Raw genomic sequence first — 142,917 nt, 5'->3', positions numbered from 1 at the left:
TTATCTTCTTTTTAGGTAGAACCCCTTTTATAGGTAGTTGGAAAAGCCACATCCGGCGGGCGAATTTTAAAATTTTTCTAAAATTCTTTTTTTTAACACATCATAAAATGTTTTAAATTTATTTTATAAAAACTCATTTTATCCTTTTAAAAATTTGTTATTTCTAGATTTCGAATTTTAACAGAGATTCTATCGGGAAGTTAGAATTTTAACACTATGAAATTTAACCGGGCCTAGAATTTTAACACTATGAAATTTAACCGGGCCTAGAATTTTGACACTCTGAAGTTTAACCGGGCCTCAAATCCTTTTTTGCATTCATAAATGAAGAAAAGGAAAAATATCTACCTTTCGAAATTCTAGCTATGAGAGAATTTGGAATGGATATGATGCGTCACCCCTGTTTAGCTAGAAGAGCCTTGTTGAAAAGTTCCAAATCATGGAAGCCCATTCCTCCTTGCATGTTTTGTATGCAAAATTTTTTCCACACAATCCTATGAATTTTCCTTACCTACTCTTTTTGTCTCCATCAAAAGTTTGCTAGCAAACTGTTAATAATAGATTAGCAAAAGAAGCCGAAAACCTGAAGCAACTCATAGCATTCACTGGAATGGTCGAAGCAATAACTTTGATCAAGACCTCCTTCCCTCCATGAGAAAGAAGCTTTTCTTTCCATCCTGAGATTTTATTTTGAATTTTTGCTTTTATTAAGGTAAAGGTTTCTGATTTAGATCCGGCAACAATGGCAGGAAGGCCTAAAAACTTGGCTTGACCACCCAGATTGTGAATTTGAAGAATGGTTGTAATTTGATTCCTAATGTTTCTTACAGTGCTGGGACTAAAGAAGATCAAAGGCTTACTAAAATTAACTACTTGACCATTTGCCCTTGAATATTACCTACTGCAATACTCTCTTGACATATCCGAAATTTTCAATTTTGATAGTAGTTCCGACACATCCTGCAGTCACTTTAAGAAAAGGGCTCTTGGTCCAAGATTACCCTGATGAGGTATGAGTTTCTTTCCAGGCTTCCTTCCGGCGATTTTTCGTTGGTCGATGAACTCTCAGACTCAAAATGGCTTGGAACGAGCCAAGGAAAATTTGTGGGTGCATGTTATTTGTCTTTCGGAGAAAAAGTATTCATTTGGCTCATAGATGAAAGGTCTCTACGTGTTGCGCTTTGTTGTATTGAAAAATGTATGATCTGGTGAGGAGATTTTGGACGCGGTTGATCTTATATGCCTAAAGGTGGTTGGGCTGGTCGGGTAAGAGCGGTGAAGCTAATTGGGGAAAGGGTTGGTTTGAAAGCTTTGAGGCGGGGGAAGTGTTGAGCTTTTAGTCGAGATCTGAATTTGAGTTTCCCAGAACAGTCTTGGTTTCATCTATGGGGCATTCAAATGAGCAGAAATGACTAAGGTGTCCCAATGCTCCACACTTGTAGCAAATGTCTGCCATTTTTTCATACTTCACAGTAACCCAATTTATGTTGTCATCCATTCTCTTATCGTGAAAACCTGGGCATAGAGGCTTTTCTATGCTAACCATTATCCTAACTCTAGAGATGTAACGGGGTATGCTGTACATAAAAATTAAAATATCTAAATTCGAACAGTTAACAATATCCAAACACATCTCAAATTTAATTAAAAATTAATATAAATTATTTAAATTTTTTAAATTATTATTATCCAAATAAAATTTAAAATCATTTAATATTATATATTTTAATTAATAATTTATATAAAAAATTCTATTAATAATTTTTATTTAAAAATTTAATATTTTTAAAAAATATTTAAATTTAATTTTTAAATAAAAATATATAAAAAATTTTATAAATATTATTATAAAATATATTTTTTATATTAAATTAATTATTTATATAAATAAATTCATTTTTTTAATATGAATTCAGTTAAATTAAATATTTAAAAATATCTTATACATTGTCATTTCAAAAAAATTGGACACCCAATAATTTCATTTTGAGTAGAATCTGTCTCAATAAATTTATCAAATTAGATTCCTAATTGATTTGACATTTTGTTCATTAGTTGCCAAACCATGTGCTTGAATTCAAAAAGAGAGTTGATTTGACATTTTGTTCATTAATCTAATTAGGTGCTAAACCATGTGTTTGAATCCAAAAGGAGAGTGAGAGAAAGATATCTCTTGCAATGTTCCATCTGGAGACCATTCCTAGATGCAGATGCGTTGGTTATGGACTGTCCAAGAACGGATTTGCAGCACAAATCTGATGTCCACCTCATGCTCAAAAGTGAAGGTGAACAAATTGGATCCCTTTGTGGCTAGTTGAAATTCTCTTCAGACTTGCCAAGACTTGCTTAGGAATGCTTTAACTATTTTAGCTATGATCAAAAGTGTTCTTCAATTCAAATTGAATATAAAATTTTAATATTTATAAAAATTAAATTAATTTTAATTAAAAATTAAATTAAATCAAATCAATTTGATATGATTCAATTCAATTCGATCGATTTAAATTTCTAATAAATTTTTTTATTTTTTATACTTTATTTTTAATATTTTAAAATTTAATTAAAATATTTTAAATTTAATATAATTTAATTTCTTTCTATTATTAAAAAGGGTAAACTATAATTTAGTCCCTCTAGTTTAGTGAAATACAACCTTTCGTCCCTCTGTTTTAAAAAACCTTCAATTTAGTCACTGTGATTTTTAAAAACTATGCCATTAGTCCCTCCCGTTAGATTTTCAGTTAAATCACCATTAATTTTAGTTAAAAAGACTAAAATACCCATTCTCTCTCTCTCCTCTTCCTCCTTCTTCTTCTCCTCTTTCCCGATCTCCTTCTTCTGCTCCTCCTTCTTCACAAAGCTAAGCAAACAGCAAGAACAATTAATGGAGCCATCACTTTGGGAGACAGAGATCGCCCTTTTTCATTTGAGTGTGGCACAGTGCAGCCAGGCAACTTCAGTTGGGGAATTCCCCCACAAAGCTTTCTGTTTCCAGTAAGAGAAATGACACTGGCATTTCTGAAAAAGCCAATTTGTGGAACTTCACCATTCAAATCATTGAAGGAGACATTTAAAATCTGCAGAAATGGAAGCCTACCAAGACTCTCTGGTATCACCCCAGACAAGTTATTATGTGAAGATCTAGCTTATTTAATCCCCTCAAATTACTTAAAAGTCTCAGGGATTGTTTCTTCAAAAGAGTTGTCGTTCATGCAGATAGTTTCCAAGCTTAAAGAAGATCCGAGCGTGCTCGGAATGGCACCTGACATTTTGTTCTTAGAGACATCTAAAGTTTCGAGTTGTTTCGAGTTGCCAACATTTGGTGGTAGGGTGCCAGTTATGTAGTTGTGTGATAGATTGATGGACACAATGGAAGAAAGACCAAACACTGTTGCTGGTATAAAGCCATCAATGTCCTTTACAGACAAATCCAACCTCAGTAACTTTTGACAGTATCCGAGATTGGGAGGTATTGCTCCCGATAAATTGCTCCCGATAAGTTGTTTTGACTTAACTAGAGATCATATAAAGCTATAAGATTGCCAAGGCTGGGTGGAATATTTTGACTTAACTGGAGATCATATAAAGCTATAAGATTGCCAAGGCTGGGTGGAATTTGTCCTTCCAGTTGGTTTCCTTGAAGAAGAAGAAGAAAAAGAAGGAGAAGAAGAAGAAGGAGAAGAAGAAGAGGAGGAAGAGGAAGGAGAGAGAATGGGTATTTTAGTCATTTTAACTAAAATTAACGGTGATTTAACTGAAAATCTAACGGGAGGGACTAATGGCATAGTTTTTAAAAATTACAGTGACTAAATTGAAGGTTTTTTAAAACAGAGGGATGAAATGTTACATTTCACTAAACCAGAGGGACTAAATTACAGTTTACCCTATTAAAAATAATATATTATTATCACAATCGATTCGATTTAATTTTTTTAATTTTTTTTATTAAAATTAAATTAAATTAAAATTTTTAAAATTAAAAATCAAATTAAATTAAAATAAATAAATTAAATTAAATTAAATTTTAAATTAATTCAATTCTATCGATTCCCAATAATTTTTCCGGCCAAAAATAAATTTATGTCCCTCCAGATGTGGGTCTTTGTGGTTAAGACGAAAAGAAAATAAAGTAAGTTGGTTAGTGAGAGCAGTAAAGGTGAGGACGGTTTGTTGAAACAGTGAAAGTAATAGACCTTATGAAAGTACTTTTTCTAATTTCTATGGATCCTATTTTTTAAATGCATAAAAATAGTTCGGATTTTACTGTTTATAATTTTTATTTATTTATATATATATATTAAAAATATAATTTTTTTTTTAATTTTTAACTTTATTTATTTTAAATATTTTAAATATTAAAAATATTTTAAATATTAAAAAATATTTTTAAAAAATTATAATAAAATAAAATAAAACAGAATTATAATAATTCATTTATATATTATTATAATTAAATAAAAAAGTAAATAATAATTTTAAAATAAAATAAAAATTATGAAAACGAGTATTAAATTTTAGCTAAATTTTCTGACGCTACTTATTTATTTGTCTGTTGCCTTGGCTGTGTCCGTCGCCGTTTTTAACCAGCAGAATTAGCCAATTTCAGAGCAAGACCAGAGAGGAAGCATAAGAAAAGAAATGTGCACATTAGAGAAGCAGGGCAACCTCTACATCCTCACGCTGACCGGCCCAGACGAGCACAGATTAAACCCCACGCTTATCGACTCTATCCAGTCGGCTCTCCGCCAGCTCCGTCTCCAGCCACTTTCCCCTTCTTCCGCTCTCATCACCACCGCCCATGGCAAATTCTTCTGCAACGGCTACGATCTTGCCCGGGCCCGATCCGCTCCATCGGCGGCCATCACTCAGTCCTACGTCCGGCTTATGTCCTCGAAATTCCGGTCTCTAATCTCCGACCTCATCTCCCTTCCCATGCCCACTATTGCTGCCGTCACGGGACACGCGTCGGCCGCAGGATTTATATTGGCTTTGGCTCACGATTATGTGCTGATGAGAAAAGATAGAGGCTTCCTTTACATGAGTGAGCTGGATATAGGGCTTGCGATTCCTGCTTGGTTCATGGCGATGTTGAAGTGTAAGATCGGGGATGCGAATGTGAGGAGGGAGGTGGTGTTGACGGCGGCGAAATTGACAGCGAAGATGGCGGTGGAGAGGAGGATCGTCCATTCAGCTCACGATAGCGCGGAGGCCACCGTTGAAGCAGCGATTGGGTTGGGGAACGAATTGGTTAGTAAGAAATGGGAGGGACAGGCGTATGCGAGTAATAGGCTGGTTGTTTTGGGTGAGGTATTGGATAAGATTGGGTTTGATGAAACTGTTGAGGGACGAAATGGGGATAGCATTAAATCAAAGCTGTAATCCTATTTGAACGTTGAATCCCTTCCTTTTAAAATCGAATTGAATTAAAGAAATTAAAAAATAAATTTATTTAAATTATAAATTAAATCGAATCAATTAAAAAAAATAATTAAATTAAATTAAATTTAAAAAATAAGTTCAATTTAATTAGATTATCTATTCTTTCGCTACATAATCACCCTGCTTGGATAAAAAATTTTCTTTCTAAATCAAGAATTCTCATTTACATTTCAATATATAGAATTAAAAGATCTAACCTACTACAAGAAATTAGCAAATCTCATTCAGAGCAATTAACAAAAAAATGAAATTATAGAATTATAAAAAAAATAATTACAAGATCTAAACTAATAAAAAACAAGGTTTACAAAGTCTAATATTTTTATTGTAAATTCAACAAAAATTCAATAATTTTATTGCAAATCAAAAATTAGAAAATTAGAAAACGCAATAACTCAAGAACAACTATAAATCCACATATCCATAATCATAGATAAAAAAGAAGAAAGAACTGAAGGGTTGGCTATGAGCCTATGACTAATTTCTGTCTGGCTTAGCAACTCCAGGTGAAGATGATGAGCCAGAAAGCCACAACTGATAATGTAGCAAGGAGAAGGCGAGCTCAAAGGTGATTGGTCTTCTTTTGACTTGACAAATATATTTGAAGACGACGATTAGTGAGAGTAAGGAAAATAGAAGGAGAGAGAGAGCGACGGTGAGAGACAAGAGGAGAGAGTTGGAATATTTTCAATTAAAATGAACGGTTGAGATTTTTTATTATTAAATTAAAAAAAAAAAAAAGAGAGAGTGACTGCGAGAGAGAAGAGGAGACAAGTGAAATGTTTTTCATCAGAAAGAACGGCTGAGATCTTTTATTATTAAACTTTAAAAAATAAAAAATAAAAAGAGAGAGCGACGGCGAGAAAGAAGAGGAGATAATTGAAATGTTTTTCATTAGAACGAGAGATGTTGAATAAAATATCTCCACTAAGCCGCACATGCTAATAATAATAAAGAATTTCATAATATTATATATATTAGTTCAGTTAAATTAAATTTTTATTTTTAAAATCGAACTGATTAAATTAATTTTTTATAAATTTAAGATTAAATTAAACCGATTTTTATAATAAATTAAATTAAAATTTTTAATTTGATTTTAACGATTTTTTTTATTTGAATCCAATTATAGACCTATCTGTATGTGTGGCTCCACTATAATTGGTATGTTTATTAGGAATAAATAATAAGGCAAGTGCTAACACAGTCTAGTTTAATACCAACGAGGCATGGTGCTTGATTTCAAAGGTCTTGGATTTCGAATCACATTCCTCTCTCCTTGTACTCTCCTAACAAGGCATTTAAATGCTATAAAATACATGGTCAAAAGAAAAATAATAATAATAAAGCAAGTTTTTCCAAAAAATAATTCACATTTATTGAATTAATTAATTTTATTTTATTAGTTAAATTTTTATAATAATTTAAATTTAAAATTATCTTGCTGTTTGTTTTTTCATAATTAACATGTGTATGGATTCCCTCGACTCAATTGTCAAACCATAAATAAATAAATAAATTTAATATATTACAAAACCAAAAACATGGTGAATTATATATTTAATATTCATCAATAAAACAAAGAAATTATACTAATTATAAACTAAATAAACAACCAATATGTAGTAAATTACTGTAAATGATGAAGAGTACAATGAATTTTCCTTTTTTTAATAAAAAGCTTGCAAGAAAATTTTCATTATCACTTTATAAATAAGATTTATTTATTAATCCTTTTTAAATTAGTACACCAGGCAAGAATAGGCATTTCTTATTTAATTGCATTCATTTCTTTATCTAGATTAGTCTTGACTCTTGATTGACTATACATTTATACATTATTTTGATTTTTTTTTCTATAATGGATTGTGTTTGAATTTGAGCTTCAACACCTCCAATTAATTTTTTTTTTATCAATTCTCATATTTTTAAAATGCAATAATTAAAATATTTAATCTTTTTAATTTTGAAAAATGTATTTAAAAATAAAAATTAGAAAAACATATAATTGTGTGGCATTTAAATTTATTAATTCTATTGTAAATGATTTTTTTACCAGAAAAAACCTCTAATTTCTCAATCCTACAAAAACAACTTTAGTCTAATTTCTTAATTATACAAAAGCGACTTTGGTACGAAATAGAGAGATATTAAACTAAAGGGTAAACTATAATTTAGTCCCTCTGCTTTAGTGAAATGTAACCTTTCGTCCCTCTGTTTTAAAAAATCGTCAATTTAGTCACTGTGATTTTTAAAAACTATGCCATTGGTCCCTCCCGTTAGATTTTCAGTTAAAGTCGCCGTTAGTCTTAGTTAAAAGACTAAAATACCCATTATTAATATCATTCTCTTCTTCTTCTTTACACCCACATCCCAAACTTAGAAATGAGCACTAGCCTGAATGGCAGCTTTAGGCGGAGGAAACTAATCCCTCGAAATGCCGCCACCTGCACAACCGAGCACTAGCCTGAATGGTGACCACAGACCATTACGCCCACCGCAGAGTTCAAACACCCACCACCACCATCCTTACTACCCAACGTCGTCGTCTTCCAAGTCAGCCTCCTTGAAAGGCTGCTGCTGCTGTTGTCTCTTCCTTCTCTTCTCCTTCCTTGCTCTCCTTGTTCTCACTATCTTTCTTATCATTATTCTCACCGTCAAGCCTAAGAAACCTGAGTTCGATCTCCAACAAGTCGGGGTCCAGTACATGGGCATCCCCGCTTCTAATCTCAATTCACTTGACCCGACCATCGGCACAACCACCATGACCACTGGCGCCACCACCGCTTCACTCTCTTTAACTATCCACATGCTATTCACTGCCGTTAATCCCAACAAGGTAGGGATCAAGTACAGCGAGTCTAAATTCACTGTCATGTATCATGGGATTCCTTTGGGGAAGGCTTCGGTTCCTGGGTTTTATCAGGAGGCTCATAGCGAGCGGCAGGTGGAAGCCACCATCTCCGTTGGTCGCTGTAGCTTGATCCAGGCCAATGCTGTTGATTTAATCAGGGATGCTTCGCTGATTTAATCAGCTTTTCTTTTTTACTTCTAAGATTGGCTTTACCTTGCATTAAATATCCAACATTGCTCATTTCTAATTTTGGCTTATAATTCCTCTTCCCTAAGTTAATTTTGGTTCTAGTTTCTGAAAAATTGGATGTGGGTTCTTTTCTAGGCATGGATTTTTGGTTGCTAACTAAATTTTGGCTTCTGGGTTCTTCTCTACGAATAAGACATTTGACATTGCTGCTCCTTCTTTTACTTCCTCTGCTGATAATCGGTTCACGTTAAATACTCTACCTGATTCAACCCAATTCAAACACCACCGTAAGATTAAAAATAAAAAGTACCTGCAAGTTAATAAGCGGAATATGCAAAACTCAGATCTTCAACACCATAGCAAAAATGTGATGCCTTAAAAATCACAGAATAAAAAGGCAAAAAGAATTTTTTCTTTCTGGGGAGAGAAAGAAAGAAAATGTACAAAGTCGTGGAAAGTATTGAAGAAGAAACTGATATGGGTATTTTAGTCTTTTAACTAAAATTAACGGTGATTTAACTGAAAATCTAACGGGAGGGACTAATGGCATAGTTTTTAAAAATTACAGTGACTAAATTGAAGGTTTTTTAAAACAGAGGGACGAAAGATTACATTTCACTAAACCAGAGGGACTAAATTATAGTTTACCCTAAACTAAAACACCATAATTTGAGGGACAGTGTATGAAATTTAGCTAGAACTTACAACAATTTAAGACAACATTTGCAGTAAGTTCGAATCCACATCATGTTGATAATATTATATTATGATACTATATTGGGCATTTTTCCAAACAAAAACTGGGGTATTAAGTTCATGGAGTAATTACTATCAAAAGGCCAAGCCTGCATGTGTTATCCATCTAAATTCTAAAGTTGACTACCCCAAAGTTACAAGAGCCCACCAAGAAACAGTTTATGCAAGCAAATATCCTTAAGTTCTAAAATCATCTTATCTTATTTGCATGGCTTCAAAATGGTATCTCTCCAAATCAGCATCAAGCTCGTCCGCAGTTAACTCCTCACCATGGCGTCTCTCTTGCCCTTGGTACCTGGTATATCCTCTACCACGAACACTACCAAGTCCCCATCCCCTAACTCTGAAGCTTTCTTGGCCACTGTCGTGTGACGGTCGAACACATGTTAATCGAGGATAATCGTAAGCATGCAGAAAGTCAAGACTGAAAATGAGGAAAGCAAACTATTGTTTACAGTTCAAAGATCGGCACATGCAATTATCAATGAATTGACTATACTTTTACAAGTTTGGATCTTGAATTGACTACACTTTTACTAGTTGTTATTGTTATTGTTCTTGTTCTTCAGGCATAAGCTTAGTGCAATTATCAATGAATTGACTATACTTTTACAAGTTTGGATCTTGAATTGACTACACTTTTACTAGTTGTTATTGTTACTGTTCTTGTTCTTGTTCTTCAGGCATAAGCTTAGTGCAAAACACTAAGCAAATTTTAGCACACCCTTCATAACATGGACGTTGAAAATGACAACAAAATGCACCTGGGTTATTCATTCCCTCCCCCTCTCCCATAAATATAAGACATATTCAGTTGTACTGCCATCCTCATAAGCTGATGTTATTGCGTGTGGCCACTCTTTGGTCCATTAACACATGCATGATTGCTTGAGCACATGTTAATGAACTTGCATCATCTTTTTTCACTTGATCAATTTAAAAAAGGAGTATATTTTGAAATTAAAAATAGAAAGATAATTGAAAATATTTTGAAATTAAAAATAGAAAGATAATTGAAAACAAGGTACCTGCTTATTTCTAATGGATTTTTCGTTATTTCAAAAAAGAAAGATTCATTTGAAAGTCAAATTTGCTAAAAGTCATATCATATGAAACACCTCAAACGAACAATTGTACAGTGCTTCTGACCAAAGAAGTCGATCACTAGTCACTACATGTTATCAGGATAGGATTTCACTAAGAGAAAACCAATGGAATGTAGGAGTTGCAGAAATCAGTTTTAACCAAAAATGAACCGCACCAATCGATTTAATTCAATTTTTCAGTTCGATTTTTTATTTAATCAGTTCAGATTCAGTTAGTAATTTAAATAGATTTTTCAGTTTGGTTTGGTTAATTTAGTAAAAAGAACAGATTAACCAAACCGAAGCAGACTCCCCCCCCCCCCCCCCCCAAACTATAGGGGTTTGGCCCCCACACACACATTCATACCACCCTTACCCTTTATATTTCATTTTTCACTCTCAATAATCTTCTTCAGCCATAAGCCACGACCCAGTACCCATCATCCATCAGTCTTTCCCCTCTTCCTTAGTTTTATTCCTCTTCTTGGACTTCAAGTTCAAGTGTTCAACCCTTTTGAACTCTAGTCGCCACCAACATTGAGATTCAAATGTTTGAAACCCCTGCCTAGGCCTTCTGTTAATTAGTTTCCCTTCTCACCCACAGCAACTACTTGCATTGCCTTCTCCACTTAGCCTACCTGCCTGATTCTCCTCAGAAACCCACATGCGAAATTGAAAATGAAACTTCTCCTGCAACCGATGGAATGTTCAATAATGCAGCATTGTGGACATCCTCTTTTCTCACAGCCCAGAATTGCTGCCATAATCTTAAGAAAATGATGTTACATGTCAGAAAGCCGGTTGACTGGGAATTGCTGCCGAACTTACTCTTGTTCTCTAAAACCAGAAGCTCTTATCTTTCTAAAGGCGAGTTGTGAATTTGGGTTGATTGTTGAATAAATGTATTTTTGTGGGATTTCATGTATTTTCATTGACTGATTGCAACAGATCTGTCACAACACGTGGCATATACTGATTGTTACTCATGTGAATTTTATTGATTGCTTGTGGGTTTTGAGATTTGTATATCACTGCTGTTGAACACTTGATTAAAAATTTTCAATTTGAAATTGTTAGTGACCTGTTTTTGTGAGAATGGAAGTGCTACACAAGGAAGAGTAGGAAGCCAATGAAGTGAACCAAACCAAAATACTTTGATTCGATTTGATTCAGTTTTCCTTATATTTTTGTTTGATTCCCATTATTTCGAAATTTGGTTTTTAATTATTCCAATTCGGCTCAAGACCAAAGGACCAATTGCACAGCCCTAATGGGAGGAAAAATTGAAACCTATGTTTCCAGAATGAGTTCAATATACAAAACAACTTGGAGCATCAAGACCCACAATGTAGATGTAGCCTCAGAAAGAGGCACATGCCACAAAGTGGGAATCATTTCTGTGCATGTATGCTCAACAATTTCACTACTAATTGCTGTGTGTTCAAATGGTAGCCAAATATTAAGATTTAAGAGGTCAATGGTTCAACATGACATGTGGATTGTTAATAATTATGCAAAAACAACATGAATAAAACAAGAATTGCCATACCTTCTAAAGGGACCATGCAAATTTCCCATGTTGCTTGATGCAGCTACAGGTGTAGGAGGAGCAAACAAATTAAGTCCAACAAGTTCAATTTTCATTGGCTTCCCATCAAGATGAACATTGTTGTACCTCTTGATAGCTGCTAGAGCATCTGCCTTTCGTGCAAAGACAACTTCAGCTGTTCCCTAGAAGAAAGAATTTATGTAAGTCATAGGTAGCATGCTAAATTCCTTGAAGGAAAGAGAGAAACTAAAATCTTAGAGGATACCTTTGATCTTCCACTTTTATCATAATGGATTGAGTACCTTTTCAATTCACCGACATCAGAGAAAAGGAACTGTATGGAACCTAATATATGTTAATTACATATATATACCGTTCTTCAATATTGCATCTTTTCTACAATTTAGGAAAATAATAAGACATGAAAAAAAGGCAAGTGCGACAGGACAGTGAATATTTGCCTTTTAATATAATATCATAAAATACTTTCTGATCATTTAAGGCTTACTCCTATGTTACAGAGATTGTCCCTTAGCAGAGTATCACTAGACACGAGACTCGTGAGCTGGCTTCAAGAGTCATATTGCCACCTTATGCTAAAACAGCCTAAATGCATCAACATATTCCAACAACTCGCACAATAATGTCATCACCCACCCACCAAAATAATGGTTAGAATAGACCTGTTACCATTCACATCTCATGGTGAGTACAAGAACAAATGACTTGCTGCTACCTCTTGAAACCAAGATTGAAAATGTGCAATCCACAACAGTGAAGAAATCAACAAATTTAGTTAAAATCAGCAACACCTCAAGGGTAGAACAACGTGAAAACAGAAGGGGATACTCGAAAGCCTGTTAAGAAAGCCTCATAAATTACAAACCAATCTTGACTCATAATAATAATTCACAAGTGTTGTCTAACTTATGAAAATACATTCCCAACTCCACAGTTGTAATACTCAAGTTCTCAAATACCGAAGTATACAATACAGTTTCTAGAAAGAAGGAAATCAAAATGCCCCCAAGTCAGAAATACAAAAAATAGCCAACCATTTTTTAGAAAAAGGTGAGAAGAAAATGCATTCACTAGATTTACCTTAATATCCTCATTAGAGACACCATAATCCAAGTCTGATATGTACAGCTTAGTGCCTGACTCCCCAATAGCCCCTCCACTTGGAAGCATTATCGGCTCCGGAACTACCATTGGCTACATTACGTTCAAGTTTACACATATAAATGCTTCGAAAATACAAGCATACACGAGCATATAGATGAACATATATAAAGAAATCAAACAAGAATGCCCAAATTTGTTATTATTCTTTCTCAAAAGAAAAAAAAAAGATTTTCTAAGCTTCAGAAATGAGCTCACCCGCTGCACTGGGTAGGGCCCGTGCCTGATCGGTTCACCCTGGAAAAAACGGCGATAAGGGCCAGGAGCGGAGACAGAACGGGCGGCTCTGCCTCCATCTCCACCTCCACCTCTAAAATGATTGTTATTACGTACTCTTCCTCCTCCTCCTCCTCCACAGCCTCCATATCCCCTGTTCTTGCAGATTATGTCATCGAGAGACATGTCGAGAGAGCTGGACATTGTTAGGGTTTCTTCGACTATGGTCTGGATGTTAGCGACTGTGATATTGTTGTTCAGAGAGAATGAGAAGGAAGACTGAGCAGCAGCATACAATGAGTGAAAATGACCAGATGTCACACAAGAAACCCGCACTTTGTGTTAGGTGTGCTGCGCCAACTTTTTTGTGTGGGCCACCTGTTGGGTCCCACGATATTTTTCTGGGCCCAACTTGTTTAACCTTTTGAAAATTTTAATAGGCTAATCGCACACTAAAGCCCCAATATTTCTGTGTATATATATGTATACATTCATCTTAGCTATTCAAAATCCACTAATTTACTAATAATCTAAATCAAGGTAAAATAAATTATTTTAAATTCTATTTCGCCGTGTGGATAATATTTTCTGTATTTTTAATATTACATAATAAAGATTAAACCTTTTTATTTTAAATGCAATTTTTTATAAAACCTAAAATTAATGTTATACCGCTGGAATTTACTATTCTAGTAAGAGGTCGAACCTACAATGACAGAATCGGTTCAGAACCCGCGGAGTCTCACGAGTGTGAATGTCTAGTCCATTCATCCTTGAGGTCGGGCTTCGCTCAAAACTCAGTCTTTTCTTTCCGAACTCGGTCCGGAGGCTTAACAAAATAAGGATTGTTGACCCAGCCCCGAACTGCTCGGTTCACACGCGTGCTAAAAGGGATAATTAAATGATCGTTTAGCATGGCGCAGAGGGCTGATTCTTCCATACACACGGATCAGCATAGCAGGGACAGGTGGCCTAATGACGAAAAGGTTGTTATACGTCAGTGACCAAGAAAAAAAATAAAAAGAGAGAGTACCTTCTTCTCAGACCAAACTTATAAATGTAATACCCGGCTCATTCAGGCATCGGAAATCCTACCGTCAGGTGGAATCTCGGATGTCGGATTCGTTTTGCGGGGCATTGCACGGGACACTAAAGGTTTTACAAGGTTTTAGCAAGGGTATGTTTTAAGTGTTTTCCGGTTTTGAAAGGCAAGGGAATGAGTTTTGAAGAGAAAAGACCAAGGAGGCAGAATGCAGGTTCGGCCGCCGAAGGTCATGTTCGGCCGCCGAAAGTGCTATAGGTTTGGCTTCCGAAACTTCACGGTAGGCCGCCGAACGTTGCATGGTTTTGCATGCAGTTTCGGCAGCCGAAGGAAGGGCGGTTGGCCACCTATTTAAGCCCCGTTGACTGGCCATGGAGGGTGCTGGAAGCTCTCTCTTTACCACAAGCTCTTTCCATGCACAACCTGTATACACAGTATGTCCATACATCATGTCCACACCTATACTATACAAACATACATAACATATCATATTATCCTTAATCTTTACATCATCTTGCCTAAACATATACATCAAGCTTCTTTATACATATACATGCCACATACTACTCTATCAAAACCTAGCTATGCTATTACAGCCAAACACGGCAATCCATGCTTAACCTCTGCTCTCCCATAGCTCACTCTGCTGAACTCTGGCCCTGCAAAACTAGGGTTAAGGGAATGGGATGAGCTATAAAGCCCAGTGAGTAGAAACACTGAAAAACAGTTCATTAAATACACTCGGTCATGAAATGCATCACAACACAACTAGTCCATATCTTGGATTAGACATGACCTCAAAACTCCCTCGACGGGCTATTGATGTCGCCTTGGTCCTATCCGCATAAACAATGATAATGCAATGCACCATCTTCGTGATTCTAATGCAATCACCCTAATCCATATCCTGGCATCCATGATGCATGAACTATGCTCAAACATTCTGTTATGTTATTATAAAATATTATGTTTAGTTCTACTCACCTCTGCTCTTCAAGCAGAAACCTGACTGACTCTGCAACTGCTAATCCTGACGACCTCCCTGAACTGTCGGGTCCAATCCTACACAAAGGGACTCGAATGAGGTGTCCAACAATGCTAACAGAACTCTAACACAACTCCCTACACACCTTCCCAAAAACCCCCTAAAAGATCCTAGAACAATCATGCAAAGCATGCAAAAGAAGGCTGGGCAGGACACGTTCGGCGGAAGGTTCGGCGGCCGAATGTCCTCTCCAGAGACGAAACTCGCCTACTTTCGGCGGCCGAATCTCCTCTTTCGGCGGCCGAAGCCTTCGGGGGTAAGGTTCGGGGGCCAAACCATACTCCAGAGACGAAAGTCTCCAACCTTCGGCGGCACTTTCGGCGGCCTAACCTCCCCTCCAGAGACGAAAGTCCAATCCTTCGGGGGCAGGTTGAGGCAGCCGAAACCACCTCCTTACCACGTTCGGCGGCCGAACCCTCTTTCGGCGGCCGAAGCTGGGTTCTCCAGTTAGGCAGAACCTAGCTCACCTCATGTACAACTTCCCCCAAACCTCACTCAACATGCATCTCAACACACATAACAAGCATATACTTAAATATATGCACAAAGGGGTCCAAAACTACCGAAAAACCCCAACAAACAACACCCATAACACAGAAACATACTCATGCATAAAAACCCTCAAAAACCTCCTTGTACACCTCACCATGCAACTCTTCCCTTTCCCTCCATAAAACTTGCTGAAAACACTATAAAACATAAGGATCAACACTTACCTCTTGGCTGGTGTGATCCTAGCTTCAAAACATGGAGAAACCAAGCTCCTCAAGCGTCAAGCTCCACAACTTCCTCTTTTTACTCAAAACCTTCAAAACCAAGTGAAAACTCATAAAAACCTTGAAAGCTTTGAGGCAACATCATAAAAACATCCAAGGAGAACCTAAACCCCACCTTGACCACAAAGAGAGCTTCCAGCACCCTACATGGCCAGTCAACGGGGCTTAAATAGGTGGCCAACCGCCCTTCCTTCGTCTACCGAAACTGCATGCAAAACCATGCAACGTTCGGCGGCCTAACGTGAAGTTTCGGAAGCCAAACCTATAGCACTTTCGGCGGCCGAACATGACCTTCGGTGTAATACCCGGCTAGACTCCGGTATCGGAATTCCTACCGTCCGGTGGAATTTGGGTGTCGGAAACCTCTAGAAGGGTAAAAGCATGTTTTTATAAAATGTTTTCATGAATTTTAATGTTTTAAGTATGATTTTAAACAAGTTTTTGCATGAAAATTCTTTAAGGAAAAACTCAGGTTCGGCCGCCGAAACTCACTTTCGGCCGCCGAACATGCATGGACTTTGGGAGGCACGTTAGGCCCCCGAAAGTCTAAGTGAGGGAAGTGCAGGTTCGGCCGCCGAACCTTATGTTCGGCCGCCGAACATTTGCATGGATGCGGAGGCACATTCGGCCCCCGAACGTGGCCTGGCCAGCCACTATAAAAGGGTCCCCTTGGTCCGCACGGGCGAGCTTTTTCTCTCTCATTGTCGGCCAAGGTGAGTCTCCACCGTTCCTCCCTCGATCTTGAGTGTTTCCTCTAGATCTTTCATGGTTTTAAACAAGTTTATAACTTTGTTTTGAAGATTTGTGAGCTTTGAGCAAGTTTTGAGTTCTTGGAGGTTCAAAGAGCTTAATCTCTCCATCTCCAAGCTAGGATCGCTTTCCTCTCGTTTCTTCAAGAGGTAAGGGTCGATCTTGAACCCTTTTTATGTTTTAAACAAGTTTTAAGTAAGATCTATGGGTAGAATGCATGTTAGGGTATATGTTGAGTTTATGGGTTTTGATGATGTTTGAGCAATGTAGCTTGTTTGTGTGTGAATGAAGTGTTGTAGATGGGGTATATGCATGTTGGAGGCCCCTAGGAGCTTGTATGTGTGTGTTTTGGTTGAGAAATATGCATGATCTATGGTTTTGGGAGGCAGGAGGTTCATTTGAACCAAGTTTCTGCCGTTTGGCAGAAACCAGGTTCGGCAGCCGAAGGGAGTTTCGGCCGCCGAACCCCTCTTGTGAAGGCAGCTTTCGGCTGCCGAAGGTGCCCCCGAAAAGAGACTTTCGTCTCTGTCTGGCACTTTCGGCCGCCGAAGGTGCCGCCGAACCTAGCTGAGTTTCGTCTCTGTCCAGGACTTTCGGCCGCCGAAGGTGCCGCCGAAGGTGTCCTGTTCAGCCATTTCATGCATATTTTCTGTGATGTTTTCATGATGTTTTAGGGGGTTTTTGGGGGATATATTAGAGATATGTTTATATGTGTTTGGTCCCTCATTGGAGTCTACCTGTGTAGGTTCGGACCCGAGGAACCAAGGACCCCAGCAGTGAGCCAGCTGCTGAGAGTTTGACAGAGTCAGCCAGATGTGAGTGGAACTAAACTTAATCTTTTAAATTAAATGTTTTATCATGTTTCATGCATCATGACTATAATATAGGATGTTTGCATTAGAATCACGAATATGTTACATTGCATTACTATATTGTGGTTGATGAGGAGGGACATTGCACGACTCACTAGTCCTGTGTACGAAGTCCTGTGGTGCCCATAATAGGGCCGGGCAATAGCTCCGACATACGAAGTCCTGTGGTGCCCATAATAGGGCCGGGCAATACGAAGTCCTGTGGTGCCCATAATAGGGCCGGGCATGGAGCTGAGGGATTTTTGGGTCGGTCCTTCCATGATGTGAAATGTTTGTGCAATGATGCATTCCATTATAGCATGTTTTAAATATTCTTTTTATAGTTCTACTCACTGGGCATCTAGCTCACCCCTCTCCCCTAACCCCCAGGTTTGCAGGTACGGGATTGTTAGAGAAGAAAAGAAGAGAAAAGTCATATGTATGTAATAGCTAGAGTATGTGGACATGACAAATGATAAGAATGTAATGTAAAGTTTTGAACAGTTATGTTTATGTAATTATGTTATTGAGGATAGAGTTGTGCTTGACCATAGTATATGTTAATCCCTTGGTATGTACATGATCTTAATTTATGATGTATATGTGAACCAACTCAACACAGAATGTATATTGCCATAGAGGCTTTGATGAAATCCCACAGAGGGATTAATGTTTATGTATATGATGAATACAGTGCATGCACAGGTTGAGTTTGGTATATGAAGAAAAAGAAAAGTTTTAATTCTTATGTATGTTTGTTGATCATGTATGGGATTAAACAGGTAAACAGGATGTATGTAGGCTTGCTACGGGTTCCGGCGGCCTTAAGCCGACCTGAATCCTAGCGCCGGTAGCGGTCCGGATTTCCGGGGCGTTACAGAGTGGTATCAGAGCCCTAGGTTCATATGGTCGGACCTAGAGTGTCGGGCTCATAGATGTTCTAGAAGGTCAAGCACAGTAGGAAAGGTCATGTCCACTAGGATAGGATGTAGAGTCCTGTCTTGCTATGATGATGTGGTATGCCATGACTATATGCATGCGCATAAATAATATGCTATGTTTGCCATGTACGTGATGTAGGTTCATGTGACTCCACATGAACCATATGATGCTAATGCTTGTGAGTTATGTGCTGTTTTTCAGAAACAGAATGAGAGGAACTCGTCGATCTGCACGATTGACAGGAGTCCCACCAGAGGATGAGGGCACAAGCGCCCGTCCTCCCACATTGCCTAGGGCAATGTCATGCAGAACAAACAGAGAAAGAGTATCAAGGGACCCTAGAAGGTCTTTTGATACTAGCAGAAGGGGGACAGAAAGAGGAGGAAGTTCTTCAGATGTGAGGGAGGTTATGGAAGAAGATCAGAGAAGGGATGGAAATCTGGATGTTGGCATGACAGAAGAAGGGACAGGGGAGTCACAAGGAGGCACTCAGGCCTCGGGGTATGGTTTTCCACCCTATTACCCACCCTATGCACAGAGTCCCGGGTATCCGATGGGAAGTACGTCGGATTACTCCAGCTTTAATCCCTACCCTACTCACATGCCTTATCCACCTTTCTATCCACCGTACCCACAGTACCCAGCCTATCCACCCTCATCCTTCCATCCTCACCCAGCAAACCCCACCTCGGGGAATGCTGCATCCCCACCTCCACCTCCTACAGAACCAGTAGCCCCAGATACTCAACCTCCTAGACCTAGCTCAGCCAGTGGGAGTAAGGTGAAAATGACAGCTTACCTTAAGCTGGATGCTCCTAAATATAAGTCAGGGGATGATCCCTTTGAATACCTGAGAGCAGTGAAGACGATCACTGATGAGCTAGGGGCAGATGATAGAAGAGCCATTGAGATGGCAGGGTTCACCCTGAAGTGCAAAAAGGCAAAGGAATGGTTCAAGTGCTATGTGGACCCGAGACTAGACAGTATGACATGGGAGGATTTTGCTAATGAGTTTGCTGGATGGGCATTTCCAGATAGCTCTAGAGAGCTAAAGATGATTGAGTTTGAGCAACTGAGACAGACAGAAGACATGAGCATAGAGGAGTACACAGATAAATTTCTGGAGCTATTACCCTTCTCGGGGCAAGCTCTAGATACAGATGTGAAGAAGGCCAGGAGATATGTCATGAAATTACAGTCCAGGTACTCCTCATTGATTCAATCAGCTGAGAGGGAGAGTTTTCACACGGTGGTAGATATGGCTCGAAGAATGGAGGCCAGTGCCATAGTTGAGGGGTCAGTGAAGCAATCAGTGACCCAGTCTTCAGGGGTTAAGACCCCAGGCAGAGGAGGGCCAGGACCCTCTACTCAGAGTTCAGGTAGTAAGAGATGGAGTAGCACTAAGAAGCCCAAGAAGAATAAGTTCTGGAATAAGCTGAAATCCGGTTTGGGTTTTGGCGGTGGCTCGAGTTCAGGCTCAGATGGTGCAGAATGCCAAAGGTGTGGGAGGCCACACAAGGGAGCGTGTCGATGGGGGACCAATGCATGTTTCAGATGTGGCCAGGAGGGACACATAGCTCGGGATTGTCCTAGAGCACCTTTCATGGGCCAGCCCCAACAGACAGCTTCGGGTAGTGTGGCACAACCAGCAGCTCCAGCCACAACACAGGGCAGTGGCAGAGGTAGAGGGAGAGGGGCAGCCTCTTCTTCTGGTTCCCGAGGTGAAGGTCCATCAGCTCCAGCCAGGATCTTCACAATGACTCAGCAGGAGGCGAACACATCCAACACCGTGGTGTCAGGTAATCTCATCATTAGGTGTTTTGATGTGTATGCATTAATGGATCCGGGTGCATCCCATTCTTTCATCGCTCCGAGGGCAGTTGAGAGGTTAGGGTTGATGGTCTCTGGATTAGAGTGTCCCCTATGGGTCAGTGGACCCAAGTGTGACCCGACAGTGGCAGAGTCAGTCTGCCGGTATTGTCCAGTGTTTGTTGAGGGAAGATGCCTTTCCGCCGACCTTGTGGTTCTAGACTTGACAGATTTTGACGTCATTCTAGGGATGGATTGGCTATCTACCCATGGTGCTACCTTGGACTGCAGGGACAAGGTAGTCAGGTTCAGAGATCAGAACGGGTCAGAGGTTGTCTTCAGAGGAGACAAGAGGGGTACGCCTAGAGGTCTGCTATCGGCCCTACAGGCTCGTAGACTGCTTAGGAAAGGATGTCAGGGGTATGTAGCTCACGTGAGAGAGCTAGATAGTCAGGTCAGGGAGCCAGCCTCAGTGCCAGTTGTCAGAGAATTTCTGGATGTCTTTCCAGAAGAGCTTCCAGGACTACCACCTGCTAGGGAGATAGAGTTCGAGATTGAACTGATGCCTGGAACTAGACCGATCTCTATCCCTCCCTACAGGATGGCACCAGCAGAATTGAAGGAACTGAAAGAACAGTTGCAAGATCTGGTAGATAAGGGCTTCATCCGACCGAGTACCTCACCTTGGGGTGCTCCAGTGCTTTTTGTGAGAAAGAAGGATGGATCCCTCAGACTTTGTATCGACTACAGGCAGTTGAACAAGGTCACTACCAAGAACAAGTACCCATTGCCAAGGATCGATGATCTATTCGACCAGCTAGCAGGAGCGGGTTGTTTCTCCAAGATAGATCTGAGATCAGGGTACCATCAGCTGAGGATAAGGGAAGAGGACATACCGAAGACAGCTTTCAGGACCAGATATGGGCACTATGAGTTCCTTGTAATGCCGTTCGGGTTGACTAACGCCCCTGCAGCATTCATGGACCTCATGAACAGAGTATTCAGACCATACCTGGATCACTTCGTTATTGTCTTTATAGATGATATCCTAGTGTATTCCAGGAATGCAGAGGAGCATGCCCAGCATCTGAGGATTGTATTACAGACCTTGAGGGAACATGGCTTGTATGCCAAGTTCTCCAAGTGTGAGTTCTGGTTAAGGAGCATATCATTCTTGGGGCATATAGTGTCAGAGAATGGGATAGAAGTGGACCCCAAGAAGGTTGAAGCTGTGACTAACTGGCCAAGACCCACCTCAGTGACAGAGATCAGAAGCTTCTTGGGTTTGGCTGGCTACTACAGGAGGTTCGTTCAGGACTTCTCTAAGATTGCAGCTCCTTTAACCAGATTAATCAGAAAGAATCAGAGATTCGAGTGGACCAATCAGTGTGAAGAAAGCTTTGAGGAGCTCAAGAAGAGGTTGACTTCAGCACCAGTGTTAGCTCTGCCAAACAGCAATGAGGATTTCACAGTGTTCTGTGATGCATCCAGAGTAGGCCTGGGTTGTGTGTTGATGCAGAATGGTAGGGTGATCGCTTATGCCTCTAGACAGCTGAAGAGGCATGAGTTGAATTACCCCACACATGACCTGGAAATGGCAGCAGTTATCTTTGCCCTCAAGATGTGGAGGCATTACCTCTATGGGGTAAAATGTGAGATCTTCACAGATCATAAGAGCCTGCAGCACATCTTGAACCAAAGAGAGCTGAACTTGAGGCAGAGGAGATGGGTAGAACTGTTGAGTGACTATGATTGCAAGATCCAGTACCATCCGGGTAAGGCTAATGTAGTAGCTGATGCCTTAAGCCGGAAATCACTTGGCAGTCTATCCCACATCACGGCAGAGAGGAGACCGGTGGTGAAGGAATTTTATAAACTCATCAATGAGGGTCTACTGATGGAGTTGTCTGGTACAGGTGCTTTGATTGCACAAATGAAAGTAACCCCCGTGTTTCTGGAGCAGGTGGCTCAGAAACAGCACGAGGACCCAGAGTTAGTGAAGATTGCCAGGACTGTTCAGTCAGGCAAAGATAGTGAGTTCAGATTCGATGATAAGGGGATCCTCCGCTATGGGAACAGACTATGTGTACCAGATGACATCGGGCTTAAAGGAGACATTATGAGAGAGGCTCATAATGCAAGGTACAGTGTTCACCCTGGAGCCACCAAGATGTACCAGGATCTGAAGAGAGTGTATTGGTGGCCAGCTATGAAGAGGGAAGTGGCACAATTCGTGTCAGCCTGCGAAATATGTCAGAGGGTGAAGCTGGAACATCAGAAGCCGGCTGGAATGCTTAACCCACTGCCGATTCCAGAGTGGAAATGGGAGAACATAGCTATGGATTTTGTAGTGGGGTTACCGGCAACATCCAACAGACTAGACTCCATATGGGTGACTGTGGACAGACTCACCAAATCTGCTCACTTCATCCCTGTTAGGAGCAACTACTCAGTGGATAAGTTAGCGCAGGTTTATGTGGATGAAGTTGTCAGGCTGCATGGGGTCCCAGTTTCTATAGTGTCAGATAGAGGACCCCAGTTCACCTCCAGGTTTTGGCGGAGTCTGCAGAATGCTATGGGTACCAGGTTGGATTTCAGTACTGCCTTCCATCCCCAGACTGATGGACAATCAGAGAGGACCATCCAGACAATAGAGGATATGCTCAGGATGTGTGTGCTAGATTTTGGCGGTTCTTGGAGGCAACATCTACCCTTGGTAGAGTTCGCCTACAATAACAGCTATCATGCTAGCATTGGGATGGCTCCATATGAAGCTTTGTATGGGAGGAAGTGCAGGTCACCTGTTTGCTGGGAAGAGGTTGGAGAGAGGTCCTTAGCAGGGCCTGAGCTTGTAGAGATCACCAGCAGAGTGGTACCCATGATCAGAGAAAGAATCAAGACTGCTACAAGCAGGCAGAAGAGTTATGCAGACACCCGCAGGAAACAGGTAGAGTTTCAGGAGGGGGATCTAGTATTGCTCAAGGTGTCCCCAATGAAAGGGGTGGTTCGGTTCGGAAAGAAGGGTAAGCTAGCTCCGCGGTACATCGGACCCTTTGAGGTCTTGCAAAAAGTTGGGAACGTATCGTACAAGCTGGACTTGCCTGCTTCTATGGAGAGAATCCATCCGGTTTTCCATGTTTCCATGTTGAGGAAGTTCGTGTCAGATCCGGGCAAGGTTCTTAGTGAGCCTGATGTGGAGATCCAAGAGGATCTCACTTATGTTGAACAACCAGTGCGGATTCTAGACACTCAGATCAAAAAGCTAAGGAACAAGGAAATCCCGATGGTGAAAGTCCTTTGGAACCACCACAATATGGAAGAATGTACCTGGGAGACACGGGAGTCCATGCTCCAGCAATATCCCCATCTCTTTTAAGGTTAGTCCCTATGTGTTTTATATGTATGTTATGTTGTTTTGCTATGCATGTGCTAGTTGAGGAACATTCGGGGACGAATGTTCTTAAGGGGGGGAGAATGTAATACCCGGCTAGACTCCGGTATCGGAATTCCTACCGTCCGGTGGAATTTGGGTGTCGGAAACCTCTAGAAGGGTAAAAGCATGTTTTTATAAAATGTTTTCATGAATTTTAATGTTTTAAGTATGATTTTAAACAAGTTTTTGCATGAAAATTCTTTAAGGAAAAACTCAGGTTCGGCCGCCGAAACTCACTTTCGGCCGCCGAACATGCATGGACTTTGGGAGGCACGTTAGGCCCCCGAAAGTCTAAGTGAGGGAAGTGCAGGTTCGGCCGCCGAACCTTATGTTCGGCCGCCGAACATTTGCATGGATGCGGAGGCACATTCGGCCCCCGAACGTGGCCTGGCCAGCCACTATAAAAGGGTCCCCTTGGTCCGCACGGGCGAGCTTTTTCTCTCTCATTGTCGGCCAAGGTGAGTCTCCACCGTTCCTCCCTCGATCTTGAGTGTTTCCTCTAGATCTTTCATGGTTTTAAACAAGTTTATAACTTTGTTTTGAAGATTTGTGAGCTTTGAGCAAGTTTTGAGTTCTTGGAGGTTCAAAGAGCTTAATCTCTCCATCTCCAAGCTAGGATCGCTTTCCTCTCGTTTCTTCAAGAGGTAAGGGTCGATCTTGAACCCTTTTTATGTTTTAAACAAGTTTTAAGTAAGATCTATGGGTAGAATGCATGTTAGGGTATATGTTGAGTTTATGGGTTTTGATGATGTTTGAGCAATGTAGCTTGTTTGTGTGTGAATGAAGTGTTGTAGATGGGGTATATGCATGTTGGAGGCCCCTAGGAGCTTGTATGTGTGTGTTTTGGTTGAGAAATATGCATGATCTATGGTTTTGGGAGGCAGGAGGTTCATTTGAACCAAGTTTCTGCCGTTTGGCAGAAACCAGGTTCGGCAGCCGAAGGGAGTTTCGGCCGCCGAACCCCTCTTGTGAAGGCAGCTTTCGGCTGCCGAAGGTGCCCCCGAAAAGAGACTTTCGTCTCTGTCTGGCACTTTCGGCCGCCGAAGGTGCCGCCGAACCTAGCTGAGTTTCGTCTCTGTCCAGGACTTTCGGCCGCCGAAGGTGCCGCCGAAGGTGTCCTGTTCAGCCATTTCATGCATATTTTCTGTGATGTTTTCATGATGTTTTAGGGGGTTTTTGGGGGATATATTAGAGATATGTTTATATGTGTTTGGTCCCTCATTGGAGTCTACCTGTGTAGGTTCGGACCCGAGGAACCAAGGACCCCAGCAGTGAGCCAGCTGCTGAGAGTTTGACAGAGTCAGCCAGATGTGAGTGGAACTAAACTTAATCTTTTAAATTAAATGTTTTATCATGTTTCATGCATCATGACTATAATATAGGATGTTTGCATTAGAATCACGAATATGTTACATTGCATTACTATATTGTGGTTGATGAGGAGGGACATTGCACGACTCACTAGTCCTGTGTACGAAGTCCTGTGGTGCCCATAATAGGGCCGGGCAATAGCTCCGACATACGAAGTCCTGTGGTGCCCATAATAGGGCCGGGCAATACGAAGTCCTGTGGTGCCCATAATAGGGCCGGGCATGGAGCTGAGGGATTTTTGGGTCGGTCCTTCCATGATGTGAAATGTTTGTGCAATGATGCATTCCATTATAGCATGTTTTAAATATTCTTTTTATAGTTCTACTCACTGGGCATCTAGCTCACCCCTCTCCCCTAACCCCCAGGTTTGCAGGTACGGGATTGTTAGAGAAGAAAAGAAGAGAAAAGTCATATGTATGTAATAGCTAGAGTATGTGGACATGACAAATGATAAGAATGTAATGTAAAGTTTTGAACAGTTATGTTTATGTAATTATGTTATTGAGGATAGAGTTGTGCTTGACCATAGTATATGTTAATCCCTTGGTATGTACATGATCTTAATTTATGATGTATATGTGAACCAACTCAACACAGAATGTATATTGCCATAGAGGCTTTGATGAAATCCCACAGAGGGATTAATGTTTATGTATATGATGAATACAGTGCATGCACAGGTTGAGTTTGGTATATGAAGAAAAAGAAAAGTTTTAATTCTTATGTATGTTTGTTGATCATGTATGGGATTAAACAGGTAAACAGGATGTATGTAGGCTTGCTACGGGTTCCGGCGGCCTTAAGCCGACCTGAATCCTAGCGCCGGTAGCGGTCCGGATTTCCGGGGCGTTACATTCGGCGGCCGAACCTGCATTCTGCCTCCTTGGTCTTTTCTCTTCAAAACTCATTCCCTTGCCTTTCAAAACCGGAAAACACTTAAAACATACCCTTGCTAAAACCTTGTAAAACCTTTAGTGTCCCGTGCAATGCCCCGCAAAACGAATCCGACATCCGAGATTCCACCTGACGGTAGGATTTCCGATGCCTGAATGAGCCGGGTATTACAATCTACCCCCCTTATAACAACATTCGTCCCCGAATGTTCAAAACAAAACAAACCAATAACAGGCAAGTAAAGCCTAACACTTCGCTTCAAAAAGAGAATTTCTGAAACTCTACTTTCCTGATCTGAGTCCATAATCCAGACTTAGTATCCTGTACTCCTAATCCTTACCCTCCTTTCTTCTTCTTTCTTAAACTAACTTACTCTTTAACTCTCAACAGGCTACTGCTACTGACTCTCAACGGATACTACCTGAATCTCTGATCATACGAATATGTAAATCCAATCAACTTGATTAGAACAGCTAGTAGATCATCAACCTTAACTAGGAATACCAATCTGTACTACTAATCTGTAACAATCAAATCTTAAGGAATCATCCTTCGTTTCCCACAACAACACTGGAAACATTCCAGGGTGAAGTACTAAGTCAGATAAAACCTTATCTACCCCAAAGGTGGGGTTTAGGTTCTCCTTGGATGTTTTTATGATGTTGCCTCAAAGCTTTCAAGGTTTTTATGAGTTTTCACTTGGTTTTGAAGGTTTTGAGTAAAAAGAGGAAGTTGTGGAGCTTGACGCTTGAGGAGCTTGGTTTCTCCATGTTTTGAAGCTAGGATCACACCAGCCAAGAGGTAAGTGTTGATCCTTATGTTTTATAGTGTTTTCAGCAAGTTTTATGGAGGGAAAGGGAAGAGTTGCATGGTGAGGTGTACAAGGAGGTTTTTGAGGGTTTTTATGCATGAGTATGTTTCTGTGTTATGGGTGTTGTTTGTTGGGGTTTTTCGGTAGTTTTGGACCCCTTTGTGCATATATTTAAGTATATGCTTGTTATGTGTGTTGAGATGCATGTTGAGTGAGGTTTGGGGGAAGTTGTACATGAGGTGAGCTAGGTTCTGCCTAACTGGAGAACCCAGCTTCGGCCGCCGAAAGAGGGTTCGGCCGCCGAACGTGGTAAGGAGGTGGTTTCGGCTGCCTCAACCTGCCCCCGAAGGATTGGACTTTCGTCTCTGGAGGGGAGGTTAGGCCGCCGAAAGTGCCGCCGAAGGTTGGAGACTTTCGTCTCTGGAGTATGGTTTGGCCCCCGAACCTTACCCCCGAAGGCTTCGGCCGCCGAAAGAGGAGATTCGGCCGCCGAAAGTAGGCGAGTTTCGTCTCTGGAGAGGACATTCGGCCGCCGAACCTTCCGCCGAACGTGTCCTGCCCAGCCTTCTTTTGCATGCTTTGCATGATTGTTCTAGGATCTTTTAGGGGGTTTTTGGGAAGGTGTGTAGGGAGTTGTGTTAGAGTTCTGTTAGCATTGTTGGACACCTCATTCGAGTCCCTTTGTGTAGGATTGGACCCGACAGTTCAGGGAGGTCGTCAGGATTAGCAGTTGCAGAGTCAGTCAGGTTTCTGCTTGAAGAGCAGAGGTGAGTAGAACTAAACATAATATTTTATAATAACATAACAGAATGTTTGAGCATAGTTCATGCATCATGGATGCCAGGATATGGATTAGGGTGATTGCATTAGAATCACGAAGATGGTGCATTGCATTATCATTGTTTATGCGGATTGGACCAAGGCGACATCAATAGCCCGTCGAGGGAGTTTTGAGGTCATGTCTAATCCAAGATATGGACTAGTTGTGTTGTGATGCATTTCATGACCGAGTGTATTTAATGAACTGTTTTTCAGTGTTTCTACTCACTGGGCTTTATAGCTCATCCCATTCCCTTAACCCTAGTTTTGCAGGGCCAGAGTTCAGCAGAGTGAGCTATGGGAGAGCAGAGGTTAAGCATGGATTGCCGTGTTTGGCTGTAATAGCATAGCTAGGTTTTGATAGAGTAGTATGTGGCATGTATATGTATAAAGAAGCTTGATGTATATGTTTAGGCAAGATGATGTAAAGATTAAGGATAATATGATATGTTATGTATGTTTGTATAGTATAGGTGTGGACATGATGTATGGACATACTGTGTATACAGGTTGTGCATGGAAAGAGCTTGTGGTAAAGAGATAGAATATAATGAGATAATGTCTAGAGTTGTGCTTTGCCTATAGTATGTTTTATCCCTTGTATATGCATGTATCCTGTTTTTAGGTTCTTGATGAGAAATGAGTCAAACCAGGCTTACTAAATGTCGTGTTTCGAAAACCAAGTGAATTATAACTGTGAGGGAAGACAGGGATTACTTCGTTTGACCCAAGACCAGTGCGGAGGAAAGACCAGGTTTGATTCCTGTGATCCATAGAGAGGCCAATAGAGAAGACCAGGTTTGATTCCTGTGACTCTATGGTAGCCAAGGTAACTTATGATATGCTGACCTTTACAGAGTGGGTTCTATGACACAGCGCATAGTGCATGGAGGTTACTTGGTAACGTGTCACTGGTGTATTACAGATAGCCCTAAGGGCTATTTCAGATTAGTATATCTGAGTGGTTTTTAAGTTAAGTCTGGTAGTCTTTCAGAAAAGTTTTCCAGTTGTTGGATCATGTATGGGATTGAGCAGGTACCCTGAGTTCAGTAACAGGCTTGCTACGGGTCTAGGCGGCCTTAAGCCGATCTGGATCCTAGCGCCGAGCAGTTTGGAGCCGTTACAGAGGGGTATCGGTGTCCGGGCTGTTACAATAAACCTCTTGTAAAACTCTATTTTCTGGATCTCGGATCATCATAACGTGTAAAATTTAATATTTAAAATTTGTTTTTTTATATATAATATTTTCATTTAGAATTTCTAATTATTATTACGTGACATGTTCGATGTAGAAAAAAATTTCACATATTGATTTTAAAGTTTAGCTACAAATTGCACTTTAAAAATATTAATCCTTTATTTTTTACTATTAAACTATTTGAATTAAAATGTAAAAACATATAAGCTTTTAGCCTTTATTGTTAGATTAACCTTTTTAATATTGAAGATTGTTTTAAGTTGGCCTACCTCAATTGTTAAAACATAATATTCTGCATTATCTAAATTTTAATTAAAATTATTGGATAATGGTTTTACTTTTTCAATGATTAGTTTTCTTAACATGTCTAACAAGGGTATAAACAAATTGAATTGAATTCAACGTTTATGTTTAATTTGTTAAAAAATTTTAAATTTGAATTTTACTTTTTAAAGTTAAATGTTAATAAGTTGAAGTTTAATTCGATTGGCAAATGAGTTAATATGAAATGAGTTTTTATTGAGTATAATTTTAAATAATTTATGAGTAATTTATCTATAATTATAATAAAATTTAGTTTAAAATTAATAAATTTTAAATTAAATAATTTTATTTAAACAGGAATATAAACTAGTTAGCTTACCAACTTATAGAAAATAAATTCTTAAATTTTAATGATCAAAATATTTATAAGTTTTAAAAGTACAATTAAATTATATATAATTAAATTTTAAAAAACTCATATTTAATTGATGAAAATTCATTCAGACTTTAGGAGATAGTTCGCTTATTAACAAAGCTATCAGTTTTAACAAAGCAAACTCACGTCATTTACTAAATAAATTTAAAAATTTAGTTTGAATTTCATTTATTTAGAAGTCGAGTTCAGTCGATTATCGTAGCGAATCTTAAATAATTTATAAATATATTGAATCATTTATACTCACATTATTTATATTTGCTATATATATCATATATAGGGTAAATTAAAACGAAAATTATCAAAAGTTTTTTCTTAAACTCACGTCCGCTCAACAAGAAGGGAGAAAAACCCTCTCACAATTGAATTGAAGGTCTTTTATAATTGGGTCTACTAACTTGTGTTCGACAATCAAACCTTGATATTTTGAGAAATAATTTTTTTAAATATATTTTAAAATACTTAAAATTTATTTTTATGAAAAAAATTTATTTTACTCTTTTAAAGTGTCTAGTTTAAAAATTCCGAATTCCGAATTTGAAAACAAACAGAACTCAGGAGTTTTAACAAAGTGAATAATATAGAGTTCAAACTCACGTCATTTACTAAATGATTAAATTTTAATTTGAACTTTATTTGTTTAGAAGTTAGTTCAGTTCAGTCGAGATTATTCTGGCGAATTTTAAATAGTTCATAAATAGATTGAATTATACATTCACATTATTTATATTTGCTATATATATTATATATAGGGTAAATTAAATGAAAATCATCAAGAGTTTTTTCTTAAATTCATCTATGCTTGAAAAGAAAAGTGAAAAACTCATCTCACAATCCGATTGAAAATACATTACAAAAAATTGATATAACACTTTTGATACTACTATTTTATACTAATTTCTATTCATCTTATTTTTGAAAAATCTCATGTTAAAAAAATTATATTTTAATCCCTCTAAAATTTTAGAACCCTAACACAAGTACAGGAGTTTGTACGGATTATATTCAAGGAAGAATACATAATTTTAAAGGAAACATTTGTTAAGGGTATAAATAGCTGAATTTATAAAATATAATAACTAAAATATTATTAACGATAAACTTAAGGGACCAAAGAATAATTTTTTGTCACTTCGATTTAAAAAAACAATTAGGAAAAAATTAAAACAAATAGATTTAAAACATAGCTTTTAAAGGAGTGTTAAACCCGCTCCAGACTAAAAATTATTATATACCACTTGAATATTTACCAAATCCAATTATCATTTTCCATAAAATACATGAAGCCAGTTAAATTTATATTTTAATTAATAATATATGTAAAAATATTTTATTGATAATTTTATTTAAAAATTTTAGTACTTATATATAATACTAAATTTTCTACTTTCCAAATGAGAATATGTAAACGAGTTTTATAAATATTATTATAAAATATATATCTCATATTTAATTAATTATTGGTATAAATAATTTCATAAAATAAATATTTAGTATATAAAATATGAACCTATTTGGATAGGAAAAAAAGTTAAAAGAAAAGAAAAATTGAGAGAAAAATAATTCTATTTTTCATTTTGAATGAAAGGAAAGTAAGAAGAAATAAAATATTAGAAGAAAAATAAATTTTATAATTGACTCTTATTTTTCTCTTTAAATTGGAGGGAAAATGAGAAGAAAAGTTTTTAAATTATAAATATATCTTTGTTTTTTAAGATCTTAGATTAAATTGTAATTTTAATATTTAAAAGGGATATTGGCATTAAAAATCAAAATCTTTTAATGTTTTGTGTTTTAATACAATTTTTTTTTTACATAATAATTCAAATTTTAAAAACGTTTTGCAATTTTATCTAAATTTAAATTCGAGATAAGTGAATATGTGTCCTTAGATAACATGATATATTTTATACTTTTTAAAATAATTTCTAGTGGGATCCATAAGACATGTAAGATTAACCTTCATCTCTTCCTTTTTTTTTAACTCCTGCAAACAAGCTCATCAACAAACTCTTGTTTTTAGTTTTAAATCTAACCTCTTTGTTTCATCTGCTTTAGTTGATATATACTTAAAATATTATTGATTAAGTGATGTTAGAGTTCTGTTCGATAAAATTTCTCAAAGAAGTACTGTTATATGAATATCGATGATTACAGGGTATGTTCAAAATGACAATATCCACAAAGCGTTATTGCTTTAGGATATGTCTAAAATGATAATATTCACGAAGCGTGCTATGTTATTATGAATTCAGTTGCTATGGCTTATGTTTTATTTACTTTTTCTCATTTCTGGGAAATGAGTCATTGAGGGAGTTCATGGATATGCGGTAAAGAGGGGATTAGATAAAGATTTGAGAGTTGAAAATACTTTATTGGATGCATATGCGAAATGTGATGAAGTGGGTATGTCTAGGAATGTGTCTGAGGAGATAGGTGAGAGGGATTCAGTTTCTTGGAATTCTATGATTGCTGTGTATGCTCAGAATGGGTTATCCAGCGAGGTTTCATGTCTTTCACTTGATGATAAAGGATGGCGAAGTCAAATACAATGCAGTGACATTGTCCACTTTGTTGTTACCTTATGCACATTCAACAGCCTAAGTCCTTTGTAAATCTCATAAAAAAGTATTAAAAAAATATAAAGTATGTCACGTTATCCAACAAAATACGTTCACCCATCCTAAATTTAAATTTGAATAAAATTATAAAATAATTTTAAAATTTAAATTATTATGCTAAAGAAAAAAAAATTAAAATACAAAATACAAAAATATTTAAAATTTTAATGTCAATACCCAATTTGAAAAATAACTAATTTCTTATATTATATTCCACATATCCAAACACACTAATAAAAAGTTTATTTTCCATTTTAATCGCTGCCTTCTTTTATTTTTCTTTTATTATTTTCATTTTTCTATCCAAACATTATTATTAGAGGCAAGTAAAAATTTTTCCACACCCACTCGGTTTATAATTATAAAGAAATAATTAATAATTTTATTTGCTATAATAGGAAGGCAATACAAAAAATATTATGTGAGATTATCGATTTTTTATTTTAAAATATATAATTTAATTTTATTAAAATAATATTTTATAATATTATATTATAAATAAATAAAGAGAATTTATAAATTTTATATTTATATAAAAAATAATACTTTAATATAAAATTAAATTATAAATTTTAAAATAAACCATTAATATTAGGATGAATCACAGATTTTGAGTGAAAAATGGTTAAATGGCTTTTTTTGTATTTTTCAAAAAAATAATTATAATTTTGTGGAGTTCACATACACTGTAAAGGGAAGACTTGCCCTGCAACTGACGCTAAAGACAAGTCGTTGACGAAGGAAAGAATTGAAGATAGGACAGAGCGGGTAATAGAAATACGATGACATAATAAGGATATTTAAGTAATTTTATGCAACGGCGGCTGAGGTTGATCTCTCACGATTCCTTTTGATTCTTTGCTTTGATTTGCTCAGCGTTTCTTCTCTTCCTTTCGAAATCTCACGGGCTACTACTGACCGTCGATTTCTCTTAGAGAGAGAAACGGAAAGCAAACAAGGAACGAACGCTTCGTCTTCTATTTTTAGAGAGAGAGAGAGAGAGAGAGAGCGAATGAAAAATGGAGAAACCCACCGATGAGGTCAAGAGTACCAAATCTATGTCCTCTAATCCTGAAAACCCTAATCCACCTGAGCGACACACCAAAACCAGAGAAGAAGACGAGCTCTCTTCCTCCACAGACAGCGACGTATTCCTTCTTTAAACCCTATCTTAAGTTCTCACACTCTTTTAGCTTCTGTATCAGTGTTCTGTTTCATTTTTTTTATTTGATTTTTTTTTCTGTAGAATTTGATGTTCATTTTTTTTATAAATGTTTAATTTGGTCTGGTGTCTGTTTGGTTCCTGAGTAAAAAGTGGAAAGAAGGGAGAAAGGAAAAGGAGTTGAGGCTAATTGCCATACTCTGCTCTGTTTCCAGAAAGTGAATTTGACCTCTAGTTAGCCATGGGCCCTCAGTTTTCAGTTTATTATGCAAATTTTAGTTTCACTTTTTCTTATGAATTTAACGTATTAATGCTGAGAAATAAAGTAGAAGTGAGAGAGACAAATTTAGATTGCATTTGTTTTTGAGAATGGGAATTTCCTTCGTTGACCCATCTCCTTGTTTTAGTTTTTTAGTTGAGTTTTATTCTTAAATATAAAAAAGATATATATATTTTTTGTTTTCTCCAGTTTATATTTTAGATTTGTCAATTCGTATCTGCATTTTGATTGGTGTCGCACTCTATGTTTACTATCCAACATTAGCTGCAGAGATGTTATTTCTTTCTTATTGGATTTGATATTCACTTTCTACTGCTCTTATGTGAGTGCATGGTTACTGCATTGTGTGGATGCATCAATATGCTACCTAATTGTATGTTTTACTATGGTTATTGAGTTGCATGTATTCTCTAATTTGGCGCATTTGTGTTTCACTGTCAAGCTATTACTGTAGGTTCAGTAATTGTAATGTGCAGTTATTCACTAATTGTTTTAGTTTGTTTATAAAATAAAATTTTGTGGGTCTGTATTTACTTTGCCCCTCTTAATCATATAAAAAACAACAAAAAAGCATCGGTTATGAATTTAAATTGCTTTTGCGTTCACGGTAATGGTAACAGGTCTATAACGGCTGTGATATATTGGTTTTGCAAAACTCATGAATGAAAAGATGGTTAAAATTATGAGTTTAACTAAGATACCCAATCAAATAATAAGCATTAATACATCAAATAAAGCGTTCAATCCATCATCGTTAGACATTTTTAGTAATAATTAATTTATAACTAAAATAACAATGTCGGTAGCATAGATAGTAAAGAATAATTCTTCATACCCTAAATTTGACAAAAAGAACTTGGCATCCAACATTATTTTCTTTAACTAATAAGTGAAAAAATGACAAAAAGAAAGATAAACAACTCAAATTTTATAAGACAAATGTATAGAATTATAAAGATAGTTGATGATCTTAACTTAAGAGAAAAGAGGTGAGACATTTGTAAATACATAGTTAGCTTTTGATGAGAAAAGTGAGATACAACTGTATAAAACCTCCCAATCTAAGCAAGCAAAAACAAGTTGTTGCCCCCATATGGCTTAAAGAAAAAGGTAATGGACCATTGACGTTACCTAGCGGTAAACAACGGTCGTTATAGGAACAAAATTTTCTTGTCCTTTACATAATGGGCGTAATGGTAACTAGAGTGTCAAACACCTTTACATAATGGCTGTTACACCTTATTTAAAACCATAACTGCAGACTAGTTAGGATCGGGTTTATGAATTCATTTGCCATTTAGCTCTATTAAGTACCAAATCTGCTTTTCTATACAAAGCTTGTAAATCCTTTTAATACCACCTCCTCCACTTTATTTTAGCTTGTCCTACTAATTTAATACGCTTCTATACCAGGGCATATAATTTTCTACGTTGGATATGACTAAACAATCTTAATTAAAACATGCTAAAAAAGTGTTTGTCTCTCAGGAAAATCCTGTTTGCTTGGCTACACAGTCTGCTGGATCAGTTAACCCACTTGCACCTGCAGGGTCTGCTCCTGTTCCTACATTGAGCAAATTCACTGAAGGCATTCAGGCTAGTAAGTTTATCTTGCCTTCTGATGAGAATTTCAGATTCCTCATTCTTCATACTGAGTGTAAAAGAATTCTTGATTCTTTCTGTCTGGATTATATATTTTTAACATCATAGCTTGTGATATTTCATAATGTATTCTGCTTTTACAACTCCTGCTTTGAGCTCTGAGCTGAAGTGATGCCACTGGGCACTGTAAAACCTTGCTTTGTCTTGTTTGAGATTGTAGCCTTGTTGTATATCGAGCAAGTTGCATGGTCAATTGAGCTGGCAAGGGTAAACATAAATTCATATCTGTTTGCTCAGTTATGTGCAAGTTTAGTCCCGCAGCTCTCTCTAACTCTCGCATTCACACACACAGAGATAATTTGGGGAGGGGGATTTGAAGTTTTACCTGTCTCCTTAGAAGAGGGATGATTACCAATTATACAGTTGTGCAGATACATTTTTAGATGTTAATGTCCCAGCAATTAGTTACTTCAGATTGTGAACTTCAAGTGAAATAAGAAAGATATACGCGGTGGAAAAATAATATTATAGATGTAATATATAGAAGGGTATTATTGCTTTAGTTATTTTTGAATTATTCTATTTGCGAATGTCTAATTAATCCAGCTCATTCCTTGGATGCATGTGATAATCTATTTTTGTCAAGTACAAACTCCATTGTGAGTCTTCCAATTTTAAATTTTACTTCCCAGTTTTCATTTCTTGGCTATGTGCTTAGTTTTTACCTCATAATGATTTGATGCATTTCGGACCACCCTATATCCTTATCTTTTCTGTTTTTTTCCCTCACAAATGGAGTTGTTTATGACTTCATTTTGCAGACTTGTAGTGCTAATCAAAATCCATATTTATGTATTTGAATAAAGAGCTGTGATGTATTGCTAATTGGATATATATATTTGGTGGGTTTTACCTGCTGTATAGGGAAGGCTAGTTCTGGCGCAAATCCTGCCAATTCTGTTGATGTTCAGTCTCATACATCCGTACAACCAAATAATGACAAGGGCTTCGAGAAGAATCGGGTGCCATTTAAATTGGCTAATCCTGGATGGCGTGGGCCTCAGGGTGCCAATACTAACCTTGTGATAAGTTTCTCAGATGATGACACAGGAAGTGAATCAGAAGATCACACAGCAGAAAAGGCTTTAGAAATTAAACGGAACACGGCTGGGGTGGATGGGAATCGAAGGCTCCCTTCTCTCGCATCTGAACAATCAAGTAAATTACAACAGATTGCCAGAAATGTAAACAAAGTAATGCCCAAAAAATTCTCTCTTAGTCGCACATTTATCTCACCAACAACAAATATTAATGGTGGAGCACATTCCAGAAGTTCTGCACCCTCATCAATTGATCAGGGATCTCGAGTTAAAAATTTTACTATGCAGAAAAAATTTACAAGCCCAGAACATAGTTTTGATCAAGGCGTGGGTTTGAACAACACCAAACTTCAGGACTTGAGGCAGCAGATTGCACTTCGAGAAAGAGAACTGAAGCTTAAAGCTGCTCATCAGAATAAAGAATCTGCTTCAGTTTCAGGCAGGGACTACACTATTGTGAACCTAGTTGCTGACTCAGTCAGGAAATCTGATGCAATCTCTGCTGATGTTAGACAAGTGGATTCAGATAGGAAGCGCTTGAAAGTCAGTGGGTCTTATTCTACCCAATTAGCGTCAGACAAGAGACAAGAAATAATTGCGGTGAAATCTGTTATGCCATTGAAAGAGCAGGCATTAGAGAACAGTGCTTTGCAGGACAAGAATATGGTTGATCATGGCCAAAAAGGAAGTCCCTCAATAAGGGCAGAGTCAAGTGTTGTTAAATGGCAAAAACAAGATGATAAGCAGGCGGATATTTCATCAGGGAATCTACCTGGTGGGTTGAAAGATGGTGAATCCTTTGTTTGTCATGCCTAAATCCATTCCTGTACCTTAATCTCAAGTTTGTAACAAATATCTTTATGCTTTGCAGGGGCTAACATCAATCATAATTGTCCTCAGACTGACAGGAGCACTGTGCAGGTTGATCCCTGTGTCTTGTTGAACCAAACAGCAACTATGACAAACATGAAGTCAAGTGTGTTGCAAAAGAATATAGTAAGTTAGATAGTTAAAATAAATCGTGTATATGATGCTTTGATTAAAACTCATTGCTTTGTATGTTATCCTATTTGTTACTGTCTAAATTTCACATATTACATTGTTCTTCCTTTGATATCTACATGTTCGGTATCCTTTGGGGACACATCCGATTATAATTACACATTCTTTTGTATATCACACCCTATCCATACGGTCTCTATTTTTTTCTCGATTAATATTTATTGCAACTTTTGTAGAACAGTATTGAGTTGAATCGTCATGTTAATATTGGTGTACATCAGCCACCTTGTTCTGTCTTAAAGACATCAAGTAATGAGCAGCATTTAATGAATGGTTGTGAGTATCGTGGAGGTGTATCCAATGACAGGACAGTGGAATCATCACTGAACAATATTTCTCAGGTGTGTTCCTGTCCCTAGATATCACATTTGAGGCTTCTGGTGTACACTTAAGTTTAGGTCTTCTTATTTCTTCTTCACTCTCTCTGCCTCTTTTTACATTCTAATTTTCTTCCTTGTTGTACATGTTGTGTAGGCATCTTTGAACGATATAGGTCTTTGGAATTATTTAGGTGCTCCTAATGGCTCAGAAAACAACAACGTAGATATGCATTCGTTGGTTGAAATGGAGGAATCATTGGACAAGGAGCTGGAAGAAGCACAAGAGCATAGGCGCATGTGTGAAATTGAAGAAAGAAATGCTCTTAAAGTGTATCGAAAAGCCCAGAGGGCTTTGGTTGAGGCTAATGCTAGATGTACTGAACTTTATCATAAAAGGGAACTATACTCAGCTCAATTTCGATCTTTTGTTTTGAATGATTCCAGTTTGTTATGGTCAACAAGGAAGCATGAACATGTTGGAATTGGTTTGAACCATATGGACAACATGTCTAGAAATCTAGAACTAATTCCACCATCAAGCCATTTTCGGAGGCCCCAATATGATGGGCTTAACCAACCAGGGTATGATTCAGACATCCAATGCGCTAATGGTGCCCCCTTGAAGATGTCATATAGGCATGTCAATGGACAGAATTTGGGTTCTGAACCATGCAGTGAACCAGATGGAAGTACATCAGAGCCTCTGCATCTTAACAGGGAAAATGCTGCAAATGTAGTAAGCTCTCCATCAAATGATCCTAATATTTCAGCAGATGAAGATGAGGAGACATCTCCATTAGATCATGTAACTGCACAGCCCACTTCCAATGAGCAAAGAGAACAAAATTCCTTAGGAAGGCAAAAAAACACTAGTAATCATTCAAACAAAAATTTCTCTGCTGATGGCTCTCAGGATTCTCTAACTCTTGAGGCAACTTTAAGGTCTGAATTATTTGCGCGGCTAGGAAGGAGAGTGTTCCCAAAGAATAATGGTTTATCCAACCTTGGGTCTGCAGAAGAGCTGGGGACTGAAAATGATAATGGAAGTGAAAGAACCCAGACAAGCAATGGCAGCATTCCCTTGTCGGAAGCAGAAAGAAATCAAGAATTTAATCTTGGAGGTAATTTTCTAAGGATAACTCTTATAAATTGTTTCAGTGAATGAAATTGATATTTGTCGTGATCCTGTGTCATTCTAGGTTTAGTCACTGTTATCATCCTGTTACGTTGCAACATCTTTTTGGCACATGTTCATGCTTGTATGCTGCAGAGTCAAACCAACAATAATGTTATGTGTTGGTCCTGCAACTTGTGTTATATGTTGAGGGTAAAGATTATGTTTATTTCTGTTCTTATTATTTAGTTGGTGAATCTTAATGACGAGTGTGTCAAATTAAGTGCTTTCTATGCAGTTGAATCTTGTTTGTCTGTCATTTTAATGTAAGTCACTGGATTAAAAGGTTATGCATGATTCACGCTCACTGTTGGAATCTGAAGATTCATTTATGACAAACTTCATTTCTATGTGCTTGGTCGTTTGGTGCATAGGATGGTGGTGACTTGATTGTGCTATTTCATATGTAGTCCTTTATTCTTAACATATTGCACTAAGATTCATATACATTTGTATGCAACTGGACATTTTTGGTCAATCGCGTAGTTAATAGTTACGGATCATTTATTTAGTTCTTTGAATCCTTTGAATATAGTGCAGTGTCTCATGATGTGTGGTTTGGTCCTTGGTTTGTTATATACTATAAGTTATTGTATTATATATTCTTTTATTCCTTTTTTTTGAAACTTCTAGTGCTTTCGTTCATTAATTTAGGTAATGATCTGCCTGAGAGAGAGGTTTTTGGGGCTACTGTTCAAATCCAGGGTCACAAAAAGAAAGAGAATGAATATTCTGTCAGAGGTCATAAGTCAGCAGCTGTCTTATTTTCACCTACTTCGATTTTAAGGAGTGCACTTGGTCATATGAAAGTTGAGTCTCAATTCAATTCATTGGTTTTACAAAGTAGGAAAAATCAACAAGGTGACACCTGTGATGTTTACAATGTTGCTGGTGGTTGCATCAATTCTGGGGAGTTGAAGCAAAGCCTTCTTTTAGCAAAACCACTGAAGCAGAGTTTTGGGAATACATTTGAAAATGGAGTTGGCTCTTTTACTTGTGATCTTGCAGTTGATCCATTTTGGCCACTATGCATGTACGAGCTCCGTGGGAAATGCAATAACGATCAATGTCCTTGGCAGCACGTGAGGGACTTCTCCAATGAGAATGTGGGCCAGCATGAGCATGATGATTCTGATATTGCTGGTATGAAATATTAATTTTTGGTTAATTTTTTTAACTTTGTTAAAATACTTGGTTGCTGTCCTTGTACTCAATACTATTGCTTGTGCAGGATGTCTGGTTGGATTGGCATTACAGAAAAGGAAATGTAATCGTGCAACAGAACTTCCCAAGTGTCACAGTGCTTTGACTCCCCCAACTTATCTGGTTGGCTTAGATGTTTTGAAAGCTGATCCACATTCATACGAGTCTGTTGTTGCACGGAGATATGGACAATGCTGGCAAAAATCCTTCAGTATCTGCTTAGCTTTATCAAATTTAATTCAAAAAGATTTGCTGGCTGATGAGACGTTTTTGCACGGCAGTGATGGTCGTATTGAGGTTAATGGCAGTTGGGACAAGCAATCATCATTCTTTCAGAGTAGAAACAGCATAGTGGTTTGTTTATTGCTATTTGCTTAACATTATTGGCCTATTATTTGCTGTTTGATTTTCATCTCTTGTTCCATTCGTAGAAGATATTTTATCATATGTTTAGTTTTTAGCAGCCAACCCCTAGTGTCAACCTTCAACTTACTTACATTCCTTGGATGAGAATTTTTTTCCCTTGCTTTTCTGTTGCTAAAGAAACTTATGTCATTAATTTCTAGCTTGTCTAGTATTTGCTTTTCTATGTTGTTTGGGATGGAGTTATTAAAATTCTTGATCAACTATGTGAACCTTCTTGTATCTTATTTATTTCTCCCTCTTTTTTTTAAAGTAGTACTTTTTACCACCACCTTCTTTACATATTAGTCTAATATGCTTAAGTTTACTTGGTCTTTTTTTAAAAAAAGACAATTTCTGGTGTGAAATTAGAGATCGTTGCTACATCCAAGGAATGTAGATCTTAACTCATGTACTTCATTGCATGTAGATCTTAACTCATGCTCCTAATGACAATCTTTCTGATGTGACAACGAGAAAGTTCAGAGATTCAGTGAAGTTAAATCTATTGCTTTGACACATTTACACTTTACCTCAAGATAGATTTTGCTCGCTCTGTTGTGTCCCTTAAAGAGCTCCTCCTGGATAAATGATTTTTTCACTTCATGTTTCCAATGCGTAATTGACTTACATTGTCTAATTCACCATCTCATTTACATTTCCTTTTTGCTAAATGTACATTTAGAATCATCTGAACCAAATGCTACCTGGTGACATGCTATCCCTTGAGAAGGCCCTCCTTATTCTTAGTCAGGAGGTTAATAAACTAGAGGGTATGAAAAAGGTAAGCTTTTTTTTTTTGGCTCGCATTTTAGTTTAATCTCCTACATCATGTTTGGTCTGCTATGGTTGTCCCAATTTTCTTCACTTTTGCAGGCTCTTTCTATACTTTCACGAGCTATTGAGGCTGATCCAAAATCAGAAATTCTGTGGATAACTTACTTGCTTATTTACTATGGCAACTACAAATCCATTGAGGAGGACATGCTCTCCTATGCGGTATGTAAAGGATAAGGGATTAACTTCATGATTTTACATAGTAGTCTATGTTCAGAGATGGTTGGAGCTCTCTTTTGAATTTTTATTATCAATAAGCTACAAAAGAGTAATATGTCTGTGTTTTCCTACAGAAATAATTTAAGCAGAAATGATGAATTGTCCAGGTAGATTTTTAGGGCTTGTTCTATGCCAGTCCAATAGTCGTGTAGTTGTAGCCTTCCAAGTTTTGATGCACAAGCAACTTCGTGATTGGAAAATCTAGGTGGATGATGATTTGTTTTTTTGGGAAATGGCAGCAATATTCCCGGTTTCATTATATAGATTATATGTAGGTTTGCATACCCTTCAGTTTTCATTAAAAAGGTAGATAAGATGTAGGTGCTGGAGGAGGGCGTTTGTTGTTTGTGTGTGGTTTGCTTCAACTTTGCATGCCTGTGTTCATTATTGTTTTAGCAATACAATGCTCTATGCAGTTATCTTGCCCATTTCTAAATATATTCTTTTTCCTTTCTTAATGCAATTGAAATGCAAATTTTTGTATGGAAACCCTTTCCCTCTTGTTCTTCAGGTCAAACACAATGACAGGTCCTATGGACTTTGGCTCATGTATATCAACAGTCGTATGCATCTTGATGACCGTTTAGCTGCATATAATGCTGCCCTCACAGCACTCTGCCGCCACATATCTGCTTGTGAAAGGGATGAAATGTATGCCAGCGCATGCATCTTAGATGTGTTTTTGCAGATGATGAATTGCTTATGTATGTCTGGAAATGTTGAGAAGGCAATTCAGAAGATCTGTGAACTCTTTCCTGTGGCTTCTAATTCGGATCAGCAATCTCATTCTCTGTTACTATCTGATATCCTTGCATGCTTAACAATATCTGACAAGTATATGTTCTGGGTTTGTTGTGTGTACTTGGTTATTTACAGGAAGTTGCCAGAGGCTGTTGTACAAAAATTTGAGTGTGACAAAGGACTCCTTGCAATTGAGTGGCCTCATGCTCACTTGCTGGATGAGGAGAAGATGAGGGCCATTAAACTGGTAGAAATGGCAGTGGATTCTGTTAAATTGTCCGGTGATGCTGAATCACTTGCAAGTGAGGCTGATATTAGATCGGCACGACATTTTGGTCTCTGCCATATTAGATGTGTGGCGGCACTTGATGGCTTAGAATCCTGTGGTAATTTGTTGGAAGAATATCTGAAATTGTACCCGTACAGCTTAGAATTTCTTCTTATATCAGCAAGGATTTGGATGAATGAATTTGATAGTTTTAAGGGGTTTGAGGAAGCCCTTGGGAAGTGGCCTAAGGAAACGCCTGGAATTCATTGCATTTGGAATCAATATATTGAATGTGCCCTCCAAAAGGGAGATGTTGGATTTGTAAAAGAACTTCTTGGCCGTTGGTTCAACTCCTTTTCAGTTCAGTATCATCAACCAGAAAAGCTGGATAATCTATGTACAAATAGCTCAGATGGGTTAATAAGATTGGCTTCAGCATCCAATCCAGATTTTTTGACATCCAATGCTAACCAGATGGATGTGACATTTGGATATCTTAATTTCTCTCTTGCTAAATTGTTGCTTAATGATCATAGTGGGGCCCGCGACGCCATTGATAAAGCATTTAAGGCTGCAGCTCCACCAATTTTCAACCATTGCTTGAGAGAACATGCCACTTTTTTGCTTAACTATGAATTACAGGCGAAGGAGGATGCTTTTGTTAGTGAGCAACTGAATGTATTGAAGGGTTATGCAGACGATGCTCGGGCTCTTGTTTCTGAGCCTTTATCCAGACGATTCATGAATGAAATTGAAAAGCCAAGAGTTCGGCAGCTAATTAGTAACATATTGAGTCCAGTTTCGTCTGATTTCTCTCTAGTTAACATAGTTCTTGAAGTTTGGTATGGGCCATCTCTTTTGCCCCTAACATTTACCCAGCCAAAGGAACTGGTTGATTTCATAGAAGCCATATTGGAGATTGTGCCGTCTAACTATCAATTAGCATTTTCTGCTTGTAAGTTGTTGAGCAGAGGTGAGCATTTTAGTAAACTCGCATCTGGCAGTATGTTATATTGGGCAAGCTCAACCTTGGTCAATGCAATCTTTCGTGCTATCCCAATAGCACCAGAGTATGCTTGGGTTGATGCTGCTGGTGTTTTGGATGGAATTGAGGGTGTCGAGTCGATTACTGAGAGATTTTACAAGAAAACTTTATCCGTTTATCCATTATCCATTAAGCTGTGGAATTGCTATTATAACTTATACAAGAACAGAGGAGATGCTATATCCATAGTAGAAGCTGCAAGAGAAAAAGGTATTGAACTTGAATTTTCTGAAAGATAAAGAGTGAGGTCGGTAGAACGCTCTTCTGCCCGAATTATGTCCGAGGCTTGTTGATAGCAGGGAAGGCCTCAGTCTAAAATAGATGATGCATTGGATTTGCTAAATTCTTGGCTGAGTTGGATATTAAGAGAGCAATTAAACATTAAGATGTTTTTGAGATTGAAACTAGGTACTACAGAAATTCACAGTATAGGAACAATGACAGAGCAGGTTTCAGCTTTTCTTAGGTGAAGTGGGTTGCTTAAGGTGAGATTTTGCCCCTTTGTTGCAGCCGCATCATTTGGTGACTATATTTGTTACAGTACTTCTCATTTTATTATTATTTTTTAAACAAATTGTAATTACAGAAATTTTGTAGCATAAAACTAATTGTTATAGTTGAAATGAATACAAGTTGCGTCAAGTTTCTGCTCGCTTCCTCACACTTGGTTCTCAAGAATGTGTGTTAATGATTCATGCAGTAGAATTGCCAGAATTTATGATTTGATTGGAAACCTGGAGATTTCCGATGAAATAGCCAGTATCATGCTATTTCTTGTCCGTCTGCGAAAGAAACTTTAGGAGTTGCGCTTCTACAGAATCATGGGAGTACTAACGGCTAAGCATGAAATTGAAATTTGAAAGGTAGTCAACTGATTGGAATTTGGCAAAAAAAAGAAAAAAAGAAAAAAACTGATTCGAAATTATTACTTAAATTTGTAAAAGATTAATTTAATTGATTTTTTTTATTTTTTATTTATAAATATAGTAGGAAAAAAATTTAGTTTAACTTAAAAAATAATATTTTATTTTTAATATTATATATATATATATATATATATATATATTGATTATCGTTAATATATAGATATATAAATTGATTATTATAAATTTATTTAATTTTATTTTTATTATCAAAATAAAATTTTGTTAAATATTAAAATTTAATGTTTTTAAAATATATATAATTATAAAATTAATAAAAAATATATTTTTAATATATATAATAATAAAGTAAATAAAAATTATAGGAGTAACTTGGATTTTCATTTTGGATATCGGTTCACATTAATGTGGACAGAAGATTTCACTTGTTGAAATAATAATTTTAATGTTAATAATTATTATTACGATTGTTATTAGCACATATTTAAATGATAAAAACTATTATAATATTTAATAACAATATCAAATATATTAATAAATTATATTTATAATTTCTTTTTAATATTTCAAATGCTTAATGCAATAAATTATAATTGTCTATATAACTTAATTAAAATGAAATTTAATTCTTTTATTTTTGAAAATTACTTATTTAGTACTTGATATTTAAATACACTTATAAATTAGACCCTACTACTAAAATCAGAGTTAAGTTTCTTTAATTGAAAATAAATGTTCCAAATGGGATTAGTAAAATTTATAAATTAACTCATGAAATACATATTTTAAATTTTATCATTTTTAATGTATATTTTATTTTCTAAACTATTTTTAAATAAATTGATAATTATTTAACAAATTATAATTATTTAACATGAAAAATTAGTAACTAAAAATAAATAATTAAAACTAGCTTTTTAGAAATTCTCAACAACTAATGAAAATATGTATGAATAAAGTCCAACTAACGGACCTTTTCATTACATCCAAATAAATTCAATTTAATTTCTTTTTTAAAGTTAAATTTTAAAATTTACATTTAAGTTCAAATAAATCCTAAATAATAAAATAATATTTATTATTAAAATATTAATTATATTAAAATTTTTATTTAATAAAATTTAATATTTTATTTAAAAAAAATAAATTAAGTTTATTTAGATTTTGATAAAGAGTTCAGGGGTTTATTTGAATATTTACCAAATATTTATGGGGCAATGTGGTCAATTGAAAATTAGAATTTAATTAAAAAATTACTATTTAATTTTTTATTATAAAAAAATTTATTAATTGATTTTAAGTTTTAAAAATATATTAAAATATTTTAAATATTTAAAAATATTCATTAATTAATTTTTTATTAATTTTAACTGTTAAATAATTTATTATTTAATTTTATTAATTTTAAAAATATTTATTAATTAATTTAAATTATTAAAAATATTTTAATTTTTTTAATATTTAAAAATTAAATTAATAAAATAATTAATTAATAAATATTTTAAAAATATCATAAATATTTTAATTTATTTTTCAAAACAGTTAAATCCTATGTTCCTCATTTGATTAATACCTGTTCTAACGTGCGCTAATCGTCATGTACTAGGTTAACGACCTCTACTCCTTTAGGGCTTTACGCCTTTACCAGCTTCAAGCCTTCGACACTCTGCTCAGAAAGAATCCTCTTCAGCGGCTTAAACCTCCCAAAACTCTAACAAGCTTTTGAGAGTTCAAAAATGAAAAACCTCAAGCTCTACTCTGAAAAAACTCTGAATCTGGACTTACAATCAAAACAAGAAGTTCTGCTTTTCTCTGCTCTCGATATCGACCGTAACCGCTTGTTTTTTGCTTCTTCGGCTAATTTCATCTACTCTACTCAGCTTTCTTCTTTCCATGTATGCCCTGTTCTTCCTTTATCTCTCGCTTTCTTTGTGTGTGTGTGTGTGTGTTTTTTTTTTTAAATGTTAAGTGTTAATGAAATTTGGAGTCTTTCGAGAAACATATTCTTTTCTTGTCAGAATCTTATGTGGGTTTATGTTTTTTCATGCTATGGGGATTTTCCAGAATGGAAACGCGTGGATAAAAACTTCACTGCCGGCAGAAATTCATCCTATTGATTTGGAGGATGGAGACTTCATTACTTCATTTGATTATCTCATGGAGAAGGAGGCACTGATATTGGGGACTTATAATGGTGTTCTGTTGCTGTATAATGTGGATGATAATGCTATGGAAGTTGTTGGTAAAGTGGAGGGTGGTGTCCAATGTATTGCGCCTAGTCCGGATGGTGACCTGCTAGGAATTGTTACTGGGTTGGGGCAGGTACTTGTGATGACTCATGATTGGGATCTGTTGTATGAAAATGCGTTGGAGGAGGATCAGCCTGATGGTGGTGTTGACGTACGTAAGGACCTTCTCCACTATTCCTTCTTGTAGCGTTTGAACAGGGTGATTTTTATTTGGTTTTAATTTGTATTACTTAAATGAAGTATAAAGGCATAGTTTTTCTTATTGGCATGAAAATTGTCTGAGGACGAGAGCTCAAATTCAAATCTTAAGTAAAAATTCCCTGTGGAAACAGCCTTGAAGTTTTTTGAACGAGACAATGAAAATTCTCTTTTCATTTCTATTTTCTAGTGCTTTGTGTGCATTTTCTTCATATATTTATGGCCTTAAGTCTTAGTCTTGGGAATGTATATCCTTACTTATTATTAGCATGATATGTTAGTTATTGTAGACATTGCTTGTCTTGCACTTTACTGTCCATTATACTTGTGTTTCTCCGTATAAGGAGGACTATCTTTTGTATGATGTAGACTTTAAAACAGTTACAAAGATACTGACTATAATAGGGGTTTCAGGTGAACCAACTTTTTCTTCTACAAATAAGTCAAAGTGTTCTTTATCCTGGCGTGGTGATGGGAAATATTTTGCGACATTGAGTCAGCTGAGCAATTCTTCGTCCTTGCATAAGAGGCTCAGGGTTTGGGAGCGAGAGTCAGGTGCTTTGCATGCCACATCAGATTCAAAGGCATTCATGGGAGCTGTTTTGGAATGGATGCCTAGTGGAGCTAAAATAGCTGCTGTATATGACAGAAGAGCTAAGAATGAGAGTCTAGAAATAGTTTTTTATGAGAGAAATGGATTATTTAGAAGCTCTTTTAGCATCAATGCATCAGTGGATGCAACAATAGAATTGCTTAAGTGGAATTGTAGTTCAGATCTTCTTGCATCTGTTGTCAGATGTGATAGATATGACTCTGTTAAGGTATGGTTTTTCAGCAACAACCATTGGTATTTAAAACAGGAAATTCGATACCCAAAGCAGGATGGAGTAAGGTTCATGTGGGATCCAATAAAGCCATTGGAGTTGATTTGTTGGACTCTTGAGGGACAGATTACAGTCTACACCTTCAGTTGGATTACTGCTGTCACAGATAACTCAATTGCATTGGTTGTTGATGAGTCCAAGATACTTGTAACTCCACTTTCTTTGTCCCTAATGCCACCCCCTCTGCATCTATTCAGCTTGAAATTCTCAAGTGTTGTACGGGACATGGCTTTATATTTCAAGAATTCTAAGAATATTGTGGCTGCATTTTTATCAGATGGTAGTTTCTGTGTTGTAGAACTTCCTGAATCTGATGCATGGGAGGAACTTGAAGGCAAAGAATTTCATGTTGAAGCTTGCATTTTTGAGACGGTTTTTGGAACCCTTGCACATCTTACATGGTTGGATTCACATGTACTTCTTGCTGTTTCTCACTATGGTTTCACTCATAGTAATTGCATCTCCCAGGGATCATTGGCTGAGGATGGGCGTCAGGGATTCTATTTGCAGGAGATTGAAATTGCCTGTTCGGAGGATCATGTTCCAGGATTAGTAACGAGCTCAGGTTGGCAGGCAAAGGTTTCCCATATTAAATTTTTGGAACAACAAATAATTGGCACTGCTCCTAATCCTGCTAAAAAGTGCTCAGCTTTTGTTCAGTTTGATGGTGGAAAAATTGGTGAGTATACATCAGCATTAGGCTTAGCCACTATTGGAGGAACTACTGAACGTGAAATTATGAGTTTTTCTTCATCTTGCCCTTGGATGAGTGTGGTCCTGCTTGGTAACAGTGGGCCATTAAAGCATTTGCTTTTTGGACTTGATGACATTGGTAGGCTCCATTTTGGTGGGAAAATACTATGTAATAACTGTAGTAGTTTTTCATTTTACTCTAACCTGGCTGACCAGGTAATCACACATTTGATTCTTGCAACCAAACAGGATTTCCTCATGATTGTTAATATTGATGATATACTGCATGGAGAAGTAGAGTCAAAATATGAGAATTTTGTTCACACTGGTGACAGAAGAAAAGAAGAAAATATGAACTTCATACATATATGGGAAAGAGGTGCCAAAATTGTTGGTGTCCTGCATGGTGATGATGCTGCAGTCATAATTCAAACAACTCGAGGAAATCTAGAATGCATATATCCCAGAAAATTGGTCTTGGCTTCAATTGTCAATGCTTTGATCCAAGTGCGCTTTAGAGATGCACTACTCATGGTTAGGCGGCATAGAATAGATTTCAATATCATTGTTGACTATTGTGGTTGGCAAGCATTTCTTCAGTTAGCCACAGAATTTGTCAGACAGGTTAACAATTTGAGCTACATAACTGAGTTTGTCTGTTCCATAAAAAATGAAAATGTCATGGAGAAACTGTACAAAATTTACATCAATTTACCTAGTCAGAAACAGGCTGAAGTTGTTCAAGCCCAAGATTTCAGAGGTTTTGATGCTAATAACAAGGTTTCTTCTGTCCTGCTGGCCATAAGGAAGGCTATTGAGGAACAGGTGCCTGAAACTCCTGCAAGGGAGCTTTGTATTTTGACCACTTTAGCCCGTAGTGATCCACCTGCTCTTGAAGAAGCTTTAGAGAGAATAAAGGGGATACGTGAATTGGAATTATTAGGTTCTAATGACCCTAGGACGATGTCCTACCCTTCTGCTGAAGAAGCTTTGAAGCATCTGTTGTGGTTATCTGACTCTGAGGCTGTATTTGAAGCTGCCTTGGGCCTTTATGATTTGCACCTTGCAGCTATTGTTGCTCTAAACTCTCAACGAGACCCAAAGGAATTTCTTCCTTATCTACAAGATCTAGAAAGCATGCCAAGTCTCATAATGCACTATAATATTGATCTTAAGTTGCACAGGTTTGAGAAGGCACTCAAGCACATCATTTCAGCTGGTGATGCTTACTTTTCAGATTGTATGAATCTCTTACAGAAAAATCCTCAGCTCTTTCCATTGGGACTCCAACTGATCACTGATCATGCCAAGAGAATGCAGGTCCTTGAGGCTTGGGGTGATCATTTTAGTGATAAAAAATGCTTTGAGGATGCTGCTGCAACTTATCTTTGTTGTTCAAGTTTGGATAAGGCCTTGAAGGCGTACCGTGCTTGTGGTCATTGGAGTGGGGTCCTTACTGTTGCTGGGCTTCTTAAACTGGAAAATGATGATGTAATGCAACTTGCTCATGAACTCCGCGAAGAACTTCAAGCACTAGGTAAACCAGGGGAAGCTGCCAAAATTGCTCTCGAGTATTGTGGAGATGTAAATGGTGGGATAAGTTTGTTAATTAGTGCAAGGGACTGGGAGGAGGCTTTGAGAGTTGCTTTTAAGTATATGCAAGAAGATCTAATCTCAGATGTGAAGAATGCATCCTTAGAAGGGGCAAACACTTTAATTGGTGAATATGAGGAAGGCTTGGAGAAAGTAGGGAAGTACTTGACTCGCTACTTAGCTGTCCGACAGAGAAGGTTACTGCTTGCAGCAAAGCTTCAGTTGGAGGATCGTACAGCTAATGATCTGGAGGATGACACTGCTTCAGAAGCGAGCAGTAATTTTAGTGGAATGAGTGCCTACACTACAGGGTATTTCTCTCTGTTCTGTGAGCCTTTATTATTGGTCATGTATAACATACACAAAAAGTTACTATACTTTTCATGCTGACAGATACTCTGAGATCATTATTCCTACATTTTTTTCGTGAATAATTAAACATGTAATTTGTAGTATTTGCGGGAGAATATTATCCTCGTTATGACTTTGTTACTTAGTAATTTGAGCAACTTCGGAGTTCTGCCTAGTTTTTTTTTGTGGCCTTTTTTCTCCTTAGTTCTTTCTTATCTTATTTTGCTTGTCTTTCTGTTTAGTACTAAGCTCATTTTTTTATAATTCGTTTTTCAAGTCGCATTTTTTTGCCTCCAAACACCAAAAATAGAATTATTAGAATACCAAAATGAAATAACTAGTACAAAAATGGTTTCACAATCCAATAAGTGATTGGATGTTTGATGAACAGGACAAGGAAGGGGTCTTCTGCTTCAGTAAGCTCAAGTGTTACTAGTAAGGCCAGAGACTCAAGGCGTCAAAGGAATAGAGGAAAAATTCGCCCTGGGAGGTATTTTCCTTGTTCACATTTCAAGACCCCTTTCTTTTTTCCCCCCTACGGTTCTTGTTGGTCCAGATCTCATAATTTCTGGATGTTGCAGTCCTGGAGAGGAGATGGCCCTGGTGGAGCATTTGAAAGGCATGTGTCTAACAGATGGAGCAAAACGGGAGCTTAGATCTTTATTGATTTGCCTTTTGATGCTCGGTGAAGAGGACATTGCAAGAAAGCTACAACGTGTTGCGGAGAGTTTTCAACTGTCTCAAATTGCAGCAGTCAAACTGGCTGAAGATACAATATCTACTGATGTCATAAATGACCAGGCACATACTCTAGAGCACTACATACAGAAATCAAGAGCTGATCCACAAAATTCAGAGGCTTTTTCTTGGCGGCCTAAAGTTTTCCTTTCTGCTTAGAAGGTTAGTTTAATTAAAGGTCACCTAATAACATCTCTCTGTTTAGATTAGGAATGCCTTAGTACACTTCACTAGATGAGGCTGAGGCGTTCATCTGTGCTGTAGCTGTTGATTTCTACCAAAGTAGGTGCTTTATACCTGCAGGCATCTTCTTTGTGCTTTAGATATTTGTTAGAATTGCAAATGCATAAATTATTTCATACCCATATTTCATGACAAATTACGTGTATCATGCCTTTGCCTCCTTGTTAGGTCTGTATTATAATTTATGTTGCATCATAATCTGCCACACATTTGTGACTTGCTTACAAATGCTGTCGTTTATTTGCAAGTTGCAGATGCTGTTGCTATATTCCTGCTGATGAAGCGTTGGTTACCATCAAGAAGAACAAGGATACTATTTTGCACGATGTGGAGTCATAGCAACAAGCAGGATTCTTCTAAGCTCTCTCTCTCTCTCTCTCTCTTTTTTGGGCTTTTGTATCAGTTGCTCCTCATTTTTATTTATGTAGCATTAATATTTAAGCCTCTTTTATCGTCTCCGAGCTCAGCTTTTTGTTTTCGAGCCCCCATCTTCTGCCTTTATAACTACTGCTTAGTGGTTGAGATGGAGACAGTTTCATTGTTAATCTGTTACAGACAAAAGTCAGTTTCATTTCCCGTTGCAAATGATTTGATCATGGTTTCAACTTTGCAGGATCTGTTTTGAAAGAGCACATTCATCTGACTAGTTCATTTGAAAATTAATACTTTCAACACATGGCTCTTGGTGAGTTCAGACACCCACTTCTTCAACCTCCACAGAATTTTCCCTTGCAATGAGTAGAAACCACTGCATAGACTGCAATATTAACTAAAAATCACCCTTCAAACATAGCAAATGCTATATCCATTATTGGATACCATAAGCTAACCCTATGAAAACAGGGATGATAATACTTGATGGCCGTAGTGCCTTGCCACACTGCTATCCTTCCTATAGAACTTTTGATCAGGCTGCCCTGTAAACTTCTCCGAGAACCCCTTCCTTTAATGATGGAAAAATTACTAGTTGGTCCTTGTAGTATGTAAAATTTTATTAATTAATTCATTAATTTTGAAAAATATAATAATTAATTAAGAAAAATAAATAAATATAATAATTACTCATTATATTAGACAATTACTCGAGAAGTAACCATCGCTACCATTTCATCAGCTCAGAGAGAGATGCGTTGCGTTCGAAATGAACCAATAAAGCCACCCGACGATGAATTCCTCCTTTGTTAAGTTCCCAGTTGAAAGGGATGGCAGGAGCCACCGGCTGGTATGAACTTTAGAAACTCAAGATGATCGCCGGCCAAGAATGCATACAACTGAATTAAGTTTATCTGATAGCTTGAGAAATTATCTCTAATTTACTGCACAAGGTACAAAGAAAGACGACAAAAAGAACACAGTATTATTTCAATGTCTGACCGTTGCAAAATACTTCAAAAAGGAAAGAATGACAGATTGTGAAGTTGTCAATCAACACATCTGAAAATTGTTACATTCAACACATTCCTCTTAATCAGCTCAAACACACAAGCATCTCCAACTTCTATAGCATTTTCCCTTGAGAATACACGCCAACCAGCAGAAAAAGAAGCTCGAGTACTATCTGAAGAGCTGATCAACTTCACAGGCCAAAATCTATCTGCATTTTGAAGCATTATGCTCTGTGTTTTACATTCAAAATGCCTTACAAAAAAGCTTGACGGCAAGACCTGCACCAAGTAGTGTTTTTTACAACGCTATTAACCACTAAACATATCTAACTATCTACTGTGACATGCATGATCCTGGGTGGTTTCTAATTTATGCATACATACTACATATTTATTAACTACTCAATGTTCAAAACTAAGAAACCTTTTAATCCATTCAATGTATTTGTCAAGGTATAGATTGATGATCCTACCACAATGCCATTTTCCCAATGATATCGCTTCATCAAAACCGTGAAAGATGGATATTTTGCTACATAATTGTTGGCAGCTTCAAGAGCTTGAGAAGTAATTGGAAATGAAGGTGGCCTTCCCACCTTCCTTCGATCATTCTTTTTGCACCTTGATTGCATGACCTTCCCTACAATAAATCAATCAATAGATGGATAAACACTGTTTTTCTGAACTAATTTCGTGAAGAGAGGTTCTCGGAAACTGATTAGGAGCAATTAAATATTTCCTTGGGGGTGAATGTAGAGATTCTTGGGCTGGAATAAGTTAGATGCTCAGGCTAATTTAGACACTAACCTGCTCTTGAATCTATGCTGTCAGTTAAGAATTAGCATAAAAGTCAGAACATCGTCAAAGACTATAAAAATGAAAAAAAAAAAAAAAGCCTTCTTTCAGCCATGAAAATAGATGTCCAAACATTATCTCCAAATTCTTCTATAGGACTATGTGAATTCTCAAGACTATAAGCTAGAATGAGCACTATGATAGTATGATTGCTAACATATGCAGGCCAGTGAAATAATTAAATGCTCAGCTTTTACTCAATATTCAACATTCAATCAGTTTTCATGTACTTACGAGACTGAGGATGTAGGAATGTTGATTTCTCCTCTACTTTCTTGCATTGTGACAGAACATCTAATGCTTTGACAGAGATGTCATCTTCGTTTTCTTCAATCTTAATATCTTGAAGTTCATCATGATTAGGATTTGCATTGTGGCTGTTACTATATGGGTACTCAATCTCTGAAGCACTCTTATCGAATATGACTACGTGAAATCGGCACTCTCCCTCATATTTAAAAACAAGAAAGCTTCCACGTTCCAAAGAGTAGTAATTTGAGAAATCTTGCCAACCTTGTCCCAACCATACATCATCATTGCACTTCAACAACTCCACTCGCCAGATAGTACCACTAGGAACACTAAGGATTACAGGACTTGACAAACAATTTCCATATTTCTTCACAAACTTTCTTGGAATAGCCTGATAAAAACGACAATCAAATTAATAAGCATATATAAACTTAATGAGCATAGATGAAATCACACACATTCTACTCCTACATGCAACAGAATGCAAAAACTATTTGCTTTGAAACCCATTAGGCTACTACAAGTTGACAAATTGGGGAACTTTGTGAGGGAAAACATGACAAGCATGATACATTTAATTATAAAATTTATAATAGGAATTGATCCAAACAGGCAAGAGTTGGTAGCTTGTAAGCACAAGCTATAATGAGTCTAATTGAATCATGTGCATCAATAGCTTATGCTGCCAATTTTGAACTCAATCCTAAACATGAAAGCAGCATTAAACAAGAAATCTAGGCCCAAATTCATACATATAACAATTCTAGCAGTATGTCCTCATCAGAAATCACCAGAAAATTGAGTGCCCTACACGTTCTCATTATGCAATGAACAGAACTTGGCTTAATTTTATCACTAGCTATGAACCCAGATAGGGTTACAGAAGAAACTGAATCATATACCACATTCCATACTCATTAATGAGAAAGAAAGCAAAAAATCAGTAATATTGTAAAGATTACATGTAAGAAAAACCCAAAAGAGAAAATGGGCAGACAAAACATGAAAGAACAGAAAGAGAGAGAGGAGACGCTTACAAGTTTCCTCTGGCGGATGGTACTGTCAAGAATTATCTTAAAAAAATGGGGTGCATTTTCCATAATCGTTAAGTTAAGCTCAGGGCTTGTAAAAATCGAGACTTTTAACAGCTTTCTATGAGATTCTGTAACAGTTGGAGTGCAACCCACAAAAAGACGCCAGTTAAACGGCAACTGGAACTGTGAATGGTGGCCAGACCCATACGACGATAAAGCAGGGTAGAGAAATACTGTGGCTCACGATTCCGTGTCACCCAGTTCTTTCCCTATTGAAACAGTGCTATTCATTAAACGTAGGCTGAGTCGTGCAAACGTTACCTAGTATTCCAATTATTAATAAACCAGTTGTTTTGTCTGGTATTTACAATATTCATAATTTAAAATTTTGATTCAATTTTATATTTTATTAATTTAATTTATTTTAAATTTTAAAAATATTTTAAGATATTTTTTATATATAAAATAAAATTATAATAATCTATTTATATGTTATTAGAGTTTTAAAAATAAGGATAATAATTTTGATATAATAAAAAAATAAATAAAAATTATAAAATAAAGAAAGTAAAAAATAAATAAAAAATAAATACAAATTGATGATATGATATTCAGAAAAAATAAGATTTTATAAGGGTTTTGTGAATTTAGAAAAATTTGGCCTTAATTGGAGAGTGTTTTCTATCTTTTATCCACTTTCTTCTCCCTCAGGCTAGATGATCTTTCCGCTATAAAATCATCTACCCCGTCCGTATACGGATAACCCCCGGACCCTCCTCCCTGTGTCAGGCAAACATTTAATTCTTTTCGACGTGCGAGTGGACAGAGCTGCGAAATGATTGGACCTACAGTTGTTTCTCCTTGTGATCGGATTTGAGGGAAAAGAATCGGAACCTAGGAAAGGGACTGGCTTTAAGGCTGAAATGGACTGGACCGGTATGATTGAATGACTTAAATAGGAGTCCGATTAGGGAATGAACGGGTTGGGTCTGACTTATTCGGGGTTTAGGAGCCTCCTGATTGTGGGCTGCTACTATCAGCTCAGCCTCAGAATGAGATGAAAAATTCCAGCGGTCATAACAAATTATAAAAATTATAAGATAAAAATTATAAGTAAGGACAATAATTTTGATAGAATCAAAATCATGACTAATTCAATTTCACCCTTATACAAAAATTATTTTCAATAACTACTACTAATTATCGGTTAATTTTTTTTTCTTAAATTAACGGTTAGGATTTTTCAAAGATATCATTAATTGATATATTTTACATATATTCTTATTAATTTTTAAATAATTTTATATTAATATATAGAAAAAAATATCATTAAAAATATATGTTAAATAAATTATTATAATTTTATTTAAAATTAGAATTATTAATTAATTTAATTGATTCTCATATATAAATATTACATAATAACATATACTGTGAGACGAAGATAACTGGCCAAATGGACAATATGCAACTATTAGAATCATAATATTATTTAAAAAGTGAATGAAATTAAAATATAAAAAAGTAATTATAATTAAAAAGTTTATATTATAAATGTACATACGAGTATTTCTTTAATAATCCTTGTATTTAGATCAGCTTAGAAACAGAGAGCTTTCGTAGCTCAGTTGGTTAGAGCACCCGTTTAGTAAGCGGGAGGTCTTGAGTTCGACTCTCAACGAAAGCATTTTTTTTATTGTTGTTCTGGCTTTTCCAGTTTCATGTTCGCTCGCGCACGTAGTTTCCGCTCTTGGAACGACAAGTCGTTTTTATAAGAACAAGTGTCCGCTGCATTGTAAAAACAGTGAGCTTTCGTAGCTCAGTTGGTTAGAGCACCCGTTTAGTAAGCGGGAGGTCTTGAGTTCGACTCTCAACGAAAGCATTATTTTCTTTTTTATTGTTGTTCTGGCTCGCGCACGTAGTTTCCGCTCTTGGAACGACAAATCGTTTGATAAGAGTGACAAAAGTGTCCAGTGTCTGCTGCTGTTAAGTGCTTGTTTGGCTATTGAGAAATTGCAGAAAACAAGAAACATAGCAATTGAATAAATGGCGATTAAAAGATGATATTATTTTGAAAGAACAAAAGTGCTTGATAGCTCAAATTGGCCCTTTCAAATATTATTCTTTTCGTTTCATCTATTTTACTTTTTTATACATACTAAAAAATATAATTTTTTTATTATATTCATCTTAAATATATTAAATTTTATTAAATATTAAAAATTATTTAAAATAAATTTTTAAAAATTAAATTAAATTAAATTAAATAATTTTGAAAAAAAAAATTATTGGAGAGAGAGAGAGTACTAATCTTTCAAGAATTTATCTTGGAAAAGAGCTTCTACTTTTAGCTTCTTTAATGGTGTTGCAGGCGAATCCTAAATCCTAGATAATGAGAATCCTACGGAACTAAGACCACGCACAGAGTTAGTGCACGCGTTGAATAATTCCAGCGAGAGAAATCATATGAAGACTACATTCACCATTTTATCATTGAAAAATTATAATAATTAATTAAAGATAAAAAATATAATAAATATTTTTTTCACTAATAGAGTGAAATGTGTTGGACAATTTATTGAAAAAGTGACTCTTCTCATAATTTCTCACCCTATTGAAAGCCAACAGAGCATTTCAAGGGCTAAACATCCCTTTCTTTTTCTTTCATTGCGATTTGCACATGGATATAAAACTCAGTCAACTATAAGATTGGAAATGTTAATTTTTTACCAAATAATAAATGGGGAAAGTTAAAATTCTTCCACATTTTTTAATTCCAAAAGAGGGTTTTGAGTTACATGAAGACAAAAAGAGACTCTTTACTACAGTAACTAGTCTGAATGCATTCACATTGAGTATCAAAATAATTTCTTCAGCCTATCACCCATGAGAGTTGACAATGCACATATAAGAATCTCTTGGTGATTAGAGTTCGATTCCCTTTCCCTCCATGGAATACCAATCGACAAAAAAACTTCTCCCAAAAATACAAAAGGGTAATAGCAGCAAGGGGTCAAGCATCAGAAGCACGCTTGATGATATGCACATTCATCATTCTCCTTCCAATAAGCTCAAAGATGCAAACATCTCCTTTCTTCAGACCATTTTCCCTCAGAAATAAAGTAAAACCTCCACAAAGTTTACTTGCGCTGTTTTGTAAATTAATATACAAATTCACACGCCATGTTTTTTCTGCAACCTTAAGCTTCACAGCATGAGTTTCGCATTTCATATGCGCCCGGATAAAGCTAGTCGGTACTCTCTGCCATTGCAAAAGTATCACCAACAAATTAAACAGTAATGGAATGTGGTAGTAATAGAATAGCTATTCATTCGCTACCATTTTAATTTTTCTTTTTAGCCAAATCTAGGAAGAGCTATTCAAGATGGGTAGCTAATCTATTACCAAACAAAGCCTATTTCATACCCACAACATAGTTACCTAAGGTTCCAATGTATTAAAACTCATTATACTGTAAATATATGATTGTTATCTATCTAGTTCATGTTGGAAGTAAAGCTGATGCATATTCATCACTATTGAAATGAAATCAAACAATCTTTATACAGTAAACTTCTTTGGGAGTACTAAGATGGATCCATAAGATGAACTATCTTTAATCCAAATGGCTTACCACGTAGATTTGCCCCGTACCATTTGCGCCCAAAATGGCCTCGAAATATGGATAGCTTGAGGTAAATTTATTGGCAGATTCATGATCTGTAGAAATATTTGAATTTGGAGGCCTTCCAGGTTTCTTACCAACACCCCTTTTCCTCCTCAATTTGCTGGACTTTCCTATATTAGATCAATTTAAAGGCCAAAAAAAATCTCATATTTATGAACTAATCATATAGGGAAACAAAGTTCTCAAGCATCAAATATATTCTAGAGCAGCACAAGAGCATCCTGTTGCTTGCATTTATTTTTACCAGTTCATTAAGAATCAGCACATGCAAACAAAGAACAAAAAGGTTTCCTTTGATCCATAAGCTAAATAAAGGAAAAAAGAAATACCTCTAGATTCTTGAATGAAGCAATCTGAATCATCAATATCTATAACTGGGGATTGGTTGCCTTTAGACCTCTTGTTTTGTACTTTTCCCTTGAAATCCTCTTCATTTTCATGCTTTTCTGTCTCTTTCCCTGAATGAATATCCCTATCTGGATACTCAATCTCTACAGCACTCATATCAAATATAAGCACACTGAATTGGCAATCTCCTTCATATTTAAACACTAACATGTTGCCATGTTTCAGTGAGTGATACTCTGTGAATTCCTGCCAACCCTTGGCTAGCCAAACATCATCCCCACTCCTTAACAATTCTACTTTCCATGTATTTCCAGTGGGAACCTTAAGGATCATTGGACTTGATAAACACTTCCCATGATTCTTCACAAATTTTTTCGGAATCCGCTAATAAAACATAAATCAAATTTTAATTCGCAGCCATTAAAAGAGTTACTAGGACCAAAATAAAAAGCATTATTCAAATCCTCCCATCCCTTTTCATTTCCCTTACGAAATTTACAATTTGCAAAGGGGAAAACAAGTAATAACTACGAAGAGTTGCAAATCCACAAAAAATTTCTAACAAAGCAATATAATCCCTAAATGGGTTTCTTTTCCCTACAGTTTTTCCGTGAAATGCAAAGAAGAAATTATAATCAAACAGCAACCTTCCTTTTTTTTTTTTTTTCCTTTTTCTCCAAGCTACATTTAAAACCTACAAAAAAAAATGTGAAAATAAGATTAAAGATACTTACGAGTCTTCCCTCAAGGACAGTACTTTGAAGAATTATCTTGAAAAACTGGGGTATTTTTGCTGTGATATTAAAAGTATCATCATTTTCTTTCGGTTGGAATCCCTGAGAACTCATTGTTGAGTAGATTCAATACAGCTACTAGAATAAACCAGCATGTAAGAGAACAAAAAAAATTAAACTTTGCCGTCGGCAGTGGTTTTGCTAGTCTTAGTAACAAAGACAATCCGAAGAAATTTCGAAGAGTTGAGGAACACCACACTCCTCCAGTCCTTTTGCAGAGCACAGAGGACATAACAATGGAACACTGTTAACTATTTATAACGATGAGTCGATCTCATAGAGAAATGGGCTAAAATGGTAAATTACATAAATGATACACCAATTTAATGGTATATAACATAAAGGTGCTCCAATTTTATTTTTAGTAGAAATATAAATGGATAGAGTACTTACGAAAATTAAATCATTTAAATCTTAACTCATTATTTAATATTAATAATATTCAATTCATTTTGATATTAATTAAAAATTAATCTAAACTATCAGAACCCATTATAATATTTTTTATATTATCCAAACTTGAATTAATATTTCTTATTTAGTAATATTCAAATTCAAACTCAATTATTATCCGAATAAAATCGAACCTATTTAGTTTTATATATTTAAATTAATAATTTATGTAACAAATATTTTTCATTAATAATTTTCATTCAAAAAATTTAATATTTTTAAAAAATATTTAAATTTAAATTTTTAAATAAAAAAATTATAAATATTATTATAAAATATATTTTTTATATTAAATTAATTATTTATATAAACGAGTTCGGATCATGGATATCTTATATATAAAACTCGACCTCACGATGTATATTATTCTTTAAATCTAAATCCGTTTAAAATCCGATTATAACTGTTAAAAACCATTCCATTAAGTTAGAATCGGATGAAATACTCAAAAATATCTAATCTGTTTTATCTTTAATTTTTACTATTTAAAATTAGGTATAAATTTTTAAAAAATTATTATTTAATTTTTATAATAAACACATTTATTGATTTTATTGATCCTTTTATTTTAGAAAATATGTACAATTTAAAAATTTATAAATTAATCATTTCTTAATTCATTTATTGATTTTATTGGTCCTTTATTTTAAAAATATATGCATTTTAAAAATTTATAAATTCTATCATTTCTTTAATTTTATTTGTTAAATATTTTAATATTTAATTTTTATAATTTTAAAAAATTTATTAATTAATTTTTTAAATTTTTAAAAAATCTATTAATTAATTTTTTTATATTATAAATATTTTAAACTTTTTTAATATTTAATGGTTAAATTAATAAAGAGATTAATTAAAAAAAATTTAAGCATTAAATTTTTTTTATATTAAATATATAATTTTTTTAAATTTTTATTCTAATTCGAGTTATAATTAAAAATAGTAACTGAACTGAAATTTCATATGATTTTATTTTTTGTAGTTTCATTTTTGCCATTTTGGTTATCAGTTCTTCAGTGTTGGTTGGATTTGATAGGATTTCAGTTTATTTCTTAATTTTTAAAATAAATTTATGTAATTTTTTTTAATAAAAATCATTTCATTCTTAGTTAACATTTAAATTTTAAAATTAATTATTAATATAAATTATATTATAACATTCTATATATATATATATAATTAAGATATAAGTATTTAATTATAGCCTTTAATTAAAAATATAAATAATTTAACATTTTTATAACTAAAGTTATTAGAAATATAGATAAGTAAAAAAATAATAGTATTATCTTTTTTTTATTTCATAATTTTTATTTATTTTATTTTTAAAAAAATAATTTTTTATTCACTTTTCATTATATCTAGATATTTTTATTAAACATTATGAAATATTTTAAATAATTATTTTAAAAAATAATAATTAATGAAAAGTCGTATTCACTTTTCACTTTTCATTATAACCATACGTTTTGTTTTAAAAAAAAAGCATTATGTTTATACACGTGGTAATTTCTTATTGTCTTATCATATATAATTACTCCAATTGATGGGATTGTCCTCTTGATGTCTTTGTGTTGATTAGATGATATTCTGATCAATTTTTAGGAGTGGAATTGTTACTGATTAATGTTTCTTATAAACTTGTTTTCAGGGAAAAATCAGATATGATAAGCTTGTTAACTAAACTAGCTTGGAATGCGTTCATCAACAATGCACAACTCATATAAATAATTAGGGGAGAGCATTTTTCGGTTTAAACCGAAAAACCGAACCGAACCGATTAATTTCGGTTTTTCGGTTCGGTTAATCGGATTGATCGGTTTGGTTCGGTTAGTATATTTAAAATTATTCGGTTTTCGGTTCGGTTCGGTTTAAACGTGTTAAATAACCGATCAAACCGAAAAACCGATTTAGTTGATGCCCGAGCCGTCCCCTGAGCCTGGCTTATCGTACCCAACCCAACCCAGCACCCCAACCCAGAATGTAATAAAGTCCATCCCTTTCGCAGAAACCCTCATTCTCCTCCAAGAAACCCTCCATCCCGTTCTGGCGTTCTCCAACATTCTCCTCCAAGAAACCCTCCATCCGTTCTGGCGTTCTCCAACATTCTCCTCCAAGAAACCCTCCATCCATTCTGGCGTTCTCCAACATTCTCCTCCAATCTCCCGATTCCCCCCCCCGAACCCCTATTCTCCCAAATCTCGATTCGTCCCCCTGGCCTCTCCACACTCTCATAGTCGAATCCGAATCCCTAACAAATCAATCATCAAATCCCATTAATCTCTCTCTCTTTCACGTCGATCGTCAATCTTTTTCTCGTCGACCGCCGACCGTCGACCATCAACCTCTTTCCCGTCGATTTGCTGAGTTTCGCCGCCGACCATGGACTGATCTCTTGAGAGCAGAGGTACTACCGCTTTTGGCAATTTGTGTTACTTTTAATATTTGTTTGTCTTGGGTTGGGTATGGGTTTCTGGTATGGGTTCATGTATATTTGGGAAGGAAATTAATTCCAGGCATTTGCCTCAACCAATTATGCAGCATGTTTACTGTTGATATTCGTCCAGAGGTGAATAGTTGATCTTTTGAAATTATAGTTTTTGTTTCTTGAATTATGTTTAATTTATATCATCAGTTAAGCCACAAGATTATGAGGAACGAAGGTGTTTGGGAAGCTAGAAATAGAGGGAAAGTGAGGAACGAAAGAGGAAAAAAAAAAAAAAAAGCAAAGTGAGGAACGAAAGGGGCAGCTGCAACTCCGCCATATCGACAGATTTCGGTTTATTAAATTATTTTGTTGAAATTAGAAATAAAAAATTAAAAAAAAAATACAGATTTCGGTTTAAACCGAACCGAACCGAACCGAACCGATTTTTATCGGTTCGATTCGGTTCGGTTATACCTTCATAATCGGTTTATTCGGTTTTATAAATTTTAACAAATCGATTTTCGGTTTTATCGGTTCGGTTCGGTTCGGAACCGAACCGACCGATTGCACAGCCCTATAAATAATGCTTATAAAGAATATCATATGATACTGTTTTAATAAGAATTCCCAGATTTTTACATCCATTAAATTTGGAAACAATATTAAAAAAAATTGAAAATAACATGAAAAAAACTTAATAGCATTCAAATCTGAGAGATTCCGAATTCTACTCCCAAAGAGAAGCCCAATTTCAAAAAAAAAAAAAATTAGAAACATTGAAAGCTTGTTTAGCATTGACAGAGTTGCTGTCGGAAAAAACACTTTCTTAAAATATTGTTTAAAAAAATATTAAAATTATTTAAAATTATTTTTGATATAACTTAATTACAAAGAATACCCATATAGCAAAACAATTTTTTCCGAAGACATCTAAAGTAGTCTTTTTCTTAGAAAGCACTTCTCTAGCATCCAAACAGAAGCCCGATTATCCCTGTTCTAATTGGTTACTGGATTGTGCTGCAACTATCCAGAGAAACCCAATGTAGTCTTTTGCAGAACCCATGACAGTTGATGGTTTTTAATAACTGCCCTCTACCTTTTTTCTACAACAAAGGATACCCACCTCCCAGTTCTTTCTTTGGGAAATCTTCACTAGACTAGACATTAATTTAGTAATTAACCCATTAATCCCACTAAACTAGACAGCATACTTAAACATGTATATATAAATTTGGGTCATCCATGTATGCAAGCGGGCATGTCTTGGCGATGCATGTTTATAAAATAAGCCATAAATTGCAAAGTAGAGATTCAGGGGAAACCCAGCAAATTATCTGGAAACAGAAGACAGGTAGGTGAGTAAAACTCCTGTTCTTCTTTGTTATGCGTCATCATTGTCAGTTTAATGGCAAAGAATTTGCAATGCAAATAAATAACTAGCACTGTTAAGATTTAAAGAGCTGCAAGGCGACCGAGTCATCCAGACCGATAACTTCCCGATATCAATGTGTCAAATATCTCTAATCAAAATGAAGGTATGCAGTAAAATCACTTACAAGAGCACCATATTGGAGGCAGTCATATAGTCAGAGGTAAAAGTCCAAAAAGGCTAAGCTATGATCACGCAGCATCAAGTAATGGAGGATACTTTGGATTTTTCCTCAAATCCAAATCCCAATCTAAAATGTTTTATTTCTCCTCTGAAGATGCTCAACAGTTGAGGTACCTCTTCCTGATACCTGATCATAAACAAATCCAGGAAGTACTTCTCATTGTTTGTCAATAAGGCTAAAATATGATCACGCAGCATCAAGTAAAGGACGATGCTGAGGGTTTTTCCTCAAATCCAAATCAAAATCTAAAATATTTGTTTCTCCTCTGAAGATGCTCAGCAGTTGAGGTACCTCTTCTTGATACCTGATCACAAACAAATCCAGGAAGTAATTCTCGTTGGTTGTCAATACAAAAGCTAAACTATACTCTCTCTTGACCAAACCCTTCAACATCAAAACTTTTACAACTGAACACCTGGGGATAATCCTCTTATCCAAACTATAACATAAAACAGATGGAACTCTGGCAACATCTGCAGGCAGCCAACCCATCTTGTTCACAAGAAAATCCATGGTGTTGGTAATTTTCTCTCTTGAGAAACTCATCAACATGGGAAACTTTCTTACAGCCAACCAGATTTCATCTCCTGATAAGCCAAAACTCCTGTAAACCTCTATTTTCTGCTCCCAGGTATTGGGACAAGACAAACTTCCCAGTGCATGTACAAATGTAACTTTCTGGGGGTCAAATCCAAGTTCAATAGCCTTGTGAACAAGTTGCCTAAATTTTGCAGTTTTCAAGCACGTTAAGCATGGCTTTGAAAGCAACAAATAAGAGATGATAGATTGACAAATTCCAACCTCTCTTAAGGTTGACAAATGAACAGATAAATTTTTGGGCGAAGGGAACCACACCCCATAAGTTTTCTTCAAACACCTGATCACTTTCAAATCAGAAACGACTACACTTTTGAGGATATTATAGCAAGGAATGATATGCTCTTTTAAGCTCCGAGACAATAGGAGACAAATCCAAGACACCTTCTTACCAAGTTCTGCGCCTGAAAACCCAATAGAACGTAGAAACTCGAGTTTGGGCGAAAGGGTCTTAGTAGGATTAGCCAAAAGCAGCTTGGGATTTTGCCTAATAAGGCTGGAGATGTGGTCTTTCGTGAATCCGTGCTCTGTGAGAAGGCTAACCACTGCATCCGGATTCTTAGAGGATTCAAAATTTACCTTCCTAGATATAGATTCAGCAGATTCCACAGAAAACCCAAATGAGTTTACTAGATAAAACACTGTATAAGGATATTTCCTCTGTTCATGACCCACACGTTTCAACGACGTTGAAAGAGATCTAACACTGGACAATAAGCCATTTTGAATAAAACCCAGTTGGATTGTGGAACTTGTCAGTGAAAAACTACAAGCAGAAATTGGTATCTGTAGTGTTCCTCTAAACAGAAACGCAACCATAATTGATTATGTTAGAACTTACAAGTGAGCCTAAACCTCTTTATCGCTGGGCTTTACTGATTGCTAGATTTTTCACATGCTCTGAGGGTTTTGGAATCCCATTTTGCCTCTTCGAAGAGAATGCGTATCGCAAAATTCGGCAACTTGCCAGGATTGATTGGAGAGAGGCCGATAATATAGAAAGGCATCGCAAGCCCAGGGTCGGTGGGGAGGGTTCAATTTTAGGGTTTATCGATAAGCCGTACAGGGATGAAAGTTGGGAAATTTTGAAAGATAAAAAACCGCACAGCCTTCTTTGTTTTTGAGAAAAACGCAGTCTTTGATTGTGAACAAGAGGGCGTTTGACTTGAAAAAATATATTATGAACAAACTTTTGTAAATTAATTATCATAAATTATTTGAAATTTATAAATATTTAAAATTTCAAATAATTTATTTTTAAAATTTTCACTCAATTAATTAATTTATAAGTTAAAATAAACATCTCTAGAGTTGAGAGTCTTGTGTTTTTAAAGAGAGAGCAAAAAATGTTAAATAATTTTTTAAATTTTAAATAGGACAAATATATATTTAAAATTTTCTATTATTTTCTATTAATTTATTAAATATTTAAATTAAAATTATAACTTATTAAACACTTAAAATTTTGAAAATTATAATAATTAAAAGTAAATTAATCATATCATTAATATTTATAAAAAAAAAGCTAGAAATAATTCAAACTTAACTAACTATATTTAAAATTTTACTAATTGAATTTTAAATTATATAAATTTATAAAAAACTATAGCATCTTGGGATAATCCTCTTCTGCGAACTATAGCATAAAACAAATGGAACTCTGGCAAAATCAGCAGGCAGCCAGCCCACCTTGTTCACAAGAAAATCCATGGTATTGGTAATTTTCTTCCTTGAGAAACTCATACACAAGGGAAACTTTCTGATGGCCGACCAAATTTCATCTTCTGATAAGCCATAATTCCTGTAGACCTCTATTTTCTTCTCCCAGATATTAGGACAACTCAGAACATATAGTGCATGTGCAAATGTAGACTTTAGAGGATCAAATCCCATTTCAATAGCCTTGTTAACGATTTGCCTAAATTTGGCAGACTTGAGGCATGCCAAGGAAGGTTGTTTCATCAATAAATGAGAGATGGTTGACAAATTAACTGGCAAATTCTCAGGCAAGAAGGAACAGGCAGTATCAGATAAGAGCCTCAAAGCCTTGACTGCTTTCACATCAGAGATCACTACACTTTTGAGGATGTTATAGCAAGGAATGATATGCTTTTTTAAGCTCTGGCGCAAGAAGCTAGTGTTCCGGGACGCTATCTTACCAATTTCTGAGCCTGAAACTCCAATAGAACGTTGAAACTCCAGTTTGGGCAAAAGGGTCCCAGCAGGATTAGACAAAAGCAGCAGAGGCGCTTTCCTAATCAGCCTGGAGATGTGGACATTCGTGAATCCATAGTCCCTGAGAAGGCTAACCACTGCATCTGGTTTATCCGCGGATTCAAAATTCACCTTCTCAGATATACATTTAGCAGATTCCAAGGAAAACCCACATGAGTTTACAAGATAAGGCACTGTATAAGGGTACTGCTCCTGTTCATGGTCCACATATTTCAGTAGATCTAACACTGAATAGTAAGCCATTTTGAATAAAACCCAGTTGAATCGTCGAGCTTATCAGTGAAAAACTACAAGCAGGAACTGGTATCTGAAGTGTTCTTCTAAAGAGAAAACCAATCATAATTGATTATGTTAGAACTTACAAGTTACAAGTAGGTTGTACAATTTATTAAATTTTATTATTTAATTTGTCTAATAATAAATAATTTTTAATATTAAAATTATAAAATTAATGTTTAATAGTTAAAAGTTAGGAAATTATTATTGTAATTTTTTTTTTCAAAAATTGAGTTATTTAAATTTAATTGAAAATATGAGGGCCAATTTGAACATAAGTTTGAGATGTGAACCACGTCTGTCATGTTATCAACTTCAATAATATTATTTATTTTATCTTTTATCATTTAAGTGTAAGATGTTGAATGTATATCACTTAATTTTTTTAAAAAAAAAATCAAGCTTTTAATTAAAAAATATTATTTATTTTTTATGATATAAAAAAATTTAATGTTTGATTTTTTATTTTAAAAAATATATTAAAATATTTTTAATATTTTAAAAAATTTATTAATTAATTTTTTTTGTTAATTTTAATATTAAATATTATAAAAAAAATTTAAAATATTTTTAATATGAAAAGACTAATTAATAAATTTATTAAAAATTTAAGGAATTAATTAATAAATTTTTTAAAATTATAAAAATTAAGTAATGAAATACTTAACTGTAAAGTTAATAAAATGATTAAATAATAGATTTTTTAAAATGTTAGAAATATTTTAATATGTTTTTTAAAATTAAAAAATGAATTAATAAATTTTTTTATTATAAAAATTAAATAGTAATTTTTTTTAAAAAAAATTCTTATTTCCGTTTAAAAAAAATACAAAATGTAAGTACGAAAGAATATAGCAAGAAGGTTAAAAATAATTATGATACATTTAAGGGTTTATTTATCAAAATCTAATTGTTTATTTATAAATTAAATGAAATGTATAATGAAGCATCATGTACTTTCCTTTTTACATTTTTGCATAATTTAGGGTTTGAGTTTTTTTTTTTTAATTTAGCTTTTTATTAATTTAAGGTATATACTCTAAATTTTTGTATATTTAGATGATAAATTAATAATAAAGTTATTTTTGCTGACATGCTCCAACATATTATGTAGACACATCATCCATAGGTTATCACGTGTTTAATATTTTAGTATTATATCAGCGCCACGTCAACCATCATAGACAATTTTGATCGCATATATTAACGGAGAAACATACGAAGTATTAGTTTTAATAAAAAATAATCTTTTTTTTATTATTTATGTGTTAAAAATTAATGTGACTATGTACAAAAGATATTGTTATGTTACATCTAGTCTGAAATAGAAGGATTATTTTTATACTTTGCCCCAATTATTATTATATTTAAGGGCGGAGATCAAGTTTGTGAAATTGCTAAATCTAACATGGCAGGTCTACTCAGCACCATCCTGACACTGAAATTTTAGATTCATTTACCTTATTTTCTTAGCTAAATTTAGTAACGCTAATTAAAGAAAGCACAATACTAAACACCTTAGGTTTTATTTGGAAAACACTAATAAAAAAATAACAAAAAATCAGGATTACAAAGCCTTCTGTCAGGAGTGAGCACACACTAGCAAGCATATCTAAAACTAAATCTGTCTATTCACACTACCGCATTTATATGTGTTGTGTTGTGTTGTGTCTCTCTCACAAAGTAGAGGAACTTCTGGAGCTATGCATCTTCTGATCTTGTGGAGGAGGTCGTGAAGGAGACGACACCGACGCATGGTAAGAAGATGAAGCAAGCTGGGCTAGTGCTGGAACGGCACCACCTGTAGATTTTCAAGAGATGCTACTGTTAGTAGTTTCAACATGGGCCATATGGAAAAACCACATAGGTCTTTATGTGTGTTATATTCAATCGAAGCAGGTTGATAAAAGGCACACAATCATATCCTTACTTTGTAATGAAGACAACAGCTCTAAAGACCGCCTACACAAGAAAATGGATCCTAGGGCCTTCATCACCCCACCACACCCTTTCTTCTATACAATATTTTAGCCACTTGTATCACTTTATCAAAATATATGACAAAAAAAAAAAAGCAAAGAATTTTTTTATGTAGCACAAGATAATTAGAAAGAGAGGTTCTTTTCTCCTTTTTATTATTATTTTTTTGGTTGGGTTTGGAGTGGGCAGGTCTTTCTATAATATGATTGAAGAAATTGCACGGATGGTTCAGCATGCAACTAAAATGCAATGTTCTAGACAAGTAGGTTCTACTCAGGCTGAACATTCAAGCCAAAAGTTTATCACCCTAAATCAAATCTTAGCAAATGGGGCACCCGAATAGGAAGTAGCACATATTGCAATAGCTCTCTAGTGACTTGGTAGCTAACTAGTTACTAGGAAATTGTGAGGCAAAGAGATCATCGCTTCCCCCATTATCGTCCACAGTCCATACTCAGCATGATCATTTGCTTCCGAACTCACCTCACTTACCTATCTATTGAGCAATACAAAATTTTATAGACAATATTAAGAAGTACAGACCTATTAAACCAGCACAGGCTGAAGAGAATACTATTACAGGTGGTGCCTGCACATGCACAAAAAACTTCAGTTAAAAAAGACTCCCAACAAAAATAAAGATGCAGGACAAAGTATTATTACCAATGCATGGTCAATTAACATATGAAGCCCCATAAAAGCTAGAATGAATGGATAAAGGATAAATAAGTAAATATGGTTACAATTCGTAAGAGATTTAAAGTTCAAACCACTATGGAGAAGAATAGTTTATTTATGCAACAGGACAAGGCTACCTCCAAATTGTGCAGCCAAATATTTGACCTCCAAAATGAAAAAAAAAAGAAAAAAAAGAAAAAAAAGGGAACACTAATATAATCTATTTCAGGTATAGGGTGATGCATAATCAGATTGCTTCAGAGCATTATCTATTGGGGCACCTAATAAATGCATGCATCCATGACTTTGAGACAAAGTATGTGCTTTGTCACAAAGTATTCACTTTTCATATCCTTGATCAGGAGGTTAAATTGAAATGCCCATGGCCTCTCTTATACTAATGGACAGAGAGCTTATCTTCTAGGATGATTGGATGAGGCCCCCACTTCACCAGAGAGCTTCCCTTCTCAGGTGGTTGGATGAGGCCCCCTGTTCACCAATTCACAATTGACAGAATGTTCTTTATTTCTCTCCTCATTTTCTCTTTTAAATGGTGGAAAAAAGAGGGAAAACCAAAACTTTGTTCACATAATTAACTTCATATTTTCTAGACCAACCATTTTAATTAATTAAGTACGTCTATAGATTCTTGAAAACGCAATTGAAAAAAGAAATCTCTAATACCTTCATAGATGTGCTATACGACATATGTCTCATAATTTTAACATTTCCGATTGTTTAGTTAAAATTGCTGCACATCCCAGGCAAGCTTACAGTATTTATTGTTCATGATGCCTAACTACCAGCACTAAGTTCAAAGCTTAGCCTATAGACGAAAGGGGTCTACACAATGGAGGTAATACCATGGCTGCAGTAACTCAGCACAGTTGCAAGAAAAACATGAGAATCATCAAGGTTTGCAAATAATATGAGATTCAACGAAAACAAGTATTCATCCCAATTTGCAGCCAAAACTATATACCTAGCTTTTAGAATATGTAAAGCCGCTAATGAATGGAACATATGTATAAACTGTAAGACAATTACTACAACTTCTTAGCTGCAAGGTTCCATGCCTATTTACCATTAGGTGAAAAGAATGCTCGTGCATGTGTATATATATATATATATGTGTATATTCAACTCGATAGCATGGAGCAACAAACCATCATCACTAGGAGCACAAGATGGATGAGGAGAAGAAGTTGAAATCATATAAATCCATTTGGAAACTTACACCAATAAGAAAATGCAGCCACATTGGTCCTTTTACCCACTTTCGAACAACCGGAATCACTGTGCATAAGCAAACATACACGTCAGCAAAAAGGGGGGAAAAAAGCTCCCATGACCATCAACTTAATAAATCAGCAAAAACGCAAGAAAAAATAAAAGAAAAGAATACCATGGTTGAATCCATAGAATGCGCTTGCCGTACCACCAACAGCAGAACCAATCTGTACCATGATAGAAAATGGAGAAAATAAGCCCAAATGCCAAATTGTTAAAAAAGAACCGCAAATACCTCTATAAAAGCTCAAAAATCAAAATTTCACAAATATTCACAGTTCAAATAAGACATAAAATAAAATTTAGAATATTTGCTGAAACAAGCAGTATGTTAATATGAGCAACCCTATCAACATAAGTTAGCCCTATCTCCAAAATCCACTGGCATAAAACCTAGTGGATTTTGAATTCAAAGTACCCTAGTGGCTTTCATTGTTTACAATAGATAATTTGAATTTACAAAACTAGCCAAACAAGAATTCAAAGTACAACAATTTACAATAGAGAATTCACCAACTACTTCCCAACTCTCAACACACACGCACAAAGCCCATGACTTGCTCAACATTGAAAATATAATTCACAATCGAGATTTAACACGACCAAAATAATGCATAAATACTAAAGAGTAATACCATGGAAAAGCTATCTCTGATTAGAGGTGGAACAGTCCAATCGCTAGTTTCCTGCAAGCAAAATCATAAAAATCTCAAATTTCATAGCACGGATGAGTTGATTGAGTGATCAATAGAAGAATTAACAAACAAAGGAGAGGATAGGTGGTGGATTGAAGAAGTACCATCTCCTTAGAAAGAGGACCTGCACAGTGATGGCATCGCAATCTGTTGGGAAGGTTCGATTTCGAATTCGCCATGCCCGAGCACCTTCCCAAAACAATCCTCCTCTATAAAACCTAGTGGCTTTCATTGTTTAGGATAGCAGTTTAACTGTAGGCTGAACATATACACACTAGTACTAGTAGATTAACCTATTGAACATAATAATCATACTATTAAGGCTTATTAGACTTAAAAAGTTAACGCTTTACGTTCAAATATGATAATTTACATAATTTTAAATTATAATACCTTAACATTTAAATTTTTTAAATTTATTACCATTGTAGTAAATTATAAAAAATTAATATTTATATTTAATTATGATTATAATTAAATTTATTATAATTATAATTAATTTTAAAATAAATTTGATCAATTTAAAATTAGTGTATATGAAATGTTTTTATTATTTATTTACTTCTTTTAAATATTAATTAAATTTATTAAAGCATCTTATTTTTATTATTTCATAAGCTAAAATATAAACTCTATTTTGAATAAACCCCTGAATTTAACTTCATTTAAGAAGTTAAGAAGTTTTCAATTAGTAAATTTAGATTTTAAATTAGGGATTAAGATATTAAGAGTGAGATATTTTAGATTACACTTAATTATTCAAGATCAAATAATGTGATATTTAAGATTCAAAATATGGGTGTAAACTCAAGGGTATATTTTAATAATTTTGATTTCTATTTTTTTTCTTTTATATATATATATATATATTTTTACGTATAATCATGCCATAGTTTTGTACCTATATCGTTATGCTATATTTACACTGATAATATTTTTTTTCTCTCGTCAGACAGTCATTTAATTGCATCCGACACCATTTAGAACACAATACCGAACATTATGGGATTTGCTTTTCCGTTAAGGCTAATAGATACGTGAAACTAAGAACGTGAGACTAGGATCCCTTGAACAAGCTCGCGCCCAACTCAATCTGTCTGGACAGGCCCTGAACTAATACGGAGCTTGGAGCTACATATTGAGTCCTTATTGGACTCAAATTTGACTCTTGTTGTTTAAGCTTTCTCAAGCTCAGGCGGTAATCGTCAAGTACCCATTTACCCGCTCATTAATTATTCTATGATTTATGAAGAATTAAATTTTAAAATTCTAATTATTACCACGCGGTTCTAAGATTATATCCAAAATGCAATTTCTTTGCCTTTTCTAATTTCAAATTTTTGCTTCTACTTGTTGCTTTGTCTTTTGTGCTATTTCTACTATCTTATCCTTTCTCTTCCCTGTAATTTCAATTTTCCATCTCATGACTTCTACTAGAATTCTCGAGATAGTCGATCTGATCTCTTCTATCATCCCTTCTTTCTTTTTCTCACTTATTGTAAGAGGGTTGATACAATCTAATCTAAAAATTATAAAGATTAATAGATTTAAAAAAAAATCAACTAAATTAAAATGTTTAAATAAACAAGTCTGTTGCATAATGTTAACAATGCAATGTGATGTTCTATTTTCCTGGAATGGTGTTCTTATCTAGAGAATGAGTGTTGTGTTTTGTGTATTTGCCTGAACTACTTCTCCTCATATGCTGGAAGTGTTAGAAAATATAACCAATAAAAACAGACTTGGCTTTGCACGTGATAGCAGATTCCTGTTAGGATTAATGTAAAGTCTCTATACAACAATTATAGAATTCTCCCAAAAACACAGTGGAAAAATGTGGTAGATGTCTGCAAGAAATTGTAAGAAGTTGATAGCAAGCAGTTTGTTTGCAAAGTATTTATAGTCTCTTCTTTAAGACATGGTTATTACAAAACAACTACTAGATAGTAGTTGCCACTTTTGGTCTTTGAACATTTGTATCTGTACAATTCAACTATAAATTTAAGAACTTAAAAATTTTATTTTTAATTCTTAGAACGGCTCATCTTTGGCCAAAAATTTTTCATCGACCAAATTTAATTGATTTGGTCATTTAAGGCTTAAACACATTGTTTCTTATAAATTTTAGATATGGGATTTGATGACTTTTTACTAACTACTATCATCTAACAGGAAGAAGAACATCCTTTGAAACTCCATTCCCTTTCGAACCGACAACCACGTCTCCAACCTTAAGCATGTCCTGAAGCAGTACATAGAGACAAATATGGGAGTCATCTTCTGAAACCACCTCTGTGACCATGGTGGTTCCATCGCTCATTATCATTTGAGGTCCACGCAGAGTGTCAATTTCTGAAAGGTATCTGCAAGTATTGAACAGAGAACTTTTTGAATTTGCAAAGAAAAATGGGAGCTCACAGGGGAGTTGATGAACCTTGAACGAAAAAGTTGAATTTATGCTCATGAACTAACAAAGAAAAAAGAACAAAAACAAAAACTTCTAAATTTAGATAGTGCAGTAATTAATAATTATAAACTATATAACAGCCATTGTGCCTTTATAAAGATTTTGGACAATTCTTCCATTCTCTTTAGCTAATTTTCAAAGTGAGTTAAGTTTACTCAAATTTAATATAATATTAAAGTTTTTTCATCCAGTTGAGTCTTTCAGTACGTATCTTATATATAATAAAAAAAATAATTAAAATATATATTAAATAATATATTTATATTATTATTTTATTATTAATTTTATATAAAGATAATCACAAAAATACAATCCTTTTCAAATTTTATCAATTGCACCATGTTATTTTTTATTTTATCAATTAAATCCTATATTTTTATAGGTGTTCCAATAGTATCTCCACGTAAGATGTCTTTGTTAAAGATTAACGAAATTGTCACATAATCTGATACATTATCGCCATGTTATTCTATCATACCAGCAAAATTTAAAGTATAATTAATTAAAACTTAAAAATTCATGATCTAATTGGTAAATTTTTAAAATTAAAGGGTAATTGTAAATTCTTTAAAGGTCAGTTTTTTTGCCATTTCATTTTAAATTAAATTTTATAATATTAAAAAATAATTTATATTATTATTATTATTTTAATTTTATCAATGATTTAGTATACTAATTTATTTGAATTTAATCTCAAATTAACCCACTTTCTAAATGATTTTTTATGAAATCCACACCCATTATTATTGTAATTTAAAAATATATATATATAATTAACAATATGATTGAATTTTTTTTAAAAAAAATGCTATTTAAAAAAAGCACGTTAAGAGAAAATAGTAATACTAGTTTAATGTTTTATATTCTCAGAAATAAATTATGTGAAATTCTTGGAAATACAAAATAATTTGGGAAATTCTTATGCACACCTAAGTGTAAAAGTCAATTTGCATATCCAAACAATTAAAAATTAGAATATTCTATTAATATGTGGTTAGTACCGTGTTTTAAATAATATTTTCTTTAACTTTAAATAATGTGTCAACTTTAGATTAGACAGGTGTGCGCACCTGGATGCATACAAGAATTTTCCAATGCTATAACTTGTAGGCTGGCTTTTAATCTTTCATCTTTCCAGAAAAATCATTCCAACCTGCAAATGAGTGCAAAAACACTGAACACAATTTAACAAAAGGTTGAAAACATAAACAGCAAGAACATGGATATAATTGAGTTGATTACCTTCTCAAAAGAATAACATATAAGATATCTTCCAATATAATGCAATGATAATTAGTCCAAGCAATGTAATGATCATTGATAGGCCTCGATCAATATGTTCTTGCCACTGTAGGACGTTTTATTGCAAGTTTATATTCTTTTCCTGGCTCACGGTCCATCCATTGTGGATCTCAGGCTAATATATCATGTAACTATAACAGTCAAATCTTCATCGAGGGAGCTTCTTGTGTGCTAAAGATGAATACTCCACACAGCAGCTAGCTTATTTTGTCCACTGCTTTCAAATTTACAAGGAAAGGAATGCTTGTTCTTCTTCATATTGCCACCAACAATAACTGCACAAGCAAAGGTATGACAGAATGAAGGAATGAGTAAATAGCAGTTCCTCAAACAACGAGTTTTCATCATGCAGCTTTGGTATTTCCGTAAGGATATGTCTGGCAGCACAGCGATCTGTGAAAATTTAGAATTTCTTATGCTTCTAGACAATCATCTGGGCTTCAGAAGAGCAAAAACTATTGCTAATATCAGCCATGCTTTAAAAGCAACAGTTCTCTCCTCCACATCCTGTAGCAAACCAGTCCTGTCAGGAAACATATATTCTTTTCCAGTCCACTTAAAATAAATGTTTCAGAATAAAGCCATATTCTTTACTTGTCAGTAGCCGCTGTCTCCCCAATCCAAATGCAAGTACACCTTATACCTGCGCACTTTCTCACACCCAACTCCATCCTGGGCTTTTCCTTAACCCTGACTTGATCATCTTTGATCTCGTCTCACCTGCATCACCCCACCTTGCAGATTTAGCATAGATATTTGATAAAACCACATGATGGATTGGATTCTTGGGCTCAAGCTTAACAAGATGATCTAGTGCATATTCCGCTAACAGGACATTGGAATGCATTTTACAAGCACCCAGTAGGGAACCCCACACTCTGGCATCAGGTTCCAATGGCATGGCCTCGATTAAATGCAAAATTTCATCAAATAATCCAGCCCGACCTAACAGATCCACCATACAAGTATAATGTTCCAAACCTGGTTCAAGATGGTGCTTTTTGTGCATGGAATCAAATATGGTCCTACCTTCATCTATTAAACCTGCATGTCTACAAGCAGACAACACACTGAGGAAGGATAAAGAATCAACACTGACATGAATCTTTTGCATAAGCGAGAAAAGTTGAATAGCACGGCGCCCTTGCCCATGAACTGCATACCCTGTGAGCATCACATTCCATGACCCCAAAAATACCCTCTGTCAACACTGACCTGACACAATGACAGGAGCCGAAGCTTAGGCTATTGGAGTCGCCTGGGTCCACCTAATCTCTGATCACATAATATGCAATGCAACAACTTCGTGATTCTAATGCAAATCACCCTACTATAAATCATAGCATCCATGATGCATGAACTATGCTCATACAGTCTGTGTCTGTAGTTAAAAAAACAAGATTAAGTTTCGTTCTACTCACCTCTGCTCTTCTAGCAGAAACTGAACTGACTCTGAACTCTCTAACTCTGATGACCTCCTCGCTCTCTCGGGTCCAATCCTGAAGCAAATGGACTCGAATGAGGTGTCAAACATACTCAGAATCACTCTTAAACAATCCCCTATAAACCCCTCTGAACCTCTGAAAACCATCACATAAAGCATGCAAAAGAAGGCTGGACAGGACACTTTCGGCGGCAGGTTCGGCGGCCGAATGTCCTGAACAGAGCCGAAACTCACATACTTTCGGCGGCCGAATCTCCTCTTTCGGCGGCCGAACCCTTTCGGGGGCATGGTTCGGGGGCCAAACCACACTCCAGAGACGAAAGTCTCCTTCCTTCGGCGGCACCTTCGGCGGCCGAACCTTCCCTCCAGAGACGAAAGTCCAATCCTTCGGGGGCAGGTTTAGGCAGCCGAAACCACCTCCTCAACACGTTCGGCGGCCGAACCCTCTTTCGGCGGCCGAAGCTGGGTTCTCCAGTTAGGCAGAACCTTGCTCACCTCATACTCAACTTCCCCCAAACCTTACTCAACATGCAATAAACACTTCTACTAACACATAGGGGCTTAGAACAAGCCCAAAACCCCAAAAACAACTCAAACAACAAACAAAGGCACAAAGGGTCCCTAAACCCTCACATGCACAACTCATGCAAAAACTCATGCATAACTCCCTTCTCCCTCCATAAAACTTGTTTAACACATCAGAAAACATAAGGATCAACACATACCTCTTGAAGAACAAAGGCTGGTGTGATCCCAAACTTGAAGATATGGAGATCCAAGCTCCAAAAGTCTCCAAGCTCCACCTCCTTGCTCCAAGCTCACAACTCTTGAATTCAAGGAGAAAACTCATGAAAACCTTGAAAGATTTGAAGAGAAACCATGAAATCAACCCAAGGAAAGCATGAACTCACCTTAGCCCAAAAAGAGAGAGAAACCTCCTCTTTTTCCAGAGCAAGGAGCCCTTTATAGGTGGTCAACCGCCCCTCCTTCGGCAGCCTAACCTGCATGCGAAACCATGCAACGTTCGGCGGCCTAACTTGGAGTTCGGAAGCCAAACCTAAGGCACTTTCGGCGGCCGAACATTACCTTCGGCGGCCGAACCTGCATTTTGCCTCCTTAGTCTTTTCTCTTCAAAACTCATATTCCTTTCTAACATAAAACCTTTAAACCACTTAAAACCATCTTAAAACCTTTGTTTTACCCTTAGGGAAGGCTCCGACAACCTCGAATTCCTCCGGACGGTAAGAATTCCGATGTCTGAACGAGCCGGGTATTACAATCTACCCCCCTTACAAAAACATTCGTCCCCGAATGTTCTTGCTCTAAAACATGCATACAGAAAAGAGACTCGGTATTACTGGAGTGAAAACTCTCGGTCTTCCTAGCACAGTAAACACAACTGAGCTAAGCAGGTGAGATCTCCGGAGATCTCCCCCTCTCTAGGAGACACCTCCAGTACTACCACAACGTCTCTTACACAGCAACAGCTTTCGCTGCACACTCTGAGCCTTGCCCTTCTCTCTTCGTCTGTACTAAACTAGCTGCTCCTCTACTGACTTCTCACGACTAACTCATACTAACTTGAACTCACTACAGGTAGTACCCGGATCTCAGATCTATCTAGGAAACACGACCAGCTCCTGCTAGCTGATCCAATAGATCATCAATCCTGAATGGGAATACCTGTCCCTGGTAGTGACCTTGTCCAACTGCTTACAGTCGCTACAAGCCTCAAGGATTCATCCTTCGTTTCCCGCAACTATTCTGGATCATTCCAGAGTGAGGTACTAGGTCGGATAAAACCCTTATCTACCAAGTCTCACAACGGCTCTCTACTACGCTCTCAACTCTGCAGGTGCCATCCTGTAGGGAAGGAAAGAAATGGGTCTGAATCCAAACACCATTCCTACTCCGTACTCTATCTCCCTGACAGATGATAAACCTGACAGCTCGTCTGGGCAATCGTCGAAGAACTCTCTCCAACAGACACAGAGGCTGGTTCCCTAACCCAACGACTAAACTCTCTCACAGGAGCTAGAACCCTCTCACGACCTCTCCTGAGCAAACTCTGAGCCTGTAGGGCTGACATCAAACCTCTAGGCAATCTACTCTGTCCCTCCCAGGGACTACCTCTAATCCATCCTAAACTGGGAGCCTAACTACCTTGGCTCTACTGACTCGGTAGCACTACGAGTAGCTAGCCACTCCATCACTAGAATGACATCTAACAGTCCAATCTAGAACCAAAAGGTCAGCTGGAAGGCATCCACTCGCTACATGCCCCGCCTCTGATGGATCATACTCGGGTCGGCTAACCCAAAGAGGTAACTCTCACTCTACGCCTAGAAGTCATCAAACCCATCCTATCTGGCTCTCACAGCAACAGGAGTAGAAAAACAATAGGGTTCACAAAAACATGCCCATCAAAACACTCTAAAGTGAGCATACCTGGCACCACTGTGTTTGATGCGACTGCCTCCTGTTGAGCCTGGGTGAAGATCCTAGCCGAAGCTGACGGACCTTCTCTATGGAAACCCCTGAGGGATAAGAGGCTGACCCTCTTCCTCTGCCTCGACTACTGGTCTAATCCCAGATCGGACTCTAACCTCTCCTGAACTCACTCTTCTTTTTCTTCTCTTCCTTTCCTGCTATTACTTTTCTTACTCTTCTTGCTCTTCTCTTACTCTTCCTTTACTCTTTCTCTTACTCTTCTCTTCTCTTAGGGGTTGCACTTAGAGATGAGAGATCACTCTCACTATACCTGGGGTTATAAAACCCGAGACCATAGCATCTCCTAGCAACTCTCTCAGTACCCTCTCTGGCACACTAACCTCTAGCTACTATCTCTTCTCTGAACATCTCTCTCTGCTAACCTCGCTCATCAACTGACATCCTCTAGGGTCCAGTCCTCCTCTGACTGCATCAAAGACCTCCTAGGTCCTTTGATGTACCCTCTCGGCTGATGCTACACTATTGCACTCTTGACAGAACAAGGGGAAAGTATCTATACCTTTCCTCTCAAGAGAAACTCCTGTCAATCTCATGGATCAACGAGTACCTCTCATTCTGCCTGCGGAAAAAGAGCACACACACAGAAACCATAGCAGCACCTGGCCCATGTAGTTACACACGAGTCCACCTCAACCATGGCACCACATAAACATAACATCATATGGGCATATCATCATGATATGATCCATGTGATAACACATGAACCCCATACACATGCAAAGCATCTCATCTCATGGATGAACTGGTCACCAATAGCCCTCTACATATCCATATCATCGTTATGGCTCACTATGCCAGGGGCACTACAGTCTCGCCTGAACTGCTCTTACTCTGTGCCAGTGGCGACTAAGCCACACCTGGTCTGTTCTATCATACATCTCATCTCATGCATACTGAGGGCTAGAGGATCTTCCCAACAGGCATCCATAACATATCATAAAATGCACATGCCTATAAACATGGCATACACATCATCAAGACAGGACGCAACATCCTATCCTAGTGGACATGATCTTATCTTATTGTGCTTGCCCTCTACGACAACCTCGTTCCGATGTGAGATCTCTCTAATCCCTGAGCATCTTAGCTCAGCACACCGTACTCTAGAGGCCCTATGCTCTGATACCATCTGTAACAGCCCGGAAACCGGTACCCTCTTTGTAACGGCCCAAACTGCTCGGCACTAGGATCCAGATCGACTTAAGGCCGCCTAGACCCGTAGTAAGCCTATCTAGAACTCTGTGTATCTGTTCAAATCCCATACATGATCCGACTGGACTACTAACTGTTACAACTTGTCTGTAACACAACCAGACTTAACCTGTAAAACACTCTCTGGAGGTCCAATCATATGAACCAAAAGCTCAGACATACTAATCTGAACTAGCCCTCAGGGCTATCTGTAATAAACCAGTGATACTCTACCAAGTAACCTCCATGCACTATGCGCTGAAACATAGAACCCACTCTGTAAGGGTCAGCATATCATAAGTTAACTTGGTTACCATAGAGTCACAGGAATCAAACCTGGTCTTCTCTATTGGCCTTTCTATGGATCACAGGAATCAAACCTGGTCTTTCCTCTGCACTGGTCTTTGGGTCAAGGGAATTAAACCCTATCTTCCCTCACAGTTATACTTCACTGGGGTTATCATCCCACAACATCTATGCAGTCTGGTTTGATTAAACGTGAAAAACAGGATACATGCATATACTCAAGGGATCAACATACACTACTATAGGCAAAAGCACATTCTATCTCATATACAACTCAACTGACTATCTAGTACATCTTTTACAAATATCTCTTTACTATACATCATGTCCACTATTCTATTACACACTCAATACTGCAATCGACACGCTGCTGCTTCTCACTTCCCAGCTACTCTGTACCTGCAACACTGGGGTTAGGGGAAAGGGATGAGCTACTAAAGCCCAGTGAGTAGAAACACTGAAAACAGTTCATTCATACGTTATGAAAATGCATCACAACACAAACATCTCAATATATCTTGGATTAGACATGACCCCAAAACTCCCTCGACGGGCTATTGAAGTCGCCTTGGTCCAATCCTCACTAAGGTAGACATGACCCCAAAAATACCCTCTGTCAACACTGACCTGACACAATGACAGGAGCCGAAGCTTAGGCTATTGGAGTCGCCTGGGTCCACCTAATCTCTGATCACATAATATGCAATGCAACAACTTCGTGATTCTAATGCAAATCACCCTACTATAAATCATAGCATCCATGATGCATGAACTATGCTCATACAGTCTGTGTCTGTAGTTAAAAAAACAAGATTAAGTTTCGTTCTACTCACCTCTGCTCTTCTAGCAGAAACTGAACTGACTCTGAACTCTCTAACTCTGATGACCTCCTCGCTCTCTCGGGTCCAATCCTGAAGCAAATGGACTCGAATGAGGTGTCAAACATACTCAGAATCACTCTTAAACAATCCCCTATAAACCCCTCTGAACCTCTGAAAACCATCACATAAAGCATGCAAAAGAAGGCTGGACAGGACACTTTCGGCGGCAGGTTCGGCGGCCGAATGTCCTGAACAGAGCCGAAACTCACATACTTTCGGCGGCCGAATCTCCTCTTTCGGCGGCCGAACCCTTTCGGGGGCATGGTTCGGGGGCCAAACCACACTCCAGAGACGAAAGTCTCCTTCCTTCGGCGGCACCTTCGGCGGCCGAACCTTCCCTCCAGAGACGAAAGTCCAATCCTTCGGGGGCAGGTTTAGGCAGCCGAAACCACCTCCTCAACACGTTCGGCGGCCGAACCCTCTTTCGGCGGCCGAAGCTGGGTTCTCCAGTTAGGCAGAACCTTGCTCACCTCATACTCAACTTCCCCCAAACCTTACTCAACATGCAATAAACACTTCTACTAACACATAGGGGCTTAGAACAAGCCCAAAACCCCAAAAACAACTCAAACAACAAACAAAGGCACAAAGGGTCCCTAAACCCTCACATGCACAACTCATGCAAAAACTCATGCATAACTCCCTTCTCCCTCCATAAAACTTGTTTAACACATCAGAAAACATAAGGATCAACACATACCTCTTGAAGAACAAAGGCTGGTGTGATCCCAAACTTGAAGATATGGAGATCCAAGCTCCAAAAGTCTCCAAGCTCCACCTCCTTGCTCCAAGCTCACAACTCTTGAATTCAAGGAGAAAACTCATGAAAACCTTGAAAGATTTGAAGAGAAACCATGAAATCAACCCAAGGAAAGCATGAACTCACCTTAGCCCAAAAAGAGAGAGAAACCTCCTCTTTTTCCAGAGCAAGGAGCCCTTTATAGGTGGTCAACCGCCCCTCCTTCGGCAGCCTAACCTGCATGCGAAACCATGCAACGTTCGGCGGCCTAACTTGGAGTTCGGAAGCCAAACCTAAGGCACTTTCGGCGGCCGAACATTACCTTCGGCGGCCGAACCTGCATTTTGCCTCCTTAGTCTTTTCTCTTCAAAACTCATATTCCTTTCTAACATAAAACCTTTAAACCACTTAAAACCATCTTAAAACCTTTGTTTTACCCTTAGGGAAGGCTCCGACAACCTCGAATTCCTCCGGACGGTAAGAATTCCGATGTCTGAACGAGCCGGGTATTACAGCTTCTTTTGCTTGTCCATTGTGCACATATCCTGCAATCAGTACATTCCAAGATACCTCATCCTTTTTAAAGTCAGTTCCATTGAACAATAATTTGGCAGTTGAAAGGCTTCCACATTTGGCATACATGTCAATGAGCGCATTTTTTACATGGCATTCAGATTCAAACCCATACTTAATAATTTTTCCGTGGATGCAGGATCCCTGGTTTTGGTCATCTAAAAGGACACATGCTGAAAGCAAAGCAACCATCGTTCCTGAGTCTGGGCATATTTCGGATGACTGCACTTTCTGGAAAATCTCCATTGCATGATAAGGGTCACCATTCTGGGTGTACCCATTTATCAAAGCATTCCACAGCACAATATCTTTACATGGCATTCTATTGAATATAGTCAATGCACAAGCAAAGAATCCACATTTAGCATACATGGAAACTAAGGCTGTTGCAAGTGAGATATCTGAGTCAATATGGGTTTTAACAGCATAACAATGCAAGCTTTTACCTAATCTTGGGGACTGTGCTTCTGCACAAGCTGAAAGTGAGCTCATGACGGTAACATTGTTTGCTTTCAAACAATCATTCTGCATATCCCGAAATAATGACAGTGCATCTTCAGGATGCCCTGATTGAACAAGAGCAGCTATGATTGCTGACCAAGCAACCAAATCCCTTACCTTAAGCTCTCGAAGCAGAGATTTAGCCGCCTCTGGTTCTCCACATTTTGCATACATAGTCATCATAGCAGTAGCAACAAAGACATCTGAGTCAATTCGTTGTTGTCTAGCATAATCTTGAATTTCTTGCCCTCTCCTTAAATCTCTCATCTCTGCAGCAGCCGAAAGAGCATTTACAACTGATATGTAATTCAACCTAACATTCTCTCTCTTCATGGAATCAAATAAATCCAAAACCTCAAAGAAGCACTCGTTATGTGCATAACCTGCCATCATTGTTCTCCATGAAATATCATCTCTGTCTTGCATTTGTTTGAAGACATGACTAGCCATATCAATGTCCCCACACTTAGAGTACATATCAATTAACCCATTCGAAACAACTGCATCAAAACCCCTCCTAATCACATAACCATGTATGGACCTACAAGCATCGATATCACCCAAACTCGAAACAGCTGGGACCAAATTCACAATGCTTATTAGATCAGGCTCCATACCACACAACTGCATATTCCAAAAAAAACCCAGTGCTTCTTTAGGATTTACACTCTGCGACAAGCCCAAAATCATTGCATTCCACGTTATAACATCTTTCTTGGGCATTTTATCGAATACTTCTCTTGCCAATTGTAAATCACCCATTTTACAGTACATGTCAACAAGAGCAGTCCCAATAAAAACATCACACTCTAGCCCTCTAAGTACTATATCCCGATGAACCAAAACGCCCTCTTTAAACTCTAATGCACCAGTGCAAGCTTTCAGAACAAACGTAAACGTATACTTATCTGGCTCCAAGTGTTTGCCTAACATGCAATGATACAATTGAATAGCTCCTTGGTGATTTTTCACACTTGCATGAGCTCGTATCATAGAGTTGTATAACCTAACACTTGGGTTTGGCAAAGAATCAAACAAGAAACGAGCAGAGTCGCATTTTTTAAACGAAAGGTAAGACTTGACAAGATGGGTATTCGTAGAATGGTCTTCTTGACGACCTGAGACTATCAAGCGGGCATGAACTTGAAGGAGAGAGTATAGGTCTTTGCATGAGGAGAGGTTGGGATAATTTTCTATAGCATCTGAAGGTAAAAATGAAAATTTATGGTTTGCTGTCAGTGCATGGAATAATCTACGCAATGGCAGTGCATGTTTACCCATTAAAGTTTGAAGATGGTTTATGGGAAGAAGGATAGTACTTTTGCATTGGATATTGACATGTAAATAACCTCCGCAATGCAGTAGCAGGGGGTTCCTTTTCCTTCTCATGCTCGTTTTGCTTGGAGGGAAGCCCCAAAACTACAGAAAATTGTCCCAACACCGTAAAAATTGAAATTAATATTTATTAATAAAAAATAAAATATTATACTTATAATTTTGGATGCAACAGTAAACACTCCGACAAAGATAACCATTTTAGTCTATAAATTTCAATTTAATTAATAAATTAATTTTTATATTTTTAAAATTAAATATTTAAATTTCTATATAATAATACCTTTAAATTCGAGATTCTGTCGTTTATATAAGTTCGTTAGTAACTGATTAAAAAAAAAATTAAATATCTAAAATATTTTTATAAATATTTAAATTTTTTTTAAAATTAATAAAAAATTTTAATTGTATACATTATATTTTAGTCGTAAATTCTATTTTAATTAATAAATTAGTCTTTATATTTTTAAAATTAAATTTTTAAATTTTTTATATTTAATTCGTTTAAAATTATAATTTTTTTATTTATTATAATATTAATTCAAAAGGTTAAATCTATTTTGAAAATACTCTTAAATTTATATCATATTTAAAAATAATTGAAATTATAAATATTTTTTTTAGGTTTTAAAATTATAAATATTGAAGTATTTTAATAATAAAAATTAAACAACCGTTAAAAATTAATTAAATTAAATAATATAGAAAAAATTAATGAAAATTTAATTATTTTTTTAAATAAAAAATAAATAATTTAATAAATGAGAATAAATTTATTATAAAAAAATTTAAATATATGATTTTAAAAGTATACGATGGATTTATTGACTATATTAAAACTAAATACTGTTTATTCATTTAAGAAAATTAAGAGATTTTTAATTTAAACAGATTAATTATAAAGAGATTTAAATATTAAATTAAAAAAATTAATTTATTAATTATTTAAAATTTAAAAATTAAAAGGTAATTTATTATTTTTTTAAAAAATACAAATAATATAATAACAACAATAAACTTTATATTTTTTTAATAGTATCCTTTGTTCATATTATTTTATCATTACATTATGAAAAATATATTTTTTAAATATATGTTAAATAAAAATATATTAAAAAATACTAAAGACATTACTATTTAAAAAAGAAAAATTACTATTTAATCCTTTAAATTTAGTAAAACTCACTAATAAGTTTTTTAATTTTTAAAAATATATTAAAACTATAAAGTAGTAAAAAATTTATTAATTAGTCATTTTATTAATTTTAACTATTAAATGATGAGAAAAATCTAAAATAAAATATTAATTAATTTAATTTTTATAATAAATTTTATTTATACCATCAAAACTAAATAATAAAATATTTAATATTTAAAATTAATAAATAGCACTCACAAATTTAATCTGCTGGTAAGTGCATCTAAGTAAATTTAAGAGTTCTCAATTCTACTCTCCCAATTTTAAATTTCCATTTAAAAAAAAACTAACAAATAATTAATTAATAGATTTTATAATACTTTAAAAACATTGTAATGAATTTATTAAACCTGAAAAATTAAATATTTTTTTTTTTAAATATCATTAAGGAAAAAAAAACAAGTTTGATACTATCATAACAATCTCTCATCCTCTAATTTTTTGTTATTTTTTTTTATTGTTATAAAATTATTGTTTATTTTTTTATTATAATTTATATATTTTTATATTATAATTAATATATAAATTGTGATTATAATTCTATTTAATTTTATTTTTTTATAATTTAATGTTCCATTAATTATTCTTTTTTAATAAATATCAAAATATTTTTAAAATAAATTTAAAATATTTAAAATGAGTTTAATTAAAAAAATTAATAAAAAATTATTAAATAAAAAAATTTAAATATTTATGATAATTTATATTTATATCCGACAATTTAAATTTTATATGGTGAACTTAAATTTTTTTAATTACTATAATTATAACTAAAAAAATTAAATTAAATTGATATAATATAATTATAGTCAAAAGAATTAAATTGAATTGATATAAGTTAACAATAAATTACAGTATAACCCCTTAAATTCTATTGAAATAATAAAATAATTTATAAATTACAGTATAATCCCTTAAATTCTATTGAAATAATAAAATAATTTTTAAAATACATATTTTTATTACAACAATATTATATTATATTTATTTTATTTTTTATTTTTTATTTTCACTTTTATATAATATAATAAATATTAATAAAAATTTAAAATATAATAAAAAATTTCAGAATTTAAAATATATAATATTTTATTTTATTTAAAATATTATTAATAAAAAATAAAATTTATCAAACATAAAAAATATATACATAATCAATAATATTATATAGAAATTAAAATTTATCAAATATAAAAAATATATATATAATTTATAATATTAAATATAAACATCTAGTAAAATACTTTAATATATTTTTATATATTTTTTATATAATAAAATTTTTATATAATAAATATTTTATTTAATATAATATATTTAATATTATATAAATATAAATATAAAATATATTTAATTTTAATATAGAATTTAAATTAAAAAATTATATATTTTATTAATAATCAAAAACTTTAAAATCTATATTGTAATTATCATCAACTCATAGTCAATTTAATTCTTTTATCATAGTAGTAAATTAAAAAATTTTAACTTTATCATTTAAAATTATTCAATTTAATTCTTTAACTATAGTGATAAATTTTAAAAAAAAAAGTTAATTTTACCATCCATTTAAAGTATTAAATATATCCCTCGAAAAAATTACCTTTAAGTTCAAGAGATAAAGTCAAGCTTCCTTCCATTGGAATCCACTCATGCCTTTCTACTGCCATTAGTTTGCATCCAACCACGGTTCTAGTAACGCATCATGGACAAGCACAAGACAACTGTAATAGTCCAGATGGATTTCTCATTCTTCTCAGAGAGAAACCATCTGGCATCCGACGAAGGAAGAGAGATACATAGGATAGAAAATGATCAAATAAGAGATTCACAAGCAACCAAGGTGAGAACTATACCCCCCACAAAACGTCATATAAATGATGTTCGTAAATATCACATTGAAAGGGGATACCCTCCCCATAAATCCAAAAATACTATAGAGACACGATGAAGAAGCAAATTATAGGTTCAAATTATATAAACGTTACACTTAGTGACCCCAATAATATGGGCTTCTCCATCACATTGTAGGTATCCTACATTCAATTTGATCGGCTTCTAATAACGTCAAGACCCATTTCTGTAGGATCTGTAGCTTGCAACTCTACCTGAATACCGTCCAATTCTCTTTTGAACCTGTCCTTGGAGCTAGCATAAATCATCTTGCTTCTCACTTTGGATGTATCAGGAGACCTTCACACGTATTTCAACAGTAAATAAATATATATATAGATAGATAAAACAGAAAAAAAAGTATAAAAGCAGAATTGACTAATAATAATTTGGAATGAATAAAATTAACTATTTACCATGCAATAAAAACAATCCTACTCTTCTGGCAGTTCTCATCAGTTACATAATCGAAATCATAGACAGCATAGCGGCACTCATTAGCAGGAAGGCTTGCAGCGAAGTCCTCATAACTATCAGTTGGCTCACCGAGTTTCTCCACAATTACCTGCTTCTGCTTCTCCTCAATCTTAAAGACAATGAAGCGATGGGTCCTTTTTGCCTTCAATTCTAAAAACTTCAGCTTGCAGTCATCATGCACAGCCATTCCAGACGCTGCATTTGCCTGAAAATGGAAAGAAATACCAGTCAGTATTGAAGATCAACTAGGAGACATAATATGGCTGGAAATCCACAATATTCTTAGATTTGATGAAAACATCTAATTAGTCAATATTCAAGAACTAATCAAAGAACTGAACAATGACAAAATTAAAACTCTCTTTTTAAGCCCCATGATTGCCTAGTTTTGCTTTCAAGGGTAGACACTTGATTTTTACCATCTTTGTGATCCTACTTAGCACCGTCCATATAATCCCTTGACCAGTTTGCTTTTTTGTACTGATATAAGCTTTAAAAATGAAAATATTCCGCTTAATTTACATGATTCATCTTGTAAAATTGATCAACTACAGGAGTCATTTTTCCCTCCACAAAATACTCACATTAGTCTGTTCTCTTCGAGGACAAACTTATGGGTGCCACCCCAGTCCCCAGCAGTATATAATTGTAAAATCAATCTCCAATATATAGTCTTCACTGTCCATAAATATTTCAAAAAGAATCGTACTTTTAACACACTTCTTTTTTTTCCCCCCTTTTTTTCATTTTCAGGTTATTCTTCAAATATCTAGCATATAATTTACAGTTCTGAGTTCACAATTTCTAAGATTCTTCATTAGAGAAGAATCATTTTCCAATTACCATGAATTTTCTTTTTTTTTTCCGCCATAATACCTAATGTAAAGGAAAGGAAGACAGAAAGAAAATTCCAAATTCGTAGCCTATATAAATCTAGTAAAAAAGAAAAAATTAAGAAAATAAGATTTTTACCTTCTCAGGAATTGCCACTACCTCCTAGCATCTAAGAGCCATATCATTCATCACTATCATTCACTTAGCCATCAAAAATTAAATTAAAAGAATAAACAAATAAATAAATAAAGCAATCAAACCAAGTGGCAGAAGCAGATAACACGCCACACCACAAAATTTCCTTATAGTTGAGGAAATAAATATATAATATAAACCAAAAATTAGAAATTAGAAACTCTGGTTAAAAGGCACATAACAACACCTAAAATTAGTCATTGCCTGAAGAGCCACAAACGCAAAAGCCAAATACTAACGCAAGTGCCAATTTCAAAGAAAATAGCAAAATGCAAGGTGACTCACACTAAAGTAATCAGAGAATGAGGCACTGTTATCATCAAAGCAAAAGCACAAGCAACAATCGACCCAAATACCAAAAGAGATCATCAAAATAACCAAGCCGATTCCAGTCCAACATACTTATTCCCCCAAAATAAAAGGTACAATTCAGATCATTAAACCGCAAAAACACCTGATCAAAACTTGTAATCTGGCGAAAATTTTCACATATTCACCTAAAAGTTCTCTATCAAACTTCATGATTCCACACACCATTATCATCATCATCATCAAAAACCGTTGAAACAAAGAAAGCGAAGAGGTTAGAATTGAAGTTAAATCACAGTCTTATACCATAGGGAGTTATAGAAGTCGCATACCATTTTCTCGAGAAAATTACAACGGACGAAAACGAGAGAGAAAATCTAGGGCCAGGAGGAGAGAGAGAGAGAGAGAGAGAGAGAGAGAGAGGTGGTGGTGATGATAAAGATAGACTTTCTTTTATTCGAAAATGCGAAGCCCTTTACTTTCTTTCGCGTTTGGTGTGTGTGGTGGCTGCCCATCTAGTACCACGGTCACGGTCAATTATAGATGGCGTCTAATCCACTAACATGTCGACACGTGTTGCTTCTGGTGGAAAGTATGCCACATGTTGGGCGGTGCGATTGGCATGTTTGTCACGTAATGAGGCTGCTTCGTGGCGTGGCTAATTGCGCTCGTCCGACGTCGTTTATTAGCAACAGCTGTATTCATTGTAGTCATTTTTCCTTTTGGTCCTATCCAGCATGATAATTTTTGAAGTGAAATCTCCTTTATTTATTTTTTCTTTGCTTGTGGTAAAAAGGTACATGTGTTTTTTTACTCAGATAATAAAATGAAGGAAAAATTATTTTTAATTTTTAAAATTTAATAATTTAGTTTTTATATTTTGAATCTATTAGAATTGAGGTTTTTCGTGCATTAATTATTTTTAAAATTATTAAAATAGCTTTAAATATATAATATTCTTAAAATTTTAAATTACATCCAAATTTTTTTTGTCAATATTCATTTATTGTGAAAAGAGTCAAACCGTACAAAACAACTGAGAAAACGGTTATTTACACTTCCTAGAAATCTCACTCCTTCCAAATCTATCAGTATCGAAGCAAAATAAACAAACAAAGAATCAGCAAATCACACACAGACAGCAATTATTAATTCAACTCAGTAATTATGTCCGTTGATCCTTGCCTTCAACAACCCCTTTTGCTGCAACTCAAATCCACTACAGCACCCATCCAACATTTCTATATATACCACCTCAAATTTCAAGCCCATTTCATAGCAGTCAAACAAATTTACTCAAACAGAATGAATTACCCGATACAACAGCAGTCGTCAGTAATCTTTCAGTCTATACTCGCAAACACATTCCTTCACCTAATAAATATAATTCGAGGATTCCACCACCCATCTGCAACACAAAGACCACAAAACAGCCCTCAACCAAGCATACCACGTGCATGAGAGACCAGTATACCCATATGCCTTCTGCCCATCCTTATGTCCACCAATCAATTCTATTACTCCATGTCCCATTCTCTGCCATTAATTTCAATTTTACTGTACTTGCTACTGTCTTCACAATTAGTCCTGCATCACCACCGGATTGATTAAACACCGCCTGGTTTCTCTCCTACCATACATAATACATAGTAACAGTAAACGCAATTCTTCTTACAACTGCTAGCATAAATTTTCCAGTAGTCTTTCAAGTGAACCAACTAACTTACCTTCTCCACCTAAGATGGCTTCTCTTAATCTCACATCTATGGAGCACCTCCCTCCACACCAGAGAAGTCACAATCAAAGAATAAATGTTCCACCATCTCCTTCTGATCATAGCAGAAGCTACATTTAGCACCATTCACCATCACAGAAAATAGGGCTGTTAGACACTGCATAACCCATCTCACAAACTTATTTGAAAAGCATAAGCCTATCAACATTTACTCTATAAAGTCCCATTGAACTGAGGCTTTTTCTCAAATTTACCTTTATGGCACAAGAAGCAGCTCCATCGCGATATTATTATTTACTAAAAAATTTTTATTAAAATAGAAAATATAGATAGAGAATTTCTTGAATGTATAGAAAAAAGAAATATGTATATATATAAAAAATATGTATATATAAAAATAAAGAAAGTGCTAAATATTTCTCACAACATGAAACGTGAATCAAACTCATGTTTAAATTGAAATTGAAATACTGAGTTGAACATAGTAAAATAAAAAATTGAAAGATTTCGTTGAAATTATACGTTTCAAAATTTTTTTAAAAAAATCTTTTCTAATATTTTTTGATTTAAAAAAATATTATCAATCATTTACGCGCACAAGAAGCGGCTCCATTTCATCTATGGTAATTTCTAACTAGCTCATAAGCGCCAAATTGATTACTCTATCAAGGATTTTGCGCAACTTGTTTGCAATTGTCTCTGTAATAACTTTGTAAATAACTGTTCAACATGCTGTAGATCTAAAGCCCATCAATGAATATTTATGTTCATCGATTTATTAAAAATAAATAGTTTAGTTTTTATATTTTTATTTTGTTATTAAAAAATTATCTTCACAGAAAAACTTTAGTTTGATGAATCAAGATCTATAAATTAAAATATTGAGTTTTGAAAATAAATTAATATTGTATTATATTTGACATAAAAAATAAAAAAATAATTTCCCCTAAAATCAAACCTACAATTATAAATAAATTTTAATTAAAATAAATTGCATAACAAAAAGACATGGGCTTTATACGCGCTAAAGATAAGGATTCATCCTGCAAAAGAGGTGGCTTTAAGGGTGCTATGTGTTTAGTTAAATATATTATGTAAATTAATTTTAAAATTTTAAAGAAGTTAAAAAATTTTGCGCTACTATTTAATATAGAAAGAAAAAAAAAAGCTTGCACTCTTATTCACGATAAAAATAAAAATAAAAATAATTTATCATTATTTAAAATAAATTAAAAATAAAAATATTGTTTAAAATAAATTTGATCGTTTATTTAAATTTAAAAAAATTAATTCTAATTCAAATACATGATGAAGTTGTAATTTTATTTCAAATAAAATTCTATTTAAATTAATTATTACTTAAAATAAAATTTAAAGTTTATTTAAGTTTGTTTACATCTCTGAGTATATTATTTTATATTTTAATATTAATTAATACTCATTAAATTAAAATGTATTTCAGTTATCATTATATATATATATATTACTGATAATTGTAGCTGGAATAAGAGCGGAAGGCTTAGATTTTGAGTAAAGTTTGTGTTTAGATATAAATGAGTTGAACTAAAAGAAAGAGTGAGGAAGTTAATGCCTATCAACGGCCACTCCAATGTCAAATCAGTAAACTGCTAAAAAGACTGAGTGTAATAGATATTTTAAATTTAGAATGATTGTGTAAAAATACGTACCTTAAACTTGTATTTAGGTTGCTTTTATACTGTAAGAAAAGAAGGTCAATTAGTAGTATCCCTAAAAATTCGACTGGTACTAACTAGTGAATAAGAGATTCTGTGATAGTAGGTACTTTATGGATTTGTCTTATTGTAACATCCTCAAACCCATAGCTAGAGTAGTGCCATCACTAGGTAGGGCTAGGCTATTTCACTACTAGAGTAAGTGGCCTTAGGGAATGTGCTAGCATAACTCTAAACTGCTAATAACTGAATCATAGAAAACTCAAATAAATAAACAGACGTATTCAGAATTAAAGTAGACAGTGTGATTAGCGAGTCGGGAACGAGACACTTTCGGGAGGTGCTTGTTTAAATCCGTTATGCTAGCTTAAGTGAAAAGGACTTCTAAAGGCTAAAAGCATATTTTGGTAGGTCAATCTATGATTGTTGAAAGTTTGAAAACTAAATTGAAACATGGTAAAGAGTTTAGTGGGTTAAAGTATAAATATGGAAAGTTAAAAAGATAGAATTTAATGTACCCAACATGTGTCACCTAACTAAGGAAAGAAGAATTGACCAAGCAAATAAAAAAAAAAAGGGATTGTCTTCTCCACCATTTCATTGCCGTAGCTCACATCCATTGAAAACCAAAGCTTGGTTTTGTCTTCCTTCCACCAAAGCCAAGCCAAATCTCACTCAATCAACTTCTTCCTTTAACCAAAATTTACCCTAAGACCAAGAGCTAAAGGAACAGCCATATATTGAAGGAATTGAAGAAGGAAAGTTTAGGGTTCCATATACATCAACCTTGAAAATCAAAGGTGAGCTTAGAAGTGTGTAGGAAATGACATCTTTTCATTTATTCATGCATGAATTTGAATTATAAAGCTTTAATTTATAGTTTATTCAATCCTTCTCTAAGATATAAATTGACCTAGGTGAAGGAACATCAAAGGGAAAGAAGATAGCTAGAGAGTAGAAGTGGAAAAAAGAAAGAGGAATTAAAGAAAGGTTTGGTGTTTCTTTGATTTTCTGTTTTCCTTGAATTTTCACATGGACATATGAAGTTGGAGATTGATTTTACTTGCTGGAAATATTGCTTTGATTGTATAAATATGTTATATGTATGTTAAAATGGTGTTTGAAAGGCTTAGAGTAAAGAAACTTAATATGAGAGCTTAAAGTGCAAATCTGGCAGAATAGGTTTTAACAGGGCAGCTTGTGTTAATAAGTTCATAACTTATTATGTTTTTATTAAAATTAGTCCTAAGATATACCAAATGAAAGCTAAGACAAAGAGCTAAAACTTTCATGAATTGACCAAATTTGAAATCTGTATGTAAGATGATGAAAATTGCAAGTGAACCTAAACTGGACACAGTGGTAGTGCATCCGGAACAGAGTCTATTGATGACACCATAACTAATTTTGTACTCAGTGAAATTTGTTAAGACCAGTGCCAATTGAATCTTAAGAAGTATACCTAAAAATTTGTAGAAGACACTTAAGCTTAAATTTGTATGAAAATGCATGAATATTATATGTTTTGTGATACTATAAACAGGTACCAATACTGGACTGATTAAGACCTGATTGAGCAGCTTGTAAAGAAAAATTCATAACTTAAGCTAGGATGATCAGAATTGCATGAACCATACCTTGTTGGAAAGATAAGACATAAATGTACATTTCTTATGAGAAACTGAAGTTAAATTGTAACTCTAAACTACTTGAAAAGTTGATGCAATATATGGCAGAATGTAGTTTTCTACATTAAAATGCTAAGTCAATAAAGTTTTGCACTATTTGCCATGAGTTTTCCATATTGTAAATCTTGGCATATGATATATGTAACTTGGAAAATGAATTCAAATAGCTTCAAATAGCATGCATTTTACATTGATACATTGAATTAATAGTACTTGGCCCTGGTAAACGTAATAGGAGTCGAGGTTAGTATAAGGGTATGGCATGCCATATAAACATACAGAGTTCGCAGTACTGCTACAGATACATGAGCTATATTTGAGGTTCCATAACTGGTACCTCATAAGCATGGTCACAGAGCCCTGCTATCACAGTTTTGGCCTCTGAGCCAACCGTTCGGCACCCTATGCCTACCCTTATAACTCCTTATCTACCTAGTCGATCCTACTATGTGTTTATAAAGGCTAAGATCTTAATTAAGATTGATACTTAATTTTGTGAACTTATTGGTGAATGTTAACATGTTTGCATCTATGAGTTTGTAATTGTTTACTTGATTATCTATTTATGCGAGCTTGTTTGTTTTATTATGTTATTTGTTGTTATCACCCACTGAGCATTAGCTCAGCGTGTTGGTTCTTACCTCACGCAGGTTGTAGATAAAGTAGATACGCGGAGTTCATCAGAGGTCTACATCAGATATTAAGGCCATTATCATAGCTGGTAGTTTTGAGTCTCTGAGTCATAGTACAGTTATATTTTGGCAAGTACATATTTAATAGAGTGAGTTGTAAAGATTATGTAAATCAAGGACTAGTAAGATATCAAATGACAGTTGTTAGTGTAATTATAAGTGTGATTTTCATATGTATTACAGGTTAAAGTGCTAATGAAACAGAGAAAACTCTGCCGAAAATTTTGGTTTAAAAATCTCACATTTATGTTAATCACTTGATGAAATTTACATACAGTACCTAAGAACTTGGTATTTACAGATAAAAGAAATTGTTTTAGTCTGGATATATCAAAAGTGGCATAGTTTGTGACATTCCTTACTCTGTCTACTCTTTGATAGGGTAAGGGGTGTTACAATTAGTGGTATCAGAGCAAAGGTTTAGGCGATTCTAGGTCATAGTATGTATGTGTATATGTGTCATATATGTACATGCCAAAATGAGTTACAGCTATGATATGGTTCTGATGTAAAACTCTTCTTTGTGTCTTTAGGTCATCTAAAAGATGTCATCTGAGTCACAGAGAGCAGCAGATGAAGAGGTAGAGAGTCATGCTCCCTCTGAGGCAGCTGCAGCTCCTGCTGCTCTTGCACCTGCTGCTGCTCCTCCACCTGCTGCTGCTGGCGGACCAGGGCAGGATGCATTGTTTCAGCAAATAGCTGAGTTGCTTAGGAGGGTTATACAAAATGTACCAGAGGTACCACCACCACCTGTAGCAGTCCAGGGTCCCCCACCTGTTGTAGCCCAAGCACAATCTAGGCCTCCAATAGAAAAACTCAGGAAGTATGGTGCTACGGATTTTAGAGGTAAAAAAGAAGATGATCCTTCAGCTGTAGAATTTTGGTTAGAAAGTATAGAAAGGGTTCTACAGCAGCTACAGTGTTCACCAGCAGAGAGCTTGATGTGTTCAGTATCATTGCTAAAAGATGAAGCCTATAGATGGTGGACAACATTAATACAGATGATTCGACCAGAGCGGCAGACTTGGGAATTCTTTTTGGCAGAGTTTAAGAAGAAATATGTTGGAGCCTTATACACAGAGGAAAGAAGGAGGGAGTTCTTATACCTCAGACAGGGCAGGCTTACAGTAACTGAGTATGAGCGAGAATTTGTTAGACTTAGTAAATATGCCACAGAGATAGTTCCTACAGAGGAAGAAAGATGTAAACGCTTTGAGCAAGGATTGCATGCTGATATGAGGATGTACCTCACAGCTATGCATATCCGGGAACTCTCAGTTTTAGTAGAGACGGCCCACAGCCTAGAGCGAATTAAAGAAGAAGAGCAAAGTAGAAAGCAGAAAGGGCAGCAGAAGAGGAGCCAGAGCCAGTATCAGGGACAATCCTCTGCATCTCAGACAAGTAGTAAGAGACAGAGGGAATTTCAGCAGACAGGGCAGAGAGGACCACCTAGGCAGAGTCAGAGACCTAGGCAGAGTTCAGTAGTGAGGTCTGGACAGCAGACTACCTCAGTATCCAGTACAGGAGGACCAGGCAGAGGGTTGCCACCAGTATGTGAGCATTGTGGCAGGAGACACGGTGGAGTATGTAGGAGATTGACTGGGGCTTGCTACTTATGTGGAAGCTCAGACCACTTTATGAGGGATTGTCCTAGAGGCCAGTCAGTGCAGCCTATACAGACAGAGAGATCTTTGCCAACAGGGTCTAGAGGCAGAGGTAGAGGTAGAGGTGAATCTAGCAGTGCTCAGAGTCACAGAGTATCAGAGACAGTAGATAGGCCAGACACTAGAGCACCTGCCAGGGCATATGCTATTCGTGCAAGGGAAGACCAGGACAAACCAGATGTTATAGCTGGTAAATTTTCTATCTTTCGCAAATATGTTTATGCATTAATTGATCCTGGTTCCACACATTCATACATCAGCATACCCATCAATAATGAGAAGGGAATTGAAGTAGAACCTTTAGAGCATGACATAGCAGTGACCAATCCCTTAGGACATCTTGTGATTGTGAATAGAGTTTACAGAGATTGTCCTATATGTGTGCAAGGTCATACCTTTTTAGGTGACCTGATAGAGTTACCTTTTAGAGAGTTTGATGTGATTTTGGGCATGGATTGGTTGTCTAGACATCATGTCATAGTTGATTGTAAGTTAAAGCGAGTCACACTCAAAACATTAGAGGGTTCTGAGGTTATAGTTGTGGGTGAGAGGTCAGATTACCTCTCTAATGTCATATCTGCCACTACAGCTAGGAGGTTGATTAGAAAAGGCAGTACAACCTATCTGGCTAGTGTGATTGAAACTCAGAAGGAAGGTCCTAGTGTGTCAAACCTATCCACAGTATGTCATTTTCCAGATGTATTTCCTGAAGAGTTGCCAGGGTTACCTCCAGAAAGGGAAGTGGATTTTGCTATAGAAGTTGTGCCAGGTACTGCACCTATTTCAATTGCTCCTTACAGAATGGCTCCTACAGAATTGAAAGAGTTGAAAATACAGTTACAAGAATTACTTGATAAGGGCTTTATTCGACCTAGTGTTTCACCATGGGGTGCACCAGTGTTGTTTGTGAAAAAGAAAGATGGATCTCTTCGATTGTGCATTGATTACAGACAATTGAATAAGGTAACTATAAAGAATAAATATCCACTGCCCAGAATAGATGATTTGTTTGATCAGTTGAAAGGGGCCAGCATTTCCTCTAAGATAGATTTGAGATCGGGTTACCATCAGTTGAGAGTTAAAGGGGCAGATGTGCCTAAGACTGCATTCAGGACACGATATGGACATTATGAGTTTCTGGTTATGCCATTCGGGCTAACAAATGCACCTGCATCATTCATGGATCTGATGAACCGTATCTTCTATCCATATTTAGACCAGTTTGTTGTAGTATTCATTGATGATATTCTGGTATACTCTAAAACTAGGGAAGACCATGACAGACATTTGAGGATAGTATTACAGACTCTAAGGGAAAAGCAACTTTATGCTAAGTTCAGTAAATGTGATTTTTGGCTCAATGAAATAACATTTTTGGGACATGTTGTATCAGCAGAGGGAATCAGGGTAGATCCACAGAAGATTAAAGCTGTACTGGAATGGAAGCCACCAAAGAATGTTGCAGAGATCAGGAGTTTCTTGAGTTTAGCTGGGTACTACAGACGGTTTGTGAAAGGGTTTTCACTTATAGCAGCTCCATTGACTAAATTACTACATAAGAATGTTAAGTATGTTTGGAATGATAGATGTCAGGCAAGCTTTGACAAATTGAAGACTATGCTTACCGAAGCACCAATACTTACACAACCTATTTCTGGCAAGGAATTTGTGATATACAGTGATGCTTCTCACAATGGACTTGGATGTGTTTTGATGCAAGAAGGTAAAGTGATTGCCTATGCTTCCAGACAATTGAAGCCACATGAGAAGAACTATCTTACCCATGATCTAGAGTTGGCGGCCATAGTTTTTGCACTAAAGATATGGAGACATTACTTATATGGTGAGAAATGTTACATCTATACAGATCATAAAAGTCTGAAATACTTACCCACGCAGAAGGAGCTAAACTTGAGACAGAGAAGATGGCTGGAGTTACTGAAGGATTATGATTGCATTATAGATTATCACCCAGGCAAAGCTAATCTGGTAGCAGATGCACTTAGCAGGAAATCCTTATTTGCATTAAGAGCGATGAATGCGCGGTTGACTATAGCGGATGATGGAGCTATCATAGCAGAATTGAAAGTTAGACCCAGCCTGCTACAACAAATTAAAGAAGCACAAAAAGAAGATACAAAGATAGCTTCATGGACTAGACAAGTACAAGAGGGAAAGAAGCAGAAGCATGTGATAAGTGATGATGGCTACTTGTACTATGGTGACAGAATATGTGTACCTAACATTGGAGAGTTGAAACAGAGTATTCTTACAGAGGCACACAACAGTCCATATGTTATGCATCCAGGTAGCACTAAGATGTATCAAGATCTGAAGGCGCATTATTGGTGGCCGGGTATGAAAAGAAATATAGTTGAATTTGTAACAAAATGTTTGACATGTCAACGGGTAAAAGCAGAGCATCAGGTTCCATCACGGTTATTGCAGCCTATCGCTATACCAGAATGGAAATGGGATAGAATTACCATGGATTTTGTAACAGGATTGCCACTCACACCAAGGAAGAAAGATGCCATCTGGGTAATAGTTGACAAGTTAACTAAATCAGCGCATTTCTTGCCAATCAGAATGGATTATACATTAGAAAAGTATGCAGAATTGTACATTAATGAAATTGTGAGACTGCATGGTGTTCCTATCTCTATCATATCAGACAGAGATCCAAGATTCACATCCAGATTCTGGAAAAAACTACATGAAGCTCTAGGGACAAGATTGAATTTTAGTACAGCTTTTCATCCTCAGACAGATGGCCAGTCAGAAAGAGTAATTCAAGTTTTGGAAGATATCCTAAGAAGTTGTGTAATTGAATTGGAAGAATTAAGATCTTAGCCTTTATAAACACATAGTAGGATCGACTAGGTAGATAAGGAGTTATAACGGTAGGCACAGGGTGCTGAACGGTAGGCTCAGAGGCCAAAACTGTGATAGCAGGGCTCTGTGACCATGCTTATGAGGTACCCGTTATGGAACCTCAAATATAGCTCATGTATCTGTAGCAGTACTGCGAACTCTGTATGTTTATATGGCATGCCATACCCTTATACTAACCTCGACTCCTATTACGTTTACCAGGACCAAGTACTATTAATTCAATGTATCAATGTAAAATGCATGCCATTTGAAGCTATTTGAATTCATTTTCCAAGTTACATATATCATATGCCAAGATTTACAATATGGAAAACTCATGGCAAATAGTGCAAAACTTTATTGACTTAGCATTTTAATGTAGAAAACTACATTCTGCCATATATTGCATCAACTTTTCAAGCAGTTTAGAGTTACAATTTAACTTCAGTTTCTTCATAAGAAATGTACATTTATGTCTTATCTTTCCAACAAGGTATGGTTCATGCAATTCTGATCATCCTAGCTTAAGTTATGAATTTTTCTTTACAAGCTGCTCAATCAGGTCTTAATCAGTCCAATATTGGTACCTGTTTATAGTATCACAAAACATATAATATTCATGCATTTTCATGCAAATTTAATCTTAAGTGTCTTCTACAAAGTTTTAGGTATACTTCTTAAGATTCAATTGGCACTGGTCTTAACAAATTTCACTGAGTACAAAAGTAGAGGTAGAGGTGAATCTAGCAGTGCTCAGAGTCACAGAGTATCAGAGACAGTAGATAGACCAGACACTAGAGCACCTGCCAGGGCATATGCTATTCGTGCAAGGGAAGACCAGGACAAACCAGATGTTATAGCTGGTAAATTTTCTATCTGTGGCAAATATGTTTATGCAATAATTGATCCTGGTTCCACACATTCATACATCAGCATACCCATCAATAATGAGAAGGGAATTGAAGTAGAACCTTTAGAGCATGACATAGCAGTGACCAATCCCTTAGGACATCTTGTGATTGTGAATAGAGTTTACAGAGATTGTCCTATATGTGTGCAAGGTCATACCTTTTTAGGTGACCTGATAGAGTTACCTTTTAGAGAGTTTGATGTGATTTTGGGCATGGATTGGTTGTCTAGACATCATGTCATAGTTGATTGTAAGTTAAAGCGAGTCACACTCAAAACATTAGAGGGTTCTGAGGTTATAATTGTGGGTGAGAGGTCAGATTACCTCTCTAATGTCATATCTGCCACTACAGCTAGGAGGTTGATTAGAAAAGGCAGTACAACCTATCTGGCTAGTGTGATTGAAACTCAGAAGGAAGGTCCTAGTGTGTCAAACCTATCCACAGTATGTCATTTTCCAGATGTATTTCCTGAAGAGTTGCCAGGGTTACCTCCAGAAAGGGAAGTGGATTTTGCTATAGAAGTTGTGCCAGGTACTGCACCTATTTCAATTGCTCCTTACAGAATGGCTCCTATAGAATTGAAAGAGTTAAAAATACAGTTACAAGAATTACTTGATAAGGGCTTTATTCGACCTAGTGTTTCACCATGGGGTGCACCAGTGTTGTTTGTGAAAAAGAAAGATGGATCTCTTCGATTGTGCATTGATTACAGACAATTGAATAAGGTAACTATAAAGAATAAATATCCACTGCCCAGAATAGATGATTTGTTTGATCAGTTGAAAGGGGCCAGCATTTTCCCTAAGATAGATTTGAGATCGGGTTACCATCAGTTGAGAGTTAAAGGGGCAGATGTGTCTGAGACTGCATTCAGGACATGATATGGACATTATGAGTTTCTGGTTATGCCATTCGGGCTAATAAATGTACCTGCATCATTCATGGATCTGATGAACCGTATCTTCTATCCATATTTAGATCAGTTTGTTGTAGTATTCATTGATGATATTCTGGTATACTCTAAAACTAGGAAAGACCATGACAGACATTTGAGGATAGTATTACAGACTCTGAGGGAAAAGCACCTTTATGCTAAGTTCAGTAAATGTGATTTTTGGCTCAATGAAATAATATTTTTGGGACATGTTGTATCAGCAGAGGGAATCAGGGTAGATCCACAGAAGATTAAAGCTGTACTGGAATGAAAGCCACCAAAGAATGTTGCAGAGATCAGGAGTTTCTTGGGTCTAGCTGGGTACTACAGACGGTTTGTGAAAGGGTTTTCACTTATAGCAGCTCCATTGACTAAATTACTACATAAGAATGTTAAGTATGTTTGGGATGATAGATGTCAGGAAAGCTTTGACAAATTGAAGACTATGCTCACCGAAGCACCAATACTTACACAACCTATTTCTGGCAAGGAATTTGTGATATACAGTGATGCTTCTCACAATGGACTTGGATATGTTTTGATGCAAGAAGGTAAAGTGATTGCCTATGCTTCCAGACAATTGAAGCCACATGAGAAGAACTATCCTACCCATGATCTAGAGTTGGCGGCCATAGTTTTTGTGAACTTATTAGTGAATGTTAACATGTTTGCATCTATGAGTTTGTAATTGTTTACTTGATTATCTATTTATGCGAGCTTGTTTGTTTTATTATGTTATTTGTTGTTATCACCCACTGAGCATTAGCTCAGCGTGTTGGTTCTTACCTCACGCAGGTTGTAGATAAAGTAGATACGCGTAGTTCATCAGAGGTCTACATCAGATATTAAGGCCATTATCATAGCTGGTAGTTTTGAGTCTCTGAGTCATAGTACAGTTATATTTTGGCATGTACATATTTAATAGAGTGAGTTGTAAAGATTATGTAAATCAAGGACTAGTAAGATATCAAATGACAGTTGTTAGTGTAATTATAAGTGTGATTTTCATATGTATTACAGGTTAAAGTGCTAATGAAACAGAGGAAACTCTGCCGAAAATTTTGGTTTAAAAATCTCACATTTATGTTAATCACTTGATGAAATTTACATACAGTACCTAAGAACTTGGTATTTACAGATAAAAGAAATTATTTTAGTCTGGATATATCAAAAGTGGCATAGTTTGTGACATTCCTTGCTCTGTCTACTCTTTGATAGGGTAAGGGGTGTTACAATTAGTGGTATCAGAGCAAAGGTTTAGGCGATTCTAGGTTATAGTATGTATGTGTATATGTGTCATATATGTACATGCCAAAAGGAGTTACAGCTATGATATGGTTCTGATGTAAATCTCTTCTTTGTGTCTTTAGGTCATCTAAAAGATGTCATCTGAGTCACAGAGAGCAGCAGATGAAGAGGTAGAGAATCATGCTCCCTATGAGGCAGCTGCAGCTCCTGCTGCTCTTACACCTGCTGCTGCTCCTCCACCTGCTGCTGCTGGCAGACCAGGGCAGGATGCATTGTTTCAGCAAATAGCTGAGTTGCTTAGGAGGGTTACACAAAATGTACCAGAGGTACCACCACCACCTGTAGCAGTCCATGTTCCCCCACCTGTTGTAGCCCAAGCACAATCTAGGCCTCCAATAGAAAAACTCAGGAAGTATGGTGCTACGGATTTTAGAGGTAAAAAAGAAGATGATCCTTCAGCTGCAGAATTCTGGTTAGAAAGTACAGAAAGGGTTCTACAGCAGCTACAGTGTTCACCAGTAGAGAGCTTGATGTGTTCAGTATCATTGCTAAAAGATGAAGCCTATAGATGGTGGACAACATTAATACAGATGATTCGACAAGAGCGGCAGACTTGGGAATTCTTTTTGGCAGAGTTTAAGAAGAAATATGTTGGGGCCTTATACACAGAGGAAAGAAGGAGGGAGTTCTTATACCTCAGACAGGGCAGGCTTACAGTAACTGAGTATGAGCGAGAATTTGTTAGACTTAGTAAATATGCCACAGAGATAGTTCCTACAGAGGAAGAAAGATGTAAACGCTTTGAGCAAGGATTGCATGCTGATATGAGGATGTACCTCACAGCTATGCATATCAGGGAACTCTCAGTTTTAGTAGAGACGGCCCACAGCCTAGAGCGAATTAAAGAAGAAGAGCAAAGTAGAAAGCAGAAAGGGCAGCAGAAGAGGAGCCATAGCCAGTATCAGGGACAATCCTCTGCATCTCAGACAAGTAGTAAGAGACAGAGGGAATTTCAGCAGACAGGGCAGAGAGGACCACCTAGGCAGAGTCAGAGACCTGGGCAGAGTTCAGTAGTGAGGTCTGGACAGCAGACTACCTCAGTATCCAGTACAGGAGGACCAGGCAGAGGGTTGCCACCATTAATTCCTCTTTCCTTTTTCCACTTCTACTCTCTAGCTATCTCCTTTCCCTTTGATGTTCCTTCACCTAGGTCAATTTATATCTTAGGGAAGGATTGAATAAACTATAAATTAAAGCTTTATAATTCAAATTCATGCATGAATAAATGAAAAGATCTCATTTCCTACACACTTCTAAGCTCACCTTTGATTTTCAAGGTTGATGTATATGGAACCCTAAACTTTTCTTCTTCAATTCGTTCAATATATGGCTGTTCCTTTAGCTCTTGGTCTTAGGGTAAATTTTGGTTAAAGGAAGAAGTTGATTGAGTGAGGTTTGGCTTGGCTTTGGTGGAAGGAAGACAAAACCAAGCTTTGGTTTTCAATGGATGTGAGCTACGACAATGAAATGGTGGAGAAGACAATCCCTTTTTTTTTTTATTTGCTTGGTCAATTCTTCTTTCCTTAGCTAGGTGACACATGTTGGGTACATTAAATTCTATCTTTTTAACTTTTCATATTTATACTTTAACCCACTAAACTCTTTACCATGTTTCAATTTAGTTTTCAAACTTTCAATAATCATAGATTGACCTACCAAAATATGCTTTTAGCCTTTAGAAGTCCTTTTCACTTAAGCTAGCATAACGGATTTAAACAAGCACCTCCCGAAAGTGTCTCATTCCCGACTCGCTAATCACACTGTCTACTTTAATTCTGAATACGTCCGTTTATTTATTTGAGTTTTCTATGATTCAGTTATTAGCAGTTTAGAGTTATGCTAGCACATTCCCTAAGGCCACTTACTCTAGTAGTGAAATAGCCTAGCCCTACCTAGTGATGGCACTACTCTAGCTATGGGTTTGAGGATGTTACAACTCTTCCCCTCTTAAGAAATTTCGACCTCGAAATTTTACCTGCTTTGAATAGCTGTGGATATTGTTGCCTCATCACTTCTTCACTCTCCCATGTAGCTTCCTCTGCCTTGTGATTTCTCCACAACACTTTAACTAAGGGAATCTTCTTGTTTCGTAATTCTTTTATTTCTCTTGCTAAAATTTGCACTGGTTCTTCTTCATAAGTTAGGTCAGGTTGTACATCAATGTTCTCAGCTGGAATGACATGTGAAGGATCAGATCTGTATCTTCTTAACATGGATACATGAAAGACATTGTGTATTTTATCTAACTCTGGAGGTAAAGCTAGCCTGTAGGCTACTGGACCCACACGCTCAATTACTTCATATGGACCAATAAACCGAGGGCTTAGCTTACCTTTCTTGCCAAATCTTAGCACTTTCTTCCACGGAGAAACTTTTAAAAACACTTTGTCTCCAACAGCAAATTCTATATCTTTTCTTCTCAAATCTGCATAGGATTTTTGCCTATCTATTGCAGCTTTCAATCTTTCTTTGATAATCTTCACCTTTTCCTCAGTCTATCTTACCAACTCTGGACCTACAAGTTTAGCTTCACTAAGTTCTGTCCAGCATAATGGGGTTCTACATTTTCTACCATACAATGCTTCATAAGGAGCCATTTTAATACTAGCCTGATAACTATTGTTGTAAGCAAATTCCACTAGTGGGAGATATCTTTCCCAGCTTCCTTCAAATTCAATTACACAACTTCTGAGCATATCTTCCAAAACTTGAATTACTCTTTCTGACTGGCCATCTGTCTGAGGATGAAAAGCTGTACTAAAATTCAATCTTGTCCCTAGAGCTTCATGTAGTTTTTCCCAGAATCTGGATGTGAATCTTGGATCTCTGTCTGATATGATAGAGATAGGAACACCATGCAGTCTCACAATTTCATTAATGTACAATTCTGCATACTTTTCTAATGTATAATCCATTCTGATTGGCAAGAAATGCGCTGATTTAGTTAACTTGTCAACTATTACCCAGATGGCATCTTTCTTCCTTGGTGTGAGTGGCAATCCTGTTACAAAATCCATGGTAATTCTATCCCATTTCCATTCTGGTATAGCGATAGGCTGCAATAACCGTGATGGAACCTGATGCTCTGCTTTTACCCGTTGACATGTCAAACATTTTGTTACAAATTCAACTATATTTCTTTTCATACCCGGCCACCAATAATGCGCCTTCAGATCTTGATACATCTTAGTGCTACCTGGATGCATAACATATGGACTGTTGTGTGCCTCTGTAAGAATACTCTATTTCAACTCTCCAATGTTAGGTACACATATTCTGTCACCATAGTACAAGTAGCCATCATCACTTATCACATGCTTCTGCTTCTTTCCCTCTTGTACTTGTCTAGTCCATGAAGCTATCTCTGTATCTTCTTTCTGTGCTTCTTTAATTTGTTGTAGCAGGCTGGGTCTAACTTCCAATTCTGCTATGATAGCTCCATCATCCGCTATAGTCAACCACGCATTCATCGCTCTTAATGCAAATAAGGATTTCCTGCTAAGTGCATCTGCTACCAGATTAGCTTTGCCTGGGTGATAATCTATAATGCAATCATAGTCCTTCAGTAACTCCAGCCATCTTCTCTGTCTCAAGTTTAGCTCCTTCTGTGTGGGTAAGTATTTCAGACTTTTATGATCTGTATAGATGTAACATTTCTCACCATATAAGTAATGTCTCCATATCTTTAGTGCAAAAACTATGGCCGCCAACTCTAGATCATGGGTAGGATAGTTCTTCTCATGTGGCTTCAATTGTCTGGAAGCATAGGCAATCACTTTACCTTCTTGCATCAAAACACATCCAAGTCCATTGTGATAAGCATCACTGTATATCACAAATTCCTTGCCAGAAATAGGTTTTGTAAGTATTGGTGCTTCGGTGAGCATAGTCTTCAATTTGTCAAAGCTTGCCTGACATCTATCATCCCAAACATACTTAACATTCTTATGTAGTAATTTAGTCAATGGAGCTGCTATAAGTGAAAACTCTTTCACAAACCGTCTGTAGTACCCAATTAGACCCAAGAAACTCCTGATCTCTGCAACATTCTTTGGTGGCTTCCATTCCAGTACAACTTTAATCTTCTGTGGATCTACCCTGATTCCCTCTGCTGATACAACATGTCCCAAAAATGTTATTTCATTGAGCCAAAAATCACATTTACTGAACTTAGCATAAAGTTGCTTTTCCCTCAGAGTCTGTAATACTATCCTCAAATGTCTGTCATGGTCTTCCCTAGTTTTAGAGTATACCAGAATATCATCAATGAATACTACAACAAACTGGTCTAAATATGGATAGAAGATACGATTCATCAAATCCATGAATGATGCAGGTGCATTTGTTAGCCCGAATGGCATAACCAGAAACTCTTAATGTCCATATCGTGTCCTGAATGCAGTCTTAGGCACATCTGCCCCTTTAACTCTCAACTGATGGTAACCCGATCTCAAATCTATCTTAGAGAAAATGCTGGCCCCTTTCAACTGATCAAACAAATCATCTATTCTGGGCAGTGGATATTTATTCTTTATAGTTACCTTATTCAATTGTCTGTAATCAATGCACAATCGAAGAGATCCATCTTTCTTTTTCACAAACAACACTGGTGCACCCCATGGTGAAACACTAGGTCGAATAAAGCCCTTATCAAGTAATTCTTGTAACTGTATTTTCAACTCTTTCAATTCTGTAGGAGCCATTCTGTAAGGAGCAATTGAAATAGGTGCAGTACCTGGCACAACTTCTATAGCAAAATCCACTTCCCTTTCTGGAGGTAACCCTGGCAACTCTTCAGGAAATACATCTGGAAAATGACATACTGTGGATAGGTTTGACACACTAGGACCTTCCTTCTGAGTTTCAATCACACTAGCCAGATAGGTTGTACTGCCTTTTCTAATCAACCTCCTAGCTGTAGTGGCAGATATGACATTAGAGAGGTAATCTGACCTCTCACCCACAACTATAACCTCAGAACCCTCTAATGTTTTGAGTGTGACTCGCTTTAACTTACAATCAACTATGACATGATGTCTAGACAACCAATCCATGCCCAAAATCACATCAAACTCTCTAAAAGGTAACTCTATCAGGTCACCTAAAAAGGTATGACCTTGCACACATATAGGACAATCTCTGTAAACTCTATTCACAATCACAAGATGTCCTAAGGGATTGGTCACTGCTATGTCATGCTCTAAAGGTTCTACTTCAATTCCCTTCTCATTATTGATGGGTATGCTGATGTATGAATGTGTGGAACCAGGATCAATTAATGCATAAACATATTTGCCAAAGATAGAAAATTTACCAGCTATAACATCTGGTTTGTCCTGGTCTTCCCTTGCACGAATAGCATATGCCCTAGCAGGTGCTCTAGTGTCTGGTCTATCTACTGTCTCTGATACTCTGTGACTCTGAGCACTGCTAGATTCACCTCTACCTCTACCTCTACCTCTGCCTCTAGACCCTGTTGGCAAAGATCTCTCTGTCTGTATAGGCTGCACTGACTGGCCTCTAGGACAATCCCTCATAAAGTGGTCTGAGCTTCCACATAAGTAGCAAGCCCCAGTCAATCTCCTACATACTCCACCGTGTCTCCTGCCACAATGCTCACATACTGATGGCAACCCTCTGCCTGGTCCTCCTGTACTGGATACTGAGGTAGTCTGCTGTCCAGACCTCACTACTGAACTCTGCCCAGGTCTCTGACTCTGCCTAGGTGGTCCTCTCTGCCCTGTCTGCTGAAATTCCCTCTGTCTCTTACTACTTGTCTGAGATGCAGAGGATTGTCCCTGATACTGGCTCTGGCTCCTCTTCTGCTGCCCTTTCTGCTTTCTACTTTGCTCTTCTTCTTTAATTCGCTCTAGGCTGTGGGCCGTCTCTACTAAAACTGAGAGTTCCCTGATATACATAGCTGTGAGGTACATCCTCATATCAGCATGCAATCCTTGCTCAAAGCATTTACATCTTTCTTCCTCTGTAGGAACTATCTCTGTGGCATATTTACTAAGTCTAACAAATTCTCGCTCATACTCAGTTACTGTAAGCCTGCCCTGTCTGAGGTATAAGAACTCCCTCCTTCTTTCCTCTGTGTATAAGGCCCCAACATATTTCTTCTTAAACTCTGCCAAAAAGAATTCCCAAGTCTGCCGCTCTGGTCGAATCATCTGTGTTAATGTTGTCCACCATCTATAGGCTTCATCTTTTAGCAATGATACTGAACACATCAAGCTCTCTACTGGTGAACACTGTAGCTGCTGTAGAACCCTTTCTGTACGTTCTAACCAGCATTCTGCAGCTGAAGGATCATCTTCTTTTTTACCTCTAAAATCCGTAGCACCATACTTCCTGAGTTTTTCTATTGGAGGCCAAGATTGTGCTTGGGCTACAACAGGTGGGGGAACCTGGACTGCTACAGGTGGTGGTGGTACCTCTGGTACATTTTGTGTAACCCTCCTAAGCAACTCAGCTATTTGCTGAAACAATGCATCCTGCCCTGGTCCGCCAGCAGCAGCAGGTGGAGGAGCAGCAGCAGGTGCAAGAGCAGCAGGAGCTGCAGCTGCCTCAGAGGGAGCATGACTCTCTACCTCTTCATCTGCTGCTCTCTGTGACTCAGATGACATCTTTTAGATGACCTAAAGACACAAAGAAGAGATTTACATCAGAACCATATCATAGCTGTAACTCATTTTGGCATGTACATATATGACACATATACACATACATACTATGACCTAGAATCGCCTAAACCTTTGCTCTGACACCACTAATTGTAACACCCCTTACCCTATCAAAGAGTAGACAGAGCAAGGAATGTCACAAACTATGCCACTTTTGATATATCCAGACTAAAACAATTTCTTTTATCTGTAAATACCAAGTTCTTAGGTACTGTATGTAAATTTCATCAAGTGATTAACATAAATGTGAGATTTTTAAACCAAAATTTTCGGCAGAGTTTCCTCTGTTTCATTAGCACTTTAACCTGTAATACATATGAAAATCACACTTATAATTACACTAACAACTGTCATTTGATATCTTACTAGTCCTTGATTTACATAATCTTTACAACTCACTCTATTAAATATGTACATGCCAAAATATAACTGTACTATGACTCAGAGACTCAAAACTACCAGCTATGATAATGGCCTTAATATCTGATGTAGACCTCTGATGAACTCCGCGTATCTACTTTATCTACAACCTGCGTGAGGTAAGAACCAACACGTTGAGCTAATGCTCAGTGGGTGATAACAACAAATAACATAATAAAACAAACAAGCTCGCATAAATAGATAATCAAGTAAACAATTACAAACTCATAGATGCAAACATGTTAACATTCACCAATAAGTTCACAAAAACTATGGCCGCCAACTCTAGATCATGGGTAGGATAGTTCTTCTCATGTGTCTTCAATTGTCTGGAAGCATAGGCAATCACTTTACCTTCTTGCATCAAAACACATCCAAGTCCATTGTGAGAAGCATCACTGTATATCACAAATTCCTTGCCAGAAATAGGTTGTGTAAGTATTGGTGCTTCGGTGAGCATAGTCTTCAATTTGTCAAAGCTTGCCTGACATCTATCATCCCAAACATATTTAACATTCTTATGTAGTAATTTAGTCAATGGAGCTGCTATAAGTGAAAACCCTTTCACAAACCGTCTGTAGTACCCAGCTAGACCCAAGAAACTCCTGACCTCTGCAACATTCTTTGGTGGCTTCCATTCCAGTACAGCTTTAATCTTCTGTGGATCTACCCTGATTCCCTCTGCTGATACAACATGTCCCAAAAATGTTATTTCATTGAGCCAAAAATCACATTTACTGAACTTAGCATAAAGGTGCTTTTCCCTCAGAGTCTGTAATACTATCCTCAAATGTCTGTCATGGTCTTCCCTAGTTTTAGAGTATACCAGAATATCATCAATGAATACTACAACAAATTGGTCTAAATATGGATAGAAGATACGGTTTATCAGATCCATGAATGATGCAGGTGCATTTATTAGCCCGAATGGCATAACCAGAAACTCATAATGTTCATATCGTGTCCTGAATGCAGTCTTAGGCACATCTGCCCCTTTAACTCTCAACTGATGGTAACCCGATCTCAAATCTATCTTAGAGAAAATGCTGGCCCCTTTCAACTGATCAAACAAATCATCTATTCTGGGCAGTGGATATTTATTCTTTATAGTTACCTTATTCAATTGTCTGTAATCAATGCACAATCGAAGAGATCCATCTTTCTTTTTCACAAACAACACTGGTGCACCCCATGGTGAAACACTAGGTCGAATAAAGCCCTTATCAAGTAATTCTTGTAACTGTATTTTTAACTCTTTCAATTCTATAGGAGCCATTCTGTAAGGAGCAATTGAAATAGGTGCAGTACCTGGCACAACTTCTATAGCAAAATCCACTTCCCTTTCTGGAGGTAACCCTGGCAACTCTTCAGGAAATACATCTGGAAAATGACATACTGTGGATAGGTTTGACACACTAGGACCTTCCTTCTGAGTTTCAATCACACTAGCCAGATAGGTTGTACTGCCTTTTCTAATCAACCTCCTAGCTGTAGTGGCAGATATGACATTAGAGAGGTAATCTGACCTCTCACCCACAATTATAACCTCAGAACTCTCTAATGTTTTGAGTGTGACTCGCTTTAACTTACAATCAACTATGACATGATGTCTAGACAACCAATCCATGCCCAGAATCACATCAAACTCTCTAAAAGGTAACTCTATCAGGTCACCTAAAAAGGTATGACCTTGCACACATATAGGACAATCTCTGTAAACTCTATTCACAATCACAAGATGTCCTAAGGGATTGGTCACTGCTATGTCATGCTCTAAAGGTTCTACTTCAATTCCCTTCTCATTATTGATGGGTATGCTGATGTATGAATGTGTGGAACCAGGATCAATTAATGCATAAACATATTTGCCAAAGATAGAAAATTTACCAGCTATAACATCTGGTTTGTCCTGGTCTTCCCTTGCACGAATAGCATATGCCCTGGCAGGTGCTCTAGTGTCTGGTCTATCTACTGTCTCTGATACTCTGTGACTCTGAGCACTGCTAGATTCACCTCTACCTCTACTTTTGTACTCAGTGAAATTTGTTAAGACCAGTGCCAATTGAATCTTAAGAAGTATACCTAAAACTTTGTAGAAGACACTTAAGCTTAAGTTTGTATGAAAATGCATGAATATTATATGTTTTGTGATACTATAAACAGGTGCCAATACTGGACTGATTAAGACCTGATTGAGCAGCTTGTAAAGAAAAATTCATAACTTAAGCTAGCATGATCAGAATTGCATGAACCATACCTTGTTGGAAAGATAAGACATAAATGTACATTTCTTATGTAGAAACTGAAGTTAAATTGTAACTCTAAACTACTTGAAAAGTTGATGCAATATATGGCAGAATGTAGTTTTCTACATTAAAATGCTAAGTCAATAAAGTTTTGCACTATTTGCCATGAGTTTTCCATATTGTAAATCTTGGCATATGATATATGTAACTTGGAAAATGAATTCAAATAGCTTCAAATGGCATGCATTTTACATTGATACATTGAATTAATAGTACTTGGCCCTGGTAAACGTAATAGGAGTCGAGGTTAGTATAAGGGTATGGCATGCCATATAAACATACAGAGTTCGCAGTACTGCTACAGATACATGAGCTATATTTGAGGTTCCATAACTGGTACCTCATAAGCATGGTCACAGAGCCCTGCTATCACAGTTTTGGCCTCTGAGCCTACCGTTCGGCACCCTATGCCTACCCTTATAACTCCTTATCTACCTAGTCGATCCTACTATGTGTTTATAAAGGCTAAGATCTTAATTAAGATTGATACTTAATTTTGTGAACTTATTGGTGAATGTTAACATGTTTGCATCTATGAGTTTGTAATTGTTTACTTGATTATCTATTTATGCGAGCTTGTTTGTTTTATTATGTTATTTGTTGTTATCACCCACTGAGCATTAGCTCAGCGTGTTGGTTCTTACCTCACGCAGGTTGTAGATAAAGTAGATACGCGGAGTTCATCAGAGGTCTACATCAGATATTAAGGCCATTATCATAGCTGGTAGTTTTGAGTCTCTGAGTCATAGTACAGTTATATTTTGGCATGTACATATTTAATAGAGTGAGTTGTAAAGATTATGTAAATCAAGGACTAGTAAGATATCAAATGACAGTTGTTAGTGTAATTATAAGTGTGATTTTCATATGTATTACAGGTTAAAGTGCTAATGAAACAGAGGAAACTCTGCCGAAAATTTTGGTTTAAAAATCTCACATTTATGTTAATCACTTGATGAAATTTACATACAGTACCTAAGAACTTGGTATTTACAGATAAAAGAAATTGTTTTAGTCTGAATATATCAAAAGTGGCATAGTTTGTGACATTCCTTGCTCTGTCTACTCTTTGATAGGGTAAGGGGTGTTACACTTATAACGTCCTTCAATGGTAACAAAATATTCTAAGAGACTTGGTTAGCTCTATAGAGTGAGCCTTTACTGAACTAGATATCTTTCTTATGGTCAACCTTGTCTCCACATCATAAGTGATTAAGCCATAACGTCCGTGTACCTTTGTTGTAAGGGTGTTGCTACGTGGACCAACAGTAGGTCGCCAACATGTAATATATTTTTTGCGGTACTCCCCCTACAAGTCTTCAATTCTTTCAGATTCAAAAGTCTATAGCTAGTTACCTAGATACATGGTGTAACAGCCCGGGCTGTTACACATGGCTCTATCAAATTAGCTTTCTATTCCACGTCGCATTCCATGCTTGGAATGCTTTGCTTCTCGAGGCTCATTAAAACCAGCCATCATATTAGTAATATAATCCTTCCTTTGGGGAGGATGTATTGTTCTCATCTCTTTGCCTTTTCTCTTTTTATAGAAATTGTAACAGCCCGGAATCCGATACCCCTCTGTAACGGCCCGAACCGCTACCGGCGCTAGGATCCAGATCGACTTAAGGCCGCCGGGACCCGTAGCAAGCCTATCCTGAACTCTGTGTACCTGATAAATCCCATACATGATCAAACATAAACATAAAAACTAAAAACTTTCCTTTCACTTACTAAACTTGACCTGCATGCACTATGTCTGAAAACATAGAACCCACTCTCCTAGGGTCAGCATATCACAAGTCAGCCTTGGTTCCACACATTTCTCATCAAAAAACGTAAAACAGGATCATGCATAACAAGGGATAAATCATACACTAGGGCCAATCACAATACTCTATCTATTACATGACATTATATCTCTATACATTACATTACATACTAATCCTTTAATTTACATCATGTCCACTACTCTATTATATAACTAAAACCATAGCTAACTCAAACTCTGCTGACTGTGACTCCCCATAGCTAACTCTGGCCCTGCAAAACTAGGGTTAAGGGAGAGGGATGAGCTAAAAAGCCCAATGAGTAGAAACAATGAAAACAGTTCATTAATTACATGCTTTCATGAAATGCGTCACAGTACAAACATTTCACATCACGGATTGGACATGACCCCAAAACTCCCTCTGTCGGTGTCCCAGCCCCTAAAGGAGCTCACACAAGACTAGTCCCGATCCACAGAGAGCTCACACAGGCTATACTACATAACACGGTGTCCGACCCTAAAAGGGCTCACATAGGACTTACCCCACAAAATTGCCCGGCTCTCAAAGGACTCACACAAGACTATCAAACAAGACAGATCTATGGGCTATTGAAGTCGCCTTGGTCTAATCCCCACCAACAGTAAATAATGCAATGCATCATATTCGTGATTCTAATGCAATCACCCTAGTACATCTCATGATATCCATGATGCATGAAATATGCTAAAAGCATTTGATTTCTCAATTAAAAAGATTAAGTTTAGTTCCACTCACCTCTGGCAGATGCTGGACTGACTCTGCAACAGCTAACACTGATGGCCTCCTCGGTCCCTCGGGTCCGATCCTACATAGGTGGACTCGAATGAGGTGCCAAACACACTCTAAACAACTCATAACCAACTCATAAACAACTCCCCAAAAACCCCCTAAAACATCCTCAAACATGCATGGAAAACAAGCAAAGAAAAACTGGACAGGGCATCTTCGGCGGCCGAATCCCCTCTCCAAAGATGAAACTCGGGTACTTTCGGCGGCACTTTCGGCAGCCGAAAGTCCCTCTCCAGAGACGAAAGTCAGGTACTTTCGGCAGCCGAACCTTCCTTCGGCGGCTGAAAGTCAGGTACTTTTGGCAGTCGAACCTTCCTTCGGCGGCCGAAAGTCTGCTTTCAAGCCAAAACTCAACTTTCGGGGGCAAGGTTAGGCGGCTATCACAGCCTTCCTAAGGGGTTCGGCGGCCGAATCCTTGCTTCGGCGCCCGAACCTGAGTTCATCCAGAACTCAGCTTCATGCACCAACAAGCCACCCAAACCTTCCAACACCCAAAACATGCAAACCACAAAACCACAACCTGCATATACTCAAGTATAGGCACAAAGGGGTCCAAAACTAACTTACAACCCCAACAAACAACACATCTAAACACATAAGCATGCTTTGACCACAAATTAGCCAAAAACCCACTTTACCCTAAACATGCATCTCTACCCATAAACCTCCATAAAACTCACTTAAAACTTCATAAAAACGAAGGATCTACACTTACCTCTTGAAGAACAAGAGTTGGTGTGACCCCAAACGTGAAGATATGGAGATCCAAGCTCCACAAGTCTCCAAACTTTAAAATCGTGCTCAAAGCTCACAACTCTTCAAAACAAGGAGAAAACTCATGAAAACCTTAAAAGATTTGAAGAGAAACCATGAAAACACCCCAAGGAGAGCATGAACCTACCCTTGCACAAAAAGAGAGTGAAATACACTCCATTTCCGGTCAACGGGGCTTTTATAGGTGGCCAACCGCCTTTCCTTCGGCGGCCTAAGCTGCATGCAAACTCATGCAACGTTCGGCTGCCAAACTTCACCTTCGCGGGGCTAAACCCTGCAATGTTCGGCGGCCGAACTTATCCTTCGGCGGCCAAACCTGCAATTTCTCCCCTTGGTCTTTTCCCTTTCAAAACCCAATTCCTTTGCATTCAAAACCATAAAACACTTAAAAATATTTTGAAAACCTCTTTTTAAACCCTTCTAGAAGGCTCCGACATCCTCAAATCCAGATTCTAACGGAACTTCCGCCGGAAAGTCAGAATTTTGATGCCGGCGTCTCGCCGGGTATTACAGAAATATATTTATATTTGTTCATTTTTTCGAGCTTTTGGATTTTTGCTAATTGGCGGTTCCCCATTTTATGGTATTTACTTGGCAAAAAATAAAGTTTAATAATAGTGTGGTAATAGCACTCGAATACTCGCCTAACGGTGCTGCTCGTAAGGGAAGAACCATCCAGGCACATCAGCACCACCTCCAAAGCAGGCACGACGTGTGAAAGAGATCATTGTGTTGCCTCCTCCTCCATCTACAGCTGTCACTCTTGCAGTTTCTGCTGGACTATTGAACTCCTAACTGCTAACAAGAGTTGATACTCGGAATAAGACTATAAGAATTACATACCCGAGCTTTGTCATCTAATAAAGACATTTTAACTCCACCAAAATGGGACTTAACATCTGATTTCTTGCCTAATAGTTTCCCACCTTGTGGCCTTAGGCAAAAAAATTACCTTAGTCATTGTCTTTTTGGACTAACACTCGAAGATTCGCTTAGCGATTGCCTACTTTCTGGTATTTTTTTGGGAAAAATTGCTTTAATCATCGTCTTTTGAGACTAATATCTAAAGACTCACCTAGCAGTTACCGCCTTGTGGTGCCTTTTAGCAGAAACTTGCTTTTAATTATTGTCTTTGAGAACTAACATCCGAAGACTCACCTAGCAGTTATCCGCCTAGTGGCTTGCCTGGCAGTTACCCACCTTGTGGTGCTTGTTGACAAAAACTTGCCTTTAATTATTGTCTTTTGGGACTAACCTTCGAAAATTTGCCCTGTCAATTACCCGCCTTATGGCTCGCCTGACAATTACCTGCCTTGTGGAGCTTTTTTGACAGAAGCTTGCTTTTAATTATTGACTTTTGAAACTAACACCCGAAGATTCGCCTGACAGTTACCTGTCTTGTGGCTCTTTTTTGGCATAAACTTGCCTTTAATTACTGTTTTTTGGAACTAACACTCTAAGTTTCGTCTAACAGTTACCCATCTTGTAGCTCACTTGACGGTTACCCACTTTGTGGTACTTGTTAGCAGAAACCTGTTTTTAATTATTATTTCTTAGGACTAATAGCCGAAGAATCACCTGTCAGTTACCCACCTTGTGGCACTTGTACATTGACCCAATGCTTTCGTCAATTCATCGTGTTTGATAATTCCCCGAAGAATCACCTGGCAGTTACCCACCTTGTGGCACTTGTACATTGACCCAATGCTTTCGTCAATTCATCGTGTTTGATAATTCAATCACCAAAAGAATTGAAAAATACATCACAACTTTATTGATAACATTTTTATGAATTATAAATATTCAAAGAATGGAAAATAACATGACCATCTAACTTGGCCAATTTATAAGCATCAGTATGAATAACTTTGGAGACCTTATATGGTCCCTTCTAATTCTCGTGCAACTTACCAGACCCGACGTCCCCACCTGTTACATTAGGTAACTTAAGGACTAGATCCCCTACATTAAAGACTTGGGGTTTGACTCAGGAATCAAATAGTTATGACATCTTATTTTTTTAGACGCCCATCCTAATAAGTACTTGTTCCTTTATTGCCACTTGGTTCCCTTGTAATTACGTGAATAACCCCTACAGTTTCATTTTTATCAGAATTAATCGGTACTCTTCTCTCAGGTTTTGACCTCCTTTCTTTCTTATCTTTTTATGGTGAACTTTCAGAGTGTGCCATCTCTTATCAACCTTTTAATTTCATCTTTTAACTATCGATATACTTCAGTTGTGTGTCCGTGATTCTCATGTAATCAGTAATATTTGGTCCTGTCGCGCCTGCTTGCTTTATTTGGATAGGGCGTTGGAAGACCATCTAACCTCTTTATCATTTTTCTTGATCCACAGCAGGATATGTGTACGTAAGTTATTCAAGGGTGTATAATTTCTATGCTTATCTCGATCGTCTTTCACTCGTGATACGGGATAGTTCTTTCGATCTCTTTCATAGCCTTGCCTATTTGGTTTTTGAATTTTACTTTAGCTTATCTTTTTATCCTCTCTTAGTGCCTGGACTTCATGGTCCAGCCGTATATAATTTTGAGCTTTATCTATCAGTTGTTGATAAGTGGCTGCTGGATTTTTGATCAAAGAGTCCATAAATTTTATAGTCTGTGTTCCTTTTTTCAAAGCCTCGCATGCTATTTCATGATTTAGCTCTTCTATTTGTATTGCTTCAGCATTGAAATGTGAGATTAAACTCCTTAAAGGCTCACTCTTACCTTGCCAAATTTTTCATAAGTCTGAGGAGAGCTTTTTTAGAGGGATACAGGTCATAAATTTAGACTTAAAAAGCATAGTAAGTTGAGTGAAGTTATTAATAGAACTTGGACTCAAATGTTGGTACTACTTCTAGGCCAAACTTGTGAGAGTGGATGGAAAGACTCGGTACAATACAAAGTTGTTGACATCCTAGAACTGCATTTTAGTTCGGAAGATAACTAGATGGCTCCTACAGTATGATGTCCCATTATATTTATCCAAACTAGGCAGCTTGAATTTTGTAGGAAAGGTCTCTGCAAGGATTTCCTCTGACAGGGGCGAAGCATCGTTCAGGCCATAGTCTTCCTCTTGCTCCTTCTGGTACCTTTATATAATATGGACCAGCTTCCACTTGACGTCTTTTGAGGCCTTGTCCGATGACTCTTCATCCTCCAGCTTGGCCTTCCCTCTAGACTATGTCTGGATCGCTTTCGTCTGAATACTCAGGGTCTCGAAGGACGCTTCCTCCCTTATTTTGGAAGCCATAAATGAGGCTTCCTCCTGGACTTTGTATTGCTCGAGAGTTGTTTACAACTTCTTGATATATTGGAGTATCTGCTCATTATTCAGATTATTGAGGTCTGCCTCATTGATAAAAGAATGAGTGTTCTATCCACTACCAGGGGTGGTAGAGACGAGGGCTCCTTTGTTGGCAACAAACTTAGTAGTAACTTGTGATGTGGAACCCTATGGCACAAGCCTCAATTCCACACACACAAGTAGATATGAAATCCAAAGATTTGATAAATCCACCTCCTATAGCACCCCACACTTAGAGAAGCTAAAACACCAATGATCAAAGGATTTAGATAAGAATCTGACAAACGTCACAACGAATAGTTGATAAGTTAGCCAAGATTAAACACCAATGATTGAAGGATTTAGATAAGAATCTGACAAACGTTACAATGAATAGTTGATAAGTTAGCCAAGATTCTTAGTGCAATTGATGAAAGCAAATCCTCACTCTCACTCAAAGCAATGCACGCCAAAGTCATGAAAAAAGAATTTTGAAAATTTAGATTCAAAGATGCCTCTTACAAGTGTTTCTTATCCTTATATAGTAAGGAGAGAAAATAAAACCCTAAGACACTCTTCTTAGGCCTGACTGAACCACACACAAGACCCAAGCCCAATCACACACTAAAATAACACATCAAACACATAAGTATTAAAACATAAATCCAAAACATGGCCCAACACTCTAAAACTTAAAAGATAAAATATGGCTAGAATACAAGTCCAAGCAAAACCAAAATAAAACAAGTGTTTAAATAATAAAACATAGCAAGTCCATCATAACAAAGCTGAATCTTTATAAAAACCTTTCTTGATATTCACTTTAGACTTCCTTTTGTGTAGCTTTGCCCCATAGGTTTGATTAGACTTCCTACACCTATGATTGCAAGTGTTGCACCAAATCTGCTCTATATAAGTTGAAGCACACCCCAAATGTATATGGATCACACACTAAAATAACACATCAAACACATAAGTATTAAAACATAAGTCCAAAACATGGCCTAACACTCTAAAACTTAAAAGATAAAATATAGCTAGAATACAAGCCCAAGCAAAACCAAAATAAAACAAGTGTTTAAATAATAAAACATAGCAAGTCCATCATAACAAAGCTGAATCTTCATAAAAACCTTTCTTGATCTTCACTTTAGGCTTCTTTTTGTGTAGTTTTGGCCCATAGGTTTGATTAGGCTCCCTAAGCCTATGATTGCAAGTGTTGCACCAAATCTGCCCCATATAAGTTAAAGCACGCCCAAATGTATATGGATCATATGAATATGATTTTGAACTCTTTTTAGATCCATTTAAATGATATAAGTTTGCTTCACATCATTGTTAGAAATTTGTCTTATTGGATCCGTATCAACTTGCATGTTGTCAACCATTTTAAGAGTAGAGGGAAATGAAAAAGTGTTTTTGAGAGAAAATGAATAGAAAACTGGATTTAATCTAAATGAATAGAAAGAATTCAATGAATTTTCTAGCAACGGAATCAAATGATGTGGCTGAAAATAAGTTGAACTGTGATTGGTCAATTTACAAAAGAGAGAGAGTGAGGTGGTTGGAGCCTATAGGTAACCACTCCAATGCTTAAGTCAGTAAATTGCTAGAAAGAGCAAGTGTAATAGATATATCTAGCGTAGAAGAGGTATGTAAGAATGTGTACCTTGAACCTATGTTCAAGTTACTTTTATGCTGTAAGAAAAGAAGGTAAATTAGTAGTATTCCTAAAAATTCGATTGACACCAGCTAGTGGAAAAGAGATTTCGTGATAGTAGGTCTTCTATGGATTTATTTTATAACGTTTTTCAATGGTAATAAAATGTTCTAAGAGACGTGGCTAGTTCCACGGAGCGAGCCTTTACTAAATCAGACATATTTTCTACTTTCGACCTTGCCTCCACATCATAAGTAGTTAAGTCATAACATATGTGTATTTTAATTGTAAGGGTGTCGTCACGTGAACCAACAATAAGCCACCAATATGTAATAAATTTTGGGCGAGCACCGAATCATATCAAATATTGTGAAAATAGATATGTTTGTAGGTTAAAACAAAGACCTTTGTTGTTAAAAATCACTGGGAGGATATCGTATCTCATGCTCCCTCATAAAACAAATGTACAAATAGAAGGTATTAATCACTATTAATCATTTCCACATATTTTTCTATAATTGATTCGTTATACCTGGCCCAAAATCTAATTTATTTATACTAATAGAAATATTTGTATTTATATATGAGTTATTATAATTTGTGCTAAATTCTAAACCGAACACATTTAGATCTCCAATCACTATACCAATTACACCAATTTAAATAAACACCAAACGAAAATAAAGAGCGCAATCATAAATGTTATCTTTCACTGACTATTTGAGTGAAGGCCAAAGCAGTGAGCATATCTCAGTATTTTAAAGAAGTAAGCATATCCTTTTATCTCCATGGCTTGTGGGTTACTGATTTTGATAGTTGAAATAATTGCGCTCGATGAGATTTGGAGTTTGGATCTCTCTTTTTCCGGAGAAAAGGAGGGGAGAAAGAAAGAAACAATATAGAGAAAGAGAAAGAAAGAATGAAGCAAGGATAATTTAATAATTTTAAAAATTACTTGGACTATTAAAATAAGGGAGACTTTGATTCAAAAATAAAATAAAATAAGGGAGACTAACAGCTAAAGTGGACATAGGTAGACATGGTTAAAGGTCAGTTATCATTTTAAATCAACGGTTTGATTCGATTTATAAATCGAATCAAAATTGACATGATTTATGATGGTTCGGTAATAATTTTTTGATGGTTATAGTCTAGTTTTAGTCCGATTTTATGGAAATTACGGTTTTTTACAGTTTTAATTTCAGTTCTAATTAGGTCTGAATTTTAAACAATAATTCTATTTCTATTAAAAAAATAAAGGAAAAAAATTAAATAAAAATATAAAAAAAATAAATATAAGTCTTAAATATTATTGAATTAATATTTAATTAAATAAATAAATCATACAAAATGTACCATTTACGTAATATAAAAACAAAATAATATTATTTTTAAATGAAAATAATATTTTTATAAATAAAAACTTGAACTTAATTATTTATAATTTAATTTATTTATGTATGGATTTTAAATGAAAATTTTATAAAATAATTTATTTGAAAAATTTAAAATTAAATAAGAATAGAATTAAATCTTCATTTGAATCCAGGGATTTCAGTCTAATTTTGATTTTAGTTTAGAGAAGAGAGGTCTATAAACGGCCTTTTAATTTAAAGTTTTGATTTAATTCAAAAATTAAAATTAATTAATTGGTTTCAATTTATGTTCTGAATCGAATAAATGTCAGATTTAGACCGAAAAATCTCTAATTTTAATGGAAGTAAAATATAAACTAATAGTTAAATTTCAAAAGGCAAGGGATCCATTTATTAACATTATCAAATTATAAAGACTAAATTATAAAATTTTCTAAACCAGTTATTTTGGTCGAAGAAATTTCTCTAAATAGATTAAAAGTATAGAATCTGAATATAATCATTTTATAAGAAGAATCTATCAAGTGTGAGCAAAAGTACGCTAGGAAAAGTACAGGTTCACTCCAATTGGCAGGATACAAATGCAAGAAGAAAGAAAATGTAGCCACGTAACATCCGCGGAGAGAGACAAGGGAGTCCCAAACTCGTTGGGGACAATCTTTGCATCTCTCCCTCTCTCTGTCTCTCTCTTGCTTGGCCAACCTAACGGTTGCTCTCTCCCTCTCTTTATATCGGTCTCTCTCTCTCTCTATATCTGTAAATGTATCTGTAGTTTTGTTTGTTAACAGAGGGAATTCGATTCGTTTGGAGGATAACGATGGCTGCACCACCAGCAAGGGCTCGTGCTGATTACGATTACTTGATTAAGCTTCTCTTGATTGGGGATAGCGGTCAGTCAGCTGCTCTTTCCCTTTCCTTTATGTTGTTTTTATTTCTCACTGTTTGGTTTGGATTTGTTTCTGGGGATAAGCCATTCGGTTAATTGATTTGAAATGTGATGTAGCGATAGGGGTTTTCGTCGTTTCAGCAAATGGGTACTGGTCTTTTTTTTTTGTCCTTGGATGCCAAATTTTCGAGTTTGTCACGCATGTGCTGATGTTTCCCTCGTGTTCATGTGTTAATGTGGTTTGGTCTTATTTTTTATGCGAGGATTGTTGCTTTGTGGGGCTTAGTCTGGATGATTATGCTTGGAATTTTTTTTTTTTATCGATGTTATTTACATGGAAAGAAAAGTTTGTTTCTTTGTGATTCCTAAACGGATACGGATATGAGTTTTACTGCATAACTGTTTTATTGACAAAAGATTTGTTTATGCTTCTGTATGTTGTACCTATAAAATCTGTGCGGGCATGCATTGCCTAATGAACTCAGGCAAGGCAGTGGTCCATTTGTATTATGTTAGTTGGATTTTGCGGCATCAGTGAAACTCTATGAAGGCTTCCCTGCTAGCCAAGCTGAGTCTGAAGTCTAAGGCATTTGATGTTGCCGGCCTCACTCATATCAGATTTTTCAGTTGCATGCATCGCAGGGAAATTAGTGGATTTAGGTTTTGAAGATTCAAAAAATATGTTAGACATTGGAGTTGCATAAGTCTCCATGCAGTAGTTTTTGTGGAATATCAGTTTCTAACTCTGTACTTATTTTGGAGACTTGAAAGGCTTTGGATGCATAGCAGGGTACTCCATTTTCTTCTTTACTTTGGACCGCTAAGTCCTGCCATGCGAGCAGGGCTTTGAGTAAGTTAATCTGAAACAGTTTCAGAAATGAAAACAGTGAAATCGAAATGGGATGAACTGGGCTGAAAGGGAATGAATTGCTTGCTATTTCGGTGAATTCTTTTAAACCATTAGCAAAATGATTAAATGAAAAGTAAATCAATAACTCAACCAAGAATGCTAGAGTCTCCACCTTTTTGGTGTTAGGAAACTGTGAAACGTTATCTATCCTCCCAACTCACCCATATAACCTGTTTCAAATGCGTCTCACCATGAATTGCAAATCATCATAGATGAAACAGTAAATAATGGATCATTACCTTGAAATTCTGAGACACAATAGGTGTATCATTATTTAGGACCATGCATGTGGGCATAATCTGTGTTTTTCTTTATCTCTAAATGGCTAATATTTTTGTAGGTATCCTCAGGGTTGTTTTGTACTGTGTTGTGAGAACAATCAGAAGTTTTACATGTTCTTATTGTTCTCGAAATTGTTATCCCTCTCTGATCTTTGAAGTTTAGATGAGTATGTGAAGATTGATAATATTTGGTACTTGTATGCTGGCGTTATTTGTTGATTTCTTTGGTAACTCTTGGCTATTATTGTGTAATTATTTGACAATCTTGTTCTTGTAACTTTGCAGGTGTCGGGAAGAGTTGTCTGCTACTGCGTTTCTCTGATGGTTCCTTTACAACCAGTTTCATTACCACTATTGGGTTGATATCTTTGAGAACTCTGCTATCTTTGTTTTAGAACTATTTTAGCATCATTTTCTGACTTGAATATTGAGAAGTAGGCTAATGATATTTGGCAGGATGAGAATATTGAGATGTAGGCCAATGATATCATATAGGACTTTGAATTTGAGAAGTTGGTTAATGATCTTTAGCAGAAGGTTCTGCTCAAGCGATTTACTGGTCAATATCTTTGGCAGTTGTTGAAGTACAGTTTGCCATTTAGTTTCACTTCCAGTGACTTGTTAAGTACTGTTAAAAGCTTTTGTGGCAAGTCACATTAAGTTAGAAGGCAGTTGATTAATCTTTCAGCTATACTTCTAATTGTGCTGTGTAGGTTCTACTGTATGGCTGTCCATATATGTTGAATACATTTGTCTACTGCTGAAAGATAAAAGCTTCATTTAAAATGGTCTCCATTTTTTTTAATCCTACTTATTTACTTCTTTGAACAGCATTGACTTTAAAATAAGAACAGTCGAGCTTGATGGAAAACGAATCAAATTGCAAATCTGGGATACGGCAGGTCAGGAGCGTTTTCGAACAATCACAACAGGTTTGTCTTTGGGCTTCGACCTGGTGGGCTTTTGTTCTCAAAATGTGTGGATGGTTTTCTAGATGCTGCTCACCTTATTTGCATTTGAAAGTTTTCATATAATGCATCAGTAGTTTCTATTGTTATTTTGTTCACAAAAACAATGTTTACTTCACGGAATTTTTGTATTTTATAAGGTAAATTATACTTTAGTTCCTAGATTTTAGCATAATTAACGGATTGATTCTTGTATTTTTAAAACCAAACACTTAAATCCTCTATAATCAGTCTGTTCAAATTAGAGGTTCCTCTATTCATTTTGCTGTTAAAAAGTGTGAAATATCTTTATTACCCTTTTTAAATGTATAAACTACAATTGAGTAATTAAGTTTTAGCATAATTAATAGATTTGTCCCTATATTTTTAAAAGTGTATATTTAAATCCTTTTATAATCAGTCTGTCATCATTTATTATAATTTAAACATTTTGATCCTTCATTTTTTTTATTTGAAAGAGCACTTAAATTTCCATTAACTTTTATCTATAATATCTCATTTAACTAATTTTTAAAACTTTTTGTTCTTTAATTTTCATTCATTAAAATATTTCAATATTTATATCTTCAAAACTTTCAGAAAATATTTACAACTCCAGCTAGTACCAAGTAGGTTGTAAATTTTTATAAAGAGTATTTTAGAAAGAAATTGTACACTCAGAAGAAAATTGATTATTCACTAGTTTTGAACTAATGTCTATAACGGATGTAATTTTAGACGGATTAAATATGAAGGAATTTAAGGATTTAGTTTTAAAATTACAAGGACTGATCCATCAATTATGCTAAAATTTAGAGTAATTTTAGACGGATTAAATATAAAGGAATTTAAGGATTTATTTTTAAAAATATAAGGATTGATCCATCAATTATGTTAAAATTTAGGGACCAAAGCGTAATTTACATAATATAAAATTATTCATTTATATTGGAAAGGATTTAAGTGTTCATGAGGGTATTTTAGGTATTTGAAATATTTATCCTCTCTTTGACCGGTTGACTAACGGAATTATGGATGGAATGACCTTCAATTTGGATGGGTTGATTATTTAAGGATTTAAGTGTTCGATTTTAAAAATATAGGGACCGATCTGTTAATTACGTTAAAACTCAGAGACTAACATATAATTTACCCCATTTTATATAAGTTTATGTAAAGTGATAATTATTTTTTGTGAAGCAATAACTTTACAGAAATATATTAGATTAGCGGCAAGATAATAATTATTTAAAATATGTATATATAATATTATTTATTTATTTATTTTTAAGTTAATATAATACAATATATTAAAATAACAACATTAAATTGAATTACTTAATTTAATAATAAAAATATAACAATATTATTATTACTTAAAACTCATATTTTGTTATATTATTTATTAAAAAAATACTTTTATTTTATTTTTGTGAAGCATCACTATTTTTTTTTTTATATATTTCTACTTATTTTATTTTTGTGAAGCATCACTATTTTTTTTTTATATATTTCTACTAAGTGTCACTTTTTTTTAGTAATTTGATAAACTTTTTTTGTAAAATAATTACTACAAAAAATGTGTATCCCTTTACATAAATTTATGAAATAAAATACATAAATACCATGAAGTTTAAATTTTTAATAAATTATTAAAATATTCTATTTATATATTTTTTGAAATATCATCCTTTCTGTTAATCTAATATGTTTTCCGTGAAGTGATTGTTTTATTTTAAAAAAAAAAAAAAACATTTTACAGAAAGTTTGAGATAAAACCTAATATTTGTAAGTTTTATTTATTTTTTTTGTTTTGGGGAAACAAAGTATTCAGAGATGCTGCCATTAGCATTTTATATCCTTGAAACTTTCAAGACTGTAATGTTACCTCACCGGGTTCTTGCTGTTGAGCCTATTTGATGTAAATAAGAATCAAATAGAATATTTTGGAAACACTGAAGGTAAAAAACTCAAAAGGGGAAAAAACTGTTCAAATAAAAGCTTTTGAGTGAAAATGGGGAATTTCGTATAAATAAGATGATTCCATCAAGTTGATGAGCTGGTTGGTTGCTAAGATATTTGGAGCCATATGTCATGAAGAGGGCTAGGTTAAAGTTAATGTGCTTGTTTTTTTCTCATTTAAATACTTCTAATCCCATTTTTATTTGAATTGGATTTTGCTCATGTACTTTATATTTTTCTGCAGCATATTACCGTGGAGCCATGGGGATTTTGTTGGTGTATGATGTTACTGATGAATCATCTTTCAACAGTAAATTCACCTTATATGTTTTTCTCTATATTTAATTTGAAGAGCTTTGTTGAATATGCTACTCATAATGTTGGTGATTTATCACCTTATCTACTGCTTGCAACTTCCCTTTCTTGTTATTGGTAATCAATGAAAATATGTTTTCCGTTTGATTCTTACACACTTGTTTGGTTGGATGGGTGATGCAAAAACTTTGTTAGAGTGGAGCTTCTCTTTTATCCTATAACTTTTTCTTCTATGTTTATACGACCATTTCTTGATGCTTATAGATGTTGCTTGTCTTCATGATCAGATATTAGGAACTGGATTTGCAATATAGAGCAACATGCTACTGACAATGTCAACAAAGTACTTGTGGGAAACAAGGCAGATATGGATGAAAGTAAAAGGGTAGGTATTGTTTTCTGTAACCTAGAGGATATGCTTGTTTCCTTGCCTGGTAGATTGTATTATTGAGTTCTGCAATTGAGCATCAGCCATCAACTTTTCTATGACAAAGTTCTTTAACTAACTTTACGTGCTCTTCCACAATCTTTCACGCCCAAAAAGTGTCAAGGAAATATAGAGGATATGCTTGTTTCCTTGCCTGGTAGATTATATTATTGAGTTCTTCAATTGAGCATCAGCCATCAACTTTTCTATGACAAAGTTCTTTAACTAACTTTACGTGTTCTTCCACAATCTTTCACACCCAAAAAGTGTCAAAGAAATAAGAGTGTGTGGCTGATCTAAAATTGTTATGCCATAAAAGTTAGGTGTTTCATTTCAATCTGTCTCTCCATGTGTGTGTGTGTGCGCGCACGCGTGTGCGAGCGTGCCATCCACTGTTGATGAGGAAGATATTCTGTGTCATTCCTTAGGCTGTGCCTACATCCAATGGTAAAGCTCTTGCAGATGAGTATGGTATCAAGTTCTTTGAAACTGTAAGTATCAGTTATATGCTGCCAAAGTTGGACCTTCACAGCTTCATCTGTGCTTCTCTGTTGATACCAAAAGTTCATGTTTTGCAGAGTGCAAAGACAAATTTGAATGTGGATGAGGTTTTCTTTTCAATTGCAAAGGATATCAAGCAAAGGCTTGCAGAAACCGATTCCAAGGCTGATGTAATTTTTTGTTTTTATTTTAGCTTCATATTTCCACTTTTTCTTTTCTTTTCTTTTCTTCCCCTCTTTCTGATAAGAGATTCTTTTGTTATTTCCTCTTTCTTTTACCTGCTTTTTCCTCAGTTATATATATTTCTTTTCAAATAGTGATATATTTCTCCACTTCTCCTGGTGCTGCAGCCTCAAACAATCAAGGTCAACCAACCAGACCAAGCAGCTCAAACGTCAGGTTGCTGTGGCTGATAAAGGAGAAGGAGAAGGAGAAGGTTATGCCAATGGCACCAACTGGGGTATAAAATTGATTCTGATGACATTGTGCAGGGCCAGATATCTGTGCCCTTATTATTTTTCCTAATTACCAAGCTTAGTGTGTTGAAGGCAGTATTTATTTGCTTAATATGTGGAATTTATTATGACACTCTTTTGACACTTGCTCTACTTTGGGGCTTGAATTCATTTGACTGGCATTGATGTAGATAGATAATCAAAAAATTTAGCTCATTTCTTCTGATATTATGATATTTCTCATTTTCCTTTTAGTTTTTTATGAGCATTTGATCTTCCTGCCTATTGTTGAGCTAATTGTTTAAAGAGGCTAGTCATTCTGTAGATTTATGGGGAGATCATGTTCACCCATTAATAATAATTTTAATTAAGTGTTGGATATGTTTTTCTTTTCATTTAAATTAACGGTAATTTGCTTTTAATTTTGGGCAGAATCAAAATTACAGGATTAGATGGTCTAATTTTCAAAATGCAGGGACCAAATCATAATAGTGAAGGACCAATTAGTAAATTTTATAAAATTTTAAAAGGATGAATTTCTATTTTTAATCTATAATGTCTAATTATTTTTGTTTTGACTTTACTCAAATGTTTTAATTTAAGACTAAATTAGCTCATTTTAACAAAAAATTGAAATAATAATAATATTTACAGGTTAATTCTAACACTAAAAATTATAATAAATAATTTTAATATTAAAATTTAAAGTAGTATTCATTATTGAAAATTATTATTTTAATTTTTTAGTAAATAGATTGAATAAAAAATTAATTTTAAATGTAATTAGATATCTCAATAAAATTTAGAGATGTTTAAATGCCTTGACTAGTATGGAAAAATTATTATTTAATTTATAATATAAAAAATTTATTAATTGAATTTTTAATTTTAAAAATATATTAATATATTTTTAAAATTTTAAAACATTTATTAAATATTTATGAGGAGTATAAAATATCTTTAACATTAAAAATTAATTAGTAAATATTTTTAAAAATTTTAAAGTAATTTTTAAAATTAATAGATTAATTAATAAAATTTTCTATATATAGTAAGTTTTTGTGTGGGGGATTTTTTTAATAAAAAAGGTGTGAATGCTATAAATAAAAAAAATATATATATATTCAAATAAAATATTATTAAAACGTGTAAGAGTCTAGGGTTGGCTCTGATTTGAATCAGCAAACCAGGCCCCAGTCAAAACTAAACAGCTTTCAACAAATAATAATAATAAACAAATAAAAGAAAATTCAATTTCCAGCTTCCAGAGTACAGGAAAACACAGGAAATAATAAAAATGGAAAGTGGCCATCACACTTGGATTCAACACAGCCATCTCTGAGCAGCCATTAGGTTTTTCATTTTACCTCTCTCTCTCTCTGTCTCGCGCGCGCGCCGGTAACGTTCTCATTCCTCGTCTCTGATCACTGCATTTCCATTTGTTATTTTCTTTCAAATCTGCTTCTCCATCTGTGTGATCTGCATTTCGTTTCTTGATTAACTGATTATTTGCTTGCATGTGATTAACTATGTTTGGTTGCTGGGATTGGAGGAGTTCAGTGAAACCAACAAATGGAAAAAATGATGTTTCTGGTTCTGCTATTTATGCTTTAGTTGAATAGGAGATTTTGGTTCTGGAAGCTTTTTTATTTTTTTGTACATTTACTCGATTTTTATTACCGCTATCCTCTCTGGATGTTTTTTAATCTGGAACTTTATATCACTAATCTCTATATCCAAATTAATTTGTCATTGACATATTATGTTTTCCCCCCATCTTTATATTTTTATGTTAACCGCATAATCATACTTGGAAAATGTTCTGACAGTCGTACAGTCGATTGAGATGTTAGGTTAATAAGCTCTATTATCGGGTATGTTTAACTTTTTTTTTGGGGTTTAGAACTTTCTTTTATAACAGGCGTTTTTTTCTACAAGAGAAGGTGCATATGTTTATGCTTGAAGTTTAATCCGGAGGTTGCAATCTTTGACAAATTTGTGGCATTTAACAGTGTGCATTGTTCTCTATGGCGTGGTTTAGAGCTGGCACTAGCGTGGCAAGGCTTGCCATTAGAAGGACTTTATCACAGAGTGGATCATACACAACTAGAACACGGATCATTCCTTCTCAAAGTCGATATTTCCATACCACTGTTTTTAAGTCCAAGGCACAAACTGCACCTGTCCCTCGTCCGGTGCCCCTCTCCAGGCTAACTGATAGCTTCTTAGATGGAACCAGTAGTGTTTACTTGGAGGAGTTACAACGAGCTTGGGAAGCTGATCCGAATAGTGTGGACGAGTCGTGGGACAATTTCTTTAGAAATTTTGTCGGTCAGGCAGCCACGTCCCCTGGAATTTCAGGCCAGACAATTCAGGAGAGTATGCGTTTGCTGTTACTTGTGAGGGCTTACCAAGTCAATGGTCACATGAAAGCTAAGTTGGACCCTTTGGGCTTGGAAGAAAGAGAAATTCCAGAGGATTTAGACCCAGCACTTTATGGGTTCACAGAAGCTGACCTTGATAGAGAATTCTTTTTAGGAGTGTGGAGAATGTCTGGGTTTTTGTCTGAAAATCGTCCAGTGCGGACCCTTAGGTCCATATTGACCCGGCTTGAGCAGGCTTATTGTGGGAGCATTGGTTTTGAGTACATGCACATTGCAGATCATGATAAATGTAACTGGTTAAGAGACAAGATTGAAACTCCAACGCCTATGCAGTACAATCGCCAGCGCCGTGAAGTTATTCTTGATAGGCTAATATGGAGTACACAATTTGAGAACTTCTTGGCCACCAAGTGGACAACGGCCAAGCGGTTTGGACTTGAAGGTGGGGAGACCCTTATTCCAGGTATGAAGGAGATGTTTGATAGAGCAGCAGATCTTGGTGTTGAAAGCATAGTTATTGGGATGCCCCATAGAGGAAGATTAAATGTTCTTGGTAATGTTGTTCGGAAGCCACTCCGACAAATATTTAGTGAGTTCAGTGGTGGTACAAAGCCTGTAGATGAAGTTGGTCTCTACACAGGAACTGGTGATGTGAAATATCACTTGGGAACCTCTTATGATCGTCCAACCAGAGGTGGGAAGAGAATCCATCTGTCATTGGTTGCAAATCCTAGTCACTTGGAAGCTGTCGATCCTGTTGTTATTGGGAAAACCAGAGCTAAGCAGTATTACTCCAATGATGAACACAGGACAAAAAACATGGGAGTTTTGATTCATGGTGATGGTAGCTTTGCTGGACAAGGTGTAGTTTATGAAACTCTACATCTTAGTGCACTGCCAAGCTACACTACTGGTGGAACTATACACATTGTGGTGAATAACCAAGTTGCTTTCACTACTGATCCAAGGGCTGGCAGATCTTCACAGTATTGTACAGATGTTGCCAAGGCTTTGAATGCTCCCATTTTCCATGTTAACGGCGATGATGTGGAGGCAGTTGTTCATGCCTGTGAGCTTGCGGCTGAGTGGCGCCAGACTTTCCATTCAGATGTTGTGGTTGATTTGGTGTGTTACCGTCGATTTGGGCATAATGAGATTGATGAGCCATCTTTCACTCAACCCAAAATGTATCAGGTTAGCATTCTATTTTTCACGTGAACTAGAAGTCCAGAACTCCTTTTGCCTCCCTCCTTCCCCTTTTTTCTCCTTCCCCATGCCCAAGTTTGCTAGAATTTCACTTTTCTTGTTAGGTATAATCACCTTTTTCCTCCATTCTGTGATGTCCTTTACTTTGTTATCTTGGGTGTATAACACCCTGATTTTCCACAAGTAGGTAGTAGCATCTGTTCAAATTCTGCCTTCAGATGTGTCAAGATCACTTCTCACACTTCTTATTTGGTTTGGTGAGCAGGTAATTCGAAATCATCCCTCATCTCTTGAGATTTATCAAAAGAAACTTTTAGAATCCAGCCAGGTGGGTGAGGAAGATATTCTGAAGATACAAGAGAAGGTCAATAAGATACTCAATGAAGAATTCTTGGCAAGCAAAGATTATGTTCCTAAAAGAAGAGATTGGCTTTCATCTCATTGGGCTGGGTTTAAGTCACCTGAGCAGATTTCACGTATCCGAAACACTGGGTATGCCAGCATCCTTACCCGATTTGAATATGGGGGCTGTCTCTAACTTAAGCATTTCTTCATTAAACTATTATGCTGTTATGCAGGGTGAAACCTGAGATCTTGAAGAATGTTGGTAAGGCAATCACAACTTTTCCAGATAATTTTAAGCCTCACAGAGCTGTAAAGAAGGTTTATGAACAACGTGCACAAATGATTGAAACTGGGGAAGGAATTGACTGGGCACTTGCAGAAGCTCTTGCTTTTGCCACTTTGGTTGTAGAAGGTAATCATGTTAGATTGAGTGGCCAGGACGTTGAAAGAGGTACATTTAGTCACCGACATTCAGTAGTTCATGATCAAGAAACTGGGGAGAAGTATTGCCCTCTGGACCATGTTATCATGAACCAAAACGAGGAGATGTTTACTGTCAGTAACAGGTACTACTATTTGACATGTTTTCATTGCATAACTTCTGTGGAATAAAATAATTGAACTTAGCTTGAGCATCCTTGGAACTTAAGTTGGTTAGTTATTTTAAAATGACAGTGCTGTGGTGAAAAAGGTTATTTTATCCCTGCTTGCTTGAGGAATGATGGAGATTCCCAAAATCTTGTTGAATTGGGTTATGTAGGTTATTTTTGTTAGTAATTAGAGCAACATATTTGTTTCTGCAGTTCTCTTTCAGAGTTTGGCGTTCTTGGATTTGAATTGGGTTACTCGATGGAAAATCCCAATTCATTGGTAATCTGGGAAGCTCAATTTGGTGATTTTGCCAATGGGGCTCAAGTGATATTTGATCAGTTTCTTAGTAGCGGTGAATCAAAGTGGTTACGACAAACTGGGCTTGTTGTGCTTCTTCCTCATGGATATGATGGTCAGGGTCCTGAACATTCAAGTGCACGATTGGAACGCTTCCTTCAGGTATTCCCCTGCAAATGAATTGTATTGCACCTTGATATGCTCTAATAACTTCCAGTCCATTCTGTTTCTTTGCTTTGTTGTTGTTTTTTTCCCCCTGAAAAAGAAAATACATGGATGTTATGATTGCTGCTATTTTGTTGAAGATAATATATTTGCATGTCTACCTTGCTTGCATTTCTTTGCTTCATTTTAGGCATTGATTGGGTGCTCAAGGGTCGAAATTTGTTGAAGGAATTCAGTTTAATTTCATTCTTGCACAAGCCAGTCCTGTGAGAGGTTGACAGTTTGGTTTTTCACATCATTCTGATCACTGAAGGGCCAATACAATTGCTAATTGATACTTTCTGTGGAATCCAATTCTCATTTTTCCGCCTTGAGTCTGATTTTTCGTCACAAACTACTTTAGTTTGTTGAATTCATGATTTATATTCTGCTATATATTGTTTTCTTCTAAGATCTGCAAATGTACCTGGTTGGGATTCCAAAACAGTACAACTAATACGCTTGTGCATTCTTTTATTTTTTCAGATGAGTGATGACAATCCTTATGTCATTCCTGAAATGGACCCAACTCTTCGGAAGCAAATCCAGGAATGTAATTGGCAAGTTGTAAATGTTACAACCCCTGCTAATTACTTCCATGTCTTGCGGCGCCAGGTGGGTGCAATCAATTAATTGTCTGATGAAACAACCTCTTGAAGATGAACATCTTCATTTTCTCATGTTCTCTAGTTTTATTTTCCAGCTACACAGGGGATTCCGTAAGCCCCTTGTTGTGATGGCTCCCAAAAACCTCCTCCGTCACAAGGATTGCAAATCAAACCTATCTGAGTTTGATGATGTCCAAGGGCACCCGGGCTTTGACAAACAGGGTACTAGATTTAAGCGTCTCATAAAGGATCAGAATGACCACTCTGATCTTGAAAAGGGTATCAGACGCCTGGTTCTTTGCTCTGGAAAGGTGTGTCGTGCTTTCAGCTATTGCCTACTTCTCTCTTATACTTTTCATACTGAAGATGTATAAGATATTAATACTTAACATTTGACCCCTTGTAGGTTTATTACGAACTTGATGAAGAGCGCAAAAAGAATAGTGCTCAGGACGTTGCAATATGTAGGGTGGAGCAATTGTGTCCATTCCCATATGATCTCATCCAGCGTGAGCTCAAGAGATATCCAAGTATGTTTTCTAAAATATAGCTTGATAAGAAGTTAGAATGCATAAAAACATTTTCTAACTTTCATCTGCAATACAGTGAAATAGTTTATTAGTATTCTGCTATTTTTTGCTCAACTATCAAATGAGGAAAGAAAGGGTGGAATCTACAATTTTCTGCATGCCATAGAAGAAAAAAATATATATGTTCATAAATCATGGGGATAATGAAATAATTTGAGTAATTAGTAGCTGGTCCATTCAATCCTTCTAATTTTGAGGGTTTGATATAGAAGAAGGCTTGCCCTTCCTTCCTAACCTCTATCCAATCCCAAAAAAGGTAATATATCTTTCTTCATGACGTTGCATGAAGCTCACAAGAATAACACAAACTCATACATGAAAGTGAAAATTTGAGAGAAGAAACTCAACCTAAAATTTATATTAATCAAAAAGCTGCTAAATACATGTAAAAATCTAGAATATTTATATAGTTTTAATTCCCATAAACGGAATAGGAATAGAACTCTACTAACTAGGAAGTTAAAACATATTAAATACCTAGTTAAACTAGGAATAGGTTTGGTCCTAACTAGAGTATGATTAAAAAATTCCTAAATAAAACAAAAGACACTAAAAACTAATTTATAAATAATAGCCAGCTAAATAGGAAGTCTAAATGAAGCAAAAGTGTTCAGAAAATAAATCTGGATCAAAAAAGCAAAATATCTCTCTCCACCGTGCGGGACACGCCGGGTGGAACCAGAAAATTTTTATTGAGGGTGCCAAGTAAAAATATATAGCTATTAATAAATTACATCAAAAAGTTTTATTCATCAAATTTTTAGTCAAGTTCAAAAATACTTGCTGAATCGAATTGATATTATGAGAAAATAATAAAACTAAAAAACATATATGATTGATTAAATAGCATATATATTATAATAATGATAACAAATTATCAATAAATGTATAGTTAATTATTAAATTAAAATTAATCAAATTGATAATACAAAATTAAAATTACTAAAAAAATTAAAACTAAAAGCAGTAATATCATAACAACTGGATTTCATATGTTCGGTAATTATATATGAAAACATAAAAAAATCAAATTAATTATAAGATTTTTATTGAATAAATTATGTAAACAATTTACAATCAATAAGTATTACATAATTATAATTTTAATTAATTTTATATGAAAATATTAGACTAAATTTCTTTATAAAATTCATAGAGTTAAAAAGTAAAAAAATACAAATCTTAAATATATGAAAAATAATATAAAAAGAGATATAAAAAATAAAAAATTAGTAAGATATAAAGTAAATATATTAGACAAAATAAATAATCTAAATTAATAATTCTAAATTTGTAAGAGAAGTAAAATCATATAAAAAATTAAAAATAAGTAAAATATAAAGTAAATATATCATACAAAAATAAATGATCTAAGTTAATAAATCTAAAATTTATAAGAAAAATAAAATCACTTATTCTTTTTATAATTATACATATATAAATAAAATAACTTTTTAATTTTGAATAAGAAGAAAATTAATATAAGATTATATGATATATTGTTATTAGATTGAGTTTCATTAATTTCAAAAACAAATTATCAACTACATTTTCATTTATAAATATAAATATTTCAAAATAATAATTAAGATAAACTGTTGTGTTTATTTGGTAACAAACAATTAATTTTGATGCTTCAATTTTAATTATAGTTTATATATTGGAAACTATTTAGGAAATAATTACAAGTTTGAGGGATCAATTAATGAAAATTTAAAATTTATTATACTCATCAAAAGGTTTTATAAATTCTTGAAGGGGCCAATAGAAAAATTAAAAGACCAACTAATAAAAAAAATATTTTGTTATGTGTAATTTAAAAAATTAAAAAAAAACCTAGGAGGGTTACTCCACTGGGACACGCCTTAGGGCATGTAGGCAGACTGGGAACATGCCCTAGTGCGTTGTGGAGGCAGACCGAGGATTCTGCCTTGAGCACACCCTGAGGAGTGCTGCAGGCTGTCTGGCTGGTTCTGCTTCAGCCCTGAAATTGGACACCTTGGATCCCTTGTTTCCTCAGCGATCAAGCCCCACATCACTTCACTATGTTCTTTTTCCTCCATCTTCTCTTTCCTCTCTCCCCATCTGCCAAACCAAACATTGACCCCTTTAGGCATTGAGGTTCTGGGTCAAAAGGAGTGCGTTTTAAAACCGCCATTTCAGATGTTGAAAACAATAGTTAGGGAAGTGGTGTTTTGTTATTTGGAGTATGCTAAAAGCCTAAAACATGTCAAATTTAATATCTAACTTGTACATTTAAAAGAGCGTTTTTCTCAATAATGACGCCAAATAGAACCATGGTGTAACAGTTGAACTTTTTTAGGGCCCTTTGCAGCTTCTCTCTGTTGACTGCGAAGATAATATGCCTTTTGACACCTTTTTTTTTCTTTCACTTTGTTCTTATAGATGCCGAGATTGTTTGGTGCCAGGAAGAGCCAATGAACATGGGTGCATACAGTTACATTGCACCCCGTCTTTGCACTGCAATGAAGGAATTGGAACGAGGATCTATAGAGGACATCAAGTATGTTGGACGTGCTCCATCTGCTTCAACAGCTACTGGTTTCTACCAAGTCCATGTAAAGGAGCAGACTGAACTACTGCAAAAAGCTATGCAGCCTGAACCCATAAAGTATCCTTTTTGAAGCCTTTGCAATCTTTTAAATGCAACCTCAAAGAACAATAGCCGTTTTGATAAAATCAACTTCTGTGGAGGCTGAATTTTTGTTTACATGTTTTGTTCGCGTTGCTGTTCTTTTACACATTTCTTTTATAGAAGCTGCTTCACACCCCAAGATATAATGTGATGCTTCATCTTTGTTTTCAAAGGAAAGTATTTCTAGAATATTTATGACCTTATTTATTTATTTATATTATATTATACATGTGAAGCATCACAGCAACAAGCACATTTCTTGGGCTTTTTTTTTTTTTTTTTTTTTTTATATATATATATTTTTTATAAATCCCGGGCTGCATGTTGCTTGTGTCCTACTTTCCAAGTTTGGCTTGATTGATGTAGTGTCAGGTGAACTAGATTTTGAAAGTAAATGGCAGTAAAATGATGACGTGCATACCGGGACTGTAAATGATGTTTATTTCCTTGATCTCGAAGCAGGAAGAAATTCTTAGATTCGGGGTGAGGCTGAAGTGTTTATAAGTTATTAAAATTGGGTATTTAAAAAAAAATTCAAATAATTACGATAATTTATATTTATATTTAATATTTTAAAATTTTCAATTTGTTATAATTATAATTTAAAGAATTAAATTAAATTAATTTATATAAATTAATGATAAATTATAATATAATTTTTAAAGTTTTATATTATTAATAAAATATATATTTTTTGTATTGAAATTAAATATATTTTAAATATTTATTATATAAAATATTATATATAAATAATATATTAAAATATTTCATTGAATATTTATATTTAATATTATAAATTATATGTATATTTTTTATATTTAAAAAATTTTATTTTTTATTAATGATATTTTAAATAAAATAAAATATTATATGTTTTAAATTATAAAACTTTATTTTTTTATATTTTAAATTTTTATTAATATTTATAATATTATATAAAAGTAGAAATAATGAGCAAATAATTGTGTCAAATTGAAAAAGATTTGAGTAAGATTATAAGTATATTTATTATTAATATTATTTAAAAAATATATTAAATAAAATATGTAATAAAGTTCTAAATTTAGATGTGAGGAATTTGTTTAGTCAAATTAACTTAAAGTGTATGGTATTTATAAATATCAAATTGAGAAATTGATCCCACTTGATTTTTTTTTTCACTTATAAACTCATATGGATTAGGTAAGAGCCCTATTTTAAATTATAGATGCAAAAACCTTTTCTTTTTGGTATATCACATTTGGTGTTCAAAGTACATTAGTTGACTAAATTGAATTTGAACCAGACAAACACATTCAGATTTTCTAAATTTTAAAAGTACTCCAATTGATACTAATTTCAGTTTAATAGAAAGTGCATTACCTAAAAGGACTTACCTACATATCTATTTATTCTATATTTTTTATTATTTAATTTTTTAAAATTATTATAATTAAGTATTTTAATAAAGATTATAAGTTAAATATTAACTGTGATTAATTTTTTTGTATATTTTTTTAATTATAAAATATTCCTTATAATTTTTTTTTAAAAGATTATTATTTTTTCTGTTAATGTTTTGATAGATGATATGACTTTTTGAAATTAAAGTTTATTCGATTTTAAGCAGATGATATGATATAAATATATTCTAATAACTTTGTTTAGTTATAATGTAAAAAATAAATTATTAATAAATTTATATATAATAATATTAATAAAATTATCAAAATCTAAAAAATAAACTCATCTTTTTAAAAAAATGAAAATGAATTAGTTTTCTTTCAGATTAAGAAAATTCTTTTTGATAATCAATTTTTTTAAATATTCCAAATATTAGAAAAAGGCAAAAAAAATATATTTTAGATAAAAAAATCAACTAATTAAGCTAAGCTAAGTGGCATTAATTATAGATAAGATAAACATGGGTCCTCGTATTTGCATTGCACCTCATCTTTACAATCTCCTTTATCCACTGGCTTTATTGTAATTTAATAAGTTTAATTTAAAATTAAATCGAATTAAATAAATTAAAAATTAAAATTTTAATATTTATAAAAATTAAACTGAACTGATTTTAATTAAAAATTAAACTGAATAAAATTAATTTGATTTGTTTCGATTCGATTAATTTAAATTTTTAATAAATTTTTTATTTTTTATATTTTATTTTTAATATTTTAAAATTTAATTTTAATTATGATTTAATCTCTCTATATTATTAAAATAATATATTATTATCACTAATCGATTCAATTTGATTTTTTTTTATTAAAATCAAATCAATTTAAAATAATTAAAATTTTTAAATTAAAAATTAAATTAAATTAAATTAAACTAAAATAAATAAAAAATTAAATTAAAATTTTAAATTAATTTAATTCAATCAATTTCTTTAATTTAAATTAAATAGTGATGTACCATAATTAGTTTTTGTTCATATTCATCTTCTTCTATGTAATCACTGTACCATCTAGAATTACGGAACCCATCAAATATTTCGAAATTTGAAGGTTTTATATTATTTAATTCTCTACAAAATTTGCTTCTTATAGTGATGGGTTTTGATTGGAGTTTCTTTAGATGATATAATTTTTGATTTTTTTAATAAATAAATAAATTGGCCAGATGCACATGAAAAAGGTTTTGGACAGTAACTAAATGATAAATTATATATTGTCTGAAAAGCAGAGATGTTTGTGTGGTGACAATTATTGGCAGAATGATAGTGATGGTACAATAATCGTTGAAAACACCCTACAAAATTACAAATTAGAGGGGATTTAAAAAAAAAATAAAATCAATCAATCTCATATTGTCACTAATAATAATTTGAAATATTTATCTGAAACTGTATTTTTTAAAAATTAAAAAGTTAATTAATGAATTTTTATTCTAAATTCACAAATATTAATTTTCCCTTGTATTGAATCCACAGCAGATCCCTTCTACCACTTTCTTATGCAAAGTCTATTCAAAGGGTCCACAAAAATACAAGCAGAAAAAGAAAAGAAAAAAAGGAGCCATTTACACTTCACATTCCACTAAAACAAGCACGTGTCTAATTGTGGGCAACGCTGGCACCGTTCATTTTGCCGCAGGTGGAGCCCATCAGAATCTCAGCCCTGTCAAGGATCCGAGCAAAGTCCCAGATCTGGAGATGAAGAATATTGCTCTGCCTTGTTGTCAGATCATCGTAGTCTTCCTCTTCAATTTCGTTATCAAATCGATCCTCTCCTTCTCACCGTCGCGTTGTCTTTGATCTTTGTCTCTTCGTTTTTGTTTCTCGTTCTCATTTGCATCATCGTCTTCATCCTCGTCAATACTGTCCAATTAATTGATCTCGATCTCAGAAAATCGTCCTCAGATTGGGGATCCTCAGGAAATCGTCCTCAGGTTGCAGGTCTGGTGGAATGGGTTGACGATGAAAGAAAATAATTATTTTCAGGCAGTTTTTTTCACATTCTGACTTTTTAGTTCTGTATTAAAAAATGCCAACTTTTTAATTAACTGAATTATATCCGGAGAAAAAGCTAGTAGTTCCTGCTATAATTTCATGTCCCTCTCCTTTTGATTCGCTCATCCTCAATTAAACGTATAAAAACTATGAATAAGTTCTTATTTCCCGTTATCCTCCACTATACTTCCAGCATTAAGGATGATTCAAGGACTGATGTTGAGCTAACTTGACTTAGATACACCATCTATTGCAGGATCTTCTTCCTTTATCTCTTTCGCTCTGTCTCCAACAACTCCTTTGATTTCCACGAAAAACTTCTCTTGAATTTGTGGGTACTTGATCAGATTCGCCATGATCCATTGCAAAGCTGTGAAGGTAGTGTTTGTGCCGACGTTAAGACTGCGATTTCTACTGGAATTCAAAGCGGTTAACGAGGAGTTGCAGCACCCACTTTCGAGCGTGAGGATAGGACTTCACTTTTAAAGGATGAAGGAGTTATGAAATGAAATTCTGGTGGGGAGACATTATGTAGGGCCATAAAAGACCGCGTTGATGTTATGCTGGTTGTTATTGACGACTTTACTGACCGCAAGGGTCGAAGGGCGCTCAACAAAAACTGCAGCATTTTGGATTTGGCTTGGTGGGTAAGATTGCGCAACAAAGATGGAAGGGCAAAGGCTGATGTGAAGAGTGATAACAAGGCCGAACTTGGTGTGGAGGGAACGTATGATATGCTTGAACTCGGCAAAAGATTTGCAAAGCCATAGAAAATTATTGATGATCAGAAAGTTAGAAGAGATTAGAGAAAGTAATAAACGGAAAATATTAAAGGGTATTATGGAAATTTTCTTTTTCTTCTCTCTTTTAATCATTAAAAATTATTTTGATTAACAGAAAAACTAATAAAATTATCTAATTATTATATTTAGGGATAATAAGGGACCTTTTAATTGATTTTAAA

At 35.5% G+C, this 142,917-nt stretch overlaps 14 protein-coding genes and 2 non-coding genes across 23 annotated transcripts; 9 read left to right on the top strand and 7 right to left on the bottom strand.

Moving 5' to 3' along the window:
• The first annotated feature begins 4,549 nt into the window (after positions 1-4,549).
• LOC110618680 (enoyl-CoA delta isomerase 1, peroxisomal) lies at positions 4,550-5,461 on the top strand. The gene has a single exon (XM_021761894.2). The coding sequence runs from the start codon at positions 4,639-4,641 to the stop codon at positions 5,377-5,379; it is 741 nt and encodes a 246-aa protein (XP_021617586.1). The 5' UTR covers positions 4,550-4,638; the 3' UTR covers positions 5,380-5,461.
• Positions 5,462-7,682: 2,221 nt separating this feature from the next.
• Positions 7,683-9,048, top strand: LOC110619759. Its single transcript, XM_021763305.2, has one exon. The coding sequence runs from the start codon at positions 7,877-7,879 to the stop codon at positions 8,468-8,470; it is 594 nt and encodes a 197-aa protein (XP_021618997.1). The 5' UTR covers positions 7,683-7,876; the 3' UTR covers positions 8,471-9,048.
• Positions 9,049-9,288: 240 nt separating this feature from the next.
• Positions 9,289-13,603, bottom strand: LOC110618864 (THO complex subunit 4B). 2 transcript variants are annotated; one of them, XM_021762136.2, is made up of 5 exons: positions 13,253-13,603; positions 12,974-13,087; positions 12,138-12,206; positions 11,873-12,054; positions 9,289-9,662 (listed from the first exon to the last, which is right to left on the bottom strand). In XM_021762136.2, exons 1-5 carry the CDS (start codon positions 13,472-13,474, stop codon positions 9,434-9,436), a joined length of 816 nt encoding a protein of 271 aa, XP_021617828.1. In that variant the 5' UTR covers positions 13,475-13,603; the 3' UTR covers positions 9,289-9,433. The 2 variants fall into 2 exon arrangements, with proteins under 2 accessions (XP_021617828.1, XP_021617829.1); XM_021762137.2 differs by having other exon boundaries at positions 9,289-9,599; positions 13,253-13,598.
• Positions 13,604-31,848: 18,245 nt separating this feature from the next.
• Positions 31,849-32,326, top strand: LOC122724007 (pentatricopeptide repeat-containing protein At2g34400-like). Its single transcript, XM_043958166.1, has 2 exons — positions 31,849-31,869; positions 32,024-32,326. Exons 1-2 carry the CDS (start codon positions 31,849-31,851, stop codon positions 32,324-32,326), a joined length of 324 nt encoding a protein of 107 aa, XP_043814101.1.
• Positions 32,327-33,152: 826 nt separating this feature from the next.
• On the top strand, positions 33,153-44,408 carry LOC110619396. Its single transcript, XM_021762817.2, has 11 exons — positions 33,153-33,480; positions 35,263-35,374; positions 36,301-37,251; positions 37,348-37,472; positions 37,715-37,879; positions 38,013-38,979; positions 39,687-40,175; positions 40,264-40,589; positions 41,323-41,421; positions 41,514-41,636; positions 42,205-44,408. Exons 1-11 carry the CDS (start codon positions 33,352-33,354, stop codon positions 43,984-43,986), a joined length of 5,268 nt encoding a protein of 1,755 aa, XP_021618509.1. The 5' UTR covers positions 33,153-33,351; the 3' UTR covers positions 43,987-44,408.
• Positions 44,409-44,460: 52 nt separating this feature from the next.
• Positions 44,461-52,192, top strand: LOC110619293 (elongator complex protein 1). 2 transcript variants are annotated; one of them, XM_021762642.2, is made up of 7 exons: positions 44,461-44,610; positions 46,238-46,526; positions 46,696-47,035; positions 47,493-50,559; positions 50,991-51,089; positions 51,181-51,499; positions 51,835-52,192. In XM_021762642.2, the coding sequence occupies exons 2-6, from the start codon at positions 46,368-46,370 to the stop codon at positions 51,494-51,496; spliced, it is 3,981 nt and encodes a 1,326-aa protein (XP_021618334.1). In that variant the 5' UTR covers positions 44,461-44,610; positions 46,238-46,367; the 3' UTR covers positions 51,497-51,499; positions 51,835-52,192. The 2 variants fall into 2 exon arrangements, with proteins under 2 accessions (XP_021618334.1, XP_021618335.1); XM_021762643.2 differs by having other exon boundaries at positions 51,829-52,192.
• A 721-nt stretch (positions 52,193-52,913) lies between these two features.
• LOC110619062 (putative B3 domain-containing protein Os03g0621600) lies at positions 52,914-60,187 on the bottom strand. The gene is made up of 8 exons (XM_043958165.1): positions 59,878-60,187; positions 59,125-59,527; positions 58,742-58,905; positions 58,137-58,368; positions 55,110-55,345; positions 54,055-54,463; positions 53,439-53,605; positions 52,914-53,244 (listed from the first exon to the last, which is right to left on the bottom strand). Exons 1-8 carry the CDS (start codon positions 59,989-59,991, stop codon positions 53,002-53,004), a joined length of 1,968 nt encoding a protein of 655 aa, XP_043814100.1. The 5' UTR covers positions 59,992-60,187; the 3' UTR covers positions 52,914-53,001.
• TRNAT-AGU lies at positions 56,720-56,793 on the top strand. Its single transcript has one exon. It is a non-coding gene; the product is annotated as a tRNA-Thr (tRNA).
• Positions 56,915-56,988, top strand: TRNAT-AGU. Its single transcript has one exon. It is a non-coding gene; the product is annotated as a tRNA-Thr (tRNA).
• A 3,894-nt stretch (positions 60,188-64,081) lies between the features above and the next one.
• On the bottom strand, positions 64,082-66,178 carry LOC110618644 (transcription termination factor MTERF15, mitochondrial). Its single transcript, XM_021761822.2, has one exon. It carries the CDS (start codon positions 65,845-65,847, stop codon positions 64,618-64,620), a length of 1,230 nt encoding a protein of 409 aa, XP_021617514.1. The 5' UTR covers positions 65,848-66,178; the 3' UTR covers positions 64,082-64,617.
• Positions 66,179-66,621: 443 nt separating this feature from the next.
• On the bottom strand, positions 66,622-67,612 carry LOC110619061. The gene has a single exon (XM_043958164.1). It carries the CDS (start codon positions 67,504-67,506, stop codon positions 66,622-66,624), a length of 885 nt encoding a protein of 294 aa, XP_043814099.1. The 5' UTR covers positions 67,507-67,612.
• Positions 67,613-69,046: 1,434 nt separating this feature from the next.
• On the bottom strand, positions 69,047-72,447 carry LOC110618658. Its single transcript, XM_021761846.2, has 6 exons — positions 72,287-72,447; positions 72,123-72,173; positions 71,603-71,654; positions 71,435-71,493; positions 70,063-70,108; positions 69,047-69,340 (listed from the first exon to the last, which is right to left on the bottom strand). The coding sequence occupies exons 1-6, from the start codon at positions 72,359-72,361 to the stop codon at positions 69,216-69,218; spliced, it is 408 nt and encodes a 135-aa protein (XP_021617538.1). The 5' UTR covers positions 72,362-72,447; the 3' UTR covers positions 69,047-69,215.
• Positions 72,448-74,063: 1,616 nt separating this feature from the next.
• LOC110619060 (pentatricopeptide repeat-containing protein At2g39620) lies at positions 74,064-85,559 on the bottom strand. The gene is made up of 4 exons (XM_043958163.1): positions 83,435-85,559; positions 75,892-77,155; positions 75,720-75,802; positions 74,064-74,545 (listed from the first exon to the last, which is right to left on the bottom strand). Exons 1-2 carry the CDS (start codon positions 85,484-85,486, stop codon positions 76,607-76,609), a joined length of 2,601 nt encoding a protein of 866 aa, XP_043814098.1. The 5' UTR covers positions 85,487-85,559; the 3' UTR covers positions 74,064-74,545; positions 75,720-75,802; positions 75,892-76,606.
• A 2,873-nt stretch (positions 85,560-88,432) lies between these two features.
• On the bottom strand, positions 88,433-90,847 carry LOC110619768 (actin-depolymerizing factor 1). Of its 2 annotated transcripts, XM_021763317.2 has the most exons (4): positions 90,671-90,832; positions 90,527-90,545; positions 88,940-89,205; positions 88,433-88,823 (listed from the first exon to the last, which is right to left on the bottom strand). In XM_021763317.2, exons 3-4 carry the CDS (start codon positions 89,185-89,187, stop codon positions 88,673-88,675), a joined length of 399 nt encoding a protein of 132 aa, XP_021619009.1. In that variant the 5' UTR covers positions 89,188-89,205; positions 90,527-90,545; positions 90,671-90,832; the 3' UTR covers positions 88,433-88,672. The 2 variants fall into 2 exon arrangements, with proteins under 2 accessions (XP_021619009.1, XP_021619008.1); XM_021763316.2 differs by lacking the exon at positions 90,527-90,545 and having other exon boundaries at positions 90,671-90,847.
• A 32,656-nt stretch (positions 90,848-123,503) lies between these two features.
• LOC110618514 (ras-related protein RABE1a) lies at positions 123,504-129,890 on the top strand. Of its 3 annotated transcripts, none has more exons than XR_006351137.1 (9): positions 123,504-123,660; positions 123,741-123,842; positions 125,315-125,387; positions 125,861-125,961; positions 128,183-128,248; positions 128,541-128,638; positions 129,000-129,171; positions 129,259-129,351; positions 129,532-129,890. XR_006351137.1 is itself a non-coding variant. In XM_021761657.2 (9 exons), exons 1-9 carry the CDS (start codon positions 123,534-123,536, stop codon positions 129,592-129,594), a joined length of 786 nt encoding a protein of 261 aa, XP_021617349.1. In that variant the 5' UTR covers positions 123,508-123,533; the 3' UTR covers positions 129,595-129,890. The 3 variants fall into 3 exon arrangements, 2 of the variants coding, with proteins under 2 accessions (XP_021617350.1, XP_021617349.1); XM_021761657.2 differs by having other exon boundaries at positions 123,508-123,660; positions 129,109-129,171; XM_021761658.2 differs by lacking the exon at positions 129,000-129,171 and having other exon boundaries at positions 123,506-123,660.
• A 989-nt stretch (positions 129,891-130,879) lies between these two features.
• LOC110619690 (2-oxoglutarate dehydrogenase, mitochondrial) lies at positions 130,880-138,746 on the top strand. 3 transcript variants are annotated; one of them, XM_021763230.2, is made up of 9 exons: positions 130,880-131,034; positions 131,649-133,214; positions 133,492-133,718; positions 133,805-134,137; positions 134,375-134,621; positions 135,150-135,278; positions 135,367-135,582; positions 135,678-135,801; positions 138,268-138,746. In XM_021763230.2, exons 2-9 carry the CDS (start codon positions 131,664-131,666, stop codon positions 138,504-138,506), a joined length of 3,066 nt encoding a protein of 1,021 aa, XP_021618922.1. In that variant the 5' UTR covers positions 130,880-131,034; positions 131,649-131,663; the 3' UTR covers positions 138,507-138,746. The 3 variants fall into 3 exon arrangements, with proteins under 3 accessions (XP_021618922.1, XP_021618924.1, XP_021618923.1); XM_021763232.2 differs by having other exon boundaries at positions 131,558-133,214; XM_021763231.2 differs by having other exon boundaries at positions 131,540-133,214.
• The last annotated feature ends 4,171 nt before the right edge of the window (positions 138,747-142,917 follow it).

This window comes from Manihot esculenta, chromosome 7, assembly GCF_001659605.2.
Source record: "Manihot esculenta cultivar AM560-2 chromosome 7, M.esculenta_v8, whole genome shotgun sequence".
Classification (NCBI taxonomy): Eukaryota; Viridiplantae; Streptophyta; class Magnoliopsida; order Malpighiales; family Euphorbiaceae; genus Manihot; species Manihot esculenta.
Note: the sequence above shows the minus strand (reverse complement) of the source record. Positions and strands in the feature narration are given on the sequence as shown.

Coding starts and splice junctions, on each gene's coding strand:
- LOC110618680 (XM_021761894.2), top strand. CDS start 4,639: ATGTGCACATTAGAGAAGCAGGGCAACCTCTACATCCTCACGCTGACC.
- LOC110619759 (XM_021763305.2), top strand. CDS start 7,877: ATGCCGCCACCTGCACAACCGAGCACTAGCCTGAATGGTGACCACAGA.
- LOC110618864 (XM_021762136.2), bottom strand. CDS start 13,474: ATGTCCAGCTCTCTCGACATGTCTCTCGATGACATAATCTGCAAGAAC. Junction 13,088..13,252: donor GGCCCTACCCAGTGCAGCGG/GTGAGCTCATTT, acceptor AACGTAATGTAG/CCAATGGTAGTTCCGGAGCC. Junction 12,207..12,973: donor TCTCTAATGAGGATATTAAG/GTAAATCTAGTG, acceptor GGTTCCATACAG/TTCCTTTTCTCTGATGTCGG.
- LOC122724007 (XM_043958166.1), top strand. CDS start 31,849: ATGAATATCGATGATTACAGG. Junction 31,870..32,023: donor TGAATATCGATGATTACAGG/GTATGTTCAAAA, acceptor TGAGTCATTGAG/GGAGTTCATGGATATGCGGT.
- LOC110619396 (XM_021762817.2), top strand. CDS start 33,352: ATGGAGAAACCCACCGATGAGGTCAAGAGTACCAAATCTATGTCCTCT. Junction 33,481..35,262: donor CTTCCTCCACAGACAGCGAC/GTATTCCTTCTT, acceptor TTTGTCTCTCAG/GAAAATCCTGTTTGCTTGGC. Junction 37,252..37,347: donor TTCATCAGGGAATCTACCTG/GTGGGTTGAAAG, acceptor TATGCTTTGCAG/GGGCTAACATCAATCATAAT.
- LOC110619293 (XM_021762642.2), top strand. CDS start 46,368: ATGAAAAACCTCAAGCTCTACTCTGAAAAAACTCTGAATCTGGACTTA. Junction 46,527..46,695: donor CTCAGCTTTCTTCTTTCCAT/GTATGCCCTGTT, acceptor GGGATTTTCCAG/AATGGAAACGCGTGGATAAA. Junction 47,036..47,492: donor TGATGGTGGTGTTGACGTAC/GTAAGGACCTTC, acceptor TAGGGGTTTCAG/GTGAACCAACTTTTTCTTCT.
- LOC110619062 (XM_043958165.1), bottom strand. CDS start 59,991: ATGAGTTCTCAGGGATTCCAACCGAAAGAAAATGATGATACTTTTAAT. Junction 54,464..55,109: donor CCATCCGCCAGAGGAAACTT/GTAAGCGTCTCC, acceptor CGTTTTTATCAG/GCTATTCCAAGAAAGTTTGT. Junction 53,245..53,438: donor ATTGGGAAAATGGCATTGTG/GTAGGATCATCA, acceptor TACTTGGTGCAG/GTCTTGCCGTCAAGCTTTTT.
- LOC110618644 (XM_021761822.2), bottom strand. CDS start 65,847: ATGGTTGCGTTTCTGTTTAGAGGAACACTACAGATACCAATTTCTGCT.
- LOC110619061 (XM_043958164.1), bottom strand. CDS start 67,506: ATGGCTTACTATTCAGTGTTAGATCTACTGAAATATGTGGACCATGAA.
- LOC110618658 (XM_021761846.2), bottom strand. CDS start 72,361: ATGGCGAATTCGAAATCGAACCTTCCCAACAGATTGCGATGCCATCAC. Junction 71,655..72,122: donor TCAGAGATAGCTTTTCCATG/GTATTACTCTTT, acceptor ATCATGGTACAG/ATTGGTTCTGCTGTTGGTGG. Junction 71,494..71,602: donor ATTCTATGGATTCAACCATG/GTATTCTTTTCT, acceptor GCTTATGCACAG/TGATTCCGGTTGTTCGAAAG.
- LOC110619060 (XM_043958163.1), bottom strand. CDS start 85,486: ATGAGAAGGAAAAGGAACCCCCTGCTACTGCATTGCGGAGGTTATTTA. Junction 77,156..83,434: donor CAAAGGTTTTAAGATGGTTT/TAAGTGGTTTAA, acceptor GGTCAGTGTTGA/CAGAGGGTATTTTTGGGGTC.
- LOC110619768 (XM_021763316.2), bottom strand. Junction 88,824..88,939: donor AGGATTGTTTTTATTGCATG/GTAAATAGTTAA, acceptor ATACGTGTGAAG/GTCTCCTGATACATCCAAAG.
- LOC110618514 (XM_021761657.2), top strand. CDS start 123,534: ATGCAAGAAGAAAGAAAATGTAGCCACGTAACATCCGCGGAGAGAGAC. Junction 129,172..129,258: donor GTATCAAGTTCTTTGAAACT/GTAAGTATCAGT, acceptor CATGTTTTGCAG/AGTGCAAAGACAAATTTGAA. Junction 129,352..129,531: donor AAACCGATTCCAAGGCTGAT/GTAATTTTTTGT, acceptor CTGGTGCTGCAG/CCTCAAACAATCAAGGTCAA.
- LOC110619690 (XM_021763230.2), top strand. CDS start 131,664: ATGGCGTGGTTTAGAGCTGGCACTAGCGTGGCAAGGCTTGCCATTAGA. Junction 134,138..134,374: donor ATGTTTACTGTCAGTAACAG/GTACTACTATTT, acceptor TTGTTTCTGCAG/TTCTCTTTCAGAGTTTGGCG. Junction 134,622..135,149: donor GATTGGAACGCTTCCTTCAG/GTATTCCCCTGC, acceptor TTATTTTTTCAG/ATGAGTGATGACAATCCTTA.